The 128,581-nt window shown below is 42.6% G+C and overlaps 1 protein-coding gene across 1 annotated transcript; it reads right to left on the reverse strand.

The window, feature by feature from the left end:
* Positions 1-52,057: 52,057 nt before the first annotated feature.
* MRPS31 (mitochondrial ribosomal protein S31) lies at positions 52,058-116,985 on the reverse strand. Its single transcript, XM_075851750.1, has 7 exons — positions 116,842-116,985; positions 113,976-114,296; positions 112,615-112,770; positions 104,724-104,822; positions 77,697-77,767; positions 58,866-59,009; positions 52,058-52,440 (listed from the first exon to the last, which is right to left on the reverse strand). The coding sequence occupies exons 1-7, from the start codon at positions 116,907-116,909 to the stop codon at positions 52,208-52,210; spliced, it is 1,092 nt and encodes a 363-aa protein (XP_075707865.1). The 5' UTR covers positions 116,910-116,985; the 3' UTR covers positions 52,058-52,207.
* Positions 116,986-128,581: the final 11,596 nt, after the last annotated feature.

A 128,581-nucleotide genomic window follows, 5' to 3' on the forward strand; every position in this document is an offset into this window, starting at 1 on the left:
TTGGTTACCAACCCTTCCAAAATATACAATATATACAATAAAAAGTGATCAAAAAGTCGCATGTACGCCAAAATGGTACCAATACAAACTACAACCCGTCCTGCAAAAAACAAGCCCTTACACAGCTTTTTTGACTGAAAAATAAAAAAAAGTTATCGCTCTCAGAATATGGCGACACAAAAAATAAATAATTTTATAAATAAGTGATTTTATTGCACAAACGCTGCAAAACATAAAATGATATACATCTGGTATCGCCGTAATCGTATCGACCCGCAGAACAAAGTAAAATGGTCATTTATAGCCTAGGGTGAAGGCCATAAAAAAAAATGAATAAAAAACATTGTCAGAATTGATGGTTTTTGGTCACCTTGCTTGCCAAAAAATGGAATAAAACGTGATCAAAAAAATTTCTGGTACCCCAAAATGGTACCAATATAAACCCTCACGCAGCTACGGTGGAGAAAAAATTAAAAAAAAGTTCTGGCTCTCAGAATATGGCGATGCAAAATGTGAAGAGTGTTCCAAAAGCAGATAAGATCGGGCGCCATTTATCAGTGCGACACCAGACACATATCTGCGGATTATTATTTATTTACTGCATTATTATACCCTCTTATTATACCCTGATGTACCCCGCACAGATAACATATGCCCCCACATTATAAACTGAAACACCAGTAAAACCCCAAACAGAACATCTACCAAGCTACATCTGCGCCCCAAAAGCCAAATGGCGCTCCCTCCCTTCTGAGCCCTGCAGCGTGCCTAAACACCAGTTGACGTCCACAGATATGGCATCGCCATACCCGGGAGAACTCGGTTAATATTTTATGAGGTATTTGTCTTCAGTGGCACAAACTGGGCATAACATATAGTGCACTAAAATGGCATACGAGTGGAAAATTTTAATTTTCACTCTGCACCGTCCGATGCACATTAACACATTCGCGCACCACGACATAGCATGTCATAGTGTGGGGGGTGGTGTATGGAGCATCTCACGTGAAAAAGAATTTAAAACGGCAAAATCGCTGTTTTTTGGTCACCTTCGCTCTACCTAAAAATTTAATAAAAAGTGCTCAAAAAGTTGTATGTACCCAAAAAAATGGTACCAATAAAAATGAACGCTCGTCCCTCAATAAATAAGCCCTCATAGCACTCTATTGACTGAAAAATAAAAAAAGTTGTGGCTCTTGGAACGCAGGGGAGAAAAAAAACTAAGGAAAATAAAAAAATGGATCAGTCCAGAAAGGGTTAATTTCTTTCTAATGAAAAACCATTTATGACCACACATGGGGTATTGCCGTACTCGGGAGAAATTGCTTTACAAATGTTGGGCAGCTTTTTCCCCCTTTATCCTTTGTGAAATTGAAAAAATGCAACATTTTAGTGGAAGAAATGTTTATATTCATTTTCACGGCCTAATTCTAATAAATCCTGCAAAAGACTTGTGGGGTCTAAATGCCCACTATATCCCTAGATAGATTCTTTAAGTGGTGTAATTTCCACTTTTGGGGGGGGTTTCCACTGTTTTGGCCTCTCAGGGGCTTTGCAAATGCGACATGGCACCCAAAAACCATTTCAGATAAATTTGAGCTCAAAAAGCTAAATAGCGCTCCTTCCCTTCTGAGCCTTGCTGTGGGTCCAAACAGCAGTTAATTACCACATATGGCATATTTCCGTAATCGGGAGAAATTGTTTTACAAATGTTGGGGTGCTTTTTCTCCTTTATTCCTTGTAAAAATTAAAAATGGCTACCTTTTTTCAGAAAAAAAAGTAGATTTTTACCTTTACAGAATAATTCCAATGAATTCAGCAAAACAACTGTGGGGTCAAAATGCTAACTTTACCCCTAGAAAAATTCCTTGATGAGTGTAGTTTCCAAAATGGGGTCACTTTCCGGGGGTTTTCACTATTTTGTTCCCTCCAGTGCATTTCAAACGCGACACAGCACTGAAAACTATTCCAGCAAAATCAGAATTTCAAAATCCAAATGGTGCTCCTTCCCTTCTGAGTCCTGCTGTGGGTCCAAACAGCAGTTTATTACCACATATGGGGTATTGCTATATGTTCAACATAATCCATGAATAAGGACGCAGGAGGCGTCTGAAACACGTAGGTTATTCATACCATTGAAACCTCTCTCTGCACTCTAGGATATCATGCTGCCGATTCGGTTTTTAAAATGACCTAATAAAACTTGGAAAAAGTTTCCTTTTAATCTACATCAGCGCTGGATCCAATCTTTCTTCCCTGTTTCAACTACTGAGTAAAGGGTCTGAATACTTATGTCAATGCAATATTTCAGTTTTTCCTTTTCAATAAATTAGCAAAGATTACTAACATTCTGCTTTCACTTTTTCATTATGGGATATTGAATGCAGAAGGATGGGGAAAAACTTATTTTATTTTTGCCTAAGGCTTCACCATAACAAAATGTAAAAAAATGTAAAGGGTCTGAAGACCTTCTGAATGCATTGTATGTACCCCAATATAGTATAAATAAAAATCAACAAGCTCGCCCCGCAAAAAGCAAGATTTCACACCACTCTATTGACGGAAAAACGTGTGTTTCAGAACATGGTGACACAAAATATTGTTTTTATTTTGTAAAAATAGTAAAACATTAAAAATTATCTAAATTTGGTATCATAGTAATCGTAAGTTACCTTGTAATTTTTACTGCATTTTCCCATTTCACCCCACAAAAAAATGTTACAATTTTTTCAGTACATTAAGTTAAGGGGTGCCATTAAAAAATGCAACTCTGCAAAAATAAACATTCATATGGCTATGTCGAGAAATAAAAAAAAGTTATGACTCTTGGAATGTGGGGGATGAAAAAATGAAAACTGTCTGCGGTGGGAAGAGCTAAACCCCTTCCTGAATATTTACGGCAAAGGTCGAGTGGGGGAGTATGGAGTGGGCTCAGCCCACAACATAGAACGAGCGTGTCGGCTGTATGCTACAGCCGACATTTCCGTGTAACGAGCCGGATCCTGCTCAGTTAACCCCCTAGATGCCTTGGTCAATAGCTATACTGCGGCATCTAAGCCATTAGAAACAGTGGGGCAGCCCCAGGTCTGCCATCTTTGTTTTAAGCCCTGTCAAATATATACATATAGATTATTAAATATTAGTGAAAACTTGGGGTAAGTTAGCTCACAGGATCGCTATCTCTGGGGTCAAGATGGTTGGCACACTTGAATACTTTTACTCCAACACAGTGAATTTGGGTTGAAACAGGCCGCAACCAGCTTTATTGTCTTCACATATGAAAAGCAATTTTTACAAAACAGTTCAACATAAACCCTAGGCTGTTCAGCCTCTAACTAAACACATAGTTTCCCTAGCTATCAGGGTGGAAGGCCTTCTGCCCAGCACCTCACAACAAACATGTGTTCTTACTAGAACTTTTGACTCCCACAGGCTGGCCATGAATGTCTTCTTCACACTAGGAACCCTGTGTGAATAGATCACACCTTTTTTAAAGGAGCCTTCACAGCTGTCAGCTAATGAGACCCAAACCCTGGACTGTCCCGCAGATGGAGTAGAACTTCTCTACCACTCCAGCAACCCATACCCTTTCCAGGTTTCTTACACTAAATAAGGAGCAAATGACACTTTCTCTTGTAAGAGTCCTTTTGATTATTACATTCTGGGACCAAGTCCTGCCTCTTCGTACAGGAGCGTAACTAGGAAAGACTGGGCCCTATAGCAAACTTGCGCCACACTCTGCACCCTGTAGATTGCACCACACAGCCCCCCTTTTATATAGTGCCACCCTGCTCCCCCCTTTTATATAGCGCCACCGAGATTACGCTGTAAATGACACCTTACAGCGAGATTACGCTTGCTGTGCTGTAAGTCACACACAAACGTTACCGAAGTGTCGGGATTGTGAATAGACATCCCGTCCTGGCTGGAGGTGATGTCTATTAACTCTCAAGATACTTCAGTAATGTTAATGTGTGTGTGTGTGTATGTGGCTGCACATAGTGATCTAGTAAGATCACTATGTGCACAGTAAAGGAATGGAGAGAAGTGTATGACACTGATTGGTCACTGATTGGTCAGCGTCATACACTTCTCTCCACAATGCCTACTTGGTCAAAAAGTAAAACACGCCCAATTGTCTATTAAGAAAGTCATTCGAATAAAGCTAATGTAACGTCTATGGCCGGGGGTCGTTGTTTAGACTTACCCCTTGACGATCCCGGCCATGGACATCTCTTCACGGCGTCAGCTCCCGCCATGGAGACGCCGGCACTGCCTTCCGGGTCCTCGGACTGGTTCCCGAAGGGCGCGCGCCCACGCGTGCACGGCCTTAAAGGGCCAGTGCGCGTCCAGCTGTCACCCATCAGTTATCAGCCCAAATGGCTGCTGGACTATAATAAGGGGCTCTGCCCACTGGTTCCTTGCCTGAGCGTTTTTGTATACCTAAGTTTGTCTTGCAAATGGTCTCCCAGTGTTTTCCAGTTCCCAGTGTTACCCATTCCTGCTGCTTGTACCCTGTATCCCGTGCTATCGTAGCTACAAGTGAAAGTCAAGTCGTGTCTTCCCGCTGCATCTGCGGTGCCACCTGCTGTGAAAGTCAAGTCGTGCTCCCGCTACTGTCTACATTGCCTCAGGTACCCGTTCTGAACTATAGACATTGTTTTGTACCTTGTTGGCCAGCTGCTACTCCGCTACGTGGTACGGCCCTGTGGGTCCACACCCCGCGCTGTGACAGCTAAAATAGGTCATAACACCGTCAAAAATTATAATTTTTCTAAATAAAAAACACTGCTGTAAGTTACATTACAGCGCCGATCACATTATGTAGATGGTAGGGCACGTATAATGTGGTGACAGAGCCTCTTTAACTAAAAGCACTCTAAACCAAATATATTATCCATTGTGTACAATATCCTACATATATTACTATACGTAAATACAATATGGTTCTGCACATATAAATCCCCACCCACTCTGCTGCATTTGTTCTGTACACTCTGTAGTGAGAAATGTTATGTTATATATTCTTCTCGCTGTGACTTATGAAAAGCAACTAACTATTGATATTGAAGGCAGATGGGAGCTGGGTGAGACTTCCTTTAGTTCTCATTTCCAAACATTTGTGAAAATTCACACCATGTTCTCTTCTTGAATTTTTTGATACTCCCAACCAGATGTGAATTCCTTCATTGAATTATCCACTGCTCCTCCCCTTGGACACTATTCTATGATTTCCTCATAATACTTTCACTACATATCATCATCCCCAGGCACTGTGTCCCTGTCACATGTACTACTGAACACTTGTTTTTGTAGAAAGTTTACTTCTCCCACCACGATTTGCAAAGTTTCCTTATAAACCTTTATCGCCTCGATAATGCTCAACTTAAGAGTGTTATATTTCCTATTTTATGTAAATCCAATATCAAAAAGTTTCTCAAAAAGATTGACTTTTTATTTAACTAGAGAGCACAATATAGTGATACTTATCTGAAAGTTGCAGCTGCAAACTAGATTCATTACAACCTCCTCTTTCCGAATATATCCATTTGCAGAACTGAATGTTTTATTACATAGGGAATATGGCTGCAGAAGAAAGTGTACATGACCCACTGTGCAGATCATTCTATGGCTGGTGACTGACTTGAGACATACAGGAGTGGATTTTACTATGATAATCCTTATTATTATGAGTTGTCAAGAAGGTTTTAAAGGGGTTAATCTATTATAACCCTTTTTTCCAAATCTAGGGCCACTAGCGATCAGCTTCGCAACCATGTAATACTTCTTAGCACCGAGTCCTCTAGAGTGGGAGCATATCAACTCTGGCAAAGGGCACATGAACACAGCTGTAATATGGCTCTAGTTTGTACAGAGTCATAATAGGGCTTCTATAGTGGTGCCTGAGTCCTCCACTGTACCTCTACTGTATGCCTCTGATTTCATCATGGTATGATCCATCAGACTCTCTATGCATAGAGGTGTTCTTCCCTAGAAGCATTGCTGCATGTAAAGTCCAACGGAGCCTGTATGGCTCTTTACTAAAGAAACTGTACAGGCTTTCTACTAGTGTGCATTAGCCCTAAAAGAAGGGAGTCCCAAACAGGGAACCTTCCCTCTCTTTGATGACCATATGCCCTAATAGGGTATTTGGACAGGAGTTCTTCTAAAGACCATATGATTAGAGTTTCTTCACATTGTTCTGACTTCTGGAGAAATTTCAATTCTGCACCTTCCCTCCTATAAAAAAATAATAATTGGTGTGGGCCCTCTTCATTATCCTAAATCTGCTGTGGGTGCTGTCAGAAGCTGCAGGGCCAATTTGTCACTACTTGAGTTAAGATAGTTTCAGACAGCCGTAATACGTCTGTATTTTAATGTCCGTATAAAGCCTGCTGTAACTAGACCGCCGCGGTTCTCCTGAACCGAACATAGAGCACCATAGGGTTCCACTGTGATCCAAGTTGAGTTCAAGGGAAATACTTGTGATCAGGGCTTTCTGACCCAATATTAGTTCAAATACAGCCGTCTGAAACCAACTTTAAAGGGGTTGTCCAGTTTAGACAAACTATTTTCATATTTCATATACCCTATTAGGGAATTCTGAGTTTATAGCAGGAGGTTTAGGATCGTCAACTCATGGCCAAAGTGTGAAGCGGTTACAAAGAGCATCTCTGGAGGGTCTGGAGAACCTGTCCTGTCCAGGATTACACAGACTGTACATTGATTGAATGGTCACTGTGTAATACTTCATTTCCCCTGTGGTGAGAGTGCAGAAAACACTTACTGCCAGGTTTCCCCACAGATTACAGCTGATCACTGGGGAAATCAGCAGGGAGACACTAGATTGAACAAAGAGGATAACCCCTTTAAATTAGGACAATGGTGAGGATAACTCACCATTCGACTTTCTTTTCTTTCTACACTAAAGCAACAAGTAGAGTTACGTATAGAATAATTACAGCTGTAGGTACACAAGTAGAATTTTCTAGCCGCCATTTTCTTTCACATGTTAAAGGGTAACGGTCACTAGATTTTAGAGCACTAAACTACCAGCATGTCATTATACTGCTGGGAAATAGCGTCCTAAACATGCCCCTCTCAAAAATGTCCATTAAACATTTTGTCTAAAAAGATGTTATAATACAGCATGCGCTATAAACTAGCAGAGAAGAGTCTTGGGATGAGTCCAGGTGTACCGGCCTCGGCTTCCTCTGAGCACTGAGCATGTGCAGGATGCCGTTGGACTTATTTCAAGACTCTTCTCTGGTAATTTACATATAGCGCACACTGTATTATAACGTCTTTGTAGACAAGAGGCTAAAAAGGACAGTTTTGAGAAGGGCATGTTGAGGACGCTATACCCAGCAATATAATGGTATGCTGGTGGTTTAGTGCCCTAAAATCGAGTGCAGGTTTCCTTTAACACATAATTTATTTTCAACTTTAGCCCTTTGATATTTACTTGAGCGCTGCTTTAGGAGAACACTTCTGGGCACTTTATATAGTTATTTTGTATGGCACAGCTTATTTACATTTTCTTAAGTTATTACAGTATAAACGCTTCCTTCAGCACTTTGTCATCTCTCATACAGGTTATGCACTTTCAAAATGAAATGGGTTTCCATTATATTAACAATACACTCAGTAACATTAGCTCCACTTTCTATGATTGACCCTTTCAACTGGCTGCCACAGTAACCATGGTATACAGAAAATACTAAGTACAAATAGAAAGGGTGATGCTCCAGTTGGCATGGCAACAGATGAAGCATATAGAGTATACTGCTATGAAGCAACTGAACATCATCTCCCGACACTACACAAACTTTCCCGCCGTACAATATAATATCCAATAGTGCTTGCTATAGAAGTACCGTATTTTTCGGACTATAAGACGCACCCAGGTTTTAGACAACAGAAAGTAGGAAAAAATTTCAGATTTTAATTCTTTTACAAAGGAAAAACTATTGGTTAATTAAAAAAAAAAAAATTGTTCGGTTTCATCACATTCTGAGAGCCATAACTTATATTTTTCTATCATTTGGGTGGTGTGAGGGCTGTTTTTTCTGCGGGACGAGCTGTAGATTTTATTAGCACAATTTTTTGGGCACATTCGATTTTTTTATCACTTTTTATTTCATTCTTTTTAGCGCTATGGTGATCAAAAAACAACTATTCTGGGGTTTTAAATTAATTTTTTTACGCCGTTCACTGAGTCAAATAATGCTATATTGTAATAGTTTTGGACTTTTACGGATGCAGCGATAGCAATTTTTTTATTTTTACATTGCTATTGGGGAAAAAGCACTCCTGAAAATGTCTAACTTTTTTTTTTTTTTAAACACATTTTATTAGTTCCCCTAGGGGACTTGAACCAGCGATCATTAGATCGCTGGTACAATACACTGCAATACATGGATGAGTTACGGAAACAGCGGAACTCGCTGAGCTACGCTGTTTCCGTAACTCCCATAGTAGTGAATGGCAGTTACAGAAACAGCGTAGCTCAGCAAGTTACGCTGTTTTCGTAACTCGACCATGTAATCAGGAAGTGGCCGGGAGACAGCGGAGCCGGGTAAGATAGAACAGGGATTAGGGGGCCCCGTTCTAGAGATAGGTGTGGGTCCCAGAGGTGGATATGTCCTGTGGATGTGTCATAAAGGTCCTTCATGGGAAGACACTTATAAATGCCGCAGTCGCCATTGACCGTGGCATTTAACTAGTTAAACGGTCAGGAATAGCGCCATCGCTGTTCCTGGCCATTAGAGCAGCGTGCCAGCTGTAAAACACAGCTGACATAGGCAGTTCATCGAGCGGAGTCAACGGGTGAGCCCGCTCCGCTCCAAACATCATCCCCTCTCCGATCCATGATGTGCTGGCACATCACGGGTCAGGAAGAGGTTAAGTAAGAAGCAGTCAGGGGGCCCGGTGCTGCCAGATCCTTTGTCTGCCGACTATAAGACGCAGGGACTTTTTAGTAAGATTTATTCTTGCTAAAAACTGCGTCTTATAGTCTGAAAATTACGGTATATTTGAGAATGCTCACATCTGTGTCAGAGCCCCCATTATTTATTTTGTTGTATGTTAATGGGGTCCAGCGGAGTGCCGGATCCGGGAGAGCTTTGTGGTTTCTGTTATAAACAAAACCACAATGTAAGTGTGAACATAGCCTAACATCAGCTTTGTGGTAGTAAGAAGAAGGAAAAAATGTGCCACACCAATAGTTTTTTCTATGGTAAACTAAAATGTCATAGTTCAGACGAAGGCTCTGTTCACACCAGTGTCATGGATTTAATTTATAATTCAGCCATTAACACAGTGATGGATCCATTATACACCAGGTCCAAACAGATCCTGACAGACCCCTTTGACTATAATTCCACACCATATTCAAAATTCTTTACAATCAGTGAACAAAATAATGTATTGTTTACAATCAATGGGCCATGTCCAACACAGAAAGATAGGTCTTGGATACATTAAACAGTCATGCACCTGTGTGGGCAGGGCCTAATCAGGAGAGGTTTTAGCCCTTGGATGTAACTAAGGTTTTAATTCACTTACAACAAGCAGATATCTTGAAAATCAGCATAATTAAAACACAATTCTGAGTATATTAGAACGTTGCAGAATCTTTGATAATTCTATTATCCTTTCCCTGCCAAGGACATATCTCCTACGTTCTGGCAGGGAAAAACTCCAATAGCCAAGGATGTATTGGATGTGTCCTTGCTACTAAAGGCTCTATTACAGGCTAGATCATAGCTAGAGCCATGATCTCGGTCTTGTTTTAAAGCTAAAAATCTTGCCCAATCTAGAGCAGGTTGAAGTGGGAGCTGCATATATTTGCAGCTTTTACTTCAACCTGTGTAACGAGAACAAGGGGTCAGCTGACATTGTGCATAAAGAGGTTGAGGATTTGTAATCCTCCTACTGTCCCTGTGTGGCTTCAGATTACCCCATGTGGAGTGAGCAACATGAACTTTTGTTCATGTTATGACCCTCCTTTATATATTGTATTATTGTCATATTCATGGGTTCTTTCTTTCCATAAAAGGGGTGAAGAGATGGGATGCTGCTTATTTATTCACCCCTCTGTGACGGTCTCTGTACAATATAGCGTAGTAATAATATTTTTGGACGGCAGGGGTTATAGTGAGCCCATCGTGTTGTACAGGATTTCTGGTGGCTAGACCGGGGAGTGGATTCCAGGGGACCCTCAGCTTTTCGTCCTCCAACCCTTGTATAGGTTCTTGGTCTTCAGGACGAATAATCCCATGATCGCTGAACCCCCGAAATTGTTTCCCGATACAACAGCCGATAAATAACCAACAGAATAGAAGTGACAAATGGCGCACTTACTATTTAGGTGTACAGTCTTGAGTGTGGATCCGAAGCGGTAGTTGTAGGCTGTGGTACTGAAGAATAGTAGGGGTCACATTCCAGGGTCGGTAGGTAGGAGGCAAACAAGAATAATCGATGATACAGTCCAATAGATCAAAACCAGCAGACCAGGCTTTAAGAGGGAGCAACCTTATTGCTCTGGCAAACTCAAACTGAGAGTGAGAGCTTTATATCGGAAAGCAACAGGTTCTGAACATAACCAATTAGTGCATGCTGCTACTCCAGAGCCAAGGACAGCAGGTGCAGAGGGTTAAGTAACTAGTATTGTGAGCTGTCCTCAGTAGCACCAGGAATAGTAGATGTAGCAGAGCTGGCACTGCATGGACGAAGGCAGACCACAGCCTGGAGTGAATGGAGCAGTACCGTGAAGAGGTGAGTATGAGTGGAGGAGAGAGAGCTGCGGTGGTGGCCACTACAGTACCCCCTCTTCTTTGGCTTGTCAGGGAATTTCTGGTAGAAAGCCCTGAGGAGAGAAGGAGCATCATATTCTCTTCAGGTTCCTACGACCTCTCCTCTGGATCAAAACACCTCCAGTCTACTAAAAACAATAGTTTACCTCTGGACCATATAGCATCGAGGATCTCATTGACTTCAAACTCAGGGTTAGTAGTGGAAGAAGTAGGAGGAGGGGAATTCTTCTTAGAATAACGGTTGAAGACCAGAGTTTTGAGCAGGAATACATGGAAGGGATTTGGAATCCTTAATAAAGTAGGCAGTTGTAGTTTATATGCCACAGGGTTAATTTGTTTTAGGATGGGGTATGGACCCAGAAAACGTGTAACCAGTTTATAGGATGGAACTCTGAGACGGATGAACTTAGATTATAACCATACTTTGTCTCCTGGTAAAAAATTTGAGGGAATTCTGCGTCTCTTGTCAGAACAGTCTTTGAACCAAGAGACTGTTAGGGCAGTAGCTTTTTAGCGTCCTGACAGTTTGAGAAAGTGAGTGTAGGTAAGATTGGCCGCTGGGACCTCAGAATCGTATAGGAAGTGGTATTCTGGGATGTTGCTCATAGACCAAGAAAAAAGGTGAAGATTGAGTAGACTCCCCGACATGATTTTTGTAAGTAAACTCTGCTAATCGTAAAAGCTCAAACCAATTGTCTTGTCGGGGAGAAATTAAACCGCGGAAATATTTTTCTAGAATCTGATTAATCTGTTGTACTTGGCTGTTGGATTGCGGATGGTAAGCCAAGGAGAAATCCAGTTTGATTTGTAAGGGACCGCAGAGGGCCCTCCAGAATTTAGTGGTAAATTGCACTCCCCTGTCAGAAACAATGTTGGTAGGAAGACCATGAAGACGAAAAATGTGTCTTAGGCCGGATTCGCACAAGAATGTGCATTTTGCGCGCAAAAAACGCGTTTTGCGCGCGCAAAAGGTCCACAAAAGGTCCGTGTGTCATCAGCATATGATGCGTGGCTGCGTGATTTTCGCGCAGCCGGCATCATGATGACACTGTTTTCATTCATAGTTTTGACTACTGTAGCGTGTATCACGCGCGGCAAATGGAAGTGCGTCCGTGTCCCGTGCGCAGTTTTCACGCACCCATTGGCTTCAATGGGTGCGTGATGCGCGAAAAACGAGCAAATATAGGACATGTCGTGAGTTTTACGCAGCGGACATACACTGCGTGAAAATCACGGACTGTGTGAACGGCCCCATTGACTAACATACGTCCGTGTGCCGAGCGTGAAAATCACACGCGTAGCACGGACGTATTATACATTAGTCTGAATAAGCCCTTATGAAAAGAGTAGCGAGTTGTGCTGCAGAAGAAAGGCCAGGAAGAGAAGTAAAGTGTGCAATTTTAGGGAACCGGTCTACCACGACCCAGATAACCGTACATTTGACTAATTTTGGAAGGTCCGTAATGAAGTCCATGGATATGTGAGTCCATGGGGAGTCTGGTATGGGTAGAGGAAGTAGTAAACCTGCAGGTTTTAAGCGAGGAATCTTGTTTTGAGCACAAGTGGAGCAAGCAGCGAGAAAATCTTTTACGTCCCGGGACAAACTAAGCCTAAAGTAATGCCGGGAAATGAGCTCTAGAGTCTTATGGATGCCTGAATGACCAGAGGCGTTTTAAAAGCGTGGCCCCAATGGAGGATTTGTTTCCTGGAAGAAATCAGAATTAATGTCTTACCCGAAGAGTTTAGGATCTATAATGAACTGAGGTTCCAGAACCTGGTCCTCGGGATCAAAGGACCAGGATAGAGCATCCGCTTTAATATTCTTCTCTGCAGGACGGTAGTGTAAAAAAAATTAAAGCGAGAAAAGAACAAAGACCAGCGTGCCTGTCGAGGATTTAACCTATGAGCAGTCCTAAGGTATAATAGATTTTTGTGGTCTGTAAAAAAAGTAACTGGATGAAGAGCCCCCTCAAGGAGATGTCTCCACTCCTCAAGAGAAAGTTTAATCGCTAAGAGTTCACAATCGCCTATGCCATAGTTCCTTTCAGCAGAAGAAAAGGCCTTAGAAAAAAAACAACGCATGTTTGATTCTTACCGTTTGTTGTGTCCGCGGTCGCTGACTGTGGGAACGATCAACCTACCGGCAGCCGCGACCGCAGGACACCTTCTTCATGCCATCATCTCCCTCCCCAGAGACATCGGCACACGCGGCAGCAGCTCCCCTTTGTCTCCTGTTGGGAGCGCGCACTCACTCCCGGCCTTAAAGGGCCAGCGCGAGTGTTAAATGCCGTCTTACATTCGTCCACTTTGCGACTGCGTATAAGATTATATGCCCCCTCTATATCTAGCTTGGAAAAAAACTTTAGCACCTTGAAAATGATCAAACAGTTCAGCAATTAGTGGTAAAGTGTATGTATTTTTTACGGTGAGAGGAGAGGAGAGGAGGACTTACATATAAATCTTTTCTCCAGATTCTCTTGAATGTATTGAGACATTTCCATGGTTTCAGGTACAGAGAAAGGATATACCCTGCCCGAGGTAAGGTGGCATTGGCCACCAGGTTGATGGCACAGACATAGGGGCGATGGGTTGGTAACCTGTCTGCGGCTTTGCTGCTGAAGACATCAGAGTAGCTAGAGTAGCCTGAGGACAACCCCTCCAGAGAAGATTTCTTAGACTGACAACTAAGAGGATGGATGCTAGGAAGGCACTTCAAGTGACGTGTCTCTCCCCACCGAATGATCTGTGATGATGCCCAGTCAATGGTTGGGGAATGTCTTTTCAACCAAGGAAGGCTCAGCACAGGATAGGACTAATGGAGTTCTTTAGAATGTAGAATTGGATAGTTTCTTGGTGTAGTACTCCAATCTTCATAGTGAGGGGTATCATGATGTAATGAACCACTTCTGGCAGGACACTGCCATCCACAGAGGAGATAGCTAGAGATTTCTTCAACGCTAGTAGCGGAATTCGGTACTGGTTGACTAGCCCTTGGCAAATGAAGCTGATCTGGAATTCAGGAAGGCTTGCTCCAAGAAACTATTTTCTGTAAGGAACAAGGTAACAAGAATAATCACTTTCTGAGAGGCAGTATTGTTGCCTAGGGTAGACTCTCCTACTTGCCCTAAGCATAAGATGTTCCTGGACACAGAGGGCAATTTTTAAGATTGTGTGCTTTGCTGCCACAATATTGACATAATTTCAACGCGTGTCTTCTCTGACGGTAGTCGCCAGACACAGCAATCTTATCGACATGCATAAGTTGTTCATGTCGGGTTGATGAAAAAGCAAACATGGGTCTCTGGTAGGTAGGAGTCAGTCTAGGAATACGACGATCCTTCTCTGACTTGCTCAGACCCTTCCAGAAAGTTGCGACGAAGGCATCGTTGTCCCACTTCAGTTCATCACTCAGCGTACGAAACTGGGACCGCAAACTGACCCATGGACAGTGTCCTTTGGTTAAGTCTTAGGAGAGAGGATTCCGCTGAGGATGCCTGACCAGGCTCCTCGAACACCCTTTTGAAGGTAGCAAGGAACAACTGAATGTCGTACATGAGGGGTTCATCTTTCTCCCACAGGGGGGATATCCAGGAAAGAGCCTCTCCGGAGAGTAGGGACATGATGTAAGCCACATTGGCTCGATCAGAGGAAAACAGATGGGCCATTATTTCAAAGTGAACCGTATATTGATTCACAAATCCACGGCAGGTCTTGGGGTCCCCAGAGTAACGGGAGAACGGATGCAAATGGAGACCTGAACTGGGAGTGGTGACGCGTGGTGAAGGTACAGGAGCCAAAGGAGCTGGATCTACATCATAGAATTGAGACGTTGTAAAACATTTTGTAGCAGGAGGTAGAGCGAATTCTGCAACGGCATACATCGGCGGGGTAGATAGCCGGAGCAAGTTGTGACAGTCTCTGTCCAATATAGCGTAGTAATAATATTTTCAGACGGCAGGGGGTATAGTGAACCCACTTTGTTGTACGGGATTTCTGGTGGCTAGACCAGGGAGTGAATCCCGGGGGACACTCGGCTTTTCCCCCTCCAAGCCTTGTATAGGGCCTTGGTCTTCAGGGCGAGGAATCCCCTGATCGCTGAACCCCCGAATCAGTCTCCCGATACAACAGCCGATAAATAACCAACGGAATAGAAGAGACAAATGGCGCACTTACTATTTAGATGTGCAGTCTCGAGTGCGGATCCGTAGTGGTAGTTGTAGGCAGTGGTACTGAAGAATAGTATGGGTCACGTTCCAGGGTCGGTAGGTAGGAGGCAGACGAGAATAATCGATGATACAGTCCAATAGATCAAAATGAGCATAGACAGAACCAGGCTTTAAGAGGGAGCAACCTTACTGCTTTGGAAAAGTCAAACTGAGAGTGAGGCCCCATGTACACAACCATATTTTTCATTTCTATGGGCTGCGGATACCATTCCGTATTTTTACGTATGGGTGTCCGTTCCGTAGAAATGAGCCGTAAAATATAGAACATGTCCTATTCTTGTCTGTAAGTACGGCACTGACTCCCCATAGAAGTCTATTGGCACTTTCGTAATTACGGACACCTACGGCAACGCCAGGTTTGCAGATGTTGCACATCATTTGTGGTTTTCTACTTTTTGTGGATCCGTGTATATGGATGCGTTACGGATGCACTACGAACTGTATTTGCGGATATCGTTCCGTATAACCGGAAAAGGTGCAGATGACTACGAATCCGTATTTACAGATGGATGAAAATACGGTCGTATGCATGGGGGCTGAGAGCTTTATATCGGAAAGCAACAGGTGCTGAAGATGACCAATTACTGTATATTGCTACTCCAGCGCCAAGGACAGCAGGTGCAGAGACTTAAAGAGGCTCTGTCACCAGATTTTGCAACCCCTATCTCCTATTGCAGCAGATCGGCGCTGCAATGTAGATAAGAGTAACGTTTGTTTTTTTTAAACGAGCATTTTTGGCCAAGTTATGACCATTTTTATATTTATGCAAATGAGGCTTTCTAAAGTACAACTGGGCGTGTTTAAAGTAAAAGTACAACTGGGCGTGTATTATGTGCGTACATCGGGCGTTTTTACTTCTTTTACTAGCTGGGCGTTGTGAATGGGAGTGTATGATGCTGACGAATCAGCATCATCCACTTCTCTTCGTTAACACCCAGCTTCTGGCAGTGCACAGACACACAGCGTGTTCTCGAGAGATCGCGCTGTGACGTCACTCACTTCCTGCCCCAGGTCCTGCATCGTGTCGGACGAGCGAGGACACATCGGCACCAGAGGCTACAGTTGATTCTGCAGCAGCATCAGCGTTTGCAGGTAAGTAGCTACATCGACTTACCTGCAAACGCTGATGCTGCTGCAGAATCAAATGTAGCCTCTGGTGCCGATGAGTCCTCGCTCGTCCGACACGATGCAGGACCTGGGGCAGGAAGTGAGTGACGTCACAGCGTGATCTCTCGAGAACACGCTGTGTCTGTGCACTGCCAGAAGCTGGGTGTTAACGAACAGAAGTGGATGATGCTGATTTGTCAGCATCATACACTCCCATTCACAACGCCCAGCTAGTAAAAGAAGTAAAAACGCCCAGATGTACGCACATAATACACGCCCAGTTGTACTTTTACTTTAAACACGCCCAGTTGTGCAGCATCCCAGAAGATACCCTTCTGGTTCCCTGTTATTTGTATGTCATGCATTGTATGTGTTTTACATGTCTTTATTATTTTTCACACAGTGTGCTGTTCACCAGCTGAAGAGAAGGATGAAGGTATCAGTGGGGAGCCACTAGAGGGTGCATTGTACATCTAGCATTGTTTGAAAAGGGGGTGGAGCCTGGCTACTGCCCTAGAGCCTCACTCTGACTCTGTCTGACAGTCTGCACAGAGGAGTCGGGTCGTGTCTGTGAGGAGACAGACATGTCTGCTAGCTGCTCTGACACAGCAGATTAATACAATCCTTTCAACTGGCAACAGGTCTCAGCACCTGCAGCCCAATGCAAGAGGAGGAACAGTAAGGAGATTGTAACCAGCATATCATCTCTATCATCACCACAGCAAGTATTATTTAGCTGAAAAGCTGTCTGTCTGTTTCTGAGGAGAAGTCTATATAATATTGGGCCTCAGAACTCCTGCTGGCGCTGTTACCGGTTCTGCCGCACGCCACAATTAATATAAGAAGTGTCTATCAAGTCACTCAACTACAACCCTCATCACTGAGAAAAGTGAGTTCATTTATTACACACGCTGCTGGAAAAGTGAATGATTTCTAGATATAGCTGGACAATTGAAACCCTCCTTGGTCACCCACTGGTCCCTTCTTCCCCTCAACTGTTGAAGTGGACAGAAGATAACGTGCCTCCATTTTGGAAGACTGTATAAAGTTCTTCAGTAAACGTGAGTTATTCAAATCCCCTGTGTCGTCTGGTCCCTGCACTGCATAACATCAAGGGCACCCCACATACCACCTTGCCAGGCGCACACATACTACTACCACCATCACGGGAGTTGCTACGGGGGAAAAGACTATCACCACCATCATCCATAGTGCAGCCCCCCCTGTCACTGTGCCAGCCCGAGAAGGAGCGAGGGAGGAGAGGTAGAGATTCCTACAGATACCTCAGGCCATACACCGTGCACTTCACTACTGCTCCCATCCTCCTGGGAAGCTCTTCCTCGTGGTTGCTGCATATGAACTTTGGCGTCACGAACAGGATACGTTTAAATCTCATGTGGGCCCCAAACCAGAGAGACTTTGTCCCAAAGCCCTGGTCCCCACCGTACAAAGCTGCAACCGCAGCTGCAAGAGACTATTTCAGCCCCAAAAGGGGTTAAAATCACTGTTTCCCGGCAGTTCCAGCCCAAAAGGGGTTAATCCGCCATTTTACCTCACAAACTGCTGCGTCTCAGTTCCATTTACCCGCTCCAGACAGGTTAACCTGCGGCGCCAGTCTAGCGCCACCATCTGGATGATTATAGGAACTCACAATATCCAGCACAGGCAAGAGGGAACGGCCGAAAACTGCTAGGCGCCGCCATCTTGGATGAGTGAAGCCTCTGCACGGCACCTCCACCGCGGATCCCCTGCAACCAGCAACTCTCCCAAAAACATCACAGGAGAGCAACGGAACAGCCCGGTAACAAAGTACAGCCCAGAGGGAAGCAACAGCATACCATCGGTGAGTCCCGATTCAATTGGCCATCAAGTTAACCCCTGCTGTACCACCACCGGTGCCCAATAAAAAGCCCGGGAGCATCCTGGACATCACTCCGGACCCAATAAAAAGTCCGGGAGCACCTTTAACAAGACCCCCGACTCAGTTAAAAGTCCGGGAGCGCCAATAATAGACATTGGAAAAATTTAAAGGGACAGTAACAATGTCAGACTCAAGTGACACGGAAGAGCCCGGTCTCAGCACGGTCACTACACCGGCCATGACAGAAAGAACAACACCTGCTGCAGCACCCTGCATCATGCCGCTGTCCATGCCCTACTATGCAGGGGCCCCATGGCTGCCCCACTACAAAGGTGAACCACACACCTTAAAAGACTTTAGAAAAAAAATGCTTGCCATGTTCCGCCTCTACCCCATTCCAGAAGAACAGAAGGTAGAGATCTTAATGGGACAACTACAAGATGTGGCCCTAAAAGAAGTGGAGTCCTGGCCACGTATCCAAAAGAAGGCTGTGGATCAGATCCTGGTCCAGCTACGTACCACCTTTGAGCCCAAATCCATCTCTGAGCTCAGGATGAGGTTCATGGACAGAGTTCAGCAACCAGGTGAGACACTCCGAAATTTTGCTCTTTCCTTACAGGAGACCATGAGGGCCATGATACAAGCCGACCCCCATGAGGCTGAAAAAGCAGACAGAATCCTGAGGGAGCAGTTCATTGAAGGAGTCGCCTCAGATTCCATGAGTCATCAACTACAAATGATGTCCGTCCAGAACCCTGACAGCACCTTCCATGAGTTTAAAGAACTGGCCATAGAGGTACTAGAAAGAAGGCCCAGAAGAAGAACAGTCAGGGCTACCACCCCTCTTAAAGAGGCAGAAGAGGAACCTGCCCCGGTAGCACCACATCCAACACCTTGCAAGCCCATCCCCTACCAGGCTACACAGGCTCAAATCACAGCTGGAGGAGATCAGTACCAAGATCAACTGAAACTCATTGCCAAAAGCCTGGAGCAAGTCTGCCAACGACTGGAGAATCTAGAAGCTAGCTCTCCAGTAAAATGTGAGCTGCCAACATCTAGAGACAGTGATCCAAATAGTCCTAGCAAGGGCTACCGCAATAGTCCCAACAAAACGTCGACAGATCGCTTTGATGAACATGGGAGACCTGCCTGCAGACACTGCCATAAGATAGGTCACCAAGAACGTCAATGCTGGGCGTTAAACGGACGTCTCCCGAGGCAGAGGACCATTCCTCGGGAGGAGAAATAATAGGTCCCAAAGATCCAAAATGGCTGCCACGGTTTGTCGGACCTCGTCCAGAAGTTACCATCCGCATCAATGGAGTACCATTTGCTGCCCTCCTGGATACGGGATCCCAAGTGACAACCATCCAGCAGGCCGCCTTTGAACAACACTGGAGTAGCGAGATCCTGATGCAACCTCCAGAAGCCTGGTTAGACGTCATCGCTACCAACGGCCAGTCCCTACCTCTGCACGGGTACTGGGAGCCTACTGTCCAAGTGGGAGGAGTGCACTTACCTCAGCAAGGAGTCCTCGTGATCAAAGTTAAAGATCAAGGACAACCCACAGTAATTCTGGGAATGAACATCCTAAAGCACTGCTATGGAGAAATGCTAGAGGCCCTACGACAATCCGTCCCCAAGGCTTCCCAGGCTGCCCAGAAGGTAATACACAAGACCATCCGTGTACTGGCTGCCCAACAGCGATTCACCAACGCCAGAGGAGAGATCTGCAGAGCTCGCATCAAGGACCACCATCCAGTAACCCTAAAACCTGGCACAGAAACACTGCTATGGTGTCGGGCCCGTTCAGGCCTACAAGGACTTGACTACCAAGCCCTAGTGGAACCAATACCACTAGATGAACATCCAATGGTTATGGCTGCCCGAAGTTTAGTGACTGTGGTCGAAGGGAAAGTACCCATCCGTCTTCTCAACTTAGGAGACCATTCAGTAACCCTGAGGAAGTACTACCCTGTAGCACAGCTGTCCCAACTCAGTGTGCAAGACCTGGTGGACATTCCAACTGTCACCGCTAAACAGGCTGCACAGCAACTAAAGACGTCAGAAGAAGCACCAGTAACACCCTGGTGGGGAGAAATCCATGTGGGAACTGCAACAACACCTGCCTACCAGATCCAAGGAGTACTTGAAGTGGCTCAGGATAACCATGAAGCCTTCAGTAAGCATCCTCTGGACCATGGGAGAGCAAAAGACATTGAGCACACTATTCCCACTGGTACTCATCCTCCCATTAAGGAAAGACACAGGCCTATACCACCTGCCCTATACCAAGACGTGAAGCAGATGGTCCACGACATGAAAGAGGCTAAAGTCATCCAAGAAAGTCACAGCCCCTGGGCTGCACCACTAGTTCTTGTCAGGAAGAAAGATGGCAACCTTCGCTTCTGTGTGGATTACAGAAAAATTAATAACATTACCCACAAGGATGCCTATCCTCTTCCAAGGATTGAAGAATCTCTGACAGCCCTGGGATCAGCTGCCTACTTCTCTACACTGGATCTCACAAGTGGTTACTGGCAAGTACCAATGTCTCCAGCTGATAGGGAGAAGACAGCCTTCACCACCTCAATGGGCTTATTCGAGTTCAATTGCATGCCCTTCGGACTGTGCAATGCTCCTGGAACATTCCAAAGGCTGATGGAAAGATGCCTAGGTCACAGGAACTTTGAGACTGTGCTCCTATACCTGGATGACGTCATAGTCTACTCCAAGTCCTATGAAGATCATCTCAAGCATCTAGCTGAAGTGTTCCAGGTCCTAACCAAAAATGGCTTAAAAATCAAACCCTCCAAGTGTCACCTCCTCCAACCTCAAGTCCAGTACTTGGGACATATAGTGAGCGCAGAAGGCATAAAGCCAGATCCTGAGAAGATAGCTGCTGTCCACAGTTGGCCTACACCTACCACTGTGAAGGAAGTAAGAAGCTTTCTCGGATTTGCCGGGTACTACCGGAGATTCATTCCTCATTTTGCCCGTATCGCTGAACCGCTACAAGAACTCTTGAGGGGGCACCCTAAAGAACACTTGAAGAGGAGAATTCCCATTAACTGGAAAGAAGAACAAGAAATTGCCTTCCAGTTACTGAAAAGATTATTGACTGAACCACCCATTCTGGGCTACCCAGATTACAGCCTGCCCTTCCATCTTTACACAGATGCAAGCAACCAAGGACTTGGTGCAGTGCTGGCCCAACAACAAGGAGACAAAGAAAGAGTGATCGCCTATGCAAGTAGAGCACTCAAAGGAGCTGAAAGAAACGATCAGAACTATAGTTCCTTCAAGCTGGAGTTCCTTGCATTGGTCTGGGCCGTCACAGAGAAGTTTAAGGACTACCTTGCCGCTTCTTCCTTCACTGTCTTCACAGATAACAACCCGCTAGCACACCTGAACACCGCAAGGCTGGGAGCCTTAGAACAGAGATGGGCTTCACGATTAGCAAATTACAACTTCGTGGTCAAATACAGAACAGGCAAGTCCAACATCAATGCGGATGCCTTGTCCCGCCTGCCTACAGGAGAAGACCCGGAGAATCCTGATGATGACAACCACAAAGAGGAAGTAGAGATGCCTGCATTCTACAACCGCTTTGCAGATCCTGATGCTATCAACAACAAAACCCAGGTACATTGTTCTTCCCAACAGGCCAAGAAGCAGTCACCAGAACAAGAACAATGGGCCCTGTTGCAAGCTGAGAGCAGAGTGATTGGAGATATCCTAGACTACCTGGATACCAAAAAAATACCCATTAGAATCCGCCGAGGCAACACAGACCCAGAACTACTTCGCCTTTGGAGACAAAGGAAACGTCTCTTTGAAGAGAATGGTCTGCTGCTGAGGAGAGTGCTGGATCCCATCACCAGTAATCGGCTGCACCAAATTGTCATCCCAAGGAGAGATGCCAAAGTTGTCCTTGAGGCATACCACAACAAGTCTGGACACTTTGGAGTTCAAAAGACAGAAGCTACAATTCGCAGAAGATTCTATTGGATCGGAATTAGAGGTGATGTCGAGAAATGGTGTCAAGAATGTACTGCTTGTGCCTTAGCCAGAGGAGAGAAGCCAAACCAAAAGGCCCCTCTGCATCCTATCGTGAGTCATCGACCGCTGGAGATCGTGGCCATCGACCATGTGAAAATGGAGCCAAGTAGAACAGGATACACCTATGCCATGACCATCATCGACCATTACACCAAATTCACAGTCGCAGTACCAGTAAAGGACTTGACAGCAAAGACCACCGCTGCAGTCTTCCTAAAAACTTTCCTTCTACCCTATGGCTGTCCTGAGAAGATCTTGACAGATAGAGGTTCTGCATTTGAATCCCAACTATTTCAGGAACTTTGTCAGCTGTACAACTGTAAGAAACTAAGAACAACCGCTTACCATCCCCAAGGAAATGGGTTGTGTGAGAAGATGAACCAGATTCTGATTGAGATGCTCAGAACTTTACCGCCTCATCAGAGAGCTGTCTGGCCAAATCATTTGCCTGAGTTGGTGTACATCTACAACAACACTATGCAAGCCTCCACAGGTTACACCCCATACTTCCTATTGTTCGGAAGACAAGGAAAGCTGCCTTCAGACATTTCATTGAATGTGTCCGTTCCAGATGACTTGAACCCTCTACCAACCACAGAGTGGGTGAGTGAACACCAAAGACGCATGGCTGATGCAAATGAAATTGTTGAAGCTAGGATGGAAGAAGCGAGAAAGAAGCAACAACATGATTATGACCAACATGCTAATGCTAAACCCTTTCAAGTTGGAGACCTTGTCTGGTTGAAAAACTTTCAAAGAACCAGCAAATTGGACACTAAGTGGGAAAGAATCCCTTATACCATCAAGGCTGTCCCATACCAAGGAACAGATATCTATGAGATCCAAAGAGATGGTAAACAACCGCAAATTGTCCACCGTAACAGGCTTAAACTGTGCCTACTAGATCAACAGTTGCCTACCATTGAACAGGAAATATCAATTGAAGAACCAGTTGCAATTGATCTACCAGAAGTAACTGAAGCTATTGAAGCAACAACTACTGAATCCTCAACTCAAGAGCAACACTTGGACATAAAGAACCCACTGAGTTGGTGGTTTACCCCAATTTTGTCATTCCTTGCACCTGATCCTACACCTACAGTGTCTACAACTCACACAGAGGACAGATCACATCATGTACCTGCTGTTGTTGTACCTGAACCTGTCAGGAGATCAGAGAGAACCACTAAAGGAGTGAAACCAGTTCGCTATAGGGATTGAATATAATTGCAAGTAGGGAACAAGAAAGACTCTTATGTTCTAGAGCCCCTTCTTCATTTCTTCATTTATTCCTATCCAAGTTAGGCCGAAGCCTACCAACCCTTGTTACGTTCAAGAGGGAATATCCCCATAGACTCTGACGTACCAGAGCCCCTCATATCCTAAGTGCCATAAACTGTTGGACACTGCCGCTCATCTTGACTTGAGACTTCTGCCCCTCCTCTTCCAACTGTTACAGAAGAACTCTTCGCCCCTATTCCCCCTTCGAGAGTCAAGAATACAGGAATACAATGTTATTAAGATGTTTGCATTTCATGTTAACCCTTTTTACATCTTTTAGGCTGTTCATATCCAAGAAAACGACGAGGACGTCTTGTCTTAAGTCCGGGAGTATGCAGCATCCCAGAAGATACCCTTCTGGTTCCCTGTTATTTGTATGTCATGCATTGTATGTGTTTTACATGTCTTTATTATTTTTCACACAGTGTGCTGTTCACCAGCTGAAGAGAAGGATGAAGGTATCAGTGGGGAGCCACTAGAGGGTGCATTGTACATCTAGCATTGTTTGAAAAGGGGGTGGAGCCTGGCTACTGCCCTAGAGCCTCACTCTGACGCTGTCTCACAGTCTACACAGAGGAGTCGGGTCGTGTCTGTGAGGAGACAGACATGTCTGCTAGCTGCTCTGACACAGCAGATTAATACAATCCTTTCAACTGGCAACAGGTCTCAGCACCTGCAGCCCAATGCAAGAGGAGGAACAGTAAGGAGATTGTAACCAGCATATCATCTCTATCATCACCACAGCAAGTATTATTTAGCTGAAAAGCTGTCTGTCTGTTTCTGAGGAGAAGTCTATATAATATTGGGCCTCAGAACTCCTGCTGGCGCTGTTACCGGTTCTGCCGCACGCCACAATTAATATAAGAAGTGTCTATCAAGTCACTCAACTACAACCCTCATCACTGAGAAAAGTGAGTTCATTTATTACACACGCTGCTGGAAAAGTGAATGATTTCTAGATATAGCTGGACAATTGAAACCCTCCTTGGTCACCCACTGGTCCCTTCTTCCCCTCAACTGTTGAAGTGGACAGAAGATAACGTGCCTCCATTTTGGAAGACTGTATAAAGTTCTTCAGTAAACGTGAGTTATTCAAATCCCCTGTGTCGTCTGGTCCCTGCACTGCATAACATCAAGGGCACCCCACATACCACCTTGCCAGGCGCACACATACTACTACCACCATCACGGGAGTTGCTACGGGGGAAAAGACTATCACCACCATCATCCATAGTGCAGCCCCCCCTGTCACTGTGCCAGCCCGAGAAGGAGCGAGGGAGGAGAGGTAGAGATTCCTACAGATACCTCAGGCCATACACCGTGCACTTCACTACTGCTCCCATCCTCCTGGGAAGCTCTTCCTCGTGGTTGCTGCAGTTGTACTTTAGAAAGCCTCATTTGCATAAATATAAAAATGGTCATAACTTGGCCAAAAATGCTTGTTTTAAAAAAAAACAAAAAAAAAAACAAATTTTTACTCTTATCTACATTGCAGGGCCGATCTGCTGCAATAGGAGATAGGGGTTGCAAAATCTGGTGACAGAGCCTCTTTAAGTAACTAGTAGTATGAGCTGTCCTCAGTAGTAACAAGAATAATAGATGTAGGAGCAGGAGCTGCATGGACGGACGCCAGACCGCAGCCTGGAGTGAATAGAGCGGTACTGTGGAAAGGTGAGTGTGAGTGGAGAAGAGAGAGGTGCGGTGGTGGCTGCTACACCCTCTGTTCCTTTTTAGATTATTTATTGACTTCACGACGTTTACCAGCCCCTAGATGCGGTGTCAAATGTCACACCACATGCACACACAAACATTATTAAAGTTTCTACATTTTACACATTTTATCCTGTCCGTCTCCAATTTTCAGCATAAAATCCGCTGACCGCTTCTCTAGCTATACCCGTTACATGCTACAGTCATAGCGATAATCATTATCACTAGAAAAGAATGTCTAATATGTATATCTGATGGAAGGAACAGATTTCTGTCAGTCAATTACATTTACAGCCACTGACTGTTGCCATAATTAGTTCCAGAAAAAGTCAGTATTAGGCTGGATTCACACGAGCGTGGCGTTTTTGCGCACGCAAAACCGCGGTGTTTTGCGTGCGCAAAAACCACTTACCAGCTCCGTGTGGCAGCAGCATATGATGCGCGGCTGCGTGGTTTTCGCGCAGCCGCCATCATTATGACACTCCATTTGGATGTTTGTAAACAGAAAAGCACGTGGTGCTTTTCAGTTTACATTCTTCCTTTTGACAGCTGTTGCGCGAATCACGCAGTTCGCACGGAAGTGCTTCCGTGCGGCATGCATGGTTTTCACGCACCCATTGACTTCAATGGGTGCGTGATTCACGCAAAACGCCGAAAGAACGGACATGTCGTGACTTTTTTTCAGCGGACTCACGCTGAGTAAAAATCACGCACATGTCCGCACGGCCCCATAGACTAATATAGGTCCGTGCGACGCGCGTGAAAATCACGCGCGTTGCACGGACGTAATTCACGTTCGTCTGAATGAAGCCTTAGTTAATGCATTCGATTAGGTTTAGGTATTTGTGATCATGGATTAGAATTTGCATAAAGATGGCAAATTATGTAGATATATATAATCCCTCATTTAATTTGCATGCAAAAATAGTTTGGCGCATTTCTGCAGTGAATGTAGACGTGGTATGTATGAAAAAATTTTGTTTGCAGAACGGGTCTGCTACAGTAAGCGTTTTAACCACAGGAGGTTGCCCTATTGACCTCTATAGGGACAGGAAGACAGAGGTTAAAAGGCCCCTCCCACCACCCACTTGCCAGTATTTTTCAATTACTACACCAGGATGGATGCAACCCTATTTTATTTCTAGGGATAATAACTGACATGTTACTTGCAGAAATCAGAATTTCAATAAGGGGGGGAATGTAAGGGTGCCGTCAAGATGGACTCCTGGAAATACAATTACCGGTAGGTCTAATTCCTACTTTCCAGTACATCCCTCATGACAGCACAAAAGGAGCAATACCAAATTATAATGCTCAGGGCGGGACTACGGATTGGAGGACTTTCCGTCCAAAACTTACATTCGTATCCGACAGAACATCTAGCCTATAATGTTTGCAAAACGTATGATGCCTTGACCAAGTGGCAGCTCTGCAGATGTGGTCCATAGAGGCTTCTCTTCTTTCTGCCCAGGATGCCGAAACTGCCCTTGTTGAATGGGCATTATTGCCTTGTGGGGCACATAGTCCTTGGGACTTGTAGGCATCTTGTATGGTCGTTTTTACCCATCTCGCTAGAGAGCCTTTTGGGGCTTACTCTCCTTTATTTTTTCCCCCATACAGGACAAATAGATTTTTATCGTGTCTCCCAGAGGAGATTCTATCCAGATACTGAAGAATAGTTCGCCTGACATCCAGGCAATGGAATTTTTCTTCTTGTTGGTCTTTAGGATCTGGACAAAAGGAAGGTAAAATTATTTCTTGGTCTCTATGGAAGGCAGTAGATACTTTCGGAATAAAGGAAAGGTCTAGTTTTAGAATGATCTTGTTTTCTTGACTTTTTAGGTAGGATTCCATGACTGAAAGAGATTGGATTTCTCCAATCCATCTTTCTGATGTAATAGCGACTAAGAATGCAGCTTTTAGAGTTAAAAAATGTATATTAATTGCGTCGAGAGGCTCAAAGGGAGAATCGCAAAGAGCCGTTAACACTACATTTAAATCCCAGGTTGGTACTGATTTCTTGAGAAGGTTTCAATTTAGAAACTCCTTGAGTGAATCTTCTGATCCACCTATGATCAGCTATAGGAGTATTGAAAAAATTACTTAAGGCTGAAATTTGCACTTTTAAGGTACTAGGGCTAAGCCCTTTTTTGAATCCTGATTGCAAGAAATCTAAGATCTTCGCGATGTTGGGAAGAAAGGGGTCTGGTCCCGGATCTCCATACCAGGAACAGAATTTCTTCAAAATTTTTTGATCGATTTTCAAGGTAACTTCTTTATGGCTTAGTAAGATAGTTGAAATTACCACGTTTAACAAACTGTGGTTTCTCAGGATCTACCTTTCAGGATCAAAGCTGACAACTCTATTCCTTGAAAGAATAAGGGACCCTGGGAGAGAAGGTTCTGCTTGACTGGGAGCATGATAGGGTCTCCCAATGCTAGGTACTTTAGGATTGGAAACCAGCTTCTTTTTGGCCAATAGGGAAGAATGATGATAAGTTTTGTCAAATCTTCCTGGATTTTTTCTTAATACCACTGGTATTAGAGGAAACGGAGGAAAGGCATAGGCCCGATCCATGTCCCAGGGTTGGGATAATGCATCTACCCCCAATGTGTTATCTTTGAGATTTAAGGAGAAGAATGTCTCTACCTGGGAGTTTTTTCTCATGGCAAATAGGTCTATTTGGGGACAACCCCACCTTCGGGTTAAGGACTGAAAAATGTCCTTGTTCAGGGACCATTCCCCGGGGTCTATTTTTTTCTGACTTAGGAAGTTCCCCCCTGATGACGAAGAAAGGACACTGCCGTTATGTTGTCCAATAAGATTCTTACGTGCATCCCTTTTATGATGGCAAAGCTTTTATGAATGTTTCCCATACGGCTTTTAGTTCTCTGAATTTTGAAGACATAATCTTCATCTGAACAGGCCATATGCCCTGAAAATGCTTGTCTTGGGCCACCGACCCCCAGCCATGTTTCCTGGCATCTGTGGTAATTACTACATAAGGCAAAGTTTTCCATGGGACCCCCTTGCTTATGTTGTTTGAGCAGAGCCACCAGTGGAGAGATAACTTCACTGTTTCGGAATCTGAATCCTTGAATTCAGGGAGTCTTTTTTGATCCCACTGGGACAGGATTAGATTCTGTAAGGGTCTGGAGTGGAATTGACTCCATGGAATGGATTGGATGCAAGACGTCATCAATCCCAACAACCGCATTCCTTCCCTTATGGAACAGGTGCTTTTTCCCCAAAATGTCCTCTCTTCGGTCAGTAGTATTTGTTTCTCCCTTAGGAGGAAGGAATGTTGGAGGGAGGAGTCTAACCGCACTCCTAGGATGATCTTCTGTTTTTTGGGAGGAAGACTTGACTTCTATAAGTTGATTATCCATCCCAATTCCTGTAGTAGGGAAAGAACCTGTAACCGATGGCTGTTAAGGATAGATGGAATATCCGCTGTCAGCAGGAAGTCGTCTAGATATGGGATAATCACTATGCTTTGAGTTCTTAAAAATGACATAATCTCTGCCATAATTTTTGTAAAAATTCTGGGGGCGGAGGAAATGCCGAAGGGGAGACTGACAAATTGGAAATGAAGAACGGAAGGACCGTTCTGAATCGCGAATCTGAGGAATCTCTGGTAAGCTGGGTGGATAGGGACATGATAGTACGCATCCTTTAAATCTATCGTACACATTGATGCTTCTTTCCTTATTAGAGGAGTAGTCGATCTGATAGACGCCATTTTGAACTTGCGATATTTCACCCATTTGTTAAAAAATTTCAGGTTGATTATCGTTCTGTAAGAACCGTTTGGTTTCTTGACCAAGAAGATTTTTGAATAGTGGCCCTTGAATCTTTCATTGTGGGGTACTGGAGCAATCACTTTTAACTATAGCAGTTTTTGGACATCCAGGATGAGGAACTGATGAAGATCCCTTGATTGGTACTTGGTTAATAGTAATTTCTCTGGTGGAATGGAGGAGAAATCTAGTTTGTACCTTTCTTCTATCATTTGTACAACCCAAGGGTTCTGGGTTATTCTGGTCCAGTTGGGATAAAAATGTAGGAGCACGGACCCCCCGATCTCGCCCCCTGCCCGAGTTTATCCAGGAGCGATGTCTCTCTGCTCCTGACCCTATAGTGACAGGAAGAACACTGGCAAGTGGGTGGTGGGAGGGGCCTTTTAACCTCTCTGTCTTCCTGTCCCTATAGAGGTCAATAGGGCAACCTCCTGTGGTGCTGTCATGAGGGCTGTACTGGAAACATATTTTATTGGAGAGAGACAGGGCTTAATAGGAACACAAAGATGGCAGACCTGGTGGCCTCCAGACTGCCATAACATTCGGTGCACTGTCATTACGTTGCGGGGGTCTTTCTGACATCTTAGATTATGACCGCATCATCTAAGTGGTTAAATAGGATCGGAGTTATCTCTGAATCCGGCCATTTCAGTGAAGTGTCGACTGTAACATAGATCTGGCACCCACTGAATATGGAGTGGTTTCAGTACGTGAGCCTGCTCCATACTCTCCCGCCCCAGCCATTATGTACAGTTACATCATTGGTCGTTAAGGGATATGGCAAGTTAGATTTTTGAATATTCACCCTAAAGTATCTTATTGCACAAATTGATAGTATTTCGCCAGGAATACCGGAAGGTCAATCCTAGAAGCAGTGATTTACAGAAGCAGATGTGAAGTGTGTCCCACCGTGATTCCCTGGACAGAATGGTTGGCTCGAATTGTGTTGACCAGCGGCTCCATTACAAGACAACTGCAAAAGCAAGGTAGTATGCTTTCAGGCAACATATAGGGTGAACTCACTTTTCAAGGTGTGTAATCCCTGTGTTTTATATATTTCTACTCTTTCAGAGGCGGATCTGTGGCAGGATGGGACATGCCACTTTTTTTTCCACCAGCGACTAAAAGCCGCCCGGGCGAAAAAAAAATGCCTCTGCCTTCCATTGAACTTTAGTCTTTACGGTTTTTGGTCTTTATTTACCCACGCAAGAAGCGCTTCAATGTTTACCCACTGATGCCAGTCCTGCCAACCAGATAGGTATGTCTGTGCTGAAAAATATCACATATTGTCTTGAAATTATTCTGCGCAGAGAAAATGGTTAAACATGCCATTAGACTATTTCTTCAATAATCTCATTGTACATTCCTTATGAATGATTTGCAGATACCCTCAAGTCTGAAGAATGAATGGACGTACACAGAGGAGGAAAGCATTGCATTTTTGTACATTATGGATATTCAGAGTCTTATTGCCGGGATTGTTTTTTAGTCCACACTTCAATTATTAGCAATAGCCTATAAAATGAGCGATGCTTTCCTATAGGCATACACTACTGAATTTAGCAGTTAAACAGTCCTTACTAAAATGAGTATAAAATATATATAATCCATTTGACTACTTTACAACTTCACTTTCCTCTATTGGCGCTATTACTATTTATAGGCAGCTTTCATATGCTTGAGGTGATGATCAATGTTACCAAGTTACAGTTATAGTGACAAGATAAACCTATTCAGGTAAATGTAGTATGAGGGTATGTCCACACGCTTACGAAAAAACATCTGAAAATACGGAGCTGTTTTCAAGGAAAACAGCTCCTGATTTTCAGCCGTTTTTTTAGCAACTCACGTTTTTCACGGCCGTTTTTGGAGCTGTTTTTCTATAGAGTCATTGAAAAATGGCTCCAAGAAGTGACATGCACTTCTTTTTCGCTGGCTTTTTCGTACGCGGCAGTTTTAAAAAAAAATACGCTCTGTCAGAACAGAATGCCGTTTTTCCCATTGAAATCAATGGACAGATGTTTGGAGGCATTCTGCATCCGATTTTTCGGCCGTTTAAAGCCCGAAAAACGGTCGAAAATAAACCTGAGGGTATGTTCACACATAGCGTAAACACAGCGAATTTTATTGCAGAAAATCCACAGCGTAATACAGTAGTTACACAGTGGATGAGATTTTTAAAAAAATCACGCCGCATAATACTGCTCATAAATTGACCTGCGGCGCAGTTTTTTTTAATCTGCAGCATGTCAATATTTGCTGAGCCAAGGACACAAATGCCACGTCTGGTAACCAGTGTGTACACTAGGTAATATTTTACTGTATATGTTATGTCCATGAACAATCTATCCATTCACTCCATACATCATACAATTTATTTGGACTTCTTGCTTTAGATCTTAACATAGGAGCAGCCACTGCAGCAGAAAATAATTGTTTAATGAGCCAAGGACACAAATGCCTTGTCCGGTAACACGTGTGTACACTAGGTAATATTTTACTGCACTTGAATCTGATAAAATATAAAAGCCGAGGTCTTGACTGGCCCACCAGAGGATCCTCCAGTGGTTCTATGCTCTGACACAATTATAGTCCCTAATATAACAAGTTGTCCCAAAGCAGAAGACCATCCTATTTGGAGCCAATACCTTGTCACTAGGGACTATTTCTTATAAATTGATTCACAAACAACCTTTTAGAATTTGATTAAATGTCATGTGTGTGCGCTGATAAAGATTACGAGTGGATGTGCAGATGTTCTGTATAGAGGTTATACATGATATATAAGAAAGTGTTAGGGTATGTACACACGACCTATTTTCAGCCGTTTTTCGGGCGGCTGAACGCCTCCAAACATCTGCCCATTGATTTCAATGGGAAAAACTGCGTTCCTTTCCCAAGGGGAGTTTTTAAAAAAATGCCTCGTAAAAACAAGTGTATGTCACTTCTTGATCCGTTTTTCAATGACTCAATATAAAAACAGCTAAAAAAACGGACGTAAAAAACGCAAGTTGCTTAAAAAACGGCTGAAATTCAGGGGATGTTTTCGCTTGAAAACAGCTCCGTATTTTACGGGCGTTTTTGGTTTGCCGGGTGAACATAGCCTTAGGGTATGTTCAGACATAGCATAAATATTTCATTGCGGAAAATATGCATCATATTACAGTAGCAGCAGTGTGGATGAGGGTTGAACACATCTCAACCACACGTTGCGTAAACAATCAGCTGAAACACCATTCACAAATTGACCAGCGGTGCGTTTTTTTCATCCACAGTATGTCAATTTATGCTGTGGAATCGCTTTTAGGCCTCATTTACACGAGCGTGTGCGTTTTGCGCGCGAAAAACACGCTGCGTATTGCGCGCGTTGCCATTGCGTTTTCCATGCGTATACGCAGCGTTGTTGCGTTTTTAAAGCGCGGACGACCAGCGTTCAAAACGCGCGTAAAAAATGCAGAGGTCGTTAATGCGAGGCCAGCCTACAAATAGGCCTGCTGGCCCAACCCCTGCTTGCTGTGAAAACAGGTTTTGCGCCTTAATTGCAGCCCCTTGCGGAAACCCCAGTGTGTGTTTCACCATTTGAGAAGTTTTTGGAGTTGCAAGGCACAGTTATGCCTTCTCAGTCGCTGGCACGTGTGCTTCTTGCGTGGAAGTCGCATTTGGGTTCATCCACTTGTGGCCCAACGAACCTCCAAAGGGCATTTTCATACTCTGTATGAGGACTTACGTCGGTACCCCGAAAAATTTAGAGCGTTCTGCCGCATGTCTGTGGCCACATTTGATCTTCTGCTTGAGCAGATTCGCCCTGGCATCACCTACCAGAATACCAACATGCGGCTCTGCATTTCCCCTGAGGAACGTCTGCTTGTGACCTTGAGGTATGTGTGCAGTTGCAATTACTTCTTCAATGACGCTGTCTGTTTTCCAAGTCCCCCCTAACATGTGTTGTTGCTTGCTTTTGATTTCTCTTGGATTTTTAGATTTCTGGCCACAGGCAATAGTTACCATTTGTTACATTTCGAATTTCTTTTGGGAGTGACCACCATTTCCTTCACTGTCACATCCACCTGTGTCGTGTTGTGGCAGAGATTAAAGCCCACGGTCATGCCTCAGCCCACGACAGAACAGTGGCTACGAATTTCGGAGGGATTTCTTCAAGCAAGTCAATTTCCTAACTGTATTGGTGCCCTAGACGGCAAACACATTCGGGTGAAGAAGCCCACACGCAGTGGCTCGCGATACTATAACTACAAACAGTTTTTTTCTATGGTATTGTTGGCCTTGGCGGACACAAATTATTGTTTCACTATTGTTGACATCGGCTCGTATGGAAGCTCTGCAGATGCCCGCATATTCCGTTCATCAAGAATGGGGAAGCGACTTTTGAATAATCGACTGGCGGTGCCGGAACCTTCCATCCGCCCTGGCTCCAGCGGACCCCCAATCCCATATGTCATCGTTGCGGATGAGGGGTTTGCCCTGACAAGGCAAGTCATGCGGCCTTTTGCAATAAGGGGCTTGGATGACCGTCGCCGCATGTTCAATCTCCGCCTAGGCCGAGCTCGCAGATGTGTGGAATGTGCCTTTGGCATTATGTCAAACAGGTGGCGGGTCTTTCTGTCGACAATGCACGTGTCATACAAGCGTGTGTAGTTCTGCATAACTTCTGCCGCATTCATGATGCCACCTTTGATGCAGAATATATCCTAACACATGCAGCCACCAGCACACTGTCCTGGCTATTCCTCTCGTGCGATCTCTCACATCCGGACTTCGAGTGCGGGATACTTTGGCGGCATATTTTGAGAGCCCATCAGGAGCCGCACCATGGAGGCGTGATGACATTTGAAGGGTTGGCTATTTTTTGGAGGTTTCAGGACACAGGTCCCAAGTGGCCAGTGTTTGTTATTTTAGGTTATGTGCGTGTAAGGTTAGGGACTCGCAATACATGATGACCCTTGACGTGGGTTGCGAGATTACATCTTTTGGGGTTTGATCAGGACATTTGCCATTCGGGAACATGTTTTCAAGAGATTGAATGATGGTCGGCCAAAACTTAGGCGACTCCAATTGCGACTGTCCTTAGTGTGCCTAGAGTCACATGACAGCACCCAAACTTTCTCATCTCTTGCAAACAATGGCAAACCCCTATAGATGAACTAATACCTCATAACACGTGTGCATGAATTTGTGCACAAGCCCAGCAGTGTGTGAGTGTATAGTCAAAATACATTTGTGGCAAGCATTGTGTGGAGGGGTGTGAAATAAAAACACCACGCAATTGAAACAGTGAACAACCTGGTTTATCTGTTTTCTCTTCTCAGTATAAACACGGGGTGCAAAGAAACACAAGTAGTCATCAAACTAGAAACACCAACATGGTGGAAAAACGGCAGAAGGCAGAGTTTACAGCCCTTCCAAACTCTGACTTGAAACGGCCAGCACACCAACATATTCACAGGTACTGGTAGTGGTGGCCCGGGGAGGAGTAAGCGTGCATTTCAGCATCACTATGCTGGGCATGGAGCTGCTGAGGATGTTTCTCTCCAGCATAGTGGTGCTGATGATGCCCCTGGTAACTTGGGGCAGGGAAAGGGGGAGCCATGGGTCTCATATAGGGGTGAGGGCATGCGCTAGGGGTGGGTGGGTGGTATGGGGCGGGCAAATTAGGCGTGGTGCCTGCCAGGGCAACTCCGCGCCACTGCTCGATGGCAGTGAAGCAGTGGTGCGGATTGTGGGGGGGTGTGGACGAGTCGATCAAGGTTATGATAGCCGCGTGTAGGCGGGCCATCCGATGCTCGGGGACCCTCCTTAGCAGAGGAACAATTCCCCGGGCGAAAAAGTCTTGGCCGTCCTCGTCCGCCGCTCGCCTAAGGTACTCCAGTACCCGCGTATCCACCTGTCCCGTGGCGGATGGCTGCTGAGCTCGTCGGCGTCGTGTTGTGGGTCGCGGGGGGCGCTCTTCAGGTGGAGAGGCGACGGCATGGGCAGACTCTACAGGGGCGGGGTCCAGGGGTGTAGGCTCCGGGCTAAGGGGCAGCTCTTGACCCGTGGGAGGTTGCGGCTGTGACTCTGGCAGGTCAGTGTCCTCCAAATTGTCGGTGGTTCTGGAATGTGAAAACATCATGAGAACACAATAGAGATCATTGCCCCAAACAACACGATGGCAAACATGACCTGGTCAAGAAAACATTTTACACATGCAAAAGCACTATTTCTTACGGGCGCATCTCCATGATGTCCTTCAAAAACATGAGCTGCTTCAGATATATGTAGGGGCGCTTTCTCGAACCACCATCTCCACTTCTCCCTCGGTCCCCCATTTCTCTCCGGAACTGGTCTCTGCAGCTCCGCCATCTCGTTTTGATATCCTGGACTGATGGAGGACAAACAAATACACCGTGTTCCAAATTATTATGCACATTGGATTTAAGTGTCGTAAACATTTAATTATTAGTTTTTCAATTAAACTCATGGATGGTATTGTGTCTTAGGGCTCTTTGGATCATTGTAATCAATCTCAGACACCTGTGATAATTAGTTTGCCAGGTGTGCCCAATCAAAGGAAAACTACTTAAGAAGGACGGTCCACATTACTAAGCAGGACACAGGTTTCAAGCAATATGGGAAAGAAAAAGGATCTCCCTGCTGCCGAAAAGCGTGAAATAGTGCAATACCTTGGACAAGGTATGAAAACATTGGATATTTCAAGAAAACTTAAGCATGATCATTGTACTGTGAAAAGATTTGTGGCTAATTCAGAGCACAGACGGGTTAGTTCAGATAAAGGCGTAATGAGGAAGGTTTCTGCCAGACAAATTAATAGGATTAGGAGAGCAGCTGCTAAAATGCCATTGCAAAGCAGCAAACAGGTATTTGAAGCCGCTAGTGCCTCTGGAGTCCCGCGAACCTCAAGGTGTAGGATCCTCCAGAGGTTTGCAAGTGTGCATAAAGCTATTATTCGGCCACCCCTAAACAATGCTCACAAGCAGAAACGGTTGCAGTGGGCTCAGAAATACATGAAGACTAATTTTCAAACCGTGTTGTTTACTGATGAGTGGCGTGCAACCCTGGATGGTCCAGATGGATGGAGTAGTGGATGGTTGGTGAATGGCCACCATGTCCCAACAAGGCTGCGATGTCAGCAAGGAGGTGGCGGAGTCATGTTTTGGGCTGTAATCATGGGGAGAGAGCTGGTAGGCCCCTTTAGGGTCCCTGACGGTGTGAAAATGACCTCTGCAAAGTACGTAGAGTTTATGACTGATCACTTTCTTCCGTGGTACAAAAAGAAGAACCGCGCCTTCTGTAGCAAAATTATCTTCATGCATGACAATGCACCATCTCATGCTGCAAAGAATACCTCTGTGTCATTGGCTGCTATGGGCATAAAAGGAGAGAAACTCATGGTGTGGCCCCCATGTTCCCCTGAGCTCAACCCTATTTAGAACCTTCGTAGCATCCTCAAGCAAAATATCTATGAGGGTGGGAGGCAGTTCACATCAAAACAGAAGCTATTCTGACATCCTGCAAAGATATTCAAGCAGAAACTGTCCAAATACTCACAAATTCAATGGATGCAAGAATTGTGAAGGTGATATCAAAGAAGGGGTCCTATGTTAACATGTAACTTGGCCTGCTAAGTTTTTTTTTATTGAAAGAGCTTTTGATTTCTGTAAATATGACCTCCTGATGCTGCAAATTCAACAAATTACCATTTTAGTTCTCTTTACAACCTTTAAAATGTTTTGCCAGGGCCCCCCATAGCAATCGCTTGGGGGACACATGGTATCACAGCCCCACATAATTTTTATGATTTAAAGGTTGGTGGTTTCTGCTTTGGTTTCTTCCTCCCCACCCCTCTTTTATTATTACAGTTGGTATTTACCTGCATGGGTCAGGTTCAGGTCAGCTGTACAGGAATGTACGAGCAGGTTCTGGAACTTTCCACCTTGTGCTCGTGAAGCCCGCGCTTTTTACTGATTGGATAACGAGCAGCAACGGCGGGAAGATTTCCTGTTTAAATTCTGGTGTCCGGCAGTGTTCCGGGCCGTTTGAAGAAGATTCAAGACAAGCCATGGAGGACCTTATGCAACAGCTATTACAGAGAGCGGAGTCAGTGGGAGGTGAGGAATGGCTAAGAAAATGCCTTAATGTAGCAGAGCTGCCACCGGAACAAGGAGGAAGACTACCACAGGATGTAACGGAGCGGAGTGAGGCGGTACTTACAGAGGAGGAGCCGGGCCTTACAGAGACTGACAGGAGGCCGACCAAGAGGACAAGGAGGAGCCGGGTAATTTACTCACCGTCTCCTCATGGCAGCAGGAGCAGAAGCAGTGGTCGTTCAGTCGGCCAAAGGGCAGAGTTTTGCCTGTCAGCAGAGGGGAGACAGCGTCAGCGGTCGGTGTCGTCAGAACGACGTGGGACAGTGACGAGGCAGAGTTTCCAGGGTCCTGCAGAGTCAGAAGGGCGGGAAAGCGCCTTACAGCAGCAGCGCAGTACAGCTTCCTCAGGACGAGCTGCACAGCCTAGAGAGGGATTTCGTCAGGACCAGCAGGGCTTAGCTCCACCTGCCGGTTCAAGGTCGGGAGAGAATCAGCCTGCAATGGACCCAGCGAGTGGTGAGATGAATGCTAACCAAAATGTCTATCTTTTTAATTTTATGAAGGTTTTTATCAGATTTTATTACTAAAGCTGCAGCTCCTAGTACAGCAGCTGGAGTATGGAGTGAACAGAACAGCTCAAATGATAAAGTGACAGAGAGTAATGGTAATACTTCTGTCATTTTGCCACAGGTTTCTGAGTCTGTTAGTGTTGTTCCTTTATTAGACAGAGGTGCAGGAGTTGTAGAGACTTGTGTTAAGGAGGCAATTTCGTGTGAAGTGTCACCTTTAGGTTTTCATTTGTTGAAGAATATTAAGGAGCGCATTTGGCGTAATGAATTTATTGAAGTCTTATCACTATTGCCCTCAGCTAAGGAACATATTGTTCGTAGTGATAAGAAAGATGAAAAGTACGAGGATGATAGGAAGCGTAGTATGCCAAGATCTTTTAATAATTGGTTACAGGCGTTTTGTATTTATTCTGCAGTTTTAGGTGAGAAATATCCGGATAAGTGTTGTGGTTTATTTCAGCATATTGACATTATTCTTGAGGCTTATCGCAATTTTGGCGGTATGGCATGGTATAACTATAACGAAATGTTTAGACAGAAGATGGCAGTTTACCCGTCCATTAATTGGGGGGTTAAAGATGTGGGTCTTTGGCTCAATCTAATGTTACCACAAAGAGCTGCGCCGGTTAAACAGCAAAATGCTGCTCAAGGTAACCTTAGGAACGGTGTATGTTTCGCTTTTAATGAAACAACTTGCAAATGGTTTAGTAGTTGTAGGTATAAACACGAGTGTTCCTTTTGTGGGGGCGCTCACCCCATGTGTAGATGTTTCAAGAAAGCGAGTCAGTCAGCGCAGCAACAGCCAAGTACCAAGGAGTTGTTATCAAAAAGCATGGACGCCAGTGATGCTAATAAGAATGCGCCCATGGCTCGAGTGTTACCCAGACAGGGAGAAAGCTGAGCTCATTTTTAAGGGTTTCAATGAAGGTTTTGAAATCCCAATGTTTATTGGTCATGGCTGCTGCTGGGTGGAAAATTTGAAATCAGTAGATATGCATAAAGCTATTGTTAGGGAAAAGTTGTGTAAAGAATTAGAGTCAGGCAGGATCGCTGGCCCATTTAGTACTCCTCCATTTAGTAATTTCAGGTTATCACCTTTAGGTATAGTTCCTAAAAAGGAGGTCGGGTCTTTTAGACTAATTCATCACCTTTCTTACCCGGAGAAGACGTCTTTAAATGACGAGATAGATAAAGGAAGAGCGTCAATTACATACGCTTCATTTGATCAGGCAGTGGCTTTGTTAAGACAGTTTGGCCACAAAGCTCTATTAGCCAAGGCTGACATAAAATCAGCTGTTAGATTACTACCGGTTAAGCCTAGTGGCTTTAACTCTTTAGGTTTCCAGTTTGATAATGCATTTTATTTTGACAAATGCCTCCCGATGGGATTCTCAGTATCCTGTCATTATTTTGAAGCTTTTTCTACTTTTTTGCATTGGGTAGTTCAGGAACAGATGCCTAATGGAGGTATATTACATTATTTGGATGATTTCTTGTTTGTTGGTTACGCTGATTCGTTTTCATGTTTAGAGTTATTAGATAAATTTATTGAAGTTGCTAGTTATTTTGGAGTTCCACTTGCTAAAGAAAAAACGGTTTTGCCCTGTTATTGTTTAGAGTTTTTAGGTATTGTTATAGATTCGGTTAATATGGAATTTAGATTACCAGTAGATAAGTTGTTAAAAATCAGAGTTTTGTTGGTTGAGCCGTTAGCAAAAAAGAAAACTACGCTACAGGAACTACAATCTTTACTTGATTTATTAAATTTTGCTACCAGAGTTATTCCAATGGGTCGCGTTTTTTCTAAGAGACTTTATTTTGCTACGCGGGGTTTGAAGTCGCCTAGGGCTCATATCAGATTATCGAGATACTTGCAAGACGATCTGGGAATTTGGCTTGAATTTTTGAGCAAATTCAATGGTCACAGTTGCTGGCAGCAAGATTTTTAATATTCAGACTCGCTTTGTTTATTCTCGGATGCAGCAGGTAGTAGTGGCTATGGAGCATACTGGTGTGGTAGATGGTCGGCAGAGACTTGGCCGGATTCTTGGATATTGAATAAAGTTAACAAGGATATAGTGTTACTCAAACTTTTCCTGTGCTAGTTGCTATTGTAATTTGGGGTTTTGAATTTAAAGATAGAAGAATTCGTTTGTTTACAGACAACAAAGGAGTTGTATTTGCTATAAATATGTTGTCATCATAATGTGATCTTACCACTAAGCTGTTAAGACATTTGGTACTGTGTTGTCTATCTTTTAATATATGGTTGAAAGCGAGTTCTATTGAAGGAAGAAGTAATAATTTAGCAGATTCTCTGTCTCGTTGTCAGTGGCAGAAGTTTCGAGAGCTGGTTCCGGAGGCAGAGGAAGAAGGGATCCCATGCCCAATTCATTTGTCGGACTTGATCTGGGATTGATTTCTTCTAATATTAGAAATTCATTAGCACCTAGAACATGGGCTGAGTATTCAGATGCATGGAATGATTGGCTTTCCTTTTGTGCAAATTTAGAGGTCGATTATTTACATGATGATGTTGGTCTATTTTTATTATTTATCTGTGATTTAATTCAGAATGAATTTTCTGCGTCTTACATTTCAAAAATCCTGGCAGGAATCTCATTTTTTAGGAAATTATTGGGTTCACAACCAATCAATTATTTTCCAGTCAGGCAATTACTGAAGGGTTATCGGAGGAATTTTTCTTGCTCAGATGGTAGGAGACTTATTTCTGTTGATCTTTTGAGTAAATTGTGGTCTGCTTTGGAGCAGATTTGTTTTGACAGTTTTTAAGTTTGTTTATTTCGCACAGCGTTTGTAGTCGCCTTCTTTGCAGCATTAAGAATAGGTGAATTAGTATCGATTAATAAAAAAGTTAGTTCTGGCTTAGATTGTAAAGATGTTCAGTTGGGAAGTTCGTTTGCATCTATTTTCTTGAGAAAATCAAAAACGGATCAGTCTGGTCGTGGTTTCTGGATTCGTCTAAATAAGTTTGAAGGCTCTGAAATTTGTCCGGTACTAAATATTCAGGAATGGTTTAAAATTAGACCTGCAGTTACAGGCCCCTTTTTGTTACACCAGGATATGTCTCCATTAACTAGGTTCCAATTTACTTCAATTTTTAAGAAATGTTTAGTTTCATTAGACTTGGGTGATTTTAAATTTTCATCCCATTCTTTTAGAATTGGGGCTGCTACAGAAGCAGCCAGATTAGGTTTGGATGAATCAATAATTAAGCGTATAGGTAGATGGGAATCAAACAGATTTAGACTTTATATTAGACCTGACTTGTTGATTATGAATTAATTATTATTTCCTTTAGGTAAAAAATTAGTGGTCTGGATAGTTGGCCAATCTTTTATCTATTGGGCTCAGAAGAGAGCAAGCGGAGTTATTAATAGAAATTATCTTTTGATCCGAATGTTTTTAATATTTTTTGGTTTTAGCTGTAATACAATGTATGTTTCCCAGTTCTGTTTTCATTTTTTCGGAAATTGTTCCTCGATTATTATGGACAGGTAAGGTATGTTCATATTTAGAGAAAATAAGAAAGAGAGTCAATCGAGCAATGGAGAAGTATTTACCCTCTTTAGGGGGTTTTTCATACAGACATATTGATCTGGAGGGTTTTACATCAGGCCTTTATAGGTCAGATGATATTCATCTTTCTGAAGTGGGGATTGATATTTTTAATTTAGGTCTGCAAAATGTTATTGAAAAATGGCTGCGATGTTTGGGGGGGGGGCATGTATTGATGATTCATGGCTTGTGGGGTTTAGTCTCCCAGCTAATGCTGGGGGGACTTGGTTCAATAATTTGATGATGATTGATTAATGAATTTTCAATAATTTTATGGTTATGTTGGATTGAATTATTTATTCTTGGGTAACCCTTAATAAACATCGCGGCCTATATTTCCAATTATAAAGTTGTGGTTGTCATTTATTTGTATGTTTATATGTTGGGGTTTGTGTTACCATGCCAGGGCCCCCCATAGCAATCGCTTGGGGGACACATGGTATCACAGCCCCACATAATTTTTATGATTTAAAGAGGCTCTGTCACCAGATTTTGCAACCCCTATCTGCTATTGCAGCAGATAGGCGCTGCAATGTAGATTACAGTAACGTTTTTATTTTTAAAAAACGAGCATTTTTGGCCAAGTTATGACCATTTTTGTAGTTATGCAAATGAGGCTTGCAAAAGTCCAAGTGGGTGTGTTTAAAGTAAAAGTCCAAGTGGGCGTGTATTATGTGTGTACATCGGGGCGTTTTTACTTCTTTTACTAGCTGGGCGTTGTGTATAGAAGTATCATCCACTTCTCTTCAGAACGCCCAGCTTCTGGCAGTGCAGACACAGCCGTGTTCTCGAGAGATCACGTTGTGTCGTCACTCACAGGTCCTGCATCGTGTCAGACGAGCGAGGACACCGGCACCAGAGGCTTCTGTTGATTCTGCAGCAGCATCGGCGTTAGCAGGTAAGTCGATGTAGCTACTTACCTGCAAACGCTGATGCTGCTGCAGAATCAACTGAAGCCTCTGGTGCCGATGTGTCCTCGCTCGTCCGACACGATGCAGGACCTGTGAGTGACGTCACAGCGTGATCTCTCGAGAACACGCTGTGTGTCTGCACTGCCAGAAGCTGGGCGTTCTGAAGAGAAGTGGATGATACTTCTCATCAGAACGCCCAGCTAGTAAAAGTATTAAAAACGCCCCGATGTACGCACATAATACACGCCCACTTGGACTTTTACTTTTAAACACACCCACTTGGACTTTTGCGAGCCTCATTTGCATAACTACAAAAATGGTCATAACTTGGCCAAAAATGCTCGTTATTTAAAAATAAAAACGTTACTGTAATCTACATTGCAGCGCCGATCTGCTGCAATAGCAGATAGGGGTTGCAAAATCTGGTGACAGAGCCTCTTTAAAGGTTGGTGGTTTCTGGTTTGGTTTCTTCCTCCCCACCCCTCTTTTATTATTACAGTTGGTATTTACCTGCATGGGTCAGGTTCAGGTCAGCTGTACAGGAATGTACGAGCAGGTTCTGGAATTTTCCACCTTGCGCTCGTGAAGCCCGCGCTTTTTACTGATTGGATAACGAGCAGCAACGGCGGGAAGATTTCCTGTTTAAATTCTGGTGTCCGGCAGTGTTCCGGGCCGTTTGAAGAAGATTCAAGACAAGCCCCGCCCAGCCCTCCCCTTTTTTAAAAGGGCTTCCCTGTCGCGATGTTTACTAGTGGGGTTTAGTCTCCCAGCTAATGCTGGGGGGACTTGGTTCAATAATTTGATGATGATTGATTAATGAATTTTCAATAATTTTATGGTTATGTTGGATTGAATTATTTATTCTTGGGTAACCCTTAATAAACATCGCGGCCTATATTTCCAATTATAAAGTTGTGGTTGTCATTTATTTGTATGTTTATATGTTGGGGTTTGTGTTACCATGATCTCTGTTGTGCATAATAATTTGAAACAGTGCATTTTTAGTTTTTTACTTCTAAAAAAAAATCTTGAAGATTATACTGACTGTCATTTGCATAGACTATTTAGGAAAATCAGCGAAAAATAACACTTGCATAATAATTTGGAACGCGGTGTACATGGTCACACATTGCGACAACGCCCTAACAACTCAGCCCTAAAATAAATGAGGAGCCCTACCCTGCAAATGACATGCTACACGGTGATGCGGCAGCAACAGAAAAGGTCAGTTGGCCATTTAGCTAAAGACACATACAGGGCCACAGTACTTCAATAGGGATGACATTGCATCGCTTCTAAACACATGGTACTCACCCATCCTACTGCGGTCCCGGGTTCTGCCGCTCTCCCATTCGGCCCCAAAAAGTGCCTGGGCTATCTCCTCCCAGGCGTCCTCCTTGGCCGTGCGGTCGTGGTACGACTCCGCGCGGGTGTCCCATATTGCAGCTTTGGCCTGTACCAGGCTGATGAGCCTCTTGACTTCCAGCCCACGCGGCATGCCTGCAGTTCTCTTCTCTGTGCACTTTCTCCAGACTGGCCCACTTGCAGAGGAAACGCAAGCACTTCCTGGTTTGTGCTTGTTTGGACCAGCTTTATAAACTCTTTTCATGGACATAACAAGTGATGCGTGAAAAACGCGCATGCAACGTAGGAGCTTCCGTGTGTCATGCGTGTTTTTCACGTACCCATTGATTTCAATGGGTGCGTGATGCGCGAAAAACGCACGATTATAGAATATGTCGTGAGTTTTACGCAACGCACTCGCGCTGCGCAAAATTCACGCATTGTCTGCACTGCCCCATAAAGTAATATAAGTGCGTACGACACGCGTGAAAAGCACGCGTGTATGTTACGCTTGTGTAAATGAGGCCTTATGTTGCAGATTTTCCCCAATGAATTTTAATGGGAAGGTAAAACCCACAACAAATAGCAAATCCTGCTTTTTGGCGGTGAAAAAGCTGCGATTCCGCCGCAAAAAATCACAAATCAGAAAAAAAAAAAAGCTTTTAAATAAAATAAAAAAAGAATAAAAATGTTCATACCCTCCCGGGCGTTCTCATAGCAATGCTTTATTTTGTTCTCCATCCAGGCCGGCCTCTTGGGATGACGTGTCATCCCATGTGACTGCTGCAGCCAATTACAGGCTGCAGTGGTCCCATGGGCTGTAGCATCATTCTAGGCCGGACTGCATGGACAACAGAGGGACGAGTTGCCATGACAACGGAAAACGGGGTAGGTATAAGCTTTTTTTTTTTTTTCCAACCACTGTTTTCCACAGTGGACATACAGACAATTGGTGTGGTTTTTCTGGTGTAATTCCCTGCGGGTTCCAGGATAGATACGCTGTGTACTTTTACGCAACGTATCCGACCTGTGTAAACATGGACTTGGGGTAATATTTGCCAACAATATTATGTCCCCTCACCCCAAATAAAAGTACAAAGTAGATGTTCTAGACTGAGCTTATTCAAAAGGATGGACACGATACATATTGGGGCTCTGTCATTAGACAAGTGTGCATTAGTCCACATAAGTAACAGACCTGATAAGAGAATCGCGGTGCCAACTCAATTAACAACCACAAAACAGTTGATCTGCTTCCAATACTCTGTCATTAGCAAAGAACTAAAATAATGATGTTTAAGGTTTCATTTAAAGGGTTTTCTCTCTGAAATGAATTGTTAATCATCTAGAAAGCACTTCAAGCGAGAATCAGCTGTAAGGAACATCGTACGTAAAACGCTTAGCAAATGGGCACGGCCATTTAACCTGCGGAAAAGAGCAGGTTAAAAAAAAAAAAAGTTTATGCTTACCCAGGTCTCCATAGTCATGGCAATGCATCCCTTTGTTGTCCTGCAGCTGTGGGATAACGTTTCATCCCATGTTACTGATGCAGCCTGTGATTGGCTGCAGAAGTCACATGTGATGAAACATCATCCCATGAGGCCAGCCGGGACTGAGAAGTAGAGAGATCTGGGTAAATATAAGCGTTTTGTTTTTTCTGAGTTGCGAATTTTGCGGCAAAATAGAAGCTTTTTCGCCACAAAAATCGCAACATTCGCGATTTGTTGCAGGCTTTACCTTTCTATTGAATTCAATGGGGAAAACCTGCAACAGACAGCCAGTGATTCCACAGCATAAACTGACATGCTGTGGATTTAAAAAAAAGCACACCACAGGTCAATTTATGAATGGTTTGTTTTGGGCTGATTTTTTACGCAGCGTGTGGATGAGATGTGTTCAAATCTCATCCACACTGCAGCTACTGTAAAACGCGGTGTTTCTTTTCACAATAAAGTATGTTTCGGAAAATCCGTAGTATTTACGCTGTGTGTAAATATGCCCTAAATAAAACTGCCGAAAAATCAGAAGCAGAATGCCTCCAAACATCTGCCCATTGATTTCAATGGGACAAACGGCATTCTGTTCCGACAGACCGTTTTTTTTTTACACGGCTGTTATGAAAAACGGCCGCATAAAAAAACAGCCGCGAAAAAGAAGTGCATGTCACTTCTTGGGACGTTTTTGGAGCTGTTTTTCATAGACTCTATTGAAAAAAGCTCCAAAAACGGCCGTGAAAAACGCCGCGAAAATCACGAGTAGCTTAAAAAAGTCTGAAAATCAGGAGCTGTTTTCCCTTGAAAACAGCTCTGTATTTTAAGACTTTTTTGAGTTTGTGTGTGAACAAACCCTTACACGTTCTTATAGGAAAGGAACCCACTGTAAAAGGTTGTTTGTGAATCAATTTATAAGAAATAGTCCCTAGTGGCAAGGGATTGGCTCCAAATAGGATGGTCTTCTGCTTTGGGACAACTTCTTATATTAGGGACTATAATTGTGCCAGAGCATAGGCCCACCAGAGGATCCTCTGGTAGGCCAGTTAAGACCTCGGCTTTTATATTTTATCAGATTAAAGTGCAGTAAAATATTACCTAGTGTACACACGTGTTACCGGACAAGGCATTTGTGTCCTTGGCTCATTAAACAATTATTTTCTGCTGCAGTGGCTGCTCCTATAAGTCCAAATAAATTGTATGATGTACGGAGTGACTGGATAGATTGTTCATGGACATAAAAAGAGGGAACGTTATGCAGGAGCAGAGCCTTATTATACCCCTATTTCTGGACATTAGAACAATTTCTGGAGGTGGACTGGCGGACTTACTTCCTAAATAGAATCCCCCTGAGGCGGTTGACCACTCTCGTCTTTTTAGGTGGCCAAGGTTTGGCATTTTCATGGATCTCCCCAAAGGTTTCTGACCAGGCATTTTGCGTTTCTCTCTCCTTTACAACCTCTATACTCATTATCTGTCCGCATGTCATATGGGTTGTTATCACTGCAATCAAGATGTGGGTTCCTCAAAAAAAGTAATATCACAAAGTAAACATAACATTTATTAATTATTAAGAATAAAATACTCTAGGTAATTTTTGTGATACACAAATACCCATGAAAGACAAGGTCAAATCAAATAAGCAATCCACAATTATCACCTGGAGCGTCCAGAAACCTATATAAAGATGGCGTGGTACCATACACCACATTTGGACAAACTCCGAGAATACAAAAATGACTACAACACACAAATTGCATTATTCAAACACGACGTAGTGTTTAGAGAAACCACAACACTGATACTTCATAACTGTCCCAACGCGTTTCCCCAGCCTCGTTGGTTAATCAGAGGACAATGGACCGGGTGTGAATAAGTAAAGACCTATGAAGGTATAGATATATTAACAATACATCTTTGCTTGTATCGGTACACATGTACAACTCACGACTCCTGGGAGTAAGGGCCTGTCCACATGTAACGGAATTGCTGCAATTCCGTTGAAAGTAGCAGACTTTCCGCTGCGGAAAAAACGCACCATTTCCTGCGTTTTTAACTGCAAAAATGGTGCATATTTTGCCGTATCTTTCACAATGCTGGGAGATGGTGACATCTCCTCTGAGATTTGTTATATTTCACTCACCTTGCTGCTACCGTATTCTGCTATGTATTTTCCATCCGCAATTCCGCTACGTGTGGACAAGCCCTAAAGATGATACATGGCTGAGGAACAGGTAGGTATAGACAGTCCATTTCACAAGGCGTGCTGGTTTGTAAATGCTGCTGATAGAGAAATGGCATCGCACATGGTCTGTCATAACTTCCGGAGAAGGCGTGGTGTCATATGGTTTGGTTCTTGATCTCCTCTACTAGATCTCATCTTGGAAAACACATTGCCACATTTGGGTTTCAATATCATACATGCCATTAACACACAAATGTAACCTTTCTGCTGCCAATCTTGACATCCTACTATACTGTGTTTCATTATGAATATCTGCAGTATCCTCTTCCATGTTTTCTCACCTCCTCAAGCTAAATATGGACACATCTTGTCATTTTACCTATTCTCAATCTGCTCCAATACCCAAAGAAACAACGCTTCCTGATAAACACCCAACTAAACATTCCCCCCCAAGCTTTTCTCACCATTACTGGCTACAATTTACAACATTTAACGGATTTGTCCCTTCCTTACATATAAAAGACATATAAGTCTATTAACTTATTCGAAGGCCATTTAAGAGCTTAGACTACTTAAAGGACGAGTGTCGCGGAAATTTTTTTTTTTATATCAATTTGCTTTTAGTGTTTTATTAAAATAAATGTTATTTATTTGTGTTTGTGTTTTACTTTTTTTTTTTTTTTCTAACTTTTTCTTCAGTATGGGGGCTGCCATTTTTTTTTTTCATCTCTGTATCTGTCGATTAACGACACATACAGAGATGGAATACGACACATACATCCCCATAGAGAATGCAAACGGGAGCCGTTCCATTCACTATGGTGTACGCCGTCTGTGTGGGAACGGCGCATGCGACGCTCCAACACAGTCCAAATGTGGCACAATTTTCTTGTGGACCGGAAGCTGCGGCCGGACAGTAAGATGACTACTTCCGGTCGCGGCTTCCGGACATGTGATTAGAAGCAAGCACTAGGAGCGGACGGAGCGGCGGCTGGAGCAGGTAAGTTATGTTTGTGCATGTTCGTGTTTTAGTGTGTGATTACCACTGTATGTAAGCCTACTACACTGTGTATTCGCTCAAAAAATGGCAGCACACAGTGTAGGAGGTTTGAACATTCAATCCCCTCCTTTCTCCTGGCACTAGCCAGGATAAAGGAGGGGGTATTGTTTGAGGACGCTAGACAGAGTGTGTCTTCTCAAATTTTGCAGCATAAAGCAATGTGGTTGCTTTACCACATGCCAATGTTGCAATTTTGGGAATTGCTCCCTCTAGTGACCAGCACAGGGAAATGTTATAAATTAGAATCTAATTTATAATATTTCCTGACTTGTGAAAAAATTAAAAAAATTAGAACAATGCCTAATCATGTATATAATAACTGTTTAACTAAAAAAAATAATTTCTAGCGACACATTCCCTTTAGGCTGGGTTCACATGACCTATTTTCAGACGTAAACGAGGCGTATACTGCCTCTTTTTACGTCTGAAAATAGGGCTACAATACGTCGGCAAACATCTGCCCATTCATTTGAATGGGTTTGCCGACGTACTGTGCAGATGACCTGTCATTTACGCGTCGTCGTTTGACAGCTGTCAAACGACGACGGGTAAAAATACAGCCTCGTCAAAAGAAGTGCAGGACACTTCTTTCAGACGTAATTTGAGCCGTTCTTCATTGAACTCAATGAAGAGCAGCTCAAAATTTACGGCTGTCAGAGAAGCCTCGCAAAATTCGAGGAGCATTTACGACTGAAACGAGGCAGCTGTTTTCTCCTGAAAACAGTCTGTCTTTTCAGACGTAAATGCCTGCTATCGTGTGCACATACCCTTAGGGTATGTTCACACGGCCTATTAACGGACGTAATTCGGGCGTTTTTGCCCCGAATTACGTCCGAAAATAGCGCCTCAATAGCGCTGACAAACATCTGCCCATTGAAAGCAATGGGCAGACGTTTGTCTGTTCACACGAGGCGTAATTTACGCGCCGCTGTCAAATGACGGCGCGTAAATAGACGCCCGCGTCAAAGAAGTGACCTGTCACTTCTTTGGCCGTAATTGGAGCCGTTATTCATTGACTCCAATGAATAGCAGCGCCAATTACGCCCGTAATGGACGCGGCGTTCAAACGCCTGCAGATGCCGTTACGGCTGAAATTACGGGGATGTTTTCAGGCTGAAACATCCCCGTAATTTCAGCCGTAACGGACGCCCTCGTGTGAACATACCCTTAAAGTGAAGTCGGCTCACAACATGCAGCAGTGAATAGTCCAAGTCTGAGATTATGACTGCTGTGTGAGACATCCTGTCACAGCTTCTCTCCTACTTTCTCCTTATTGTGTGGCTGCTGCTGGCTTTGTATCTAGTGATATTAACCCTTTAGAAGCAGCTGTCTCCTCTACTAGCAGATTAACCGTTTACAAGCAGCTGTATTCTCCTCCACCTTTAGCAGATTTACAATTTACAAGTAACCGTTTCCTCCTCCAGCAGACGTCTTATCATACTCTACCTGAGCTGCATAATACACAGGTCAATTTTATTACATGGCTGATAAAGTAACAATATTCAGCAAAGTTCAGGCTTCTAGCTAGAGGAGAGGAAAATTCTCATCCGATTTGCTAATTAGCTGCCCTTTAGTATATTCACGGTGTTTAGATAATATTTTTTGAGCTTCCACAATAGAGTTAAAAAGACAATGCACTGAATTTGACCAAGTAGTAAAATACTAAATCTTTATTTATATCTTGCTAAAATCAGGGGTGCAATCACCACCGTGAAAAAAGCTGAAAGTGTTTAAATTAGATAATAAGAAACGAGTAACTCATCAACTGATTCAATTGTGAACCGTCAGGAATTAATATTCTCATATGTATGCAAGTTATGCGGGGCTGCAGTGTGTTAAATTAGTATACCAGCAGGTCATTCCCAATAGCGCTGGAGTATCAGAGTGCTCCCTGAGCATGCCAGAGCTAAGATTAGAGACCCAGTGACGCGGTTACCTACACCTAAATACCCATTCTATTCTGATCCTACGCGTTTCCATGTGTTGATTTCATCAGGGGTCTGTTACATTTATAATCTGGCCACTGTGCCAGAGATACTATGTGTCAATACACTAGTTCATAGAACGCAGAAGCGTGCTCGCAATTGATATCATAGGTACGCTTCGCCAAGGACTCTAAGCTCATAATACTTACACCACGCCCCCTTCGCTCAGGCCGAGCTTCCCCATCAGCCAATCAAACCCACCTACGTCATCAGTGACGTGCGGCCAGTAACGAGACCGGCGCGTCAAGTGACCCTCCCATCGAATCACAGCCTCCACCCCATCAGTGACTTCAGTGCTGAGAGAGGCAGCAGGTTACGCCTAGCAAAGCCTCGAGTTACTCCTATTACGAAGGTAGAGTATAAATGTTGCTATAGGGATAAAGTACGCTGCACAGCTCAAAGTAGCGTTCTGGCAGCCTATTAAATTGCATGATAAATTATGCGGATACAAAACACTAAGGCCCCATGCACACGAACGTATTTTTGCGGCCGCAATTCTCCCGCAAATATGCGGGTGAATTGCGGCCCCATTCATTTCAATGGGCCCATGCACACGACCGTGGTTTCCACGGTCCGTGCATTGCCCAAGAGCCTGGACCGCAAAATGATCGGACATGTCTTATTACGGCTGCATCTTGTGGTCCAGGCTTGCTGAAATTAATGCGCACGGCCCGTGATTTGCAGGCGGCCGCGGGTGACAGTCCGCGGCCGTCCGAGCCGCAAGTCACGGCCCGTGCACACCACTACGGTCGTGTGCATGAGGCTTAATAGGAATCGATTGGAAGCAAACACTAAGGCCCCATTCACACGAACGTGTTTTTGCGTCCGCAATTCCCCCGAAAATCCACGGGAGAATTGCGGACCCATTCATTTCTATGGGCCCATACACACTATCTGTGTTTTCACGGGTCTCCGCATGTCCGCAAATCCGTGACGCATAAACTAAGGACATGTCTTATTACGGCCCGCAAATTCGATGCGGGCATGCCCACAGAAGTCAATGGGCCCGTGGAAAATGCAGATACACCTCCGTGTGTCAACCGCAGTTTGCGGAAGTGTTGCTAGGCGACGACCAGGAATGAGTTCTGTCGTTGTGAAGGCTGGAGAGAGTGTTGGAAAGCAGCAGAGAGCAGCATGGCTTCTATGATCAGCGTTGAGAAGTTAATCATCCTGGTCCAGCACAAGCCCTGTCTATGGGATAAGCGCCTGGAAGACTATGCGGACAGGAATATAAAAGATCTTGCCTGGAAGGAGGTCTGCGGTGAACTGTACCTGGCAGAGTGGGAGAAGGCAACAAAAGCGCAAAAGAAACGCATGGGTAAGTTTCACACCTTGATGCTGTTTGTTATTTTTTACTTCTGTCATGTCATAGTGACATGTCTGAAGTTTTGATTGGTGGGGGTTGGGTCACTGAGACACCCACCAATCGCTGAAACGAAGCTGCAGAAGTGAACGTGTGATTGCTTAGTTTGTGCGATTGGTGGGGGTCTCATGGTTCGGACCACCACCAATCAAAACGTGACATGTCACTATTAGGGCACGGGCAGACGTGGTGGAATTGCTGTTGAATTCAATGCAAAAACTGAAATCTGTGGCAAGTCCGCTGTCTTTTCTGTAACGTCTGAATTACCTGTCAAATATGCAAATGTTGGTGCAGATTTGTTGCGTAAATGCCCCAAATCTGCACCAACATTTTCAGTGGAAAAACTCTGCCACGTATGGTCGTGCCCTTACATTTCAGAAGTTCGAGTAACGTTACACTTTTGACGTCATGTTGTACCTAGGCTTTTTTTTTTATCCACATTTTGCGGATTACATACGGATGAACTGCGGAGGACATTTCACGGAACACGGTCCTGGAATTTGCGGACCAGAAAAACACTTGCGGTCGTGTGCATGAAGCCTAAGTGTATGAGTTTGCCCTAAATATTCCTGATGATTTCAAAACATACATGCGCACACACAAATTCTATAATATATTTTATTAAACAACCAATATTTAATCTTTGCCACTATAACTGGGCACAATTCAGATGGAAGTAGTCTTTTCTCTGGGTCCAAGTAAGCACTCAGAAAAAATTAAAATGTGGGGGCCATCAATTGCTTGTGTCTCCTGTTCAGTTAACGTAAACATCACATGCTCTCAGAAGATCCTCTTTTTTGTGAAAGTAATCATGGAACCAATCTATGTGATCTTTCTTCTGTTGGACAGTAAGGTATGGGTTTTTAGAAAGGCCACAAATTACTAGCTCCATAAAATGTCGGATTGGTCCATGCTTTGGAAAGTCTTCCAAATAGTTTTCCAAGAATATGTGCTCATGGAACTCTACCTTCTGCTCCTCATCAAGACCTGCAACAGAAATAATATAAACATAAGTTTCGTAAGATGACCCTAAGCAGAATATTCTAAAAACTATAGCGTACTTGTTGCCCAGCAAATGCTCTTTGAAACCATACAGAAACATCTAATTAAGAATTGCAAGGAGAAGATATGCACTGACCTCTTCTATTTTAGCTTCATTAAATATATGTAAGAATGTAGATGAGAAATATTATGTTTGTTCTTTTTTTAATAAATGCCTGTTATTTATTTTTTAAACTTCCTGTATCGTCTGTATAGAGAGTGCAGCAGGGTGTGTTTACTTTATGGTAGCTGCAATGAATGGGCGTTAATAGACAGAAACGTTAATACACTAATAAAGTCTCCAAGAAGTGAGATAAGTGATGAGTACAGCCCCCTCCCCAAGAAACCAGGGAGTGACAGGGGAGTTGTATACAGAGCCTTATCTGTGTGTATAGTAATGCTATCATGACTAATTTATTCCTCCAGCAGTACAATAGAAATGTCATTAAATCCCCACTCTTTACTCTGTCCCAGTCTACACTGTAAAGCTGACAAGTGATCTGCAGAAAATAGGAATTAGCATATGGCACCTGCTCGGCTAGTGTGAAAGCTAATACTAGAATTTTTATTTATGTGGATAGTTACATTAAAAAAAACAAAAAACAAAACAAAAATCTGCTTATAATAAAACCCTGATTTTAATAATGTTATTTTCTAATGATATATTTATTACCTTTAAGAACATAGGTGTCTGTAGTCGTGATAACTAAGTACTAGAGCACGAAAATCTAAATACACAACTGACAAGTAGCTAAGGAACAGTGTGGGCAAAAATCTGCACATCCAACTAGAAGTTGCTGCACAGGGGGGTTACTTCACGAAGACTGACGTTTTATATTAACAAGCTGGAGAGCGCTAGAGTACGATGTGCCAAAATAATTAAGAGGCGCAGGCCGATTAATACATTTTGGTGCATCTTTGGCTGTCGGTGCGCTAGAAATTGAAATCAGAGGCGTATTTGCACCATAATTTACTCCAATTTCTGGTGTAAGCGATGGTACAGCTGACTGTCCGTAGGAGGCCCGGCTCCTTCTTGCTAAACCAACACACTTTCTAGCACAAATATGGTGTGCATAGGTTGCGACTTTTCTACACCATAAAAGTATTTTTAGAATTTCTTCTCATTATGCTTATAACTTCATTAAATATAGAGAAGAAAGAAAGCAATAATGATCATGAGCCTGACGGAAAAGCTACAAGGTTTCGAAGTTATAACCAAGCTCTTTAGTATCTATTGACAAACACAGCCCTCTATATCCCATAGGTATCTCATTCATCTTCCATGACTTGTGCCTTGGGGATTTTTACATGACCAAGTCACTTATGAGGAAGGATCACCTGCTTCTAACAAGCAGCAGGAGATGAATTGTATCCTCAAAGGCACCTTTAGTCTGCTCTGCATTTCCACCAACAATTCAAAACATTGCAAGTGGAATCTCCTTAAAAAAGGTAAAGTTAGGTCAGTATAATAACACTTCTGCTCCTCTGATCTGTTCTGATGGATCACTTGCCAAGACAGGATTAGAGAAACATTCTGGGTAAAGCTATCTTTTAAAGTTTGTACTGTTCCATGTCAAGACATTAAAGAAAACGGTATGACTATGCAGTGATGTTAGGGGCAGAAGAATCTAACAATCTTATGGCAGATGACTAGGATACGCCATAACTTTATGATCAGTGGGGAACAACGGAATCGGGGTGTTTCCTGAACAGCGGCGCTCCAGATCACCTGCCGTGCAGAGAATTGCAACGCAGCACAACGTTTCCTGCACAACAGGAGGCTGGGAGAATCACTGTGCAGGGAAATATCAAGCAGCGCCACTACTCCTTCATTCTGAGGATAGAGGTATGGTACCGGCCATTGGACCCCACTGATCAGGAAGTAATCACATATCCTAGCGATATGCCATCACTTAGTATAGAGGGAAACCCCATTTTTTTTAAACACCTCCTGCCACGATCGGTTTTACTAAAAATAAAGCGAATATATGCCAATAGAAGTGGAATTGGCCTAGGGTGTCTCATGAACGAATGACTGGATTAGGAGCTGGCTCAGTCAATCACTTCTACCTGAACAGTCTGTGCTCATGAGAGTGAAATCGGGGGCATGTCGGGGAAATACTTACCTGAGGAGGTCAATAACACAACTATATGGCATTTTGTTTCCATAGTTAAAAAGTAATAATCCTATATTTGCTCCCTAAGCAGATGTAAATATAAGAAAACCAAACGGGGTGGATCCAGCGTTGCTGTGAATAAAAAGGAACTGGTTCCAAGTTTAATGGAGATATTTAAAATAGGATCAATCTAGATGATGTCCTGGAGTGCTTAGGAGAGATGTGAAAAAATTAGCGAAGCCTACGCGTTTCAAACGCTTCCTGCGTTCTTAATCATGGCTGAAATCCAGCCATGATTAAGAACGCAGGAAGCGTTTGAAACGCGTAGGCTTCGCTAATTTTTTCACATCTCTCCTAAGCACTCCAGGACATCATCTAGATTGATCCTATTTTAAATATCTCCATTAAACTTGGAACCAGTTCCTTTTTATTCACAGCAACGCTGGATCCACCCCGTTTGGTTTTCTTCGGTCTACATATCGCGTGCCGACGCGAGGATCCGTGCGGTGACAGAGTGCAAAATCCACATACAAAAGGTGAGCTGGAGGTTTCGTCTCCCCCTCTTTTTTCTTCCCAGCTTTTTTTCTTCCCAGCTGTAAATATGTGTAAGATCTGTAGACAGAAATCCTGTGTGTATCCTGCATATTTTTAAATTTTCCTCCCTTCTGTATTATTTCTGTAAGTGCACATTTTCTCTCTATGAGGGTCACTTCACACAGAGTCTTTTGACTCGTTTTTTGACGTGGAAACCGCGCCAAAAAACTTCTGAAAATGCCTCCCATTGATTTCAATGGTAGGCAGAGGAGTTTTTTTCCCACGAGCGGAAAAACCGTCTCGCGGGAAAAAGCAACATGCCCTATCTTCAGGCGGTTACGTCTCGGACCTCCCATTGACATCAATGGGAGGAAGAGAAAGCGTATTTCGCTGCGTTTTTGCCCATCGGCGCTCAATGACCGCGGGTGAAATACGCAGCGAAAAACGTCATTCCAAACGGAATTTTGAGGCAGAATTTCTGCCTGCAAAAAAAAACTGTGTGAACATAGCCTAACTGTGCGGGGTGGGCGGGCTCTCCCCTTTCCTCTCTGACCCAGGATCAGACAGAGACGGCAGCATCATCCCCCTCAGCTCGATCTTTATTCACTGGGTTACTCAAGACAAGCTTTTTAGTGATTGGCAGGGCTTTTGAATGTTTACAAGGAGCCTGCACGCAGTAAAAGAGGGGCTACAAACAGGCTTGTGGTAAATAAGGAAGATGCCACAAAGTCTTAAGAATATAACTGGTGTATTCACATGTACTTCTGATTTATAAAAAAAAAGAAAAAAAAAAGGTACACTATTTAAAAAGGTACAAAGAAACCAGGACCACCTACGTCCCTCTCCCTAAAACAAACATAAACAGTGGTGCATGACAGATACACTTTAATTGCACGGACATAATGATAGAGGAATAGAAGAGTTTGGCCGCATCTTGTAAGTACCATATGCAGCCAGGAAGCCGCTTTCCTAATGATCCTGCTTAAACGGCAGGTATGATTGTAGCCAAATAAAGAAATCCCGTAAAAAAAACTCCAGTATTGTACAGATTTTCTTTTTTACCGTTTCCGTGGAAAGTAAGGGAGCATTTATTGGCTTTGAAAGCTTTTCCCTCTACAAATAATTCTTGTTACTTTAATTTATTGTATTGTTGTCACTTGCCAGGAACCTTCACGTCATATTATCCTCTCTTGTTTGCCGTGCTGTCTCCTACCAAGATGCTCCCCAGGCTCTGCCTTTCTCTGAGCCCTCGAGAACCAATTGGTACAGCCTGCAAATGAGCCTTCTGACATGTTGGTAATTGGATGTGGACCACTGACCTAGTACAAGCTTTATACCCTGAACGATCCCTGCTGCTCCGAGAGAATGGATGGAATAAAAAGCCACACACACACACACATTCCTGATGACTGTTGTGTCCTTTATAATTTTGTAGCCTTACTGGTCTTTTCTTTACTAACAGTCGACACAGCAGCATAATGGCGTGCAGTGCAATCTTCTATGGTAGTAGCCTGGGAATGCAGGTTATGACTCAGTTTATCAATTGTAAGCAAGCGACTTTCTAATATCTCTTATAAAAAAAGCTACACATGAAGAAACAAAGTCAGATTCATCATCAAGGCCATTCCATTTATATATACTTTAGAGAGATCAACCTCAGTTTTATATGTGAACGTTCAGTCAATGTTATATATTGATGCCGCATGAATAGATTATTTGTGCTAATGCCGTTCTGAACAAGTCATATTTCGTGGATCTATTTTGGCTGAAATTTCCAGCATACCAAACAAAAGACAGTTCAAAGAGAAAAAAAAAAAAAGGAGGTGAAGAGGGACAGGTCCCGGTATATGGGATGGGGTCACGGCAGCTTTTATTGGCTAAACACCGACCGATCGACTAAAATATTCCCACCAGTGTTCGGATAACAGCACACATCTACAATAATATCCAAAAAGATGTATTTATACATCAAATATCATAAGCAAAAAAGAAATGTTTTAAAGGCATAGAGGCTTGAGAAAGACCCTATATGTATGATGGGTCGAAACTTTTTTGCTTATGACGTTTGACGAATAAATACCACTTTTTTTTTATATATTGGAAATAAGTGCTGTTATCCGAACACTGGTGGAAACATAATAGAAGACAGGGTCACTTCACCTTTGATTAAACTATACATTTATTTTACAGGGTATTGTATATACAGCTTGTGTCTGCAGCTCCACAGCAGAATACAGGCTGCCATAGACAGATGTCATGTGTGGGAAACTTGATTTCCTCTCCAATTCCTTGTTCAACTATTGGGTTGCTTCCACCCATAAAGAGAACAATGCTAACAACAGAAGTAATATAAAGTGCTCACCTCTCCCTTTCAGATTTTCAAGTTATATTGCTTAAAGAGGCTCTGTCACCAGATTTTGCAACCCCTATCTCCTATTGCAGCAGATAGGCGCTGCAATGTAGATTACAGTAACGTTTTTAAAAATAAAAAAAAAATAGCATTTTTGGCCAAGTTATGACCATTTTTATATTTATGTAAATGAGGCTTTCTAAAGTACAACTGGGCGTGTTTAAAGTTATGTACAAGTGGGCGTGTATTATGTGCGTACATCGGGGCGTGTTTACTTATTTTACTAGCTGGGCGTTGTGTATAGAAGTATCATCCACTTCTCTTCAGAACGCCCAGCTTCTGGCAGTGCACAGACACAGCGTGTTCTCGAGAGATCACGCTGTGACGTCACTTCCTGCCCCACGGCCTGAATCGTGTCGGACGAGCGAGGACACATCGGCACCAGAGGCTACAGTTGATTCTGCAGCAGCATCAGCGTTTGCAGGTAAGTAGCTACATCGACTTACCTGCAAATCAAATGTAGCCTCTGGTGCCGATGTGTCCTCGCTGGTCCGACACGATGCAGGACCTGTGAGTGACGTCACAGCGTGATCTCTCGAGAACACGCTGTGTCTGCACTGCCAGAAGCTGGGCGTTGTGAAGAGAAGTGGATGATACTTCTCGTCAGAACGCCCAGCTAGTAAAAGTAGTAAACACGCCCAGATGTAACGAACATAATACACGCCCAGTTGTACTTTTGCAAGCCTACTTTACATAAATATAAAAATGGTCATAACTTGGCCAAAAATGCTCGTTTTAAAAAAACAAAAACGTTACTCTTATCTCCATTGCAGCGCCTATCTGCTGCAATAGGAGATAGGGGTTGCAAAATCTGGTGACAGAGCCTCTTTAACACTGAATCGTGCTGGATTTAGTTAAGCTTTTCTTACATTGATCATCAGAAAAACCCTTGAAAGGAGTTGTCTGCTTTAGAAAAGTATTTTTTTATGTCATTGGTGGGCATTTGGGGGGAGGGGGGTGTTTAATCTATTAGTCAAAAATAGAACCACTACAGAAAGCATGTCAGTAATACAGTATTAAGGCCGTGTATATGGATCCGTAAAAAAGAGGGAAGATGCAAACGATGTCATCAGCATGTTGCATAGCAACGCTTCCGTAACATCCGTATACCGTCCATATTTACGGAAGCTCCCATAGACTTCTAATTACTGACAAGAATAGGACAGCTTCTATCATTTTTTTAGCACGGACAACCATCAGTAAAAATACTGAAAGGTGTCCGTGGCCAATAGAAATGAATGGGTCCGTAATTACTGATGAAAAATACGGTCGAGTGCACGGGGCCTAATCGTGTACTGATCTTAACTCACCGGCTTCATTGTCAATTGGAAAGGTCCAGAGTTTTCCTTCTTTCGTCCACTGTATCATCTCTTCAAACCCATTCCTAGGTGGATGTTTACAGGTGTTTGCGATCTCCTTAGCCAGCTCTAGATCCCACAGAGTTGGTAGCGTCTCTGACAATAGAAAATATAGAAGCATTTTAGCAATCCCTTCAAGAAATCACAAAGTTATATAAAAAAAAATATATAAATGTAGGAATAAGGTTACATTTACCCATAATTCATACAAGGTGTCTGCAAATGTACTTAGAGTGATTTTTGTATATGTTTTTTTTAGGGTCCAATAATATGCAAAGATCTTTGCTGCAGGCTACACAATAAGGCTATGTTCACACGGAGTATTTTGGGGGAGGAATATCTGCCTCAAAGCTCCAAACGGAATTTTGAGGCAGATATTCCTCCCCCAAAATACTCCGTGTGAATAGCAATGATCGCGCCGTTTTTCGCCCGCGGCCATTGAGCGCCGCGGGCAGAAAACACGCTTTCTCCTGCCTCCCATTGAAGTCAATGGGAGGTCGGAGGCGGAAGCGCCCGAAGATAGGGCATGTCGCTTCTTTTTCCCGCGAGGCAGTTTTACTGCTCGCGGGAAAAAGACGCTGACGCCTCCCATTGAAATCAATGGGAGGCGTTCTCGGGCCGTTTCTGCCGAGTTTTGCGACGCGGTTTCCGTGTCAAAAAACTCGGCAAAAGACCCCGTGTGAACATAGCCTAAGATTGTACAAGACAAAAACCAGACAAACATTAATGTGCAGCCAAAGAGCTTCCAGTTGACAAATAATCTGTCACGGGTAAGGTGGCCTCACAACTTATTTTGAATGCCCGTGGGAATGTCAGATGTTTTTAATTTTAGTTTATTTAATTAGATTTTACCCTTTGGCTGCCAGGGGTCTCTAGACAACTTGCCCTTCTGATAGCCGGGACAACGTTCACACTTTTGACAAGTACAAATAAAACCGGAATTATAAAATTTTAAAAAAAATCATGCTAAACCCCCATACCCATATATTTTCTGAAAGTAGACACCTGGTATATTGTCAAAATACCACTCAGTACTTCATACACACAGGCACCTTCATGCAATTTTGCTTGTAAGGCTGGGTTCACACAGAGTTTTTTGCAGGAGGAAAATCTGCTCTGCCTGCACGCCGATTTTCACTGCGTTTTCGCCTCCCATTGATGTCAATGGGAGGTCAGAAGCGTAAACACCCGAAGACAGGGAACGTCCTTTTTTCCTGCGAGCTGGCTTTGCCACTCGCGGGAAAAAGACGCCTCAATAAGAGACATTTTCGGCTGTTCTTTGGCGCGGTTTCCACGTCAAAAAACGTGTAAAAAAAAACCTGTGAACTGGCCCTAAGTGTAATTTTTCATAAAAAATGCATTAAAGTTCATGCTCGTGATTGAAAGTCTTGTCCCAAGCGAAAAATTAGATGCTCAACCCCATCTAAAAATAAAAGTTCAAAATGTGCAGAGTTTATATATGCCACTTAGGCCCTTTTCACATTGTTTTTTTTTTTTGTCAGAGGTATACGTTGGGAGGACGTACAGCACTGACGGAAAGCTGCAACATGAACAGTGCGGTCACAAAGCTTTACAATGTCGGAGTCCGCAGCCAAAGCATTGGACTGGGGACTCTGGCCCTGGGGAAGCTCATGACATCACAGTCTAGCCAGAGATTGCTTCCAATGCTCTGGCCAGACACTCCAGCGTTGTAAACCCCCTTGACATCACTGCCTATATATGGACAGTGACATCAGGAGCTTTCCCGGGGACGAAGTGCTTCCGATGCCCTGCCCAGGACTCTGGCCCTGGGGTGGCTCCCTGAATTATATGTTTAACGTATACATGTGACGGATGTCATACAGTCGCATCGGTCACCCATAAGAGAAACTGAGCAGTGTAGAAACAAGTGAAAAGAACCCAAAGAAGGAGTTAGGTACATCGTTAGAGCATGCAGCCTGAGTGCAGAAAATCCCATTAGAAACAAAATGTGTAGTAGAGAACTCGATAGCTTCTCTACCCATCATGTAGAAGCCAAAATGATTTGGGATTAGTCTTACATAGGTGTTTCTAATGAACATATGATTGTGTCAATTGCTGGAATAATCTACACTTTCAGGGAAAAATCATGTAAATTGCACATGGTTCTAGAATTACAAAGCATGAAAGACAGTACAGGAGAAAAATGCACATGAAAGTTTTCATCCATGAGATTCCGCAAGAAGGGAACACTCTGAGAAATTATGTGTCTAGACTTTGGCATTTAAACTTGGTCAAATGATATTTCCATCTTAAAATGACTGTCTTCCTTCCATTTTTTTGAAATTACAAAAAAAACTTTCAAGTCATTTACCGGCATCCTAAAGGATGCTACTGCCAGAGATGTAACTTCAAGCTTCTCATCTAGACCAGTAAAATGACCTCTAGCTCTATCATGATTGTAGATTATTGTAAAAGATAAAGTTCCTCTCTTAAAAGGTCGCTTTTGCCCTGAGGGAAGGGGGATCACCCCACCCCAAAAGTTATAATTACCTGGTCCCTGGCACTCCGCAGAATCCATTGAGTTTCGTATGTGTGTGCTCCTTCATCGTGGCTAGCCTGTAAAGGTCCTGAGCTGCTGTTGTCATGAGCCTCCAAGGAACCTGTACATGAAATAACTCTCCGGAACAGCGGAGGTCGGTGGAGTATAACTTTGGGGGTTGGGTGAGAGTATTCCCTCCAGGAAAAAGCAGAACTGTCCGTTTGTTTTTTTCAGCGGGTCGTTTTAAAACAAATCACAGAACACACACTTCGTGCCTTGTACATTGCTATTTCCATATCAGTTAAACAAGAAAGTCGAAAAATTTATGAACTACCTGCATTACTTGTTGACTAACCTAGCACAATACACAAAACCATGATACTAAACAGTTGCGGTTACCTTCAATTCCAAACCCCCTGATAAAGCGGCCATTACACATAAGATTAAGGTTGGTGGATACTGCCAAGTTTAGCAGAATCTGGTGGCAATCTAATGTGCATAAGGGCTTCGCAACCGTCCCCAGACGTCAGATGTCATGAAAAACGAAGATGTTTCCTTTCCATATTCCCGATCTCGTGTCCGGCATGAATGCAATGTTGTGGGAATTAGCAGTTTTCTATCTTACGTGTATGGTTGCTGGCAATCTCTGTGAACAAAATCTGGTTGTCATCAAATAAAGTAAGATAACTGAATGTAAATTGTAGGAGCCAGTTTGATTTTTTTTTTTTTTAGCAGTCAGGTAATAATAGGAACTTCAAGGGACATGACCAGAAAACTACCCAAAAGTTTAGGTACCAGAGGCAATTTTTTTTTTTCTTTTTTAAGATCATCAGATACAGTCCCTCAGCTCCTGGGATTTGTTCAGCTTAGTCATAGGAAACGTCTTATAATGGTATGTCTGGAGCTGCACTTTATGTTTGCTATATTCCCTTATGGACATACATAGAATGTAACATAGGACAACCAAATAGTTTAGTTCTCTGTGGGCTTTGGAAAAACATTAAACCTATCAAACATTTATCATCCTCTGGAAAAGGCCATCAACGTGTCTTCCCGGAAAAAACTTTGAAAGTGAATATATGAGTAGACACGGCTTAAAGGGAACCTATCACATAAATATCCAGGCAGCAGGTTATATAGCAGGAGCAGCTGCGCAGAATAATATATAGTTGTGTGTGGAAAGATTTCAGATAACCTGTAATTTATTCATTTAAATCCCTGCTAACAATGGGCGTAAGAGTCCAGTGGGCGGTCCTACACAGTGATTGGTAACCATTTCTGTATTCACACTCATACAGAGAAGGTGGTCAATGATTGAAACTGCCCACTGGACTCTTTAGCCCTCTCGACCAGGGATTTAAATAAATTGCAGGTTATCCTGTATCTTTTTGCACAAACCTATATATCAATCTGTTCAGCTGCTCCTGCTCGATCACATACTACGTACCTGTAGATAGGTTAGGATATTCAAGCGGACAGGTTCCTTTTAAAAAAAAACAAACGAAAAAAAACCCCAGTAATGATCTAAATGTGTATGGGGCAGTCCCAACTGCCCGCTTTCCCCCCACATCTGCCGCCAGAAGAAACAGGCATGTTGGAATTCAACATCCCGGATCCTTCGCTGCTTTAGGAGGTCAGCCACTGCCTGGAGTATCTTTCAGCGGATTATTGCCCCCTCCCCATTGAAATAAACACGAACGAATGGCACGAACATGGCAAATGAATTAAAACTTGCTTTATATTACGCATCACTAGAACCAGTCGTATCCATCATGACAGCTGGTTTTACACTTTGTCCATTTATAACAACCATGTACTGGTAATACTTGCTATATTTAGAAGAAAATTAGTATACCACCCTCCCCCACACACCTTCATGTCTTTTCTTTGTGTTTTCCTGCATGAGGAATTTCCTGCCCAGTGATACTTCACTTCCTTAAGGAAATCTGCTTGACACTTCCAGAAATCCGTTACATATAGATTTTCCCTATTAATATGCAATAAAGGTACATTTCTTATACCATTAGGATCATGGAAACTAATGCCATCTCTCCTATAAAATATAATTTTTAACCAAGTATCACTGGGAAAATTCAGGACATATTTATATGCATATGCACCATTAGCACAACCAGCATTAACTGCATCAGTGGCACAGAGTATTTTAGCACAGCAGTGAAAACAATCCCTGCACCGGTCTTATATAGATTAGCCCTGCATCCACTCTAAACGCCCAATGTATTTTCTATGAATGGTCAAATATTTAGTCAGCGTATTCAGAAGTTATTCTACGAGCTGTGCGAACCCGTCTTGCAGATTTCACTCTGTGACATTTGTTGCCAACAAAAACCCTTTTCAGCCTTCCAAATAATGATGGCACAAGTTAAAGACATTCATTTAGAAAGAGTCACGCTAATTTTGAATTTTGGGACATCTAGCAAACAGAGATCATGCAGGAGACGTCAGAGATCAAATATCTCTTGGTATTTCCTGATCCGATGAGAAGATGTATTTCACAATCCGAATTCCAGCATAGAAACACAGAAACAGACGCCACCCGAAGACATTCCATAGGAAATTCTATATTGTATGGGCATCTCCTCATACCACGACATACAAGCCGGATCCCAATTTATATTACTAGCGAGTCAGATTTCATGACGTTTAACAGTAAGAATTTGTAGGTGCAGCGAGACAATACCCCAGCCAAAATCTTAAATCTGTATAATTCTATACACCTGTCTCCAGACATTCAATTGTTCATAGCCCTCTCAGAGCTAGAGGTGTGAAAAGCAGCAAAGATGCTTTGTAACCTATAAAAGCAGGTAAGCATACACGTTTGGATCAGATGGGCAGAGATAACACCTGTCCGATCACTGCTCCCCGACAGGAGATTGTCGAGCTGTCACCACAGACATCAGACCATCCGCAGATCCCACCAATTTCATTTCTATGGGTCACTTAGTTCCCTAAAATGCCATTACATTGTGCGTTCTGTTTATCCATGGCATTTGCTATATATACAAAAGGATCATCTTTAGAGGGGTTTGTGACTTTCAACACTAGGAAAGATCCTATAAACAAATGTGTGCGCCTTTTTGGCAGGGGAAGACTTGGCTAAGTACGCCCATAATGAAAATTAGCTCAAGGGACGGTCACCGATCCCATTGCTATCAATCATATCTTTGCTGATTGAGTCCTTCCTCTTATGCCTAAGGCCCCTGAAAAGACCCCAAAGAGTGTGGCTCCTATAGACCCATCTCACCTACAATAAGTTATCTCCCAAATAATTCAACCTTGTCAGTCTGGCTTTATGCCAGGGGAAGCAGCTGATGTCAACTTACGTAGGTTATTTAATAACTTATCTAGTCATAGTAACTCTGATTCTAGAGAAATTGCTTCCCAAAATCTAGAAGAGGCGTTTGACTCCGTTGAATAGCCATATCTTTGATCCGTGTTAAGTAGGCTTGGTTTTGGACCAGAATAGATGATGTAAGACTATAGCCAACCAATCTGCCCCTCCCTGCAGTGGGCTGGAGTTTGCACCCTGCCTGTGACATGAATGCTGCTGTACAAGGCAGTCTGCAGCCTCTCTTGTGCCCTAGACCTGCATCTGTGTATCTTCAGTAATCTACTCACAATTGAGATCATCTATATAACTTCAGCGCATTTAACCTTTAATCAAATCTGCCCATGTCATGCATGGTCAGAGTCATGGGACATGTAGTTACGTGATTTCTACAATTCAGTAAAGCAAGTTAGAGGAGGCTTGAGGATAAAAAGAACACTGTTATAATGTAGCTAGGTTAGAGATGTGACAACTACACATGGTAACTATTACAGTGCTAATAACGGCTGTCATTTAGTATTCCGTAAACCATGAATGGCATTTAAATCCGCTATGCAACGTTAAATTCGACCAGTGCCCTGCACTCACGCTCCCCTAATCACATTCATGAACTGGCAGGGAGGTAGGGGGTGCACGAAATCGCCATAAAACACAAGAAAACAAATTACAATAGAAAAGTGTCATTTGAACGTGTAAACGTGAGGCTGCAATCTCTGGGACATTTACGTAGCAATATTTTAGATGCTTTGGTCACATTGCACAACAGTAACAGTACACAGAGATCTCATGAATGTACTAGAGCTTAGAAATCAAATCTGATCTGAAAGTGTTGTAACTTGCTACCAGTAACGCAGCCTACCCAGAAGATGACACAGGGATGATTGACATGCATTGGGTGTCACAATATTAAAAGGTGCTTTCACAAAATAGAGAGGTGTTTAATGCAAATGTATTAAAAATAAAAATGTTGCCATAAAACAAACTGCTGATTGGGATAAAACAGTCATACAGGCTCATACAGGACGCTTTGGTTTTATAAGTTGAAATGCTGGTCAAGTTGATGGGCATGAAGCCCAATAAAAACTAGATCTCGTCTTACTAATTGACAAAGCACCTTTCTTCTACAAGTCCCAGGGGGATTATGGGAAGCTTGACACTAACTCTGAATGCTAGGCACTCCCAGATTTTATAATATAAAAAAATATATATAACAGTAAATTAAATAGGCAGCACTCACAAAGGCTTGTAGTGAAAAAAGTGGGTGCTTTATTAACCCCAAAAGGCTCAGGTTGTGCGAGCCGAAACCTTGCACTTTTGGGGTCAATAAAGCACCCTCTTTTTTTTTTTTTTTTTTACTATAAGCCCCTCTGAGTGCTGCCTATTTACTGCTTTTTGTCTAGAGGGACAGTGGTCAGTTCCCTAAGGCTTGCACCCCCTTTCATTTAAGCCTGTGCTGCTGGATTCTATTTTTGTATGTATATATATTGGCTGCAGAGGCGGTCACGTGGGATGAAGCGTCATCCCTGAAGGCCGGCCTTCTGACGTCATCCTAACGTACGTGACCGCCACTACAGCCTGTGATTGGTTGCAGCGGCGACATGGATGAAACGTCATCGCTGGAGGCCGGACAGGAGGAAAGTAAGTATGAAATGTATTATTTTTTTATTATTACATTAAAATTGTATCTTCCGTGCGCCGAGCATGGTACTGTCCAGGGTGCTGAAAGAGTTACCGCCGATCAGTGCAGCCCATTAACGCTTTCAGCACCCTGGACAGTACCATGCTCGGCGCACGTAAACAGAGTGCACATAGCCACTAAAACGGGCACATGGATCCGTCACAAACGGCCGTGAAAACTGTGGCGGAAGTGTGCACGAGGCCTAAAAGTCAGTTTAACAGAGGGAGGGGGAGCAGAAAAACAGCCAGATAAGAACAGAAAGAGGCTTGTTACTCTGATAAGTTGTATTACAACATTTGTAGAAATTACATATAAAGATGCTGAAGACAACCTTCTTTTTTTTTTCTTTTAAATAAAGCTTGTTCCTGAGAAAAAGAGATTCCTACTGGATCAAGAACACACACATTTTACCCTTCACATGCAGATGGAATGTTTTATTACATGCCGGCTATTAAGTTGTTAAAGCGTACCTAACTTTTCAGAATAAGTTGATATATATATGTGTACATGAGGAATAACACTATTTCTGGCCATTATATGACTTGTATTTTGCATCATTTAGCAGTTTTCCCCCTGCAGGCTCTCTTTTTTTGTTTTTAAGATTTTTAATTTTAACAACTTGATAGTAACATATACAAATAATGACATGTATACATAGAATATATTCTCTCCCATACCCCCCTCTATCCCAAAATAGAGAAGAAAAAAAAAGGACCAACCCATCTCACTCAGGTCCCTAGATCTATCTTCCAATATGGTCATTTTTAATTAAATTAAGCTTCTCGTACTTCAACTGTGGGGGGGGAGAGCAGCTCCCCATTTCCTAGAAATAAGAACTCTGGCTATAAGCAGCAATCTTGTAATGAGAATCGTTTGTCTCCCACTGTATTTACCTTCTTCCAGCTCTTTTGTGTAGTTAAGGATAACGAGGGTCAGGGATTTACAGTGAAGGAAATAAGTATTTGATCCCTTGCTGATTTTGTAAGTTTGCCCACTGTCAAAGACATGAACAGTCTAGAATTTTTAGGCTAGGTTAATTTTACCAGTGAGAGATGGATTATATAAAAAAAAAGAAAAAGAAAATCACATTGTCAAAATTATATATATTTATTTGCATTGTGCACAGAGAAATAAGTATTTGATCCCTTTGGCAAACAAGACTTAATACTTGGTGGCAAGCACAGCAGTCAGACGTTTTTTGTAGTTGATGATGAGGTTTGCACACATGTTAGATGGAATTTTGGCCCACTCCTCTTTGCAGATCATCTGTAAATCATTAAGATTTCGAGGCTGTCGCTTGGCAACTCGGATCTTCAGCTCCCTCCATAAGTTTTCGATGGGATTAAGGTCTGGAGACTGGCTAGGCCACTCCATGACCTTAATGTGCTTCTTTTTGAGCCACTCTGTTGCCTTGGCTGTATGTTTCAGGTCATTGTCATGCTGGAAGACCCAGCCACGAGCCATTTTTAATGTCCTGGTGGAGGGAAGGCGGTTGTCACTCAGGATTTGACGGTACATGGCTTCATCCATTCTCCCATTGATGCGGTGAAGTAGTCCTGTGCCCTTAGCACAGAAACACCCCCAAAACATAATGTTTCCACCTCCATGCTTGACAGTGGGGACGTGTTCTTTGGGTCATAGGCAGCATTTCTCTTCCTCTAAACACGGCGAGTTGAGTTAATGCCAATTTTAGTCTCATCTGACCACAGCACCTTCTCCCAATCACTCTCAGAATCATCCAGATGTTCATTTGCAAACTTCAGACGGGCCTGTACATGTGCCTTCTTGAGCAGGGGGACCTTGCGGGTACTGGAGGATTTTAATCCATTACGGCGTAATGTGTTACCAATGGTTTTCTTGGTGACTGTGGTCCCAGCTGCCTTGAGATCATTAACAAGTTCCCCCCGTGTAGTTTTCAGCTGAGCTCTCACCTCCCTCAGGATCAAGGATACCCCACGAGGTGAGATTTTGCATGGAGCCCCAGATCGATGTCGATTGACAGTCATTTTGTATGTCTTCCATTTTCTTACTATTGCACCAACAGTTGTCTCCTTCTCACCCAGTGTCTTACTTATGGTTTTGTAGCCCATTCCAGCCTTGTGCAGGTCTATGATCTTGTCCCTGACATCCTTAGAAAGCTCTTTGGTCTTGCCCATGTTGTAGAGGTTAGAGTCAGACTGATTAATTGAGTCTGTGGACAGGAGTCTTTTATACAGGTGACCATTTAAGACAGCTGTCTTTAATGCAGGCAACAAGTTGATTTGGAGCGTGTAACTGGTCTGGAGGAGGCTGGACTCTATGGGTATGTGCACACGGTAGCTGGCTTTTACTGCTGAAATGACAGACTGTTTTCAGGAGAAAACAGCTGTCTCGTTTCAGCCGTAATTGCTCCTCCTCGCATTTTGCGAGGCTTCTCTGACAGCCGTAAATTTTGAGCTGCTCTTCATTGAGTTCAATGAAGAACGGCTCAAATTACGTCTGAAAGAAGTGCCCTGCACTTCTTTTGACGAGGCTGTATTTTTATGCGTCGTCATTTGACAGCTGTCAAACGACGACGCGTAAATGACAGGTTGTCTGCACAGTACATCGGCAAACCCATTCAAATGAATGGGCAGATGTTTGCCGACGTATTGTAGCCTTATTTTCAGACGTAAAACGAGGCATAATACGCCTCGTTTACGTCTGAAAATAGGTTGTGTGAGCCCAGCCTTAATGGTTGGTAGGGGATCAAATACTTATTTCTCTGTGCACAATGCAAATAAATATATATAATTTTGACTATGTGATTTTCAGTTTTTTTTTTATATAATCTATTTCTCACTGGTAAAATTAACCTAGGCTAAAAATTCTAGACTGTTCATGTCTTTGACAGTGGGCAAACTTAGAAAATCAGCAAGGGATCAAATACTTATTTCCTTCACTGTAGGTATGTTCCTTCCTACACAATTTCCTCGATGATCTTATCCCAATATATTTTTATATGAGGACATGCCCATATGACATGGATAAAATCAGCCATTTGACATTGGTACCTCGGACAGTTAGAACTATTTTTGTCAAATTCAGATAAGGCGGGCAAATATTATAGTCTATGCAGAATGTTAAATTGATGGTGGGTGCAAACCGATAAATTAATATTTCTATAGCAATTTAACCACCGTTCGTGCTCAATTGGTCCCAAGTCCCGACCCATTTTACTTGGCTCGTATGATATACTTCCAGATAGTGCACCATTTATGATTTTATGTAGTGACGAAACTGTCCTTTTACCTAAAGTATTATATATAAGCCTATCAATTCCATTGTGACTTTATACAAAAAATATTTATTTATTCCTAGTTTTACTTACTGCGTGCTGTATTTGTAGGTATCAATATCTATAAGATTCTCTTACTGAATAAGTGATTTTAAGTTTCTCAAAAGTCATCAGTGTCCCATTAATAAGTAAGTCTTTAATACCATATTTTATCCACCCTCTTACATCTTGAAAACTCACAAATTCCTTCAAGTTTTTATTATACCACACTGGTGTAAATTGTAATGCTCCCTTTACTTCTAATACTTTTTTCAGTGCTGTCCAGCTTTCCATCAAGTTTATTTATTGGCCGGCCCTTATTGATACCAGCTCCTAATTGTCCGGATTCTAGTAATTCATATATATTGCCTATTTGATTTTCCTTTTCACTCACCAACCTCCTTAAAGTACTGACCTCATACCATCTAGTTAAAGGTTTGAGCTGAAACGCTATCAAGTACCCCAAAAAAAGGGATTTCCATTCCGCCCTCACTCACTGATCTTGAATCTGAATTTTTGCTTTTTTCTTACCTTCTTCCTACCCCAGATTAGGTAATTTATTAAAGTTTCTATTAATTTAAATATTTTTACATTGATACAGACCGGGCTAAGACCGCCTAAGACATTTGTGGTTGTAGAATCACTTTAGCTAGTGCCAACCTATCTGCTCTAGAAAGAGGCATCTTAACCCAAATAGAGATTTTGGACCGTATTTTAGCCAGAAGCAGCAAGACATTCAACGAGGTAAAATTCTTAATGTCTGCATCGATTTTAATACCAAACTACTCAAAATTTTCTGTAGGTTGCAAGACCTTGAGTTTACTCAATGGCAGTTCAAATTTATCTAGGGGAAGCAGCATAAATTTACTCCAGTAAATGATTAGTCCAGAAAATCCTCTATTGCATATATAGTACTGGGTACAGTCTTCTCTGAATTATTCAAGAATAGTAGTAGATCGCCTGCGTAGAGCAGGATTTTATCTCCCCTTCATCCGCTGCCAAAGCCCTCTATATCTTCTCTGATCTCAGACAGATTGCTAGGGTTTCTATAAAAACAGCAGAAGAGAGAGGGGGACACCCCTGCCGAGTACCACGGGTCAGACGAAAAGAAGTTGCGAGCTCTCCATCTCGTGCACTGGGTTTGACATACATTTTCCTTAACAGATCTATATATTCTTGGCCCAGACCGAACCTATCCATCACTTTCCATAAATATGCTCCACCGTTAAACGCCTTGATCGCGCCCAATGACAGGATGGAGCGGGTCCTCCCTTCACCTAACTGCATATTTCCGAATAGTCTACCAAGATTATCATTTACGGATAAACCCGCTTTGGTCAGGATGTATTATTGATGTAATAACCTTGGCCAACCTCATTGCCAATGCTTTAGCATATATCTTTACATCCGTGTTAAGGAGTGAAATTAGTCTGTGTGACTTAACTGGTTCCCGACCGCTGGCTGTATTTTTACGGCCAGCGGTCAGGGTCCTTAAAATCCGAGCCATAGACTTTTTACAGCTCGGGTTTTAACTTGCTGTCCGAGCGATCGGGCAGCTGAATGTCGGGTCTCCGGCTGTCAGTGACTGCCGGGGACCCTGAGGAGAAGATAGGAGCAGCTTTCGCTGCTTCTGTCTTCTCTGATCACTTGTACACATCGGTCAATGAACGCTGTGTATAGGAATAGAGGCAGCGGCCGCGCCGATGTCTTTATTGCTCCCGATGTTCATGTGACTGGTCACATGATCGCCGGATGCCGTTACTGACAGACTGCTGCTGAATCTTACTAGACCACAGCCCTATTAGTGACAATCGTCACTATGAGAGGGCTGATTTCCCCTGTAACTGGGGCTGCTGTGCAGCTCCAGTTACAGTGGAAAAGATGGTGTAAAAGAAAGAAAAAAAAATATAAAAAGTTCCCCAAAGGTCTTTTTTGACCTTTGAGGGACAGACCATAGTAATAAAAAAAATAATAAAGTAAAGTGCACCAAAAAATGAATGATAAATACACATAAAATACCCACGCCCAAAAAAAAGACTTTCCCCCCCGCCAATCATTGTTGTAACGCTAGCGCTGACCCAATTACCCTAATATAGACATGTAATATATAAAAATTTACGGTAGACAATGACGATCACATATAAAAGGTCTATTTTAGGGTAAAACTATGTTATTACCAAAAAAAAATAGCTGAAATGTAAAAAAGCTTATTTTTTTTACTATGATTTTCAAACGTTATGAATAAAAATTCTAAAATAGCAAAAAGGAGGTGTATAAAAATGCTAAAAAAAAGAAAAAAAAAAAAAGAAACCTGCATGGTCTACGGAAAAAACATCGCAAAAATCACGTCGTTGGCCCAACAAATTCTAATTTCTATATATCTCAAACAGGAGCCCATCAGACCCTGGAGATATATTTCCAGAAAATGATTTGACTGCCTCCCCAAGATCGTCTACTGTTATAGGGGCTCCCAACATTTTCCTCTGTTCTTCTGTCAGAGAGGGAAATTTTATTCTTTCTAGGAAGATATTCAATTCAGTGTCACTAACTCCCATCTCCTCTTTATACAAGTCTGAGTAGAAATAAAAAAAATCCTCGCATTATTTCTTCCGAGTCCTGAGAGAAACCCCCCCGTCGTCTCTTCACACATGCAATAATACTGGGCATCTTTTGATTGGCAATAATCTGTGTTCGAAATCTACGAGGCTTCCCAGAAAAAATTCTAACCAGAGAAAAATAATTTCTGCTGAGTTTTCTCCAATAGGAACCGCTTTAATTCCTTCTGTGCCTCAAAAATTGGTTCTTTGTTACATGTATTGCTCCCCATGGTGAAGTCCCTCTCAGCACCGATTACCTTCCTTCTAAATTCAGTTTCCTTTCATATAAAGGATTTACGGGTAGTATATATTTCTCCATAGAGTATTCCCCTTAATGATGCATTCAACGCATCCCAGGCAAAATGGACAAGCGTAGAATTTAAATTTGTTTCCCATAAGAAAATTATTTATTTAGCCATCTTCCCCTGTTTATCTAGAAGTGTCAACCAATGTGGATTTATTTTGGTACATCCTTTGGTTATCTGGGATTTTCTTGTATCCTGAAGCACAATTTTGACAAGAGCATGGTCAGATATTCCATTCATTTCGTAGTCCATTCTCGCTACGCTCTGGACAAACTCTGGATTCGATAACACCATGTATATACGGGACATAGACTTATATGTTGTGCTGTAGCTGTAACATGAAAAGGCTTTTCTAGGGCCATATTTATTTCTCCAGATATCAACTAATCCAGTTTCACTACAGAACCCAGAAAGAGGAGACCCTGAATCAGAATAATTACTTTCTATTCCCCCGAATCGTGTCCAGTTGATCTTCCATAATGGAATTAAAGTCCCCTATAATCAAAGCTGAACCTTTATCAATTGTATTGAGGAATAATAATCCTAGGCTTAGAACTTCATGTTTATAAGGGTGTGGAATATATAAATAATAATGTGCATTTAGTTCCTTATAAGGGACCATGGAGTATATTGTATCTATCTTCTCTATCAAATTGTGATGTTATAAGATCAAATTTGATCTGATTGTGTATATAGACACTAACTCCCCTAGAATAACTTGTGTAAACCGCATGGTACTCTTGCCCTGCCCATTTCCTTCTGACTCGGTCTATCGTTACTCCTATCAAATGGGTTTCTACCAAGCGGATTATTGCTGGAAGGTAACGATTGATTGTGTCAAATACTGCACACCTCTTAATTCTATCCCCCATTCCCCTAACATTCTAAGCAATTATTTTAACCATATCTTCGATGTAGTAGATTCACCTTTATATATTATATCACACACTTGGAAGTGCGACGAGATACTGAAACCAAACGAGAGAAGAAAAAAAAAACCCTGTGGGGGAACACATCCTCCCATTTCACCCACTTCACTTCCCTCTTCATGATCTGCCATATTCCTCATGCAGATCTCTATCCCAAAGACCACTCCTCCCCACCCCTGCCAAATTATAGAAGAACATCAAATAAATTCTTAGCATAAATGATCGATTAAGTATGAAAAGCAACTACAGTATGCACAATACATTTAAATAGCATGCCAAGAGCGTCAGAGTCCAGCATCATCCAGCCAGTCCATAGCTTCCTTGGGAGAGAGAAAGAACAACTCCATATACTATACGTAGTTTAGCCGGAAACATCAAAGAGAACGTAATTTGGGCTTGATGTAATTGCGTCTTTACATCTCTAAAATCCCGTCTTTTAAGCGGAGTTGTTTGAGAAATCAGGGAAAATTACAATTTAATTTCCATTATATTCATACATTTTAATTTCTCTACTTTTCCGTAGAATAGTATCTCGATCTTTACAGTTCAAAATCTTGAGCTATATAGGACGTGGTGGAGCACCTGGTATAGGTTTTTTTCCCGGGACACAATGGGCTCTTTCCACTCCAAAACAAGGGGATAACAATTATTTTCTCACTAAATCAGTTAACCAGGGCTGGATAAAAGAAAAACAATCCTTCCCCTCCGTGCCCTCTGGAAGGCCAAGAACACGCAAATTATTCCTCCTTGCTCTATCTTCAAGCTGGATTACTTTGTTTTTTAGGTCTTTATTTTCTGCAGATATGTTTTTTACATCCTTTTTCATTATTGTCATGTCTTTAATAAGGCCTTCTATTTGACCTTCTGCTGTCCTCAATTTCTCTCGAATTTTTCCGACCTCATCCCGTAATAACACAATGTCATTACGTACCACTCTAATCTGGGTTGATAATTCCTCTAATGCATGGTTGCTCTTTTTAAATTCTAGCAACATTTCAGCCAACAGGAGTTCATACGTTTTCTGCTCATTTTCCTCTGTCCCCAAGATATTATATCTCGATCAAGAATCCGGCTTCGCCTCTCCAACTATGGCCTTTTGGGTTAATCTAGTCCTCCCTTGGGAGGTTTCCAGAATTTCTCCATCTTGGAGATATTATCCAGCTTTTGTAAGCCTTTATCTTTCGCTCGCTCTATCTTTTGGAGACACTCCCCCCTCCTCCCGACTTTCTATTGACAGATTTTTGTGTCATATGTGTAGAGCAAGAGGATTTGAAGGATTCAGCTTTGATGGGTTAATTTACACGATCAATAAGGGGAATGCAGTCTATTGCCCCCAAGAATAACCCAGAGTTAGGTCTGCAGTGTATTTTCAGTAGATTTAAAAACCCAGATGACGTGATCCCTCCAGCTCAAACCAATTTTTACAGCATATTTAGAGCGAAAACAAAAAGATTCCACACTTTATTAATTATTTGAAAGCTCTAATATTTTCTATCATCCCATGCAGTCTCGCAGTTTTTCACACGGCCAAATTTTTTTTAACTATATCAATAGTAGTCGGAGTGTATAATATGGTACAATCGACATGCACAGAAATATTATAGTATACAGTATATTACAGAATTTACAAAAACTCTATTTTTTCTTTCGCCTGTCAACCAGACCAATATGCGTGTCCCATTATCTCTTGATTTTTCTTTCTTGCTCCCTGAGGTAGAAACAGAGGCAGGAGTGGGAGGCAAAGAAGTACGATGGTGGAGCACAGACAGAGCAGTAGCGTTTACACCATGCGTGCAGTATGGATCAGTAGCAATGCTGTGTAATGTATGCCAAAGGCACGCAGGTCGGCAATCAAAAGGAATGCCAGGTATCCATTCCTTCTAGGGTCCCCCTGCTAATGCCAGCGTGTAAAAGGTTATCCCGTTGGCGTTCAGGTGCTTGTTAGCACATTTGGCCGGGTGTTCGGTTAGCGCTGGCGTTCCTCCAACCGGAGACAGAAGCAGTCGGGTGAGTGCAGGAGCAGGAGGAGGAGCGCGGCGAAGACACACTAAGTCATGCCGTCAAGTCCCACCACAGAATATGTTGGGCTCTATCTCTAATTCTCAGTTTGCCCTGAGCTAGTGGATGGAGACTGCTATCATGTCTGCTATACACTGCATATAGAGAAGAGGAGAATCCTGCTCTCCTATATCAATCACACATACATACAGTGGGGTGCACAAGTCGGTATACAGAGGGAGATTTTTTTTAATCAGTCTAATTACAATATTGTGAGGCAGTCTTGAAAGAAACACAAGTTGATGCCATTATTAGAAAAATAACAGTCCGATGAAACCAACGTCAAACTTGCAGGTGCGGTTAATAAGCACAAATGTGTTTATTACTCAACAGAAAACCCTCTTGTAACAACTGAACAATTGAATTAACCTGGGGTTACAGTTTGGGCGGCCCTTTCATATAAAGGGGTAATTGGACCCACCTTCTACAATACCTCAGACCTGTACCATAACATGCCCCAAGAAAATGTAAGGACCCCTTGCACATGGCCGTGCGCATAATCACGGTCCGTGAATACAGGTATGGCCGGCCGTGGACAGTCACCTGCGTTTGCAGGTCGTGCTCACATTATAAAGCATGGGAGTACGGCCCTTAAAATAAAAAAATAGGACGGCTTCCTACGGCCTGGACACCTTCCTGTAAATATACGGGAAGGTGTCCGTGTGCCATAGAAATTAATGGAACCGTATTTTGATCCGCAACTACGGTCCAAAATTGCAGACCAAAATGACGGTCATGTGCATGGGGCCTAGTACCGCAATTGCAGTTGGAGCATGAAAATGAAAACTTCTATTTTCAGCAAGATGTAGCCCCCCTCACTATGTTTTAGCGGCGTGTCATTTTCTTGATGAAAAATTTGCCAATAGGTGGATAAGTAGACGAGGCCCGGTTGATGGGCCACCACAAATCACCAGACTTTCTTTACCCAGATGGACTTTTTTCTTTTGGGGAGTTATCAACGATAAGGTATATTGAGGAAAACCACGCATGGTGGATAACATGATTCACTTCATAAAAGAAGCATGCCAAGAAAATAATACCAATAAAGAACTTTGAGCCAAAGTGTGAGTGTAAAAACTAGATTACTGCAATGTGTAAATAGTGTGGACCGCCAATTTGAGCATATAAAGAGATTGTACTTCATTGTTTTGTTATTTTATAACATACTATTTAACTGTATACCTATTATTATTATTATTATATTTACCCATTATTAAAACTGTATACCTACTTATGCACCTATATGCTGTATATATATATATATATATATATATATATATATATATACACATATATACACACACATACATATATATACATATACACACACATACATATATATATATACATACATATACACATATATATGTATGCACATAAACACATACCGCAGCAGCATGGAGATTATCTAGCTGATCTATTATTATTCCTCCCTCTGCTGAACCCTCCCCCTTCATAGACTTACATGAAGCTCGTGTGTTGCCGACTCACTCTCTCCTCCTGCTCCCCCCTCTCCATAAACGTGTGTGTTGCTGAATCACAGTCTCTCCACTCCCCCTCCCTTCTCCATAGACGTGTGTGTTGCAGACTCACTCTCTCAGCTCCCCTCCCCAAAGCCTTCTATAGGCAGCCAGTGAAATGCCACACCCCCTCCTTCTGCAGCAGTCAATTCAGCTCTGTAACTAGGGACGGACATTGCTTGACAACTGGGGATGAACAGCAGATTACAAAAAGGGAGACATCTAGTGGCAGTAACTTCTCACAGAATTTGCATGTATAAAAGAACTAAATTTTATCAGTAAGTACATTACAAAGTTGTTCTTTATCAGGTATACTATTATTTTAGCATAAGTTGTTTGAAAAGTTAGTGTCCATTTAATAACTGGACAGACTGTGTCCACCAGAGTGAGAGATTCTTAAAAAAAAAAAAAAAAAAGTGTCTCCCTTCTTTGGCTCATGGAGGGGAGGTTATGAACGCAAACCCCCCTCTATGACGTGCATATTAACTATAAGGGGATATGGAAAGGAGTTGTATTCATTAAGCAAAATCCTTAATTCTTGGATAAACTGACCTGTACCAATTGGTGCCTCTGGGGCAGCAGAAATCGGAAATATCTTGAGACGTTTTCCAGTATATAATGATCTGTAAAAACACACAAAAAAACCACAAACTGTTACCATGTACCTGTACAGCAACTAGAAATTGATGTGTTTCGAATAAAAATCAAGAGCAGCTTTCAATTACATGTATTGAGAAATAGCATCTCTAGGTCACAGCAACGCATTGGATGTTTATGCAAATGTTCAATGAAACATAGATATTTATCAAAAACCCTATATTATTCCTACTGTATCGGCCAAAATTAGGGGTGACTTTAAAAATGAACAAGCCGTGAGTAATTTTAAGTTAATAAACGTCCTCCCATGAACACCATTTTGTTTTTTTTACCTCAGTAGGTCCAAGAAATTGTGTGGCGGTTCATCTCTCAATATATCTTTACAGACGTTTTTTGTTTTCGTTTTTAAATAAAGAGCTTCAAATCCCCTGCATTGTCAAAGTTAAGTGAAAGAATTCGGACTACCTGCAGCAACCACAAGGGGGAGATTAACAGCTAATTGCATACAAAATATACGTTGAATTTAATAAATAAAGCAGTACGCAGTTAGTAGCGGCTATCAGAACCCGGAATTTAATCATTTCACTTTATACAGTTGATTTGGAGCTCCGTATCTGAAAAAAACAGAACTTTAATCACTATAAAGATATATTAAGAAATAAATCAGAATAAAGTACTGGACCTAAAAACGACATAGTTAAAAAAAAGTACTTTAAAATGAATGCCACTTTTGAACACCATTTCCTTTTTATGTCCAAAATTAATTTAAGAACATATCTTTCTAGTCAGAGCTCTGTTTTTTTCTGATACAGAGCTCCAAAGCCCATGCTTCCTTATAACAGAGAAATAGCCGAATGATAAAATATTGGCTGCTTTTAGCCACACCAATTAAAAAAACGGATTTATAAATTAGGTTCAATGGGATCTAAGGCCTTATTCACACGAACGTGTGCATTTTGCAAGCGCAAAAAATGCAGCGTTTTGCGCGCGTTGCAGTTCCGTGAGTCATCAGTGAATGGTGCGTGGCTGCGTGACTTTCACGCATATTCCATCCTTATGACACGCGTTTTTGATGTTTAGAAAAAGAAATTAAGGAAGTGCTTTTATTTTTTCCTTCATTTCTTTATCTACTGTTGCGCGAATCCGGCGCGACACACGGAAGTGCTTCCGTGTGCTGCGCGTGATTTTCACGCACCCATTGACTTCAATGGGTGCATGCTGCGCGAAAAACGCCCAAGTATAGGACATGTCATGAGTTTCACGCAGCGGACAAACGCTGTGTGAAAATCACGGCATGTCTAAACGGCCCCATTCACTAACATAGGTACGTGCGACGCGCGTGATTTTCACGCGCGTATCACGGACCTTAAACACGTTCGTGTGGATAAGGCCTAAGTCAGTAAGCTCCACCTGGTGACAGCAGCAGGCAGACATGTATAATTTAGACTTGAGTCACACGAGCATGTTCGGCCCGTAAAGGACGGAACATTTTTCGGCTGCAAGTCCCGGACCGAACAAACTGCAGGGAGCCGGGCTCCTAGCATCATAGTTATGTACGACGCTAGGAGTCCCCGTCTCTCCGTGGAACTACTGTCCCGTACTGAAAACATGATTACAGTACGGGACAGTTGTCCTGCAGAGAGGCAGGGACTCCTAGCGTCGTACATAACTATGATGCTAGGAGCCCGGCTCCCTGCAGTTTGTTCGGTCCGGGATTTGCAGCCGAAAAATGTTCCGTCCTTTACGGGCCGAACATGCTCGTGTGACTCCAGCCTTGTGATAAAACTCTATGCCTATGTGAAGGGAAACAATGATTTGGAGCTCTATACCAGAAAAAGGAAGCGGCAACAACTATAGAGATATATTATAAAACTAGTGGGCATCATAGAGGCTTAGTGGTTAGCACTGTTGCGTAGGGTACTGGGTTCAAATTCGAACCAAGGGCAACAACTGCATGGAAGTTAGTGTGTCTTCCCGTGTGTTTTCTCAAGGTACTCTGGTTTCCATCTCAGTTGGTTTCCGTTCCGTAAAGTTCCCATTTTTTTCACAGAAACAATAGCGTGGTCGACTACGCTGTTTCCTTTAAAAAAAAAAAAACCTCTAATTTTACGGAACGGAAACAAACGGAAACCAACTGAAATGGAAGCTTTATCATCTAAATCAATGGTAATGCAAACGGAAGCTATGGCTCGGCTTTCCGTTCATCTATTGCTGTGAATAAATAGATGAACGGAAACCCGACGCTGATGTGAACAGGCCCTAAGGAATTTATATTGAGCCCCACTGGGGATATTGAGTGATGAAAACTTCTATACCGCCCTGCAGAATGTACTGGCGATACATAAGCGCCTGAAATTATTAAATCTACACAGAATCGTAGACCCTACCGTATTTTGATTAAGAAAAAAAGAAAAAAGAAAAAAAAGGAAAATCAACAATAGAGTACAAATGGCGGGTATCCATTTGGAAGGAGGGATTAACAAAATGAAGAAAAAAAAAAAGAATGCGTCTTACAATATTCTGCCTGAAACGTGTAGGTTTAGGTGCAAGTCCAGAATTTCACCTATGGCCAGCATACATAGGTCTCAATCTGTAGATAACTGGGAATATTTTATCCATGCCGCTCGGAAAACAGCCTAGAAGATTAGCTCGTTTCACTGCATTATTAGGACGCAAAATCGAAGTGATCTAAAATGTTCTCAAATGGAATCCTTGATATATAATATCAGCAATTAGGCTTTGCAGGCCTATTCCCAGTATACGTCTCATAAAATAGCTCAGAGTACCTCTCATTACTTTAGATATGATTGCCTGTAATTGAAATGCTCAGGAGGAAAAAAATGTTTTTAATGGGGTAGCTGCTAATTGGTAACAACAGACGGGGTGAGTCACATGAGAATTAACCCAACCTTGTCCCATGCCCCTTCACAACGCAGTGGGATATGATAATCTGTATATAAAAAAGGTAAAAAAATAAAATTAAAAAAAAATGTGAAAAACTAGTTCCCTTGGCGTGTGTTTATACATCCGCCCACTCCCTGCTTTCCCAATGCCTCATGTTTAGTAAGCTAAATGCAGGCGATTCATTTCATTCTTAGGTTACACGCTGGAATTAAAGACACAGACGCTCAGTAACTGTTTACAACAGGTTATCACCAGACAAAAAAAACGTACACCCTTCCCCCTTCTATGTTCTGGCATAGAAATTAAATGCTACATGCAATTGTTAGCTATGAGTGATGGACATGTGTCATTTTCAACCGTACTATGTAAGTGAATAGGAAAACTTACTTTTCCATTCAGACACACAGCTTTGTTTTGCAAAGTAAATTTATGGACACATTTTTAGGGCCAGTTCACACAAAAACATCCGAAATTGTCCCCTATTGATTTCAATGGGAAGCAAAGCGATTTTCCACCAGGCGGCTTACGGAAATCAATAGGGGCAGAAAAAAACTGCGACGCTCAGTTAAGCGTTTTTTTGCTGCATTTTTTTTCCCCACGGTCCTTGCATTAGCTTCAATGGCCGCAGGCGGAAAACACTGCGAAAAAGACACAGAATTTTTTTACCCAGAGCCTGTTTTTGATGTTTTTTTTTTAACTTTTATTTGGAAAAGTGGGGTTGAGGTCTTAGGGTATGTGCACACGATAAGTGGCTTTTACGTCTGAAATTACAGACTGTTTTCAGGAGAAAACAGTTCCGTCGCTTTAGACGTAAAAGCTCCTCCTGGCATTTTGCGAGGCGTCATTGACGCCCGTAATCTTGAGCTGTTCTTCATTGAATTCAATGAAAAACGGCTCAAATTACGTTGCAAAGAAGTGCCCTGCACTTCGACGAGGCATTCATTTTACGCGTCGCCGTTTGACAGCTGTCAAACGACGACGCGTAAATGACAGGTCGTCGGCACAGTACGTCAGCAAACCCATTCAAATGAATGGGCAGATGTTTGCCGACGTATTGGAGCATAATACGCCTCGTTTACATCTGAAAACAGGTCGTGCGAACCCAGCTTTAAATAGAGTATCCTGTTTTTTATGAACCACCTTCCCAAGAAACTTTAGTTTTCCCTAAAGCGGAAAAAACAAAAACACCTTGAACTTCATACCGGCGTTCTATTGGTGCTTTGCCAAGAACATAAATACCTACTTTTATTAACAGTAAGGCCATGCTCACACAGGCATTATGGGCTATCCGTGCTCAGAGAGTTATTTCCAGTATTGGTTCCCGGGCAGCTCATGACAACTGCTGCTTGGGACCTGGACTTGCAACCGCAGCCCGTATGAAAATCCACATGGATTTCTAGAACGGCAGTGATGAGGTAAGCATAAATTTGCGGATGGGCGGAGCTTGATGAACTTCGATTTGATCAGTGAAAGGGTTATATTGTGTGACACACACACACACACACACACACACACACACACACGAGCTGCGGTCAGCCAAGCCGTAGGTCCAGCTGACTGATGGATTCAGCTTATAGCGGCACTACGCAGCTTCTATGTATAGTGGATACATAGAAGCTGCAGCGCTAAAACTTAATAACATTTTTAATAAATGTCCAATAGAAAAATGTTTGAAAACACTAAAAACAAACATTAAACTTAAATTAAACATAAAACTCTGATATAAAAGGTGAGCTCCCTAGTCTACACAAAAGTGTAGAGGTCCAGCATGGTCACCCCTGGCTGCAAACTTTCTACTTTTCACTCACTTTTCCCTTTAATATGAGCTGTACTTAGTGTTTACCCAACAAATTTTGGTATGGACACAATGTATACACCTTTACGAGGACACCTGTGAAGAAACCTTAGCCAAATTAGTCTGTGAGCCTCGCTCACAGCTCGGTCCTGGGCGATCTTCTCAGGCTCTGTTGATATCTGCGTTGGGGTCCCGTTCTGACGTTTCTTTCGGCAAAACAACGGATCCGGTGCACAACAGAGACAAACGGAAACCATGGGCACCGGATCAGTCACCATTGAAATCAATGGTGATGGAAACGGAAACCTCTGGTGTCCGTTCTTGTCAGTTTGTCTGTTCAGGGTCCCATTCTGACAGAAAGCTCAGACCGAACGTCAGAATGGGACCCCAAAGCAGAGGTGGACAAAGCCTAAGCTCAGTTCTGATCAAGTCAAAGTGGATGTGACATAACCGCGTAGTTTTTGATAAGACTTTTTACAAAAACATGGCAGAAACTTAATTTGACTCAAATAAAGGCCAATAGTTATCCATGTAGAAAGGGGATGTCTGAATCAGCCTTGTAATTGCATAATTCGGCAGATTTGCCATACATGACACTAGGACGACCCATATAAAAGCTGTAATGGCAGCCATATTGGTTTTGACAAAGTGTTCCAAGAAACAGTTATAACTTAAAAAAATAAAACAGCTGTAGTATTCCCGCATAAAAAATATTAAAACATGCCATTTGATCAGTCATGCCCTCCCCCCATTTATATTGTACACATAAAGCATACAACACATTACTAAACTAAGATACATAAACGGTAACATGACAGCAAGCAGGAAAGACACCAACAGAGCGCTAAAAAGAAGGCCAATTGTGTCAGGCAGAGAAAGGGTTAAGCTTTCCTAGCTGCAAAGAGCTTAAAGAAGCCATTTGAAGCACTTGCTGAATTCTGTGTAACCCGTCTCTGCTGAGAGCCTGAATTCTTCCAGTTTGGGATAAGCCGATTACAAAACAGGGTTTTCATTTTCTCTCCGCTGCCCGTGAATACAACTTTTGTTTCAATTCCCATCAAACACACACACAGGCTTTTTGAATTACTAAGAGTTTAGACTTGTCTCCTCCAAAATGGATCACGCTGCAATATAAAGCAGTAACAACTATGACTATTTCATACATGCCGCTTCAAATCTCTATGGAAAGGCAGTGCTACACCACCGGACATGGAGAAAATATACACATAGGCCTCACTCATGAAACCTGTCTAACCAGATCTGTCGCCCATAGCAACCAATCACTGTGCCGGTTTCATTTTCTCAGAGCAGTTTTAGAAATGAAAGCGGAGCTTTGATTAGTTGCTATGGGCAACAAGGCCAAGTTTTCTATTAGGCCTGTGCTCGTCATTCTGTTGTTCTCAAATACACGCAGTACATATGCACGTCTTCATACGATTTATTGAAAATGTTAGTCACTTTGGTAAAAGCAGTTGGGTCTGCTCCCCCCCCCCCCTAGGAACAGCGCAAATCTCGTCCATGGGCTGTGTCCGGTATTGTCTCTTATCCTCATTCAAGTGAATGAGACTAACTTATCTAATCCCAGACAACATTTTTAAAAATAATATTCTGATATTTATTCGTTACATCCTTTTTTTTTTTATTCCCTTTTCTAAAAGTGACAACAGAAAATCATTACCATTACTGATTGGTTGTTACAAAGCTTTCCCAGACTTCTGAAGGGCAGTTTAGTTACGCATCGCCCACCCCTATATCGCTGCATAACAAGACAGATTTGCCATTCAGAAGTCTGGGAAAACTTGGTGGCAACCCCTGTGGGAGCTGTAATGATAACCATTTCCTATCTTTGAATTTGGAAAACAGAGGGAAGAAACAGATGTAATAAAGATGCGGCTAATAATAGAATATCCAATGACGTGACAGAAGAGGAAGACTTTACGATGTAAGTTTTAGGTAGAAATGGTCTTAACGACAAGGTGGTTTATTTTCTTTATCTTGGACATAGCGCAGCTCTCCGTTTTACACACAACAGTATACACAGAGCAGCTCTAGGCCATATTCAGAATACTTATGAGGCGTAATAGAGAAACGCAATAAACTGAGTTATTGCAATATATTATCAAAAGCACTGTATGTACATGTAGTCACTAGTACTACAGAAAACGTGGCGCACGCAATGCACAACAGCCGCCATGCTTGTTCCGTCTGGAACCCCACTCATTACTGCGCCGCATCACACTAGGCTGACTACGCTGTGTGCCCTTCTAACCTTTGCCGGTATCCCCTAATGCCACGATCAAAGCGGATTGCGGCATTCAAAAGGGAAAATGAGAAGGGGGACCCACTTTGAGAGTGTCACAGGTAATCCCTGTGACGCGATCGAGAAACATACATTATATGGACAGACAGCTGGAGTCCCTTGATGGACCCCATGTCTGTCTGACCATATTTCCTATTATTAGGACATAATTAGGTATGCTTTAACTACTGCCTGTGTACTATCAGTACACTGGCTAATGTACAGGCATATAGATATACGCCAGTACATTAACGTTTAAAAATAAAAATAAAATTAAAAATCCCCCTATGGGATTAATAAAAAAAACAAAAAAAAAAAACTTGATATTGAATGATATTTATAGTACTTTTTTTTTTTTTTAACTGCACTTTTACAGGCCCCTAAATGTTCACCATTAGCTTCAACATTTTGTGCGGACTTTATTTCGGATACAGAGCTCCAAATCCCCTGCATATAAAATTGTAGCCACCGCTAGAGGGAGCGTACTGCATTCAGCATTATTATGGAGTTTAATGTATAAATCGTATGCAGCAAGCTCCTAAGCTCCCTCTAGTGATGACTGAGCGTAGTCACAATAAAATCATTTATAGAGTTCGTCCCATTTATAGCAGATCCCCTGGATATGCTATTAATGTTTGACAGATACAGGTCCTAGCATTGGGCCCGCAGCGATTTCTATAACAGGGTTAACCCTTGCCCCACCCCACCCTAGTAAAGCAGCTGCTGGTCGCTGATACCAGATGGAGACCAAGTGGAGAGGTGGTCATTCTGGTTCTATGGGAGTTATGAAACATAAGGGAGATGTGTGCCCCCTCCTCTTCATTTATTCCCCGCCTGGATGCGGCCGCTGCACCAGGCGAAAAGTGGGTCGTGTGACCACGGGTTCTGGGATCTTTCAGATATTTATTGCATATCCTGTGGATTGGCAATGAATGTGTAAGATGGGAAAACCCCTTTAACTAGGTCTATACAGGGATTTTGAGCTCTGCCAGCTATAAAGATATATTGTAAAATTAGTCTGTATAGAATTTTTGATCTATTACATTTGCTTTTAAATCGATATAACAATATAATCCATAACAAAGAATACAAATGTTTACTCACATATTACCCTTCTGAATCTTATGGATATGTAATCAAAACTCACTTGGCTGTATAATGCATATAACAAAAAAAACACCACCACAAGTATTAGGCCCCTTTAAAAGTTTCAACTGGGTGTCAGAACACAGTGGACAGTTACATAATCCATTATTTTGTCCACAGAAGAGAAATGCATTACGTAGTTTGGAAATCTTATTTTGCTAGGGCCACCTCAACACTTCGGCAATGGAACAGCACCAAAAATAAAGCAAAAAATGAAAACAAAAGTAAAAAATAAATAAAAAAAATTCTCTTTTGAAGCCCAAGCAAATATCCTGAGCCCCACACATCCTGTCCTGCCTCTCTACGGTCATTGTACATTTCCACTGAAACTTTTCATTATAACATGTTCTATCGTTGCCACAGCAACGCGTTCCCTCCCTGCCCTCAGCACTGCTTCCCCCGCTGTTTTGAATTCTGACTTGGCATAAAGGTTGCAGCTGCCATTTCAAATATCCGCGAGCATGCCAGCATCTCTGACCTATTTTAATTCAGTTTACATCTTAACTCAAGTGGAGGATGGCAGGGAAAATACACGACAAGTAGCGAGACAGATGAAATAATGCTGTGTCACTGTCTGCGATCACACCAAAGCGCCTAAAATAACTGCCTGGATTAGACGATGCTACGCAGGACTCAGACCTGGGCTTAACCGGTTAATGTCCAGTTGTTTATTGAAAATAAATTAGATAGATAGCTATATATCTATCTCCTACTTTCTACGTCGGCAGCGCGTAGCCCATGTAGGAAGTGATGTGTCGTGGACTAGCTTGGTGGGTATATAAGGTGTGCGATAGGCTGTCTGAACACATATCACTCGTAGTGGTCATGGGTATAAGGGGCGATTTATCAGAGTTGCAAAGAGTGATCATTATTGGCTTTTGGGCCAAGGGTGACAGTATTTCTCAAACAGCGCAGTTTGTGAACTGTTGGTGTGCTGCTGTGGTGAAAGTGCATCGTGAGTGGAAAAATGGCACCATTGGGAATAACCGACATAGATAATGCGGAGCACCACGTGCCATTGTTGCGAGAGGTGAACGTCGGCTACAAAGGTGCACGAGGGTCGAACGGCACGCTACAGTGGAGCAACTCACCGTGAAAATCAACCAGGGGGCTAACAGCCATGTGTCAAAAACAACAGTTCAGAGAACCCTACGGCGTATGGGGCTCCGAAGATGGTCACTGCTCCTAGGCTAACAAAGGTGCATCGGGAAAAAGGCTTCAATTTGTACGGCAGTATCGGAATTGGACCACCAATGATTAGCAAAGGTTTGCCTTCTCCGATGAGTCAAGTTTTCAACTTCATGGAACGGATGGACATTAGCGTGTCAGGTGAGAAACAGAGAACAAACACCCTGCAACCATTGCTGGAAGAACACAAGCCGGTGGTGGGAGCGTTATGGTCTCTGTAATTTTTTCATGGCATCCTCTGCCCACTCATCCATTTGGAAGGCACTCTGAACCGATTTGGTTATGAATCCATCGTTGCAGATCACGTCCACCCATACATGCTGTTTGTCTACTCTGGGGCAGATGGAATCTTCCAGCAAGACAATGTGACATGTCACACGGCTAGAAATGTACGACAGTGGTTGGAAGAGCACGATCAAGACTTCCAAGTACTTCCCTGGCCCCCTAATTTATCAGACTTGAACCCAATTGAGCATCTATGGGACCACCTCGATCGCTCTATGGATCCTCCCCCACGCACCCTCCAGCAAATGTGGGATGCACTGCACTCAGCATGGCTCCAGATACCTGAGACAACCTACCAGCATCTTATTGAGTCACTCCCAGCCCGTCCTGCTGCAGTCCGTGCTGCTATCCATGGTTTGGACTAGCTTGCAAACTGAAACGCTACCTAGTCCTCATGTAGACCAGGGGGTCCTGCTACATAAAAGAGATTACGAAGTCAAATCGGCACTCGGTATCGAAGTGAATGTTAGCATACTATATTCAGAAGTGTCAGCACAGTTAATACGCTGATATTTTTGCTTTTTAATTTTTATATTTTGGCTTTATTTATATTTTTATGGCTAAATGATAAACCTTTTGTAAAGGATCTGCCAGGCACAGCTTCTGTGTCTACGCCCATAGGTAATCAGTCTGCACCTGCTTCTAGGTCTGTGAGACTGACTCCATCTTCCACCACTCAGGATGGCAGGCTTAGGAGTGGGAGAGCCTATCGCAGCCTGGCCGGACGGAGCTAGCTCCCGCCCTCTGTCTATTTATACCTGCCTTTCCTGTTCCTCCTTGCTTGTGATTCTTCTCGTTTGGTTTCCTGGCCCTGCTGCAGCTTCTTGAACTATTTGACCCTGCTTCATATTGACCCTTGTTTACTGACTACTCTCCTGCTCTGCGTTTGGTACTTCGTACACTCCTGGTCTGACTCGGCTTGTTCACTACTCTCCTGCTCTGCGTTTGGTACCTCGTACACTCCTGGTTTGACTCGGCTCGTTCACCACTCTTGTTGCTCACGGTGTTGCCGTGGGCAACTGCCCCATTTCCCTCAGCTTCTGTGTACCCTTGTCTGTTTGTCTGTCGTGCACTTATTGAGCGTAGGGACCGTCGCCCAGTTGTACCCTGTCGCCTAGGGCGGGTCATTGCAAGTAGGCAGGGACTGAGTGGCGGGTAGATTAGGGCTCACTTGTCTGTTTCCCTACCCCCGTCATTACACCTTTTTAAGTGGACTTAGGGATAGACCCAGAGGAGGAAAAAAAACACAACAACCCACAAGATTATGGTTGCGTGTCAAGTAGTCTTAACTGGTTATCTGGCTTCTCAGACTTTGTAAAGTCATAAATGTAATACAGCAGGTTATTTCAACTGCAAATCTGAAGCCTAATAATAAGATTTAAAGGGTATATATCACCATGCAGGTTTTCTAGATATCTGGATTGGTAATTATAGAATCATATGATAAATATAATCTGCACTATGCGAATCTGATTTTCTTCCAGTAACTTAGACTGCAGCTGTCCTGAATGTTATTTAGGTCTCTTAACAAAATGGTTAAAAATACATATTAGGGGGCCCGCCCTTGTCCAGCCCTCTTAGAATACAGGATTTAGCAACTGATTAGTCGATTAAACACACACACAAACTCCGCTGAACTGCACTGAATCTGATAATCTAAACCCTTACTGATGCTCCAGCTTTCAGACTCATTCAGACACAAGCAAACCCTTTAGACTCTTTCACTTCAAAGTAAACATTCCTGAAAAATGGCCCAAATATACTCTAAAAAAGTAAGATATCAATTAACTGAATATCCACCAGTATATAATAAACTAATACTGATTACAACCCCAAAAATTGGTAACAGGTACACTTCAAATTGTATTTAACCCATTTATGACCAAAAACTTCATATGTACGTCATAGGGGGAGGGGAGGTTCTATGGAGCAAGCTCACAGGCTGAACCTGTTTCAATACGTTGCGGGTGTCAGCTGTATATAACAACTACAGCCCTGCTATAATGGCCAGGTGAGAGAGAACGCAGTTTAACCACTTAAATTCCGCAGTCAATACCCCCTCTTTGTCAACGTTTAATTTTCTAACGTTATTCTCCAATGTTTTGCTGATCAATTCTTCTTGTATGTCCATTACACTGGTTGTTTTCTGATGTTCAATAGTCTAAATTACAAAACAAATTCATATTAACTATTGCACTTACAGCCCACTAAGCCCTTGTTCACATCACATCAATGATGTCTGATTAGCATGCACGTCGGGAGAGCTCCCAACGTACAGGCTAAACGAGTCTATAGGGCTCCATCAGCCTGATTAGAGTGTTCTTTGGCCTTCGTTGGGCTGGTATACGTCAATATATCTTTTATTTGAAGGATGGACTATACTACGCAGTATACGTTTTGTTTAAACATGGAAGCCTATAGGTGACATATGCCACTGTATGGCATATGCCACAAGCTTCTGTTTAACGGATACATCATGGGCTCTCCAATTACCTTTTATGATGTACCCATTAAATGGATACCATTGTAGTCTATGGGTGACGGATCCATTAAATCGATGTTAAATAGTGGCATCAGTCACGCATGGACTTGGCATCCATTTAACAGATATGTCATGAACTCTCATGACTCTAGTTCACAACGTATCCGTTTTATCCCTTGGTGGCATCTGACGTACAATTATGTCGGATTTACGCCATCACAATATGGAGCAGGCACCATATGCGACGTGTGGCGGATGACACCTGTCTGCGACGTCCAGGATCGGAGATAAATCTGATCTCGGACCTTTAGCCCCTCAGATGGCACAGTCGATAGTGAACACAACATCTGAGAAGTTAGATAGAGGGAGGCTCTCTCTGTACCCCAATCGCCCCCATCTTCTCACGACATAATTGAAGCGTGCTGGTCGATTATCATGGCAGCCAGAAGCCTATTGAGGCAAGGCTTAATAGTAAAGCACAGATAAAGGCAATATATAAGTGTTGCAGTGTATTGCATTAGTGATGTAACGATTTCACGGTAAAGTCCTCTATGAAAATGACATTTTTTTAAAATGTTTAATAAAATGTTTTTTAAAAAAAAGTAAAAACAAAAACACTTCTCTAATTTTCTACAAAATGTTATGTACGCAAAAGAAAAAAGTTAATATTATTGGTGTTGCCGCATCCGTAAAAGTCCAAACCATTAAAAGATCAGATTATATAACCCGGCGGGTGAACGCCGTAGGAGAAAAACATTCACAATGCAGGCATTCTGTAATGGAATAAAAAAAAATAGTCATCAAAAAAAAGTGACATATACCCCAAAATAGTTTTTGGGGATAATAGTTGGGAACAGCAGTGAAACATTTAAAAAAAAAATAATTTAAAATTAAAGTATAAATTTGGTATATCCGTAATTGAATTGACTCGTGGAATAAAGTTAATGCAGTTTTTACCGCAGGGGGACGCTGTAAAAATAAAATAAAAAAATATATAATTAAAAATAATATGTTTTCCAATTCCACTCCAGGAAGAACTTTGTTTCAGTTTCACACTACATTATATAGTACAAAAAAATGGTCAATTAAAAACTACAACTTATGCCGCATAAAGCAAACCTTTATATGAATGTCCCCTAAGGGGTTAACAGATACCATTAAAGCCTATGGTGAGGGATGCATTCATGTAGCAGATGTGCAGAGAAGTCCAACTAAGGGCTCGGATCTATTTCATACAGTTCACCTGCAGTGCATTCAGAGCTGGAGAAATGCCCCTATGCCACCTGCACAAAGCGCTGCTAAAGGGACCAGTGATCTGTGCCATATCCACCCACTCCAGTTTACCCCACAGCAATCATAACAGCCACTGAAGTGATTTTATATATATCTTCAGTCGGAATAATGCACCGTTTCTGATTCTGCAGCCAAAAAGCCTTACGATGGTCAGATTTGGCACACATTTAAGGTTCCAGACAATTTCCCACTGAAACTTTAAATTCCACAACAAACGCAGGTATGTCAGTGCTACAGACTAAAACAAAAATTACCAAGTTGCCTTTGGGTGCATCTATCCTCCCACAGAGCAGGAATCTGTCACATGGGCATGACGTCATCGGAGGTATTTTAGCCCAGTAGAAAATAGCATCTACCGCTTTCCTGTACCTCTCCGGTAGGCAGCGTTTTCATCAGAGGCGGTTCTAGCAGATAAGCTTGCTAGATGCAGGGTGAGATTTTTATTTTTTTAAAGTTACAGACACAAAAAAAAAAGCTGTGGCACGGCTAGTCAAAATTTCTTGTTGCCATTTGCAAATTCTTGGGACCATTTTGATCGCCATCTTGAGCCCTGTTTGTGTGTTGTATTTTTAGGGTATGATACAAATGGAGTATTTTAATTTTTAACTTAGTCTGTGCAGATCTGGACTAGAATATAGATTGGAAATCAGAATACGTAAAGCAAAAGTTGATCAACTTTTTCCACACAGCAATGTCCCAGGCAATGGTGTATGACAAAGCACGCTTACTCAGCAATCGGAGCGACAAAACAAAAGTAACCAAAATCACAGCTATTCTTCAGATAACGTAAAACAGCTTGGTTTACAGCTATATCGATGGTAATGAGGCTACCCACTCATCTTATTAGATGTGCCCCAGAATGTAAGGTGCATCTGGGTCTTCAAACACTGCAGGAAGCGAAAGGTGTCAAAACGGTCTCTGCCGCCGCTTCACTTCAGAGTCCAATCTTGCTATAGAAGTAATGGGGGTGACCCAGCTATTAGCGTAAACCTGAATTAGCAGTCCTTAAATGAGACATCACTATGGAAGTGATCTGGTGGCCAGTCTAAGGTGAGACTAGTCAATCCAATCCTGCACGTGTCAGAAATATCGATCTCCTTTGTGAAGGATAATCAGCGCATGGGTTCCGTCTGGTAATAAAAGACTATTTCCCCTCCCACATGGAGGTTTCTTGGAACCTAGAGGTCGATCCTCATTGATTCTCGTGGCAGCAGCCATTAAAGTGTGGACCGGTTTCAAACCATTCTTTAATAGCGACCGCGAGAATCAATATGTGGCTTAACCTTTAGGATACAAGAATCTCCATGTGGGAGGGGATGCCGTCTATCAATACCAGAAGGGACCTATGCGCTTACTATAAAATTAAAAGGGCTGTCTAGTGTAGCGAACCCATTTCCACATACCCTATCAGGGAATTCTGAGTTAATAGAAGGGGTCCTCCGTTTAGGATCCTCATCTCTAGGCCAGAGTGTAAAGCAATTACAAAGAGCGTCTTTTATCTAGTCCTGCATTATACAGACAACTTATTCATATGAATGGGCACTGTGTATTGTCAAGGGACCCATCAAACAAGTAGAGATTGTACAAAGAATACCACCCAGCGAAACCTCTTTAAGACGGCCATCCAAAGGGGTGATCTTTTGGAGAGGTTTCAGTGCATTGGATGTACATAATGGGAGAGAGAATGGATCCCCTTCGATCAGATTATTATGTCTTATAGGTCACATCAATAGGGGTCATCTAATGTATAGTAGACAACACCTTTAACCACTTTAAGAGAATCTGTCACCTAAATGCATCTGTTCTGTCTTTGGACTGGTAGTTATAGAGTCAAATGATAAATCTGCACTATGTGTCTCTTAATTGTGTTCCAGTAATTTGCACTGCAGTTTTCCCAAATCTTACTTAGGTCTCTTAACAAAATGACTGCTCATGAATATTCATTAGCGGCTCTGCCCTTGTTCCGCCAACTTAAAATGCAGGATTTAGCAGCAGATTGGTCAATTGTGTAACCTCGCAGAGCAGCAAATAATTATTATTATTATTTTTTATTTTGCTTTCTCACATTTCATTTACTACAACTTTTTATTTTTAGTCATTGACGTAGTTGTACGAGATGTCGTTTTTTTTATTTATGTGAAATTGTTGCTTCAGGCGGGGAGTATAACTGAACTGACACGCTAAAGCTATGAAAACCTTTGCAGCCTTTTTTTAAAATTATTATTTAATGTATATGTTTAGTGGTTTCTAATAGATATTTATTAAAAATTTCATTTCGTTTTAGCGCTGCAGCTTCCATTTATTTACTACACATAGAAGTTGCATAATGCCGCTGTAAGCCGAGTCCGTCAGTCAGCTGGACTGACTACTCTGCTGCCAGTGTCTTTTGTGTGACTCAAACAATACAACCCCAAAACCGATTAAATCTAAATGTATAAATTTGATCTGCATTAGGGATATATTGTGCGTCAGAGGCGCACAAGAGCTGCTGTCAGCCGAGCGGTTAGCCAGATGACTGACGGATTCGGCTTGAAGCGGGGTTATGCGGCTTCTATGTATAGTGAATATCTAGAAGTTGAAAGGCTCAAACTAAAATAACATTTTTAATAAATATCTATTAGAAAAATGTTTACAAACACATACCTTAAATAAAAGAAAAAAAGGCTACAACAGTTTACATAGCCTTTCAATAACAGTGTCATTTATTGTTCGAGTTATTATTGTCATGGGGGTATCAAATATATGAATGTTATTTGATGTGGCGTAAATTAACCCCTTAATAACGAAGGTATTTTAAACCTTAATGACCGAGCAATTTTGTAAGTTTTTCCATCGTCACATTCAAAGATCTATAACTTTTTTATTTTTGTGTCGACATAGCTGTATAAGGACTTTTTTTTGCGGGACAAGTTTTATTTTCTAACAGTACCATTTTGGGGTACATATAATTTGTTGATTAACTTTTTAATAACTTTTTTAGTGGGGTACTGGGAGAAAAGACATTTCGCCATTTTATTTGCGTCTTAATTTTGCGCCGTTTACCGTGTGGTATAAATAACTTTATTCAGCGGGTCGTTACGATTGCGGCGATACCAAATTTATATGGATTTTTTTTTTACAATTTTCTTGTGTGTCGCCATATTTTAAGAGCCATAACTTTTTTATTTTTTGACCAATGCAGCTGTAGGAGGGCTTTTTTTTTGCGGGACGACTTGTAGTTTGTATTGGTACCATTTTGGAGTAGATGTGACGATTTGATCACTTTTTATCAAATTCTTTTGAAGGCAGGATGAAGAGAAAACTGCAATTCTGGCGTTGTTTTTTATTATATTTTTTACGGCGTTCACCGTGCGGGTTAAATAATGTAATCGTTTTATAGTTGGGTTTGTTACTGACGCGGCCATACCAATATGAGTAAATGTTTCCTTTTTTTCATAATAAAGTATTTTTAAGGGGAAAAAGGTGGGGGGGGGGGTTTACTTGGGACATTTATTTATTACAAACTAACTTTTTTTCACTTTATTTTTAGTCCCACTGGGGGACTATGCTGTGCAAGGCTTCTGATCGCGATTATAATACACTGCAATACTTCGGTATTGCAGCGTATTATTGCTGGTCAGTGTAAAACTGACAGGCACCTGTTAGGTCATGCCTCTGACATAGCCGAACAGGCAATCACTAAAGGCAGACCTGGGGGCCTTTGTTAGGCCCCTAGGCTGCCATAGAACCCATCGGCACCACGCGATGCAAGCGGGGATGCCAGTGGGATGAGAGAGGGAACTCCCTCCCTCTAAAATCACTCAGATGCCACGCTCGCTATTGAGCGCCGCATCTGAGGGGTTAAATATGATCGGAGACCACTGCTAGTGGTCTCCGAAGGTTGCCCTGAAACCCGAGGCTGTTAGCAACTGCCTGGGCTTCAGAAGCACCCCGCACGATGCGGGGAAAGTTCTTCTGAAGTGCCAACGTGAAAAGGCGGCGCTTCAGAAGAACTACCCTGAACGGCCGACGTAAAAATACTATACGCCGGTCGTTAAGGGGTTAAAAAACAAAAACACTTATTTATACTGCTGTTTTTTATAATTATTTTTCTTATTTACATTTCAAGATTTAAATTTGTAATCCTGCTTTTTAAGGCCTCGTGCACACTTACGTCACCGTTTTCACGGCCGCTTTTGACGGGTCAGTGAACCCGTTTTAGCGGCCATGTGGTTTCCGTGTGCACTCCCGTGTGCACTCCATGTTTCCGTTTCTGTGCGCCGAGCATGGTACTGTCCAGGGTGACAGTACCATGCTCGGCGCGCGGAAAATACAATTTTAATGTAATAAAAAAAAAAAGTTCATACTTACATTCCTCCTGTCCGACCTCCAGCGATGACGTTCAATCCATGTCGCCGCTGCAGCCAATCACAGGCTGCCGCGGCCGCTGCAGCCAATCACAGGCTGCCGCGTCACAAAAGAAGGTCGGACTGGAGGAAGAAGAGGGACTCGTCACCAAGACAACGGCCGGGTAAGTATGAAATGCTTTTTATTTTATTTTTAAATCAGCAGCCTCTTTTCTCTATCAGTTATTGATAGAGACAAGTGGCTGCCGATTAGTGTAATATTTTTCTAATGTTTTTCTGCCCGCCCGGCGGTTGCTAGGCAACGGCTTCGTCACACACGGACGGCACACGGATGCCTTCCGTGTGCCTTCAGTTTTTTTGACGGCCCCATTGACTTGCATGGGCCCCACGGTCACGGAATCCCGGGCCAAAGTAGGACATGCTCTACTTTGGATCGGAAAGGAGCAACGGACCGTCAAAAAAACTGAAGTGTGCGTGGCCCCATTGAAATGAATGGGTTCAGGGTGCTATCAGTGACAAAAACGGATAGCACCCTGAAGGAAAAAACTGAAGTGTGCATGAGACCTTACTAATAATGTACTGACTTATGTTAATATAGCTGTACATTACACAGGCAGTTATCCCAGTATATACTAAAGGCAGGACTACAGGGCTACATGTGCATATGTAGCAAGGATTCATCAAAAAGCTTGATGACATGACAAGGGGATGTCACAACTCTATTACACCACAGTCTATATTGATTGCAGTGACCAAGGATTTAAATGGTTGATTTCTCCGATCCCGGCCATTATAGCTGGAATGTGGCCTCCTTCCACGGTTGATGCAGTTGTGCCCACGTGGTCACAGCATTGTATGTGTGTGTTGAGGAGCCATTAGCTTTCCTGACATGTCTGTTTTAGTAAATACTTGTATTCCCAAAAATCTTTTAGTGGAAATCTACATTGTGCCATTCTTTTTTTATTCCTCTTGCAAATGTTTGAATGAACTGTCAACTGGGTGTTACCAATTCCCCTCGTCAATAGGGCGTGTCCCTACAATCTGACACGATCAGCATTGATTGGACAGTGCCAGATTATGTAGGGACACGCCCCATTGACAAATGGGTGTTACCGATTCACCTTGTCAATTCATTCAACTATTTCAAGGAGGAATAACACACACATCATAGTTATTAACCAGGGAAGCTAGTTAAATGAAGATTATTGGTGAATAAGAAGAAATCAAAAAGGTTTGTGCTATCTTTGGAGCCCGGATTTTGTAAATCAGTGGTGGTCCGAGATGTCAGACTTCACCAATGTGATCTTCTCACAGGCATCTAAACCAGAAGATGATCAATTTGACTGGATGTCTTGAACAAACCAACATGTTCACTACCATATGGTAACAAGGGTTTTACATACTCTTGTTATTAGGGGGTTATATACAATTTTTATTTAAATAATGTACTTAGTCCCCTGCTGTGGAACACACAAAAGTAAACCTCGCTCTCCACTGCGACAGTGTTGTTAAAGGGATCCTGTCATCGACATCTTACCTTATAAAACCTCCTGACCCCTCATTGGCCGCAGCTGTCCATAGTTGATTTATCGGTTCTTCTCTCCTCACGTCCTCCTCTTGCCCGAAATATTGTAATTTAAACTTTTACCGCCTTTTATGGTCATTTATTTTTACTTTGTGACGCAGGATCTTAACCCCGCACACCTACGCCGCCTGTCCAGCCCTAAATGCCGAAATCTTGTTACAAATATTGCGCATGCGTGCTTCACCAACCTTCCCTGCTTCATTCATACAGAAATAGTTAACTGCGCATGCACCGCGCGGGTACACACCCCCTTTCGTCGTCGTATGTCATACTGTGAATCGCTGACACGTCCGTGTCGGCGATTCAGTGGGAGAAAGTGACCGGAATGAAGGGGAAGTAGCGCTCGTACGAGCGGCTGCAACCCCTTCAAAACAGCTGATTGGCGGGGGAGTCAAACCACAACCCATCAACAAGACACTAAAATAAAATTGACCTCCTCTTCGGCTGCAGGTCCTCACTCCATCAACTGTCGGGATGCTGTGCACTGCTTCGTTCACTCTGCTGTCAGGAGACGGGGGCTGGATTAGGAGAGGAACAGACTGCATATGACGACGTCACACTAAGCGCCGAGCATGCGCAGTAAAATAATGTGAGAACAGCTGCTTTAGTGTCTCAATGTGCAAGTGCGGGATTTCATGTGCAGTGGAGTGAGAGAAGCGGTCAATCAAAAACAAGAAGGCGGAGTCAACTCAAACGCCGGAGGAATGAAGATCAGACTCTTTTCGAGTGAAGATTTGACTCTTTTGTGCTCATTTGCATACAGCTCGGGACCACTGAAAAACGGAATACTAAAGGTACAGAGCTTACTTAGAACATATTTATAGGTTAGCGAACAATGATTTTTCACCCACTTTCACAAGGTATTGCTGGCTTGATACCTAAAATGCTGGTGACAGGTTCCCTTTAAGCCTGCTGCAATAATCACTGAGCTATAAAGCGTTCACGCTTATCATTTCAACAAAACCTCTTTGTTTATCCAGACAGAAAAGTTTTGCAGCGACTTAACCCTTTCACGACCAAGGACGAAAATGCACGTCCTGGTCGGCTGCTAGTTCCCGCACCAGGACGTGCATTTTCGTCCGCATTTCAAACTGTCACTCTGTGTAAACACAGAGTGACAGACGCGCGCTGACAGCTGTCCTAGACAGCTGAGACATCAGTCTTGCCGGACAGCGGACCATCGCCGCTGCTTTCGGCAGTTAACCCCTTAAGTGCGGCGACGGATTGCCGTCGCCGCATTTAAGTGGTTTGAAGCACATCGGCAGCCCCCACGAAGTGATCGTGGGGGCTTCCGATGCTTGTCACGGCAATCGGAGGTCAGATAATGACCTCCGGGTTGCCATGTACGGAAGCCTCGGAGGAACAGCCTCCGGCCGTTCCTCCTCTGCTTCCTGTCAGTGTGACAGTCACGTCACAATGACAGTTAGAGTACATTACACTACGTGTGTAGTGTAATGTACTCTAGCAGCGATCAAAGCTGCAAGACTAAGTGTCCCCTAGTGGGACAAGTGAAAAAAGTAATAAAAATGTTTTAAAAAAAGTGTAAAAATAAAAGTTATAAGTTCTATAAACACAAAATGCTTTTTTTCCTATAATAAGACTTTTATTATAGAAAAAAAATGAACACGTTAAAAAAGTACACATATTTTGTATCACCGCGTTCGTAACGAACCCAACTATAAAACTGTAATGTTATTTTCCCCGCACGATGAACACCCCAAAAAAAATCAATAAAAAACGACGACAGAATCACAATTTTTTTGGTCACCACCGCTCCCTAAATAAAGAATAAAAAGTGATCAAAAAGTCGCATATACCCGAAAATAATACCGATAATAACTTCTATCCGTCCCGCAAAAAAACAAGCCCTTACACAGCTTTTTTGACTAAAAAATAAAAAAATTATGGCTCTCAGAATATGGGGACACAGAAATTTTTTTTGTTTATAAATAAGTCATTTTATTGTGCAAACGCTAAAAAAAGGACCAAACCTATATACATATGGTATCGCCGTAATCGTACCGACCCGCAGAATAAAGTAACAATGTCATTTATAGCATACGGTGAGCACCGCAAAAAGAAAACCTAAAAAACGGTGTCAGAATTCCTGTTTTTTGCTCAGGATTGCAAAAAAAATTAACAAAAAGTGATTAAAAAAAAACAGCACGTACCCCAAAATGGTACCAATGAAAACTACAGATTGTCCCGCAACAAATAAGCCCTCACACGGCTCCGGTGGTGAAAAAATAAAACTGTTCTGGCTTTCAGAATATGGCGATGCAAAATGTGCAGAGTGTTCCAAAAGTGGATAAGATCGGGCGCCATTTATCAGTGCGACACCGGCCACATATCTATGAATTATTATTTATTTACCGCATTATTATACCCTCTTATTATGCCCTGATGTTCTCCGCACAGATTACATATACCCTGATGTACCCCGCACAGATTACACATGCCCCCCACATTATAAACTGAAATACCAGCGAAACCCAAAACAGAAACCTACCAAGCAAAATCTGCGCTCCAAAAGCAAAATGGCGTCCCTCCCTTCTGAGCCCTGCAGCGTGCCCAAGCAGCAGTTTGCGCCCACACATACGGTGTCGCCATACCCGAGAGAACTCGCTTAACGTTTTATGAGGTATTTGTCTTCTGTGGGACACACTGGGCACAACATATTATGCACTAAAATGGCATATCAGTGGAAAATTGCAATTTTCACTTTGAACCATCCGCTGTGCACTAACCCCTTTGCGCACTATGACTTAATTGGCCGTCATGGTGCGGCGGTTGATGTATGGAGCCGGCTCAAGAGCTGAGCCCGCTCCATACGATGCGGGTGTCGGCTGTGTATTACAGCAGGCCCCCTCGGTACGAACGGATAGGAACAGCGATCGCTCTGTTACAGAAGCCTGTAAGAATAACAATTTACTGCAATACATTAGTATTGCAGTATATTGTACCAGCGATCCAATGATCGCTGGATCAGGTCCCCTAAGGGGATTGATTAATAAAATGTGTAGAAGAATTATAGTTATTAGTAGTGAGAATTTTTTTTTTTAAAGTTAAAAAAACAAAACAGCTTTTCGCATTTTTCTTCTAAAGTAATGTCAAAAAATGAACAAAATTGGTATCGCTACGTCCGTAAAAGTCCGAACTATTACAATATACCATTATTTAATTTGCACAGTGCACACCTTAAAAAAATTTATAATTGAAACCGGCAAAATCGCAGTTTTTTATTTTGTCACCTTCGCTCTAAAAAAAAAATGTAATACAACTTTTGAATCACTTTTTATGTACCAAAAAATGGTACCAATAAGAACTGCAGCTCCTCCCGCAAGAAATAAGCCCTCACACCGCTCTATTGATGGAAAAATAAAAAAGTTATGGCTCTTGGAAAGCGGGGAGTGAAAATCTAAAATAAGAAAGCAAAAACTGGATCAGTCCTGAAAGGGTTAATTCATTTCTAATGAAAAAACGTATGACCACATGTGGGGTATTTCCGTACTCGGGAGAAATTGCTTTATAAAAAATGGTTGTTTTTTTCCTCCTTTATCCCTTGTGAAAAAGAGAAAATGCAACATTTTAGTGGAAAAAATGTTGATATTAATTTTCGCGCCCTAATTCTAATAAACTCTGCAAAAGACCCGTGGGGTGTAAATGCTCACTATACCCCTAGAAAAATTCCTTGAAGGTTTTTCCAAAATGGGGTCACTTTTGGGGGGTTTCCACTGTTTTGGTCCCTCCAGTGCATTGCAAATGCGACATGGCACCGAAAACCATTCCAGCAAAATCATAAATCCAAATGGCGCTCCTTCCCTTCTGAGCCCTGCTGTGGGTCCAAACAGCAGTTTATTACCACATATGGGGAATTGTCGTAATCGGGAGACATTGCTTTACAAATGTTGGGGTGCATTTTCTTCGTTATTCCTTGTAAATAATAAAAATTTCTATGTTGTTTCAGAAAAAAAGTAAATTGTAATTTTTACAGACTAATTCCAATATATTTAGCGAAAAACCTGTGTGGTCAAAATACTTACTATACCCCTAGATAAATACCTTAAGGGGTCTAGTTTTCGAAATGGGGTCGTTTATGGGCAGTTTCTATCGTTCTGGCAGCTCAAAGCCTCTCCAAATGTACAGTGGGGCCTAAAACATTTTCAAGCAAAATATGAGTCCTGAAAGCCTCCGGGTGTTCCCTTCCTTTGGGGCCCTGCCGTGTGTCCAAACAACGCATTAGGGCCACAATGTGGGTATTTTTGAAAACAGGAGAAAGAGGGTGATATATTTTGGGGTGTGTTTCTTAATTTTCATGTTCGCTTTACAAAGAAATCGGTCTTCAAACAAATACTTTTATGAAAAAAGTGAAATTATATTTTTTTTTCACCTGATATGCATTAAATTTAGCAAAAAACTGTGGGGTCAAAGTACTTACTATACCCCTAGATAAATACCTTAAGGGGTCTAGTTTTCTAAATGGGGTCATTTATGGGGAGATTCTATCGCTCTGGCAGCTCAAAGCTTCTCCAAATGTACAGTGGGGCCTAAAACATTTTCAAGCAAAATAGGAGTCCTGAAAGCCTCCGGGTGCTCCCTCCCTTTCGGGCCCTGTCGTGTGTCCAAGCAATGCATTAGGGTCACAATGGGGGCATTTTTGAAAACAGGAGAAACAGGGTGATAGATTTTGGGGTGTGTTTCTTCATTCTCATGGTCGCTTTACAAAGAAATCGGTCTTCAAAGTGATACTTTTATGAAAAAAGTGAAATTATATTTTTTTACGCCTGCTTTGCATGAATTCTTACAAAAAAACTGTGGGGTCAAAATACTTACAACACCCCTTAATAAATACCTTAAGGGGTGTAGTTTTCAAAATGGTGTCACTTGTGGGGGTTTCCACCATTCTGACACCTATGAGCCTCTGAAAACCTGGCTTGGTGCAGGAAAACAAAATGTACTTCAAAATGTACAAAATGATTACTAAATTTGTAAGTCTTCCAAATTGCTAAAAAAAAAAAATTTTTTCAAAAGTGCTGCCAAAATAGAGTAAAGAGATGGAAATATATATTTAATTAAAAAAATTGTACAGTATGTGTGTACATATGTCACATATTGCAGTTAAAAATAGGGAAAAATGATAATTTTTACAAAATTTCTTCAATTTCTCTATTTTTTAATTAATTTCCGCAAATCGTATCAGTCTACTTTTACCACTAAAATAAAGTACAACATGTGACGAAAAAACAATGTCAGAATTACTTGGATATTCAAAACTTTCACAGAGTTATTCTCTGATAAAGTCAGACATACCAGATTTGACAAATCTGGCTTGGTCATTAAGGTACAAACATGCCCGGTCATTAAGGAGTTAAATATCAGCCTTGAGTATTATTGTGCCACATTTGCAACTATTTACATTTCTAACTAGTGTGAACACAGTAAACTCTGTCTATCTACGGGCTAACACTACAGAACAGACCCAAGGACAAGGCTGACTGTGTCTTATAATTAGCTGCAACAGGTTAGAACTGAAACAACCCAAAAATTATACCATACCCACCACTGAGAATCCTGTCTCCTCCATTTAACGTGAGTAAATAATTACCTTCAGTCTAAGAACGCTGCCAAGAAGGCTCTGGACTGGTGGATGTGGTATGAGACTGCCACCTACAGGCCATGTGCAACATTGCAAATTCACATTCCCACCTACCCATTAGAGGACTAGAGACACAAATTAGAACGCCCCTAACACTGCCTCACTTGCTAGTTACCCAAATGCCCACAGAGTAAAATCGAATATCCCAAAACAAACAGTTTTTTGATATTTTTTTGTCCCATTTTATATACAGTCTCATTCTAAATACACATTGCATATTTTGCTGCGGAATATATGCATCAAAACCGGATAAAAACACAGAAATTCGCAGGAAAAACACGCACCTAAAACTTCATTTTTCGGTGCGGTTTTTACATTTTGATGCGTAATACGCACCACAGGATTTACTGCACGTAATACGCATCGTGTGCATTTAGCCTTAGAGGGACACTCTAAAAAATGATACACTGTGTGTTGACTAATGCAGGGCCTGAGGGGGTGATGCATTACACAAGGATTCTCTTTTTAGTGTTCTTTGAGTCATGTAGCTTTCTCCACAGGCCCTGCACTAGGCAGAAAACAGTATCAGTTTTGCCCAAAGCGTCTGTACTCCTAGTAGCCAAAACGGCACAAAAAAATATTGTGTCATTTGGCTAATAGGAGCGTTGAATAGAACTAATGGTTAAAAAGGGGAAGCACACTTCCTGCCTCCCCACACCCTTCCGGCTGGTGAGTGACAGGTTGCTGCGTATACGTGCAGAGACAGGTACTGAAGATAGGGATAGGAGATAGCGTTCCCCTCATAACCGAGTCCACTGTATTCATTCGGCACTCCTTTTAGCCTATTAGGGCAGTCTATTCAGCTGTCAGATCAGCTTTTAAGCTTTGATAAGGATTTAAAACGTTAAAGGGAACGTACCAACATTTTTTTTTAACTAAGACTATACACTGAAAAATATTATAATCTGTTTTTATTTTATTATATGCGAGTATGGGAGCAGTTGCAAGGATTTGCAGTTGCCAAATAGACGTAAGAAGCTTCAGTAAGAAAATTATTCATGGACTTCTAGAAAATGAGTGTTGTGGGCATGCTCTGTGATCCTTGATCCTTAGAGAGCTGAACTGTCTCCAACTATTGACTATGGTGTAATCCGGTGTTATCTGCTTCAAGATAATGGAAACAACCGAGCACTTACTGCAGGCCTACTGATGAGGTGGAAGAGGTGGAATGGGGACCCTCTTCCTAGTGATCAACAAGGCCTTATCCTCCTATAGATAGTTGATACATTTCGTTAGTAGGAAAACCTCTTTAAAAAGGAGTTGCCCAAGAATGACATTTATCACCTATTTACAGGATAGGCGATAAATATCTGATCACTGGGATCCCCCTCCAATCACTAGAACAGAGGTCCCGAGCCCCCCCGATCCTCCTCACTGCACGCCCTGCAGTGAGGAGTAGCTTGCGGCCGTAACTCCATTTAATGTCTATGGGGTTGATGGAAACAGCTGAGCGCTGTACTCGGCAGAGTCTGTCAGTCACATAAACTTTAAATGGATTGACACCGCCCACGCTCATCCACAGCTGCATTTTAAGTTCTCCACATTGCAATCGATCACTAGAATGCACAATGGGGGTTCCAGACACTTCAGAAGGTAATATGTTCCTAAATGTACGTAATTAAAACAAATGTAAAAATACTTCAATGGACATTAACTTTTCAAACAACAATCTAATAGTATACCTGATATACAGTATATCAACTTTGTAATTTACTTACGGTTAGAATTTGCATGGTTAAAACAGCTAAATTTTGTGTAAAAATCACTGCCACTAGGTGTCGCTCCTCCTTTACTCTGCTGTCCTCCCCCTATTGTTAAGCAAAATCCATCTAGTTACAGAGCAGAGAAGACAGACTGAAAGAAGTGTTGGTGCCTCTACCTGCCTGCCAATAAAAGGAGCAGAGAGGAGACACAGGCTGTTAGATTTATTGGTTACCCTAGTGCTGGATTCTCAGCTACACTGCTCATTACTGCTGTAGCTCCTATATATAGATGATACTTACTTTTTTGTGGCATCTCTCATAAACTCTCGCTCTTCAGCTGATATCTGTTTGCCAGTTTTGGGCCTTTGTTTTGTAACCTTCATCCCAGAGATGACTTTGCTGCAAGAAGCAATAAACAAAACTCTAAGTAAAAGGGAAGGAGCCAGGGAAAAGAAAACTTTAAATGTTATCATTGTTTCAGATACACAATTTTTTTTTTTTTTTTTTTTTTAATACCTAAAATATAATACCGGTTACTGGGAGAGGATATCCTTCTGAATGGGCTGCTAGAGCTACTGGGTCATTGATGGGGGGGGATGGGGGACAGATTGGAGGATGGCAAAATAGCAATGTGTAAACTGCTCATACATTATTGCTCAACTTCTTGCTACTACTTGTGCTTGCTAGAAGCAGCCACATATTGTGAATGACCATTCCAAAGTGTGCTCAACCACTGTACCTGTATACAGGGGATTCTGACATTATTTTCAGCACATCAGCTACTGTATAGTCTATAGGCAGGAATAAATTACTATATACAATACATTGTATCAGCAGATTGACCCTAAATGCCCACAAGTGTTCATTATGACAAAATAGTAATTACACAGTTCTTATATGATGATTTGTGTTGGCATGCAAAGCACTATAGTGACCAATATACCAACCATGCACAGAATCTAAGAACATGTTTCCACTACACATAATGGATTCAGGTATATGGCAAGGTAAAATACGACTTGGTAGAATACAATTAAAATAGAAGATACATAAAAAGATACTAAATACTGAAGACTGTTGTGAACTATATGAACAATCTATCATTTACAAGCACTAACAAAAAAACCTTGTTTCAATATATTACTGGAACAACACTGACCTCAAGTGGAAAAAATGTTCCTGTACCATCTACGACAGCACCACCGGGAGGGCTTCCCCATCTCCAGAGGGACAGGAAACAACAGGGAAGCTCTTTAAAGAGGCTCTGTCACCAGATTCTCAAATCCCTATCTCCTATTGCATGTGATCGGCGCTGCAATGTAGAGAACAGTAACGTTTTTGTTTTTTTAAAAACGTTCATTTTTGGCCAAGTTATGAGCTATATATATATATATATATATATATATATATATATATATATGCAAATGAGCTTTGAAATGGACAACTGGGTGTTTTTTTTTCGTTATGTCCAACTGGGCGTGTATTGTGTTTTTAACTGGGCGTGTTTATGTGTATGACGCTGACGAATCAGTGACCAGTCAGCGTCATACACTCCTCTCCATTCATTTACACAGCAGCGATCTGCAGCCACATACACAAGTGTCCTGATAATGAATACACATGAAATCCAGCCTGGACGTCATGTGTATTCAGAATCCTGACACTTCTGAATCTTTTCTTTGAGATTCCAGCAAGCCACTCGTAATCTCGCGAGATTACGGAGGTAAACGAGATTTTGTTTCCCTTGCTGGAAATCTCAGAGAAAAGATTCAGAAGTGTCAGGATTCTGAATACACATGACGTCCAGGCTGGAGGTCATGTGTATTCATTATCAGGACACTTGTGTATGTGGCTGCACATCGTTCTAGTAAGAACGTGATGCTGCTGTGTAAATGAATGGAGATGAGTGTATGATGCTGACTGGTCACTGATTGGTCAGCGTCATACACATAAACACGCCCAATTAAAAACACAATACACACTCAGTTGGACAGAACGAAAAAAAAACGCCCAGTTGTCCATTTCAAAGCTCATTTGCATATATATAAAATAGCTCATAACTTGGCCAAAAATGAACGTTTTAAAAAAACAAAAACGTTACTGTTATCTACATTGCAGCGCCGATCCCATGCAATAGGAGATAGGGATTTGAGAATCTGGCGACAGCCTCTTTAAGTGCGGTCACACTGATAATGCTAGTGAAAATTGTGTCCCAAAACGTTTATTATTTTAAAAGTTATGAGCTTTTTTTCTAAATATGTAAATGAGGCTACACTAGCCAAAGGGGTGGTAACGCTGCTCTCTTTGGGCGGTGTTTGTGTGGTCTGTATGACTCAGTACAATCGGTGTCATACAGCTTCTCCCCTTACCTGCACGGCGTGATCTAAGCTTCAATCGCGAGATCATTATGTGTTTACACTTCTGGCCGCAGATCCTTCAACACATCGCTTCTGCGCTGATCCAGGAAGACTGTTCCTGGATGAGCGCTGAGGCATTGTGTTTAAGGAGACTGAGACCCCCACCATTCACTAAAACGAAGAGGCAGAAGTGCTCGGGTGGGCGCTTTGCCGCTTCTTCTCTGATTGGCTTTCCTCGGAGCAATGTACGGGCTCAATAGAAAGTCTGAGGAAAGCTGATTAAAAATAAAGCAGAACAGCGCTCACCCGAGTGCTTCTGCTGCTTCGTTTTAGCAATCGGTGGGGGTCTCAGTGCTCGGACCCCCCACTGATCAATACTTCTGATATGTCACTATAACATGTCAAAAGCTTTTTTTAAAGTTTAATTACACTTTGAATGAGGAAGGCGGCTTCTCCATAAGCCTGCAAGAAAAAGAAATGGCTTCCATAATTCATCTAGAGATGGAAGCAACGATCCTTTTTTCCTTGAAACAGGATTAACAACAGTTCTTCTGAAAGCTTTTGTTTTCAAGGTAGGTAATGACACGTCTTCCTGCATCAGTGAATGGAACGCTTTATTTTATGGAAAAGCACAGAGGGAAGGAAGAGATATTTCTTGCTGACAGTGAAACTAGGAAACCACTTTAGGAAAAAAGGATGAATGAAGTTTTACAATAATTCTCTCCTCTAGAATATTCAGATAAGGATGACTTGTATTTCTCGGACTCTGTGGGCAGACATTATGGCTAACAGGAACAGTTAATAAAGGCCAGGAAATTCAAAGAGTCTGCCAATGGCACAAATGTACGTCTTGTAAGAGCCTTTAAAACCAAAGGAAATTAGTGGCCGAAATACAAGACGTTACTCTGACGAATCGCTTTACCCGTGAACGGCCTGCTAATTTTTGATCCAATAAAGTACAGAGGATGGCCAGATGAACTGCTAGGGTGCTTGTTTTTAATCTCAGATTCAGACCAAGGATGGTGATCTTCCTTATTTTATGATAGATCTTTGAAGTAACTTTATTCTTGCTCTCTAGCAAAGTGTTTATGACCTTGTATGAAAGGCCTTTGTCCTTTAGAATCGTCCAATTAATATCCAGGCTGGCAGATGAAGTGGGTTCACCTCTGGGGGGCAGAACTGCACCCTAAAACAGAAGATCTTTCTTCGCGGGAGCCAAGCAGCTTTCTGGGACATCTAAAGGAGCAACAGGAACCAAGATCTCTTGGGCTAATAAGGAGCTATTCTGATTCATTTTACTCCCATTTCTAGCACTTTCTTCAAAACCCTTGGAATAACTGGAATAACCCTTGAAAACACTGTATACTGTGTTCATGGCTTCCGTTGGAGATATATACGCTCATGACATATATGTCCAATGGAGGCCTTTGATGGATGCCGCTGCATCCCACAGGCTTCATTGTAAAAACAACATATACCGCACGGTACACTCTTTTTTGCGGTAGCCCTCTGTATAAGAAAGTGCATTTCAACAAATTCTCACCCGATGGATACGTTTCCTGTATACGCCGAGTAGGGATGTCACGATACCAGAATTTGGACTTTGATACCGATACTTTTTGTAGTATTGCGATACTCGATACCAAAACGATACTTTGCCAACAATAATAATAAAAAAAAAAAAGTTCTTCCATTTTCTGATGTGAGGCGCGAGGTGTGATGAATTTTGAACCTCCATGTGCCGCACATTAATAGTAATTAAGCCCCTTCTCATTTACCCCTTTGATCGCAGCATTCAGGGGAATAACGACAGAGATCAGAGGTTTCTCTGATCTCCGCAGTTAGAGCGGGGCTGCGGCTGTGTAATACAGCCATTGCCCCGCTCCTGACAATAAGTACGCGCGCGGTCAGCATGAGGTGATGCGGCCGGCGCTGCACTAATGAGCGGCGGTTCAGGCACTGAAGACAGAACATGGGGGTGTTTTTCAGTGTGCGGTCACCATGCTCTGTCTTCAGTGTCGGCGCTCATTAGTGCAACACATCATGCTGATTGTCAGGACCCAGGAGCGGGGTAATGGTTGTATTACACAGCCGCAGCCCCGCTCTAACTACATGCACGTATTACTATACTTAGGTGTGGGACCACACAGCTCAGTATCGACATACATGAAATAACTGTATTGAACCGTTTCAGGGTGCAGGGTATCGAAACAGTATCGAAGTTTCGATGCATCGTGCAACCCTAAAGCCAAGTGCTTTTCCCAGGATACCTGTTAAATGCAGTCTAAGAGGAAAGGTAGGGGATGCATAGAGAAGCCTGCCCTTCCAAGGACGAGACAAGGCATTGATGGCTGTTGGATTCTTCTGGTATGACCTGGATAAGAATTTCTTTATCTTCCTGTTTTTTCTTGTTGCATACGGGTCTATTTCTGGCCATCGCCATTTTTCTGTATCTCCGGGGAGATTTGATGGTTCAGGCACCATTCTCCTGGAAACACAGTTTGTCTGCTCCGACAATCTGCAACTTGACTTGATATTCCCTTGAGTTGAATCGGTTAAAGGGCCAAAATCTTCCTTTCTGCCCAACTGAAGATCTGGGTTGTTAGCGGACAAAGATGTTTCTTCCTGCTCCACCATGTTTGGTTAGCTACACTACAGTGGTCCTTCTTTATTTCTGGTTCTATTGCCTTGAGCACCTCCCAAACCGCTTCTAACTTCCTCAGCTAGGAAGAGGCCAGGAGCCCTGTTTGACTTGAATGGGCTTTTCCACTTGAACTGACTTGCATCGTTGTCCTGACCACTGGATTCTTTGGAGAACATGGAACTCCCCTTAGAAGGTTTTCTTTTTTCATCCGCCAACAGAGATTGCTTCACTTTCAGAGGAATTATTCTCCTGAAATACAGGGAGTCTTGCTTCTTGTCCAAACATAATGAGTAGTACAATTTCTGCCACTGAAGTAGATGCCAGAGGAAAAGCAAGATATTGTCTAGATCAGTGACTCTCTTTTCTTGACTTAGCCAGGTATCAGATCTGAATTCTCCTGAATTATAAACCAACCTAGGGATGACAGAAGCTGTAGGGTGATGCCCACATTGAAAGACTGTTCCTGTTCTGTGTTTGCTGAGATTAATATACCGTCCAGAAAAGGAATAATCTGTATGTCCTGCTGATGAAGACAGTGAAGACTGTGACCTCTGCCATGATGTTTGTGAAGATTCTGGGAGCAGAGGAGGCCTGGAACTGTAAGTGATGAATTTTCCCCTTCAATATCACTGCAAAACTCAGGAATTTCTGAAAATAATCCAGATAAATGGGTAGATGAAGTAATGTGTATTGAAGACCTATGGACGCCATAAAGCAATTGGCCTTCAGCAAAGTTTTTTTTTATTTGATGGCTTCCAGCGATATATAACTTGAAAAAGGCCACTTATTGGCCGAAACATCGCCTGTCCTGTATTCCTTTTGGGTGACATGCAATAAAGTTTAACGAGAACCTTTCACTTGCCCATACATGTGCAGCTGAGTGCACCATGCAATAGGCAGGGGGGCACAAATACTCTGGCACTTTAAAAAATGTTCCTATCCTCCTCCGTTATTTAGATATTGGTGCAGTTATAGTTGTCGCCCGATCCAGCTCTTGCAGGGACACTGTCCATAGCGGATTGGACAGTGTCACAGCGACAGCAACACGCCCCCTTGCCAATTAAATGTCCCACTGACCCATTCAGGGGGTTGTTTAACTATCAGGCGCCAAATATAACTGCACCGATATCTAAATAACGGAGGAGGATAGGAAAAAAATTCAAAGTGTCCCAGTGTTTGCGCAGCCCGCTGCACATGTATGGGCAAGTGAAAGGTTCTCTTTAAGCTTTTACTTGCAACTACAATTTGAGTCCGATGCCTTGTTGTTGCCAATTAGAAATTAGTCAATAAGTTATATTCACCCCAAAATAATACAAAAAAAAAACCCCCGCAAAATGACAAGCCATCATACGGCAAGGTCGATGGAAAAATAAGATTACGAGTCTCAGAATGAAGCAATACAAAAATGACTTTTACATACAATATGTTTTTGTCGTGCAAAAGTGCTGAAACAGAAAAAACTAAAAAACTATACATATTTGGTATCGCTACATTCTTACTGACCCGTGGAGTAAAGGTACTCGTTATAGTAAATGACAAAAAAAAACACCAAAAAAACCTGATAAAACTTCCATCCTTTTCTTTGCATTCCCTCTCCAAAAAGTTTATAAATGCTGATCAATAAATTATATGTATCCCAAAATGGTGGCACTGAAAAATACAGCTCGTCCCAAAAAAAAGACAAGCTCTCAGAGCTACATTGTCATAAAAAATTTAAAAAAAAAAAAAGATGGCTCTTGCATTGAGAGGGTGAAAAAAAATTAAAAAAAATGTCCTGGACATTGCCCCCACCCCACAAAAAAAGAGATCGTAGCTTTAAAGGCTGAACCGAATTGCACAAGTTTCCAGCCCGGAAAGTAGACACTGCCATCACATGCATGAAGAAAATTCCCTGCCCAAGGGGAGTCCCTGAATCTATACCAGGCAGCATACATCAAAGTTTAACCACTATGACATCACCTGTAGTTCTGGACCCCCTGGTCCACCTACTCCGCTTTTCCCTGCCTCTCAACACCGCCGTGGCCTGTCCAGCAGATGCTGCCAGAGCGTGGCGAGATAAGGAGGTCCTGCACCAGATCACCAGAATCAGGACACTTCTTCCCTTGTACCGAGAAACAATAAACAACTAAAAAAGGTAAGGGGAAGAGGTTGCTCCGCTCTTGTTTCCTGTCCCTCTGGAGGTGGGGAAATCCTCCTGGTAGTGCGGTCGTGGAGTTCTAGGGGAAGAATAATAACTCTTCATTTTCTTTTCATTCATTTCCAGCATGGGTATGTGTTGTTCACTCCACTATGTCCCAGTCAGCTGTACACAGAGCCCAGTTTGGTTCAGAGTCGCAGGGACTCCATGTGTTGCCATACAACGCTCCTTTGGGTGACGTATTTGTGAAACATTTGCTTCTAGAGAATAACTCCGTAATACAACACCCAATGGAGCATTCAAAATTTATTTGCGTTAAATTTGTACGGAATCCAACACAGAAATCCTCGGTATACTTCTGCATGAAATCAGAGGCATACAGGGGTCCCATGCACCTCTTTGGATGACCATTACGGCTCCGTACAACATAGAACCCTACAACCATATGCACGATGCCTGTCAGTTCCCTGTGCCTTTTTCTACAAAAACTTGCAGGGAAACGGACCTCTAAATTCCACTGTTTTCACATGCAGGATGGTAACCACTACAAGCAGCCATTACGGTGCTTATAGGAGTTGCTCCCTCGCCTACAGTTTGGATGACGTATAAATCTACATCGATATGAAGATTCACTCCATAGAAATGCTACTTCGTATGTAAATGCAATGGCCACAAATTCCCTTCTGCACAATTAAACATCAGGATTACTAGACATGAATACAGACAACAATGGGGGAGAATTATTAAGACTGACCTTTCATACGCTAGTCTTAATATACGGTTTGCTGGAGTAAGATGCAACACATTTACTAAGAGGCAAACATCGATTAACAAATGTGTTGTATGTTTCGCCTAATCCCAATCCATATAGAATAAAAAAAAAATATTCAGACATATGGGGAGTTGTCACCAGGGACTACCAGCTCTCTCCACTGTTAGTACCCTACCAAACATATGTGCACCGATCAGCTTCCTGGACCTGTGTGTGTCCACTATGTAACACATGAAGATACACATATATATATATATGCAACCAATACATAGATGTCTAACCTGATATCACTTCCTTTCCTTCTGATTTCCTCAGCCATCTGCTTGTGCAATCGCAACTGCCGGAGTAGTTCAGACTCCACTTGATTTTGTTTGGATGGATAGGTTGATGCCACTGCAGATGCTGCGTCTGTTAACTCTTTACTCACCGGCTTCTCCCTACAGGAAAGGGATTAGTGTAAAACCATCAACATAACAAAAATATCTACGTAAATTTATGTAGACTGAAAAGTAAAAACAAGTTATTAAAGTTGTAATGACAAGGGGTGAAGAAGAACCAGTTTGACAGCAGTTGAAGGTAAAGAGAGAGAGTACGCCAAGTTATAAAAGACACTACTAGCAACTATCTACATCTCGTTTATGAATTACGCCCGCCATACCTTTATTTTCCACTTTATAGAATAGACTGCGGCACTTTCCTACACAGAGGCATATAGTAAAGAAAAAACGTATATAGGGAACAATACACTTTTTTACAATGGGATCCTATTGGTGACACATGCCACTATATGCCTATGAAATGGCATATGTCGCAGCCTCCCATAGGAGGTATATGTTCGGAAATCCTCTCAACATATACCTCCGACAAAAAGCAAAGTCGAATGTGAACAGAGCCTCAATAATAATTGTACAAGCTCTTGAAAGAAACATCAGGCAGCCAAAGATGTTTATGTCATATCCATACTATATCAAATAAAGGTCTTAAAATGTGGGGATCCTCTAGACTGATGTAAATACATTTACCCATCTTCTGATTTATACGGTCAAGGGACCCCAGTTCTAGTATTCCAAAAGTTCAGACACCTCTGACCAGACATTTATGTAAATAACATACACCACACATAATACAGGGTTGCATTCACAATTATGCAGTCTGCAGAGCTCAAATGTTCATGCATTTTCTGCTTGTTCAGTGTCTTAATTGTGATCTGCATTCTAGAAAGTGTAGTCTTTACACCTAGTACTATTTAGCAACCTCATTTAAAGGGGTTGTGAAGCGCCTCTCTCTTTCATCCAACCTGACATCCGGCATGGAGAGACGTTGCTGCATGTTGGGCGTGGCAGAATAGGACAGGTGCCCGATACCAGCCGGTGGTCAGACCGTTGCCTCAGCAACTATCCTTCCCCGGCGTGCAGCAGCAACTCTTCACGCCCAATGTCAGACTGGCAATGCCTTTAAGAAAAACAAAATCTCCAAGAATGCAGTGCAGCAGAGAGAAACACAGTTATGTCCACTACCGGACAACTGATTACCTATCCACCTGATAATAAGCTTCAAAATTTTCACACTTATTGGTTATAATTCTAGAACAGAACCAGTATATTATATTATTATCATCATCATCATGACGTCAGTATCTTACTCATCTGGGTTACTTTCTTCTGCCACCATCTGGAACATTCTGCTGGCGCTTTCGATGCCATCTGTACTCTCTTGACTTTGCTGTTTGGTCTTTTTCTTTGCCTGGAACAACTTCTTTGAGCTCACTTCCACTTTCATGCCACTCAGTAAGCTAGCCAAGGTATCCTGCTGTGGTGGCTCGGATGACTCTTCCTTGTGTGGCAGCGACGTCTTGTCCTCAGCCTCACCAGGCGACTTTCCTGTGCCATTATTTCCAGCGGTGGATTTCTCAGACCATAGATCACTGCCAACAGAGAGCCGTCTACAGACCACATCAGCATACCTATAGGAACAAGACATGCACATCTGATGAATCAACTAATAACCGTACCCCAGGGTTCATCAGTAATATGCATAATAATTCATTTATATATGTATTTGCCTTTCAAGAAATATTACGAGTAGAGACATTTATGGCACATCCATAGCAAGTGGGCTCGGCAGTGTCTGTGGGACTATTATGGAGAGAACTGCGCACATACATACCTCTTGGGGACCGATAATATCTATTCTCCCAGTAGGGCAGGTTGTAGCAGTGGAAACCCCACATATCAGATCTTTATGAAACTTCTAATATTCCATAAAAAAATGTACAGACCTGTCGGGGCCCCATGAGCTAAGATTTCCACTGGTTACTAGGATGAAAGAGGGCCACAGTGCCCTTCTGTGTGCCACGTCCCTTTGGGTTGAGGGGTTAACCAATGGAACAAAGGGACTGTAACGTGCCTGAGCAACAACTCCGATTTAAGTGTATGGAAGCGCCATCAAATTAAGAGAATGTTCGCACGTGGCGTATCTGCTGCGGAAATTCCAACTGGATTTTTCATGCAAAAATCCCGTAGCGTTTACAGTAGCAGAAAAGTGGATAAGATGCCATCGAATTTCATCAAGTGCATAAACGGACCTACGGTGCAGACTATAAATCCGCAGCAGGTCAATTTACGTTGCAGAATCACATTGCATTTAATGTAGAGTTTGTTGCAGTCAAATTCCGCAACAAATGCCAATTGTTGTGGAATTTGCTGTGCTTACGCTGCGTATTCGTAGCAAATTCCAAAAAGATAAAAAAATCTATTTTCAAAGTTAGAATAACATTTTTTTGAAAAAAGCTCTCGTGGCACTACAATAGCAACATGTCGCCGCTACTACACCTGGTCTGTGTAGACGGCATCCTGGGACGATGTTATATCATGTGACACACAGCTGACGAAAACTTTTTGCTAAAACCTGAATCGGCAATAGGCGCATCTGATCCCACCGATGTAAATCTCTGACATGTGTCAGTAAAATATAGTTTTATAAAACCAGAGGGACCCTACGAGCTATAGAGGTCTAATAGTCTGGGGGTAGTGAGTTTTACAAAATGGGTACAGCACGGGAGTAATCCTACAGACGATGTAAGGCCTCATGCACACAACCGTATTTTTGTCCACCCGTGAATACTGGCGTAAATACGGGTCCTTGGTCACACGTATTCGACCCGTATTGCACCAGTATTTACGGACCGGGCACGTTTTCGGCTGCAAAATTGCACTGCACTAATCAGCAGCCCCTTCTCTCCATCAGTGCAGGATAGAGAGAAGTTGCAGCCCTTTCCGTAATAAAAGTAAAAGAATTTCATACTTACCGGCCGTTGTCTTGGTGACGCGTCCCTCTCTTGACATCCAGCCCGACCTCCCTGGATGACACGGCAGTCCATGTGACCGCTGCAGCCAGTGATTGGCTGCAGCGGTCACCTGGGCTGTAACGTCATCCCAGGAGGCCGGACTGGAGGAAGAAGCAGGGAGTTCTGGGTAAGTATGAAAGAGAGTCAGAGTCAGTCAGAGTCTCTCTCTCTCTCTCTCTCTCTCTCTCTCTCTCTCTCTCTCTCTCTCTCTCTCTCTCTCTCTCTCTCTCTCTCTCTCTCTCTCTCTCTCTCTCTCTCTCTCTCTCTCTCTCTCTCTCTCTCTCTCTCTCTCTCTCTCTCTCTCTCCTCTCTCTCTCTCTCTCTCTCTCTCTCTCTCTCTCTCTCTCTCTCTCTCTCTCTCTCTCTCTCTCTCTCTCTCTCTCTCTCTCTCTCTCTCTCTCTCTCTCTCTCTCTCTCTCTCTCTCTCTCTCTCTCTCTCTCTCTCTCTCTCTCTCTCTCTCTCTCTCTCTCTCTCTCTCTCTCTCTCTCTCTCATATAAGCACCCCTGGACAACAATGTCTGACTATAGGATTAACCCCTTGCGTACGCCACTCAAACATAAATTAACGCGTTATGTGCTTCATAAAAATGTATGGCAGATCACTAGGATATGCCATTACTTTCTGATTGTTAGGGTCTGACCGCCTGGGCCACCACCGATCCTGAAAACGAAAGGACCGCAGCGCCTTCAAAGTTGAGAAGATCTGTGCTGCAGTCCCCTGGACAGAGGGAGGGACGTCCGTCAGGGGGAAACTGCGTAGTAGCCACAGGGTTGTATCTCAGGATCGGTGGGCATAGCGGCAGTCAGACCCCACCAATCAGGAAGTGGCTGCATATCCCAGCAACGTGCCACCACTTTCAATGTTGGGAATAACCATTTTATGTAAAAGCGCTGTATTACAAGTCCACTGATCTCAGGGCATTGCTGGTGGAGATCTTATAGGAGAGTGAGGAGTCATGTAATATACTGGAAACGTATAGAATCAAGCAATAGATTTTTCAAACAAGATATTCATTTTAAGAATCATGAAGTGACAGGAAATAATCTAGTCCTACCTATCCATTGAGCTACAGAGGTGCCCCCTGCATTGCGATGCCATCACTGCCCACTACCCAGTGTCAGAGTATACATAACAGGGTGCTACTATTATCCATCCTTTACCTGTTCCCCGTCAGCCGCCGGCCGGAGATGCCGCCTCTATACAGTGACAGCAGAGCCCTCTGATACATCTCCAGCCCTCACTGTTCTACAGCGTGACCGTGACACGGGGGAAGCACAAAGCAAGGACACGCGTGTGCTTCACTATCACTGCTCCGCCTGGAAACAGGAGCCCTGTGAAAGCGTTCCGTACATCGTGACAGCAAGACAACGGAGTGTCTGTACTCTACAGATAGAGAGTACATTTCTGATTAAAAAATAAATAAGTAAAAATAATAAAAGGCAAGTGTTAAAATAATTAAAAATGTATTTACTGAGAAAATTTGAAAATTCCGTTTTTATTGGCAATAAGTACGGTATCAGTCCTGCAGCAACTCCAGTGATAGTACAGAATTCTGAGGCATATGTACAGTTTTCTTCAAATTGTACTACTTTTCCACAAAAAAAAATGTTTTGCATCACCACATTGCGCTTGTCCTAACTTGTTTATTTTCCATGGGCATAGCTGCACAAGGGCTAGTGTTTTTTTGTTTTATTTCCTGTTTCAATATGTCTTTATTAACCCCTTCCCGCTTTGGCTACTTTTGACCTTCCTGACACAGCCTCATTTTCAAATCTGACATGTTTCACTTTATGTGGTAATAACTTCGGAATGCTTTCACCTATCCGAGCGATTCTGAGATTGTTTTCTCGTGACACATTGGACTTTATGTTACTGGCAAGATTTACTCGATACATTAAGTATTTCATTGTAAAAACAACCACAATTTTGTGAAAAATTGCAAAAATTAGCATTTTTCTAAATTTAAATATATCTGCTTGTAAGACAAGTAGTTATACCACACAAAATTGTTGCTAATTATCCCCCATATGTCTACTTTAGGCTATGTTCACACGGAGTATTTTGCAGGAGGAATATCTGCCTCAAAATTCCGTTTGGAAGTTTGAGGCAGATTTTCCTCTCCCTGCACGCCGATTTTCGCGATTGAGCGCCATAAAACACCGCGAAATACGCTTTCTCTGCCTCCCATTGAAGTCAAGGGGAGGTCAGAGGCGTAAACGCCCGAAGATCGGGCATGTTGCTTCTTTTTCCCGCGAGGCAGTTTTACTGCTCGCGGGAATAAGACGCCGACGCCTCCCATTGAAATCAATGGGAGGCATTTTAGGGCTGTTTTTGCCGAGTTTTGCGACGCGGTTTCCGCGTCAAAAAACTCGCCAAAATACTCCGTGTGAACATAGCCTTAGATCTGCATCGTTTTTGAATATCGTTTTATTTTTCTAGGGTATTACAAGGCTTAGAACTTTAGCTGCAATTTCTCACATTTTCAATAAAATTTCAAAAGGCTATTTTTATACGGGGCAGTTCAGTTGTGAAGTGGCTTTGAGGGCCTTATATATTAGAAACCCCCAACAAGTCACCCGATATTAAAAACTTCACCCCTCAAAGTATTCAAAACAGCATTCAGAAAGTTTCTTAACCCTTCACACGTTTCACAGGAATTAAAGCAAAATAGAGGTGAAATTTCCACATTTAATTTTGTTTTGCAGAAATTCATTTTTAATCCATTTTTTTTGTAACCCAGAAGTTTTTACCAGAGAAATGCAACTCAATATTTATGGCCCAGATTCTGCAGATTTAGGAAATATCCCACATGTGTCCCTAGTGCGCTAATGGACAAGCAACGACCTCCGATTAACTTCTTCCTTGCTTATATTTATTATGGAATTTGTCCCCTGAGCCTAGAAAATGTTTAAAATAAATCTGAAAAGAGCAGCAGAAAAGTGATAGTATCAGCATGTTAATAATTACAAGACTATTTTTATGTTTATTAGTAATCTATGGGTAATACTTTAAACATATTAATTTACTCTACTCCAAGAGCAGTTTTTAAGTATATTTTTACCTTCACTAGCGGGACCAATATCCACCTGTGGCTTCAACTATAACTCCTTTTACAACACTCATAAACGGCGATAAATAAAACACAGACACTATATAACTTTTAATATATGGGGGTAGGCCGCAGCTTTAACTTTACTTTTGCATAGGAGGATCATGCAATGTATCTATTAACGTGGATTGTAGAGGTCACCAGAATGCCCACCACTGCTCTTGCATGTTCTTGTTGGTACACCTTAGTGCCTCTATGGATACTCTCTCTATCTACTGCAAGGTTCTTCCATGGGCCAGCTGTGGTTTGCTGAAACATAAAGAATAAATGAGACACCATAACTGTAATGGCCGCAGTTGCGGAACACCGGCATTACTCACCCGCCAACAAACTCGACCGCAGACCCACGAGCTCATGCCGGCGTCTCCCTCCTCTGAGATTCTGGCACACTGTACTGTTCTCGGCTGCTGCGAGGGAGCGCGCACTCGCTCCCGGCCATAAAGGGCCAGCGCGTGCACCAGGAATGTCTCCCCCATCCTATCCCAGCATACCAGGTGTCACTGAGGATCTGTGGACCCACTGGGCCGTACCGCCTCGATGGTATTGCAGCTGGCCAACAGGGCGCAGGTCAATGTCTATAGTTCGTATAGGGTACCTGTGGCAGCTCGGACAGTAGCAAGGCAGGCTCGGCTAGAAATAGGCAGCAGGCAGACGTCAGGCATGGTGAAGCAGATCTGGCGTGGTATACAGCACGGCACGACTTAGGCTCAGCACAGTACTCGACCAGGATAGTATGGAATGCAGGGAACAGGAACATACTAGGAGGCCATCACATAGACAAACTTAGGAAACAACAACAATGCTCAGGCATCGAAGCAGGGGGCTGGACCACTCATAGTTCAGGGTACTCACGGCCTGATGTTCATCAAAGTCCGTTGCGCGCGCTGCCCCTTTAAGAGCGGGCACGAGCGTTCGCGCACACCCTACGGGTTCCGGCTGAGGTGAGTGGAACCTTTCATTTACAGCGAGATTACGCTTGCTCTGCTGTAAGTACCACAGAAACGTTAGCGAAGTTAGGGATTGTGAATAGACATCCCGTCCTGGCTGGAAGGAATGTCTATTCACTGTCAGGACACATCAGTAATGTTAATGAGTCAGTATAAGACAGCACATAGTGAACAACGCAGTGTCACTATGGGCTGAGTAAATTAATGGACAGAAGTGCATGACGCTGATTGGTCACTGATTGGTCAGCGTCATACACTCCTCTGTACAACGCCCACTTGGTCAATAGTAAAAACACGCCCACTTGGGCATTAAGAAACTAATTAGCATAAAGCTAAAATCGCTCCTAACGTGGTAAAAATAGATAGTTTTTCTAAATAAAAATCACTGCTGTCACCTACATTATAGCGCCGATCTCCTTATGTAGGAGATAGGGCACTTATAATGTGGTGACAGAGCCTCTTTAAGACTTTGTAACTATTGGAAGAAGTTTTTCATTGTTTTACTTCCCTTCATTTCTGTCTAGGAAAAGGTCTCACCAGAGGCCTCAAAGATCCAAACAAGAATAATGTTCACCGAAGCAATGGAAAAAGCTGAAATATGAACATATTTGCCATACTGGCACCCCTTACTGTAATCTTTCAGTCATGGTGTTTGCGGGTTTAAAAAAACACTACGAGGTTTATATGTTCTACCCGTGTTTGCATGGGTTTCCTCTTGGTACTCCAGTTTCCTGTTACGTTCCAAAAAAAACATGTGGATAGGAAATTTAGATTGTGAGCCCCACTGTGGGCAGTGGGTGATGACATCATCTGTAAAGCGCTGCAGAATATGTTGACGACATATAATTATCAGAAATAAACACCTGCAGTTCATAGGAATATACTGCAACAATCATGACATTTTCATGCGAAAGACATGGGGTAAAGTTCTGCACAAATTTCTTGCAAGTTGTGCAGAAGCCACAAGATATTATGCTATTGAAACTGATGCACATAAGTTGCGCAATAGTTGAAATTTAAACTGTTGCACAAAATTCTGTGAGCAGCCGCAACCTAAATATCATATTTCAAGGCTACTGAGAACTGAAATTCTCTACCACAATACTTCACACAGCATCAGCAGATATATTGAAAGGGTTAAATGCGCTGTGGAAATCTGCAGATTGCTTATAGGTCCGTGCTTAATCTTTCTGCTATGTATGAAGATGGTTCTGAAAACCCCATCCTTATGTACTGTACTATACATTGGCACAGATTTGTGGTGCAGAATCCGGTCTTAGCGTTCTACTACAGTTATCAGAGCTCTGTCTTGTAAAGAGCCATGCATCTCTGTGTCAAGGTTTTAGTGCTGAAAGTGATCAACTCTACACTGGATAGTGAGGAAGTATACAGAGCCATGATCATGCCGTATGAAGTATGTCGTATCTGTAATGACAGGGTAGGGAGACAGACAGGTGAGCCCTAATCTACCCGCCACTCAGTCCCTGCCTACTTGCACCGACCCGTCCTAAGCGACGGGGTACAACTGGGCGACGGTCCCTACGCGCAGTAAGTACAAGACAGACAAACAGACAAGGGTACACAGAAGCTAGGGAAACAGGGCAGCTGCCCACGGAGACACCGTGAGCAACAAGAGTAGTGAACGAGCCGAGTCAAACCAGGAGAGAACGAGGTACAAAACGCTGAGCAGGAGAGTGGTCAGAAAGCCCAGGTCAATAACAAGCAGAGGATGAGTAGTACAAGCAGCAGCAGCAAGCCAGGAAACAAGCATAGAAGAATCACAGGCAAAGGAGGAACAGGAAAGGCAGGTATAAATAGATAGTGGGCGGGAGCTAGCTCCGTCTGGCCAGGCTGTGATAGGCTCCCACTCCTAAGCCTGCCATCCTGAGTGGTGGAAGTTGGAGTCAGTCTCACAGACATAGGAGCAGGTGCAGACTGATTGCCCACGGGCGTCGACACAGAAGCTGTGTCTGGCAAATCCTTTACAGTATCCTTTACAGCTAGTGCTGTCATTTACAGATGGTGTTTTAATGCCACAGAGCAGTTTCAGCTTGTGTATTTCAGACTATAACCTGTTAGACATCCACGAAGTACACTATAATATATCACCATATACGGGCTGAGCAGTGGAGTGTATAGAAGAGAATGATCCCATAGCAAAGATCATACTGGGCCCATCATTATGGTGCCAGGCTTTGCCACCCAGAACAGAAAGGCTTGTTGTTCGTTTCTCTCCTGACCCTTTCCATGACTCTTGGGTCAATTCTCTACCCCCTTGTTTGCTAACAATGTAGTTCCCCTGTAGAGGGGAGTCCTGCATAGATTCTCCCCACTCATTAGCAAAGGGGATGGGACCATACAGGGCAGGGCCTCTTCTCTTCAAGGACCCATAGTACCTGCATTGTCTGCCTCTATAGTATGTATGCCCCTAAGGTTTGATGTTTAGGTCGAGGGGCAACATATACATAGTCAGGTTACGCTCAGTTCACATCTCGTTTTATAAAGTATGTCTGAGGTGTACACCTAGGGTATTCCCTGACATATACTCTGACGTACCCATAGCTTCCCATTCTCTTACCGTACGGCAAAAAGTGCCCTTTTGGCATTCGGCATACTGTTTATTCACTGTATAGAAAAGAGTTGTCTACCACACTTTTCTATGAAGTGGGACACAGTAAAAAAAATGTGTGCCGCGCCGTATATGTTTTTTTTTATAATGGGAGTCAATGCCATACAGTGGCGTATATCGGATGGTATACACTAGGGCTGAAAAACCACATAACTATCTAATTCAACTTATTATCGAGTGATGTAAAGCAAGAGCAAAGACTCCAATATAATAGGGTGGAAATTTTTTCCTGACTCCAACAACAGAAATCAGAATTGTAGCTCTCATGGAATGCAGTGGGATGTAAATGGGGACTTAACTCTGAAATTTAGTGGGGTCGCTTATAAAGAGAAGTAGCCACCATACTCTAAAATAAGATGAGAGTGTATTGTTATTTAAAGAGCTAGCCCAAATCTCTGTACCCAATAAAGTGTGAGAATGAGGCAGTGGCGCATTAAGTAGACCATAGGCCCTGGGCTGTTACCCAAACTTGGGCCCCCCTTCCCCGTCGCCGCCGTGTCGCACCATAACTATTGTTAACACTACCTTTTTGTGCAAACAAATGGGTATTACGATTCTTCTTGTCAAAGGGCTGTGTCCCTACATACTGACAGTATCACACTGTGCAGGGACACATCCTCCCGACAAAGGGAATGGTAACACGCATCAGTCCTGGACTGCACAAAGACTTTTTGTGAAATACAAGGTTTTCCTATAAGAAACATGTCAGGAGAGGTGACAGATTCTTTATAAATCCAGTGACTCACAGGTGACGACGTCTCAGATTCTAGTAGTATTTTTTCCTCTTTTCTTCTCCATCCGGTCCAGACTTCATGACGAATTCTCCCGGCCATTACCTATTTCTGCAGAGTTTGCCGATCAGATGTCTCCGGCTCCTCACTTTTCCAACATTTCCACACCTATAAACGAAGATAAAATTATCATGGTGCCACACACTGTGCCCCTAAGTATAATAGCACCATACACTGCCCCCTGTAGATAACGCCACATACAGCCCCCAGTAGATAGTTATCACACACCCCTGTAAATAGTGGATCTGGTCATATCTAATAATGTAGGGCTTGTTGGGAATGTTAATGTTCGTGAAAACCTCGGTAACATTGATCACATCATAGTTATATTTTACTTATTCTGTAAAAATCAAACACAGGCTGGGAGGGCAAAAACACTTAATTTTAAGAAGGCCAATATCCTCAGGATGAGGACTGCAATTCGGGATATAGACTGGGAAGAACTAATGTCAAATAATGGTACAAATGATAAATGGGAGATCTTAAAATCTACTTTGTATAATTATAGTGCAAAATTTATTCCTAAAGGTAACAAGTATAAACGACTAAAATTAAACCCCGTATGGCTTACACCTTCTGCATTTGAAAAATACAAATCTGGTGGTACAGCTGTAGCCTTTGTAACTTATAAAGAGCTTAATAAAATCTGTAAAAAAGTAATAAAATAAGCAAAAATACAAAATGAAAGGCAGGTGGCCAAGGATAGTAAAACAAATCCCCAAAAATTCTTCACGTATGTAAATGCAAAAAAGCCAAGGTCTGAACATGTAGGAGCCCTAAATAGTGGTAATGGGGAGTTGGTCACAGGGGATTAAGAGAAGGCAGAGTTACTAAATGGCTTCTTTAGCTCTGTATATACAACAGACGAAAGAGCTGCTGATGTAGCCGGTGCCAGAGCTGTTAATATATTAGTTGATCTACTGAATTGGCTGAATGTAGAGATGGTCCAAGCTAAGTTAAATAAAATAAATGTACACATGGCCCCGGGACTAGGTGGGTTACACCCTAGAGTTCTTAAAGAGCTTAGTGCATGTTATTTCTGTCCCCCTCTTCATAATATTTAGAGATTCTCTAGTGACTGATATAGTGCCAAGGGACTGGCGCAGGGCAAATGTGGCGCCTATTTTCAAAAAGGGCTCTAGGTCTTCCCCAGGTAATTATAGACCAGTAAGCTTAACATCCATTGTGGGGAAAATGTTTGAGGGGCTATTGAGGGACTATATACAGAATTATGTGACGAAAAATAGTATTACAAGTGACAGCCAGCACGGTTTTACTAAGGACAGAAGCTGTCAAACCAACTTGATTTGTTTTAATGAAGAGGTGAGCAGAAGCCTAGACAGAGGGGCCGCTGTGGATATAGTGTTTTTGGACTTTGCAAAGGCATTTGACATTGTACACTACCGTTCAAAAGTTTGGGGTCACCCAGACAATTTTGTGTTTTCCATGAAAACTCACACTTATATTTAATCAAATGAGTTGCAAAATGACTAGGAAATATAGTCAAGACATTGACAAGGTTAGAAATAATAATTTTCACCTACAAACTTTGCTTTCATCAAAGAATGCTCCATTTGCAGCAATTACAGCATTGAAGACCTTTGGCATTCTAGCTGTTAATTTGCTGAGGTAATCGGGAGAAATTTCACCCCATGCTTCCAGAAGCCCCTCCCACAAGTTGGATTGGCTTGATGGGCACTTCTTGCTTACCATACGGTCATGCTGCTCCCACAACAGCTCTATGGGGTTGAGATCTGGTGACTGCCCTGGCCACTCCATTACAGATAGAATACCAGATGCCTGCTTCTTCCCTAAATAGTTCTTGCATAATTTGGAGGTGTGCTTTGGGTCATTGTCCTGTTGTAGGATGAAATTGGCTCCAATCAAGCGCTGTCCACAGGGTATGGCATGGCGTTGCAAAATGGAGTGATAGCCTTCCTTATTCAAAATCCCTTTTACCTTGTACAAATCTCCCACTTTACCAGCACCAAAGCAACCCCAGACCATCACATTACCTCCACCATGCTTGACAGATGGCGTCAGGCACTCTTCCAGCATCTTTTCAGTTGTTCTGCGTCTCACAAATGTTCTTCTGTGTGATCCAAACACCTCAAACTTCGATTCGTCTGTCCATAACACTTTTTTCCAATCTTCCTCTGTCCAATGTCTGTGTGCTTTTACCCATATTAATCTTTTCCTTTTATTAGCCAGTCTCAGATATGGCTTTTTCTTTGCCACTCTGCCCTGAAAGGCCAGCATCCCGGAGTCGCCTCTTCACTGTAGACGTTGACACTGGCGTTTTGCGGGTACTATTTAATGAAGCTGCCAGTTGAGGACCTGTGAGGCGTCTGCTTCTCAAACTAGAGACTCTAATGTACTTGTCCTGTTGCTCAGTTGTGCAGCGGGGCCTCCCACTTCTCTTTCTACTCGGGTTAGAGCATGTTTGTGCTGTCCTCTGAAGGGAGTAGTACACACCGTTGTAGGAAATCTTCAGTTTCTTGGCAATTTCTCGCATGGAATAGCCTTCATTTCTAAGAACAAGAATAGACTGTCGAGTCTCACATGAAAGCTCTCTTTTTCTAGCCATATTGAGAGTTTAATCGAACCCACAAATGTAATGCTCCAGATTCTCAACAAGCTCAAAGGAAGGTCAGTTTTATAGCTCCTCTAAACAGCAAAACTGTTTACAGCGGTGCTAACATAATTGCACAAGGGTTTTCAAGTGTTTTATAATCATCCATTAGCCTTCTAACACAGTTAGCAAACACAATGTACCATTAGAACACTGGAGTGATGGTTGCTAAAAATGGGCCTCTATACACCTATGTAGATATTGCATTAAAAACCAGACGTTTGCAGCTAGAATAGTCATTTAGCACATTAACAATGTATAGAGTGTATTTCTGATTAATTTAATGTTATCTTCATTGAAAAAAACTGTGCTTTTCTTTCAAAACTAAGGAAATTTCTAAGTGACCCTAAACTTTTGAACGGTAGTGTACGTCATAGACGTCTAATAGGTAAATTAAGGACTATAGGTTTAGAAAGTATAGTTTGTAATTGGATTGAGAATTGGCTCCAGAGAGTTGTGTATCCAGAGAGTTGTGGTCAAAGATTCCTACTCTGAATGGTCCCCGGTTATAAGTGGTGTACCCCAGGGTTCTGTGCTGGGACCACTATTATTCAACTTATTATTAATGATATAGAGGATGGGATTAATAGCACTATTTCTATTTTTGGAGATGACACCAAGCTATGTAGTATTGTTCAGTCTATGGAAGAGGTTTGTAAATTGCAAGCTAATTTGAACACACTAAGTGTTTGGGCATCCACTTGGCAAATGAGGTTTAATGTAGATAAATGTAAAGTTATGCATCTGGGTACCAACAACCTGCATGCATCATATGTCCTAGGGGGAGTTACACTGGGGGAGCCACTTGGTGAGAAGGAACTGGGTGTACTTGTAAATCATAAACTAAATAACAGCAGGCAATGTCAATCTGTTGTGGGAGCCACTTGTTGAGAAGGATCTGGGTGTACTTGTAGATCATAAACTAAATATCAGCATGCAATGTCAATCAGCTGCTTCAAAGGCCAGTAAGATATTGTGGTGTATTAAAAGAGGCATGGACTCACGGAACAGGGATATAATATTACTACTGTACAAAGCATTAGTGAGGCCTCATCTAGAATATGCAGTTCAGTTCTGGGCTCCAGTTCATAGAAAGGATGCCCTGGAGTTGGAAAAAATACAAAGAAGAGCAACGAAGCTAATAAGGGGCATGGAGAATCTAAGTTATGAGGAAAGATTAAAAGAATTAAACCTATTTAGCCCTGAAAAGAGACGACTAAGGGGGGACATGATTAACTTATATAAATATATGAATGGCCCATACAAAAAATATGGTGAAATCCTGTTCCATATACAACCCCCTCATAAGACAAGGGGGCACTCCCCCCGTCTGGAGAAAAAAAGGTTCAATCTGCAGAGGCGACAAGCCTTCTTTACTGTGAGAATTGTGAATCTATGGAATAGCCAACCAGCTAGTCACAGTGGCTACAGTAGATGGCTTTAAAAAAGGGTTAGATAATTTCCTAGAACGAAAAAATATTAGCTCCTATGTCAATGTGTAGAAATGTTTCCCTTCCCTTTTCCCGTCCCTTGGTTGAACTTGATGGACATGTGTCTTTTTTCAACCGTACTAACTATGTAACTATGTAACCCCCTGTAGATAGCGCCACACACAGCCCCCTGTAAATAGCGCCACACACAGCCCCCTGTAGACAGCGCCACACTCAGCCCCCTGTAGGTAGCGCCACACACAGCCCCCTGTAGATATCGGAACACACAGCCCCCTATAGATTGTGCCACACACAGCCCCCTATTGATTGTGCCACACACAGTCCCCTATAGATTGTGTCACACAGTGCTACCCCATTGTGTATAGTGCCACACAGCCCTCCCGCTCCCCCCCCCCAAAAAACAATTAAAAGAAAAAATATTTGACTTACCTTGCCCCGTTCCCGCGATGGACTGAGCGCTACACATCCTCCGGGTGGAACGCATGCGCAGACCAGTGTGTTAGTGATGTCATCACGCCGGCCAGCGCAGGGAGCCTTCCGTGCAGCTTATAGGCTGCAGGCCTAACGTGGGCTGAAGCCTATAATATTCATTTGTATTTGCGTCCCGCGCACGCAAATACAAGTGAATGTGGCTATCGCTAACACCGGGGCCCCCTCCTGTGCTAGCGACGCCACTGTGCATGAGGGGGCCCATATGGTCATGTGCGGTTCGGGCGGCCATGGGCCCACTCGGAGCCTTGGGCCCCGGGCCACCACCCACACTGCCCTTATGATGGTCCGACACTGGAATGTGGGCCTGCAGCATGCAACAATACACTGCTATGTAGTTCTTATTTACCTAATACTACTCATATCCATACATTAGAATATTGATGAAAATGTTTCAAAATAGTTTTTGCCTATAAACAAGGTTCCCTCGGCCTCTTGATATTTTGGACATGGCACTTTTTGCTGTATTTATAAATGGCGACCAGTTTACCAGGTGCTCCTGTAGTGAGTTATGAAATATGGAGGACTGGTTAAGCTTTGTGCAGACTCTCACATGATCTCCTAATCTAACCCAGCTTTGACTAAAAATATGCAATGTGAAAAAATGCTCATAGAAAACTGCTGAGTAAAGTCTTCTCCGTGCTGCAAGCAGAGGTAAAACCGAGCTCTGTGCTCTCACTGGGCTCTCTTGTAGGAGTGAATGTTCTGCTGCCTCTGGATGACCACATGTATTAGATTGTAGCACGTGGCAGAAAGGGGCAGTGCATGCATTCACTGCCAGCAACCGACTGCTCCTCAAACTGTTAATTCAGGGCAAAGGCAAAACAAAGTTTACCTTCTTACACACCACAT

This window comes from Rhinoderma darwinii, chromosome 2 (genome assembly GCF_050947455.1).
Source record: "Rhinoderma darwinii isolate aRhiDar2 chromosome 2, aRhiDar2.hap1, whole genome shotgun sequence".
Classification (NCBI taxonomy): domain Eukaryota; kingdom Metazoa; phylum Chordata; class Amphibia; order Anura; family Rhinodermatidae; genus Rhinoderma; species Rhinoderma darwinii.

What these genes read in the sequence shown, in the direction of transcription:
- MRPS31 (XM_075851750.1), bottom strand. Translation starts at nt 116,909, where the DNA reads ATGTATCAGAGGGCTCTGCTGTCACTGTATAGAGGCGGCATCTCCGGC. An exon ending in GAAGAAAGTAACCCAGATGA is followed by an intron (nt 112,771 to 113,975) that starts GTAAGATACTGA and finishes CCTTTCCTGTAG; the next exon opens with GGAGAAGCCGGTGAGTAAAG. An exon ending in AGGAAAGGAAGTGATATCAG is followed by an intron (nt 104,823 to 112,614) that starts GTTAGACATCTA and finishes TGCTTCTTGCAG; the next exon opens with CAAAGTCATCTCTGGGATGA.